General features: G+C 41.2%; 4 protein-coding genes across 5 annotated transcripts; 2 read left to right on the top strand and 2 right to left on the bottom strand.

Moving 5' to 3' along the window:
- Positions 1-28,357: 28,357 nt before the first annotated feature.
- Positions 28,358-60,346, top strand: rfwd3 (ring finger and WD repeat domain 3). 2 transcript variants are annotated; one of them, XM_081356247.1, is made up of 14 exons: positions 28,358-28,634; positions 29,001-29,084; positions 29,660-29,821; positions 32,768-32,985; positions 34,664-34,731; positions 34,820-35,179; positions 38,977-39,068; positions 39,493-39,607; positions 41,541-41,757; positions 42,889-43,039; positions 50,465-50,641; positions 52,169-52,383; positions 53,120-53,337; positions 60,071-60,346. In XM_081356247.1, exons 3-14 carry the CDS (start codon positions 29,673-29,675, stop codon positions 60,212-60,214), a joined length of 2,124 nt encoding a protein of 707 aa, XP_081212373.1. In that variant the 5' UTR covers positions 28,358-28,634; positions 29,001-29,084; positions 29,660-29,672; the 3' UTR covers positions 60,215-60,346. The 2 variants fall into 2 exon arrangements, with proteins under 2 accessions (XP_081212373.1, XP_081212372.1); XM_081356246.1 differs by lacking the exon at positions 29,001-29,084 and having other exon boundaries at positions 28,358-28,552.
- On the bottom strand, positions 45,188-48,055 carry LOC308684886 (uncharacterized protein). Its single transcript, XM_081356248.1, has 2 exons — positions 45,803-48,055; positions 45,188-45,485 (listed from the first exon to the last, which is right to left on the bottom strand). Exon 1 carries the CDS (start codon positions 47,844-47,846, stop codon positions 47,391-47,393), a length of 456 nt encoding a protein of 151 aa, XP_081212374.1. The 5' UTR covers positions 47,847-48,055; the 3' UTR covers positions 45,188-45,485; positions 45,803-47,390.
- Positions 60,347-60,507: 161 nt separating the features above from the next.
- Positions 60,508-104,368, top strand: glg1a (golgi glycoprotein 1a). Its single transcript, XM_081356245.1, has 27 exons — positions 60,508-62,150; positions 72,231-72,260; positions 72,691-72,777; positions 72,857-73,072; positions 74,105-74,305; positions 74,385-74,456; positions 76,897-77,083; positions 77,196-77,407; positions 81,611-81,732; positions 82,125-82,226; positions 82,877-83,030; positions 84,297-84,434; positions 85,861-85,947; positions 86,079-86,141; positions 88,129-88,242; positions 88,327-88,415; positions 88,547-88,664; positions 89,539-89,631; positions 89,708-89,845; positions 90,327-90,450; positions 95,092-95,234; positions 95,867-95,968; positions 98,642-98,749; positions 99,229-99,349; positions 99,425-99,531; positions 101,458-101,621; positions 103,185-104,368. The coding sequence occupies exons 1-27, from the start codon at positions 61,794-61,796 to the stop codon at positions 103,249-103,251; spliced, it is 3,516 nt and encodes a 1,171-aa protein (XP_081212371.1). The 5' UTR covers positions 60,508-61,793; the 3' UTR covers positions 103,252-104,368.
- Positions 104,369-106,042: 1,674 nt separating this feature from the next.
- On the bottom strand, positions 106,043-114,928 carry LOC308684631 (fibulin-7; the record flags this gene model as incomplete). The annotated part of the gene is made up of 7 exons (XM_081355894.1): positions 106,043-106,403; positions 107,728-107,863; positions 109,195-109,332; positions 111,138-111,308; positions 113,297-113,464; positions 113,560-113,710; positions 114,902-114,928. The coding sequence occupies 7 exons, from the start codon at positions 114,926-114,928 to the stop codon at positions 106,043-106,045; spliced, it is 1,152 nt and encodes a 383-aa protein (XP_081212020.1).
- Between the last annotated feature and the right edge of the window lie 29,251 nt (positions 114,929-144,179).

Here is a 144,179-nt window from a genome sequence, read left to right as displayed (position 1 = left end):
ATACACACACACACACACACACACACACACACACACACTGTGGCTGTAACCAGGTAACAGCATGTGTCTCCGTGAATTACGTATCCTCTGACGGCTGTGCCCTGACACAGCTTGTCTGTTTTCTTCTTCAACCACTCACATCTTTGTGTGCTATTTCTGTTCTTTTCTTATCTGTTTCTGCTTTGTATTCATTAATGAAACTTTCCAAGTGAGGCAAAAGCAGAGCCAGAGTTTTGAAACTGCAGTCTGGCACTGATGGCTCAAGGTTTCGCTCGTCAGCCCCTGCTGGGTACTTTCACAACTAGCTGTATCTGTTTGATTGTGTGTGTCTTTAGGAGGACTAGCTGTATCTGTTTGATTGTGTGTGTCTTTAGGAGGACTAGCTGTATCTGTTTGATTGTGTGTGTCTTTAGGAGGACTAGCTGTATCTGTTTGATTGTGTGTGTCTTTAGGAGGACTAGCTGTATTTGTTTGATTGTGTGTGTCTTTAGGAGGACTAGCTGTATTTGTTTGATTGTGTGTGTCTTTAGGAGGGTTCAGTGGTTATTGTACACCAATAGTGAATGCAGTATTGCCACCACTGACTAATCAGAATCAAATAATCTGAGATGTCAGATAAACACTTTTATTATGTGGAAAATAATTAAACATTCTTCAAATTTTCCTACAATTTGTCAATTTGTAGCCGTTTTGTGTTTTGATGAGTTGGTGGCTAATACATATGAAGTTGTGCGATATCAATTATACGTTTTGAATGATATGCTTATGCCCCACTAAGGGTGGACACCTTAATGCTCACTACTTTTTCTAAAAAAAATTGTTTCCGTGCAAATTACATCATATCAATTCATACTGAATCTGCATTTCATAAAATAGTCAAGCTTTCTAATCAGGTTGAAATTTCTCCTTTTGCAATTTTAACCTATAAAGAAAGTCACACAGGTTTGGAACGACTCAGCACGAATATCAATGTATTTTAGATTTAAACAGATCCAGAACTATGCATCTTATTTTTAACCGCAGAAGTAACCTATTTTCTGTGAATGTACGAGACTTCCGATACATTCACGTCATATATCTTGTAACTTCATATAACTAGAAGAATAACAAAGTGCCCTAAAGGGTAAAACTATTTACACTATAAAGCAGTGTGTTTATAATAAAGACAATACATTAAAATAATATGGTAAGAAAAACCAGTTTGCAATATCAAGCAGCATAACAAAGCTGTTACGCCACGCTGCTCTTATGTTAAAAATAAGGTAGATATCTACAACCAGGGCCTAAAAACTGCCTTTGGCTGGTGATTTAAGAAAATGTATATAAATTAATCATATTTTTTTCCAGCCATGAAACATTCAGTCAAGAGCAATGAGTGATTTTATCTTTATCTTTTGTTGTTTGATTAACATTAGTGACAGACATCAGCAGGAATATTAGGCTGCTGTCACTTTAAAGAGCGAATGTGCGAATCCAATATACTGATACACGCATTTTATTACGTTCACTCAAGATATAACTGATGGTGTTCTCAAGGTGCCAAGATGGGCATTTTGATGTTTTGTTTGAATAGATCTGTTCAAGCGCACGAAGATGTGAAAGACTGCTCACTATTAGCGCACTGTCAGAGACACGGATTTAACGCAAATTGAGTTCCCTTTCACATCATTTTGCGCTTGAATATTTCAACTGGCAAGGCATGAACCTTTGTGACGGTGCGGCACTGGCCCGTCACCTGTCCGACTGTACATTCACGTTTGTTCATGTTCTTACATCATTGCACTGCTAGAATTAAAGAAAATGTACCAGCCAAATGGTAATTTACACCGTTTCATGTACTCGCCGACAGCGATTATTACTCGCATCTGATGCTTGGCGAGTGTTAATTTTAGGCTTTTAATATAAGTATTTTGTGAACCTTTTACAACTATTTAGTAGGGGTGTGACGAGACACTTAGTTCATAAGACGAGACACGAGACTGGGACAAGACACAAGAATGTCCAAAAATTCATGACTGGAAAAATAGTCTGCAGGTGCATTTTGAAATGTTTTAACTAATCATCTTCTAATGAATGTCATTTCAGTTCTACTTTCTGAATATGAATTATCATATGCATTGAAAGACAACAATAATCAAGCACTGTAAAAGGTGCAATAAGTTCAACCATAATCAAAGTACTCTCTCAATGTTCAAAGTGCAAACAGAGACCAAAACAGAGACCAGAGCTAAGATGTGGTTACACCTACACAACTACACAGCCCAGCTGTGGTCTGATGTTGGGAGACGGTATATTGTTGGTAGCCTGATTAGTGTGCATCAGGGAGCTCATGTTTTACTTTTGCTTTCGAATTTGCAATCGCACGTACCCTGCGTATAGGTAGCGGTTGTGCTGAGCGCGCATTCTACAAGATAAGACATTTATCAGATACAATATCACGATATAGATCGCACATAGGCTCTGTTGCGCAACGAATCCATCTCGCCTTCCTCTCGTCATGTGATCAGTGAACTGCGACCCCTGCTGCACTGTGTGGATGAGCAGAGCAGACGTTTAGTTTACAACTGAAGCGACTGTTGTCCAACTGAATTAAATGGTTTTTACTCCTATAAAAAAAGCAAAATGACAGTGGAGGTAATGTAATGTAAACGTAGCGGTGGCATATTATATGCTAATTTCATCCTCACACTCCGTCATGGCGATATCGCGAGACAGCTATCTCGTCACATTTTAATATCGCGGTCAAACCCCTAATATTTTTAAACACTGAAACACCAGCTGACATTATTTCAGCCAGAATGTCCAGCTGGGGAGGGAGAGCAGAACGGCCTTTTCTTCTTCGGATGAACCTTTGAGAATGCATGGAATACCCTGAACCTAAAAAAAGATGAAGTTTTCGAGTCAAACAGATGCATGCTGGGATGGCGGGACGCCTTACTGAGGAGTTGGCCGTGTGGCGCAGGAAATGCATCATCTTGGAGTCCGCCTCTGCAGTGCAGGCCAGAGCCATGTAGCGGTTCCGGAAGGTCCCGTAGATCTTCAGGTGGAACCCGGGCTTGGCTGCGGGCTGGCAGGAGCTGCGGCGATCCTTCACGGTGTCGATCCCGTACGCTGACAGGTCGAAGTACAAACTATGAGCTCGGATCTCTGGTGTGGGGACCTATAAAACACAAGCAGAACAAAGCATTACTTTCTTGCTTATGTATAATTCAAATTTCACTACACCTGGAACATATAATATATATATATATTCATAGGTCATCCTTGATATATTTAAATATTTGTTACATTGTTCATGCCCAATGATTGACAAATTAATTATTGAAAAGTAAAAAGATAAATTGCCTGTTCTATTCCCCATCTGGGACAAAACTGGAGATCTTTTAGTCTGATGACATGAGGACAGCAAATTTGATTGGACTAAACAGATTTCTAATGGGGGGCAAGATCTCCCAACAGGCACTATTACTGAAACAATTCAATAATGCTGGCAGAAGCAGAAGCATCAGGACAGGTCATGTTCTGGCCTTCAAGGGCTTCTCGTCTGACTCCTGTCCGAACAGATCTACTACGCTCACTACTGAATATTCCTAAACGAGGCAAGAGCCTTTTACTTTGAGATATGTATTAGAGTTATGTATGTCATTTGAACGAGATCAATGAAAACGTACAATGCAGGGGAATAAAAGCACAATTACGAAGTATTCAGATTGCTGTTTTAATTGTCTTTTGAACTTAGTTTAGATAAATGTGTGAAATCAGTTGAGGAAAAACATGTTTAGAAGTGTCCTATTTCATATATGATGAAGGAATTTCTTAAAGGCACAGCAGCAAAAAATCCCCACCAACATTTTAACATGTTCAACAATTTTGAATATTTGAATCACTGCTAAATTTTGCAAATCGAATCAACGTTTTGTTAACCTTTTCAACAGATCTTGTTTAAAGTTCAAGTATTTTGTTAACCTTTTCATAGCCATTTAACATTAAATGTTGTTTCAAAGTTTGTTTAACATGACTTCAACCACATTTTAACACTGAAGGTATAGGTTGCATGTCTGCTAGGATGGCCTGTTTAATTCTTCATTTTTTACACATGCTACCATACAGCGAATGCACAGCCTTTCAAAGGATAGTGTGCGCAAACACAGACGCTCAACACATGCACACTAGGAAGTTTTTAATCTTTTTCCAGTGTCTTTTATCCCCTATTGTGCCATATATCCAACGCAATCTCACAACCTCACGACCTAAACCCCAGTGATGGGCAGGTTTAGGGGTGGGGTCAGGGGTTGGTCATTTGTACAAATTCATAAGAATTGGGCAACTTGTAAAATATGTACGATTTAGCAAAAATTTGTACGAATTAGCCATCTCATAAAATTCGTACTAATTGCCGTTTGATCGGGTTGGTATATCCGAGTGAAACGGCTTATTGAACAAGAACAAATGTGGGCAGGGCTTGATTTTGTCCGTGGGGAATTGATTGGATGGTTGTGGTTTGCTATTGGTGGATCTCTTGTGAGTGACAGGTTGCTCCGCCCTCGTCATCAGAGAAGAGAAGAGCACATGAATAAATCATTTATAATAAACTGAGCAATGTTCCAAAAAAACACACAAAAAAACAAGAATTGTCAGTTATGATTTCATGGACATTAAGGCTCATAGAGAGAAAGAAAATGGTCATGGAAATCATGAATCCTCAATATGCAGAGCCAAGTTTCAGTTGCACTAATTAGACTGAAACCCTGCTTATCTCTGAACCTTATCAAGGTTGTTAAAGCTTGTTTGATGGATTACTGTATACATAACACTGACTAACAAAACAGGCCGTCAGGGGCCGCGAGCTGAGCTGGGTTATCTGCGTTAGCTAAACCTTCTTCACCATCTGTTCAAACACAAAGCCCATTAACTAAAGCGAGAGAGAGAGAAAATCAATTATACAAGCCATCATTCTAAACCTGTGTAAAAAACAATCCAATTACGGACAGAATCACTGAAACATGTGCGGCTGATGCTGTAGGCTGGCAGCTTCTCTCTGGATCACCTGCATCCCCCATGGCAGAAATACACTCTATTATTATTCATAATGGCTTAATTTCCTCACCAGTATTCATAAAGTGAATCAGCCCAGTAGGACCCTGATGCCCTCATGAACACAGACCGTCAGACTAACATTCATATTCAAGAACACAGAGAGATCTCTGAGGATAGCAGCCTGAGAAGGGGAAAGGAGATATAATGACGTGATACGGTGTAATGTATGTGCAAAAAATCAGTCATTTTAACATGAAAATGCTACTTAGTGAGATGACATTTAAAGGCCTTGCATGTGAGTGTGTTTCAGAAGACTGTGTGTAGCTCACCTGTCTCTGGTCCAGTCTCTCTATCGTGGCATTGGCCCCGTAAGCGTGGCACGATTCGACGATGTAATCGGTGCTGATGCCCAGCACAGAGCAGGAGTCTCCACACGAGCCGTCAGCGACCACGATCACACGAGGCCATTCTGCCCTGGACATCTTCCTCAGGTACTCCTCACTAAACTACAGAGCAGAACCACACACAGGGTTCTAGTGTAATCAGAGCCCAGAACAAACGTCTGGACCTATTATGCCCCCTTTCTATCTAATATAAGTCTCAGTTGTCCCCAGAATGTGTCTGGGAAGGTCCATTTTTGAGTGGAAGAAAAAACATGCCTTTTTGTGCATGTACCTTTAAATTTAAATTAACTGCTACTCCCCGCCCCCTTTCCAGAAGAGGGCGGAGCCTTTACAGCTCATGCCTCAGGTTACTCTGACAAAAACTAAACCATCAGTTTGGTTTTGATGATCATCTCTATCGCAGTCACGCTCACGCACCATTGCAGTTCTTCATCATCATGAACATTTATTATCAGCATGGGTTTTAAAGTCATATCAGTCTAAACTTCTGATATATGGTGTTCTGAGTGCACACACCCGAAGCATCGTCAGACGCAGAGTCCCGTGAGTATTAAACTAAGTTCTCTTTCACGTCTTATTGTGCTTAAACTGTCAAAAACACACAAAGTTCACATAAACACAGTCGGTTATGTCTCTGAATGTAAACAGCAGGGGAAAAATCACATGTGTGTATTAGATCTGTGTATTAAAGTGACAGCAGCATAATACAGTACTAACTGCTGTATATGCTGTAAATATGAATCAAACAACAAAAGAAAAAGTTCCTCATGACTGAATAACAGCTGGTGCTGTAAATGCTCTGGCGAGGAGGTAAACATGGCGGACTGTGTACAGATCACTGAGGGGAGGAGCTATGCTAATAGGGCGGAGTCTGCAGTTTGTGGGCGGGGTCTGTGCAATGTGACATCACACTGCATAGAAACTGCAAATGGCTCATTCTGAAACACTGTTTATGATTTATGAGGATTAAAAAAAAGAGGAGTGGGTGGATTATTGGGTGGTTGTGTACACACCGTCAACACACATTTATGTTTAAACACCATGTAAAAGTGAATTTTGCATAATAAGTCCCCTTTAAATGAAACAAAAACATTTACCACACACAGTGTAGTCCAATTCTTGAACGAATGACTCTGAACCAGTTCATTTTCATCATTAAGGGAATCAAAACACAGCTAGTAGAGAGATTTCTGAATAAATGCCTCTTTTTAGTGATTGATTGATTGAAACGACAACACACACAGTGTTCTTCAGCTCTTGAACAAATGAACCAGTTCTTTTTAATCAAATGCATGCAACTGGACCAGTGTTGCCTGAATAGTAAATCTATAAGAAAAGTGAATTTAAAAATACACATTATGAGTTGTTGTAGTAAGCTGTATTTTATCAAATGTTATTTTTCGTCGTTGAGCATTTAATATTTGAGATATAGTTAAGACAAACTATTGCATTGGATTCATGCCTTTATACCATAAAGACGAAACGTAAGAAGAATGATTGCCATCACTATAACAGCAGACGCCTCCACAACAGCCGTGTGTTTAGACTGTGTAAGAGCATCAGTGGTTGATCTGCACACACACAGCCTGTGTGTTTAGACTGTGTAAGAGCATCAGTGGTTGATCTGCACACACACAGCGACAGATAAAGACTCGTGTTTCTCATCCATGGCTTGTTCTCCTCGTTTGCAGGACGGTTTCGTTAAAGCACACCGACAGCTCGTCACCCAGAATAGCTGTAAATGAAGTGAGACTCAAGGCTGGTTTGGTTTACTGGATGTGAGCTCATCAAGATACATCAGAGACGAGGCATAAAGAGTCCAAGGCCAGAGGAATCATTTACTCAGACTGAGCTCGTCCCTCACACACACACCACACGACAACAAACACTGCAAAGCTCGTGTGTTACACGTTCATCATGACGGATGTTTGATTCACTGAGGGGCATTTTTAAATAAAAGTGGTTATTTTGGACTTTTAATTAATTAGAAGTAAAAAATTTAATAAATTAGTAAATAAAAGAAAAATCTTTAAACGTTGAGAATTTAAAGAGTTAATTCACCCAAAAAGTCACTTTTTCACCTTCATGTCGTTCCAAACCCATAAGACTGGTTAATCTTCAAAACACAAATTAAGATATTTTGAATGAATATTTTCATTCAAACTATTACTATTAAAAGTCCAGTTAAACAGAAATTAGAAGATCCAAATCTATATGAATCAGTCCGTTTAATCCAAGGCTTCTGGAGAGATACGATCCCTTTACATGATGAACTCATTTAATTCAGGCATTTATTCACATATTAACAATGATAGGCACACACACACACACACACACACACACACACACACACACACACAGAAGCTCATGTTGGTTGCCACATCACGAACACGTTTGAGCTTCCATGTTTATCATATGATGTCATGTGTGATGTCATATGCGAGTGCATTGCATTGTGGGATACAGTATGCATTAAAGTGAGCACTTCTGTCAGAAGTTTTGATCACTGCATGCTTCATCCTGCAGATGAGACAGTGTGTGCTATAGTGACACTTCAGTATCTCAGGCAGAATAAATAATGATATTGATTTTCTCCAAAAGCATCTTTGCTTCAGTGACGAACAGCTCGTCCCTCGGTCAATATAAGCAGCCCAAAGAGTCCCAAACAAACCCCTGTCCGACTGGAAGTGAATCGCCGCGACCCAGACCAGAACGAGCACTTTATAGCAGACGATAAAGCTCTGCTGGCCTTGACAGAAGAACGAACGAGAGCAGAAGGAGATTCCTCACTGGTTTCTATCTGCCTGTAGCTTCATTAATGCCTTTTAAACATCATCCCCTCTTCATTATATGACACACACATGACAGTTAGTTAGTCGGCACTAAGTGTGTGTAATGAGAAAACGTTCTAATTTCCTGATGATGGAAATGCCTTGGTTTACTCAGAATCTGCTCCACTAAACTAAACCTCTGAGAACAGCAGAAGCTGAGAGCAGAACACAGGTGTGAACAGGTGAAGCTCTTCTTTCTGCAGCTCTGTGGTGAAGGAAACACATCTCTGAGCAGAATGAGGAATCTACTTCAGATTATATGACGTGTTCATGAAGACACTGGCATCATCGCCTATTTATTCATGTCAGTTTCAGGTGACAAATAAAACATGGAGCCATTTATGTCAAATGTGCATGTCAAAGATAATTGGTAAAACTGTTAAAAAATCGTAGAATTTACTGGTTTGTGTAGAGAGAAAAAGTCAAACTTTTATTTAATGACTCTAAATGTCAATGGAGTAATAACGGTAACACTTTACAGTAAGGTTCAGTAGTTAACATTAGGTAATGCATTAACTAATATGAACTAACAATGAGCAATACATTTGTTACAGTATTTATTAATCTTTGTTAATGTTAGTTAATAATAATACAGCTGTTCACTGTTTGTTCATGTTCACAGTGCATTAACTAATGTTAACAAATACAACCTTTGATTTTAATAACGTATTAGTAAATGTTAAAAAATAATAGTAATTAAGATTAATAAATGGTGTAGAAGTATTGTTCATTCTTAGTTAATGTTCACTGAGGTAGTTAACTAATGCTAACTAATGTTAACTAATGAACCTTGTAAAGTGTTACTGTAATTACTTATTTTACTTGCACCTTTAAAACGTGAGTTTATGCATCATCCTCATCATCAACAAACATATTTATCAAGGTAAAAAAGAAAATATCTTTTGACAAATATCAAGCATTTCTGAATCATGCATATCACTGTTTAACCATCTGACAGCATGAAATATAAAGCTCTTAGCTAGTTTAGCTGCTCATTATGGTACAGTGTGATCAGGTATAGCTAACGACATTATCCCAAATCTCAGCTATCAGCTATTAACGCATCATAATCTAATTATGAATTGTCAGGACAAGTGGGTGACTAAAACTTTACCAAGTTGTGAACGCACTCACCTTCGTTCCCAGATGCACCTCGACGTCCCCCTTCTGCCTGTTCTGCTCCAGGATGCTCAGCAGATACTCCTGAAACACGCCGATCTTGGTGAAGAAGTGCTCGTTGCGCCAGCAGCCCTCCATGTTGTCGAAGTCCACGCCGAGGTCCAGGAGGAAGCGCACGCTGCGCGGGTCCAGCGCGATCTGCTGCGGTCTGCAGAGCAACGCGCTCCGGTAGCGCGCGTCCAGCAGCGTCAGCTTCAGCACCTTCCCGGAGCGGACAGCGACCAGCGCCGCGGTGAGCCCGACCGGACCCGCGCCCACGACCAGCACCGAGACCCGCGCGCGCCACACGCGGAGCCCGGAGAGGCTCAGCTTCAGCAGCGCGTACACGAGCACTGCGAGCCCGGTGCCGAGCGCCGTGTCGAGCGCCAGAGTCCGGTACTGGTGATCCGCGGGGCTCTCCGCGCTCATTCCTCGAGCAGAAGAAGACAAGACAGCGCGCTTCACCGGTGGAGGAGATCTGCCACGGTACATGTGAACACTGAACAAGCTCTCTCTCTCTCTCTCTCTCTCTCTCTCTCTCTCTCTCTCTCTCTCTCTCTCTCTCTCTCTCACACACACACACACACATACACACACTCACTCACTCTCTCTCTCTCTCTCTCTCTCTCTCTCACACACACACACACACACACACACACACACACACTCTCTCTCTCTCTCTCTCTCTCTCTCACACACACACACACACACACACACACACACTCTCTCTCTCTCTCTCTCTCTCTCTCTCTCTCTCTCTCTCTCTCTCTCCCACTCTCTCTCTCTCGGCATTTTAAAATAACTTTTGTTAAGGGTATTTTAATCGTCTGCTCAGTGTAAGTGCGATTTCGAGTTGCTGTAGGTAGTAGTCGTATCAGTAATTTCTGTTATGAGTAAATTATGATCTGTGGGAAACATTTGAAAAGAATTAAAAGGGACAGTTCACCTGAAAATGAAAATTCATTGTCATTGTCATTGTTTACTGACCTACCTGTGTCCTTCTAAACCTGTATGACATTTTTGTATGGCCCAAAACACTGGGGTATTTATTGTAGGCCTACCCTTCACTGTCTCGCTTGTGCTTGCCTTATAAGTTGAACCCGTTCCTTCACACCTTGTCCGATCGCCATTATGTTTAGTTGTGTTTGCCATTGCCTGTCTTAGGTAGTGAAATTAAACTTTGAGTTTTATGAACTGGATCTGTCTGTCTTCGTCTTCCTGCCTGAAACACAACGGCTGCGTTCGAAACCGCATACTCAATGAGTAGGTACTTAATTTCAATGAGTACTTACTTAATGAGCGCTAAAAGAGTAGGTACTTTATAGCCAGATCTCGTTGAGTATGAATGCGAACCGGACATCTGCCATGTTGACGATATCATGTGACCTACGACGCATTATCACACGCGCAACAACTTAAAAGATTTGAACGACACGTTTAATTCATCTATCTGTAAATATCATGATATTGATTAAACTTGCTCATTTTGTGGTCTTTTTGAAGAAACTGCTGCCCATTTATTTTGTGAGTACATTTAGGGTTGATTTAAGTTCTTATATTTAACCCTACTAATGTGACCCACCGTTTTATCCTTAACGATATTTATTTTTATTACGAAATCCCAAAATTGTCATCTCTTGAATATGTTGTTAATTTCTTTATTTTATATCCAAACATTTTCATCCATAAGCAAAAGTGGCTTACTGCTTTGTTTTCCTTTTTTTCTTGTTAAATTTAACTATCGTTTCATCCCTCAGGCCTATAAATAACAGAAAATGCATTTTTTTAAATGTATTATATAATTATTTAAGAAAATATATATTGATATTCAACCTTATAGGTTTTTTCCTGTGTATAAAATCTCATAATATGTTTGCAAACCCATGATATATATATATATATATATTATATTATATATATATATGCATGTATAAATACATACATACATATACATACATACATTTACCTCACATTTACTCGACAGCCCTACCTAGAACGGTTTTCCTCAGCGTTTGTAATGTCTGCACAAAGGGAGATTCACCTTTGGAGAAAACTGTTGATTTTATACTCGAAAAATATAAGTATCATTATTAAAAATTAATATTACCCCAGAATGAATTGCATTGCTCCCAGCCCAAAACATACAATAATAACAACGATAAATGCTGATCAATTAATTATATTACTTTTTACTGTAAATTATATAATTCAATAAAACAAACAAAATGTAATGTATATCATATGACATAGCTATGCATGAATACACTCTAGATGTGTATATAGTGAACATCTACATTTTCCTTCAAACAATAAATAAAGCATTAATTAATTGTATTTTATTTACTGACAACAATGAGAAATATTAATAAATTAGTAAAAGAATGAATCAAAGTCACCATCACACAATAAACAAATGCATATACAAGTCAACACATGAAACAAAGCTTTATTACAATCATGTATGTAGGCTACAGGCACTGAACCCCACATCCTTCTGCCATCTCAACACAGCGGTGCCCATTCTGCAGATTTATTCTGATGAATCAGCTGACCGCCAGAGGTGAGCCGTTCCCTCGTGCCTGAGGTTGTTGCGTGATGTGTTGTGCTTCACAATCTGAGGCAATAAAGGCAGGTGGAGTGATGGTGGGTCTCATGAGGGCAGGTGGAGGTTCTCATAAGGGCAGGTGGAGTGATGGAGGGTTAGAGCAGGTGGAGTGATGGAGGGTCTCGTAAGGGCAGGTGGAGTGATGGAGGTTCTCATAAGGGCAGGTGGAGTGATGGAGGTTCTCATAACGGCTGGTGGAGTGATGGAGGTTCTCATAAGGGCAGGTGGAGTGATGGAGGTTCTCATAACGGCAGGTGGAGTGATGGAGGTTCTCATAAGGGCAGGTGGAGTGATGGAGGTTCTCATAAGGGCAGGTGGAGTGATGGAGGGTCTCGTAAGGGCCGGTGGAGTGATGGAGGGTCTCGTCCATGGCACCATCTCCAGGATTCAGCTCTGTGCTCTTCATCCTCAGTGCTCACACCAGTCTGCTGACATTTCAGATCCTACAAAATGCACAAACATAACACAAAAGCAGTAATTTTAACATCACAATGTCATTTGATTTCAGTATTATTTAGATGACAAAAATGCTTTTTTCCACAAATGCCGCCATCATCTTCCCTTGCAGGTCCTGCTCCACCACAAAAGCTGTGCAGCAAATGCACAGAAATCAAGAATCAGAAAAGTGCTGTAATAGCTCTGTTTGAAATTACAATAATTAAAATAAACTACAACTTAATATTTAAATAGTTGTTGTTATCCATTTCTGTAATGTCACAAAGTCTTTGATGGCAGCATTCAGCTTCATGAGCCACTCTAACATCCAGACCAGACTCACGTTACCTCTGTGATTTATGAGCTCAACACTACATTTACATGTTGAGGTTGTTTTAACTTTTAGTTTTTATCCAATATAAATGTTCCTCAATTTATCAACTAATGGACAAATAAAATAGATAACTTATGTTTAGTTACTTTATAGATTTGTTCTACATAATAGCACACATACATCACTCAGATGCCTATTTCATATAGTAATCTGCAATTCTTATAGAAGAGTTTCTTGCCAGATATTAAATAGACATTTAGTAATTGTATTTAAGATGTATACGGTTTAAAATGTATGCAAATCCACTTTGGAGACGTATGTGTCCTTACTGGAGCTTCTCTGTTAGCTATACATAATAAAATGTGATTTACAGCAAAATCACAAATAGCCTATACAGCGTCTTTACACCTTAAACAATTCAACAGTTTACTGTACAGTAGTTCAACACATGCGATCATTTGATTTGTAATACTCACATTTGAGTCTCGTCCGTCATCCTTTCCGTCACGTTCGAGTATGACCTATCGTTCTTCTTCTTTTTTGTGACGTATCCTCTCGCGTGGCCTCCTGGGATAGAAGAGTATCCATCGGTCGAGCACTCAAAAATCTGGCCGGAAGAAGTAAGCCATCCGGGAACTTCTCGCCTACTCTTTTATGAATACTGATGTTTCGAACATACTGCTTCCTTCACGTACTGTTTTCGCCTACTATATAGTAGGAAAGTAGGCATATTCGAACGCACTTAAGTCCGAATCTCGCGATAATTAGTACGTCACCGAGGTAATTCTCGCCTACTCTTTTGGATTCGTACATACTTTTTCGCTCGCCTACTCTTTTTCCCATACTAAATAGTAGGGAAGTATGCGGTTTCGAACGCAGCCAACGTGACATGATGAGGCCAAAATAAGTGAAAAACTGTTAAAGAGTACAAGTGAAACTTACCTCTGTTTACCTCATGTGATCAAAACCACTTTTTTTAATAATAAAAAAGAAGAAGATTTTATTACGAATTTATTGTAATTTCTTTACTTCATCTGAATAGTACGGAACTTGATAAATGGTCCTGAAAAAAGTCACATTTATATTGTTTCACAGTCTATATATATTTATTGAAATTTGTATTTTTGTGCATTTTACATATAAATATTACATTTTATTTTTATTACAACTTTTTTTTTTTTTTAAAGGAGACCAAGCTGAAGTCTGTGCTCCAAAGCATTCAAGATTTATGACAGTTTAAGTGTAAATTTAATTTTCAGGGCCCGTATTCATAAAGATTCTAAGAATCCTCTCAGAAAACTCTTAATTTAGCTTAAAAACTTTTACGTAGTAGTCTTAGCTTAAGAGCAATTCGGGGCTAATCTGAGAGCAACTCTGAGTAAGGAAAAGACAAAAACTTTTATCTTAGTAAGAAGGCGGGGTTGACCCCGTTGCTATGTATGACACAATCTTTTGAAGACTGTGATTGGTTGGTTGTCCAAGAAGGGGAAAAAAGTGATTTTAAGTATAGGGTCTATTCTAAGCCTTCACTTTGAAATTACATGCGTAATTTTTCCTATTTGACCGTTCTCACACACACACACATTATATATATAAATCCTTATTTTATTAACCATGCTGTTGATTTCCTATAAGGTATTTGCTTGGCTTAGAATGATAAAAATTGTTCCACTCTTTCTAATTACACTGATTGTTGGCATGTCTATTTAAATGGTGGTTTGAATGTTGGTTTTAATGTATCAAACATGGAATTTTCCCAGTTGCCAAATATCGTAATGTAGTGATTACTTTCATTTCGGGCGCTATGGCATTTCTGCGCTGTGTTGGAGATATTAGCGTGTCTCTAAAAAGATCTGTCACAAACATGATCCCTGCATGATCTAATTTAAAGCGTCTTATTAACTCACTGTCATCCATTGTCTGCAACACATTTCTTCTCCTTCTTCTTCTTTCTGACATTTTCTCCTCTGCTAAAGAAACTCTTAAGCCTCTTAAAAGTCCTCGTCCGTGCTCCTAAAAATATTGACCTTAAGACCTCTTTTAAGGGTTAAGATGCTTTCTGAATTACTTTTTTCTTTACTAGGATTTTTTCTTTAAATTTAAGAGTAAACGCCCACATTTCTAAGAATTTTCTTAGAATTTTGTCACTAGGAGCTACTCTTTGCATTAAGATTCTTTATGAATACGGGCCCAGGTCTATGCTCAAAAAGTCAATAAATGGATTACTGCATAAATATAATTTTGTACCATAAAATCTGTTGTGTTATATATTCACAATAACAAACCAGGAATGCTCGTGATCCTCAGAATAACTCTTTACTCAGGAACTCTTATATGCCCGTACTACAACAGTCCCCTGACACATGCTGTAGTAAAACGGATAGTTCTGGTCCTTGATTCTGACTGGTTGACCCGTGTGTTCTCATTGTGAATTACTCTACAGACCTGTGAAATATTAAAATAAATATTTTTATAGCTGTTTTATAAAAGCAGTAAGCCTGTGAGCTGTGCTAAATTCACTGTAAACCACGGCTTCACGGGCGTATTGCTTTATTATATCACTCCCTAATTACAATCTCATGAACATCAAAGCTGGTGGTAATGGCACAGCATAACAGGGTGGAGCAGACAATGAGGAACACACATAAAATCTGCATTTTCTCATAAAATCTATGGGAAAACTACACATGAAGCATGATATTTAAAATTCAATAAAGCAAATTTTAGAATGAATTTATTTTTCACGTTTTATATGCAGTAGACACTTAAAATTTGGCAAATATTCCATGTAAAAAAAGCATTCATGTGTTATATTAACATTTATTCTGCATTAGACACTAAACAGAGTTTAATACAGAGTTTAGTTCGCCGTTAATAACATCCATCAACACAGCACAGAAATGACTGCATTTCTTGACAATGTCCCACCAGATGAATCTTTCACAAAACAAAAGAAAAAAACATAATTAGCACACTATGTTATTGAATCAATAACATACAAAAAGAATACACACATTATCCAGTCCAGCTTTACTTGCAGTCCCAATATTATCAGCATCTTCACAGTATTTTCATGGCGAGATGTTGCTGGGTCTCTGGTCTTTGTAACCTCGGCCCACTGTAGGTTATTTTTAGAGTTCGTCGTGTTCGAGACGTGATGTTATTTCCAGCTTTTATTGATTCTCGAGAGCTAAAACTGTCAAGCCGATGAAACCCAGTCTCACAGATTAAACTGTAATAAATTACTCCTCTACCTTCCAAGCCTCCATCATAAACTGTGTATTGTGTTCTGCAGTGTTTACAGCAGTGCCGTGTTGTAAATTGCATATTTAACGGTGGAAAAAAATCTGTAATAGTCATAAACGGCACCTGCATCAATGACAGTCCCTTTAAGGCAGCGGTCCTCAACCTTTTAGAGGCCGAGGCATGTGTGTTACTCTGGCGCTGCTGCAGGCAGTGAAAGAAAATATACTCCAAAACTTTAAAGAACTGTTATTCAGTTGATGGGGCAAATCAATGAAATAAATGCCAGTTTCCGGTCTTTTTGGCGGGGGGGGGGGGTTCTTATGGAGGCTTGTTTCCACCAGGGAATAAAAAAAAAGTAATTGTGACTTTCTATCTCACAATTCTGACTTTCTTTGCAAGAAGACTTAATTTGTTACTCGCTGTATGGGAAGTTTTCTGTGTGCAAACATGTGTAACACATGTGTATCAGTACATTAGATCCATGCATTCGCTCTTAAAGTGACAGCAGCCTAATATATTCCTTCTGTGTCCTTAATGTTAATCAAACAGCAAAAGAAAAAAACAATCACTGCTCTTGACTGAATAACGTTTGTAACTTTAATAAGGATTAATCTATGTTTACTTTATACCGTGAAGACTATGAGGTGTTGTTTTACATTTAATTACACTTCTGTACCAGAAAATTGTGAATTTTCACTGGTATCAAAATGTTGCTGTCATAACTGCCTGTTTTTGTTCATGGCTGGTAAAAAAAAATATTTATGGCCGGTAGATTTTCTTAAGTCACCGACCATTGACAGGTGTGGCAATAAGTAAGTTTTAGACCCTGAATATATGAAGAGTTCAGATGCAAAAGCCTCTAAGTGCCATCTGACATTTTCTTCTAGAATGATCATTTTTATAAAGCTTGTATATTTAAGTTAAGTAATTTAACTTAAATTACAATTAATATGTATTTTATCACTTCAAACAACCTGGACTACATTTTCATGACAGAATCTGGGATAAAAACAGGTGACCTAAGTCCTTTTTCTGAACGGGTTCGCCCTGAGTATGAATTCTTTATGAATTCATTAATACTTCTCGGTTAAGGACTTGTGACTGTTAAATAGTTTACACTGTTGCCCACTTTCACTAGTTATGAAGTCCAGGGAATTCATCTAACCTCTTCCTACCCTGTTTTATTTTTATTAATATGCTGTCCACCCTCATCCAACAACTTTATAAACGAGTTTGCAGACTTTCTGGGGTATGCAGTGAGATATGACCATATTTAATGCTTGGTGATGTTAATATTCATGCTCTTCTGCTAACACCCTAGCCAAGGAATCTTTACACGTATTGTCTTCTTCAAATGTTGTTCAGTGGGTGAACGGCCTCACACATTGTTATGGCCAAACACTCGACTTAATACTGTCGTATGGTCTGTCCGTGGCTGACGCTGAAACTGGTGATATTCCAGTCTCCGATCACAGACCAGTGCTCTTTTCAGCATTTCTTCCAGATCCAGAGCTGTAGCACCTCAAGCATGTTAGTCTCGCATCTTAACTTCGCCTGATGTTCTCTGAACTGTACCTGGAGGCCAGTTACAAGCTTTTAATTATAAATGCTCTAAGATCCTAGACTCTATTGCACCTTGTAAGATTATCTATCCCAAAAACAAGTCTCAGCCGTGGAATAAACACTGATATTCGATTACTTGGACAGCAATGCCGACGATTCGAGTGAAAATGGGATAAAGCTAGGCTTCGAGTATCATTTGAAATGCTGAATGTCTCCCTACATAACTTTCAAAAGTCTGTCAGGGCTGCAAAGAATACATTTTTATCTGACATTATTGTAAAAAATTTGTTCTAGAATGCTTTTCTCGACTATTGACTCCCTCTTAAATCCTTCTGTCAAGTGACCTTTCCGTCAGTGTGTGAAATTTTTCTTAATTTCTTCTCAAAATGAACACTATTCGAGCCCAATTTAAATTTGAGCCGGTCTCCCCTCAGGCATGCAGAGAAATCACTTTAAAATGAATAGTAATTATTATAATAATACCTTTTATTTATAGGCGCCTTTCAAGGCACTCAAGGATAATAGCAGCGTCGGCAAGTCCGTAAAATACAAAGCCATGCAAAAACACAGACATAAAGATCAAACACACAATCAAACAAATCAAGTCACTAAAAGCTATTCTAAACAGATACGTTTTAATCTGAGCTTTAAGAAGGGACACAGAATCCAGCTGTGAATGTGCAATGGTGAAGGAATACATAATGTTGCCGCTGCACAGCGGAAAGCTCTACCGCCGAATATACTCAACTTGATATTTGGACCTGTCAATAATTCTGCAGAAGATGGTCTCAAAGAACTGAATTGAAGAAGATCTGAAAGATAAAGAGGAGCCAAATTATGAAGATCTTTGTAGGTGAGCAGTAAAAGTTTGTACTGGATGCGATAACGAACAAGAAGCCAATGTGTTTGGGATAGAATAGGAGTTGTAGACCTTCTGTAGCCCCGCCCCTTTCCAGCTCTGAGTTTTAAAATCTTCCCGGTCTACTGACATTTGTTAAGACATCTGCTTTAAACATCACAATGCTCATGATAACTTTCGTTAACTTTACATTAAGTAAATCCACTTCAAAAGCTAATTACTCCTGGACAGCGATATTCTAAAGATGGCTGCGCCCTTGTTTCTCTGGCACATAAGGTCTACATGATCAGAGGATCATGAGAGGGTAACAATAGTTCTGAGTCCTGAATTAACTGTACTCGATGGAGTTGTTTTTCAGGGAGACCAAAAAAGAATTACAATAATCAATCCGTGATGTAACCTAAGTATGAATAAGGACTATAGTGCTATTCTGAGAAAGGGATGGACGAAGTCTAGCAAAGCAAACCATCAAATATAACACCAAGACTTTTCACCTGGGTGGAAATATTAACCTGACAATTACCAATAAGAAGGGTGAAGGATTGAGTTTTAGATAAAACAGACCTAGACCCAACAAGAAGGGCTTCAGTTTTTCAGTATTTAGTTTTAAAAAATTGTTGGTCATCCATATGTTAACATCCTGCAAACATTTAGTGAGTACTGAAGAGGAATGGGAAGCATTAGGTTTGAAAAAGTGTTAAAAGTTGAAAAAGTTAAGTGTGAAAAAGGCGACCAATGGGTAGAATATAAATCATAAATGAAAGCGGACCAAACACTGACCCCTGTGGAACACCGTGAGTAGCTGTAACTCTGATCGAACATTTGTAATCTGGACAAATTGTTACTTAAATAGGATGAAAACCAAAGGAGCACATTGTCAACAACTCCAATACAAGCCTATCATTCCAGTAATATTGAACTAATGGTGTCGAGGGCACTACTAATATCTAAAAGAATAAGAATAGACACAAAACCAGAATCAGGGAGAAGATCGTTTGTAACTTTAACAAGAGCTGTTTTCGTGCTGTGTTTGGATCTGAAGTAGACAAAGCAGATGGCTTTGGTGGTCTATAAATCATAACAACAATAGTGGGAGTTGAACCTTAAAGTTGTACAGCCAAGATTTCAAAAGATGAGGGCTCTGATCAGAGATCGATTTAAACTGTCGCGATAACTAGATAAAAACAGCAAGGTTTGCATATAAAGGCATATCCAGACGGTGTTGTTTGATTTAAATGAAGAAAATTGTTAGGCTTTTCCTAAGTCTCAGTAACACACATACAATTAATATTTTGGTCCACAATAAAATTAAAACCTACCTTTTGTCCTCTTGATATTCTTCCCTCTCCATTTGTAAAACAGATCTTTGATACTGTTGGCTCAGTCATTTTGAATATCATTAACAACTGCCCTGTAAGCAACTACCGCGCCTGTCCCAGCCTGCTTTACATTCGCCACTGTGACTCCCACTCTTAAGAAACCCTCACTTGACTCTGCAGAATCATAGGCCTATCTCGAACTTGCCGTTCCTATCCAAAATGTTTACCAATCTGTACTAGTGTTATTAGGTTTGGTCTGTCAATGGTCTGTCAACCTGGTACGGAAACCTCACTGTGAAAGCCAAAACAAAGCTATTGTATATAATACAGACTGCTATGAAACTGATAGGGCAGAGAGACTATCATAGCAGAGCAATGCACATTGAAGGAAGCCGAAGGATTTTGAGTGATTCGTCCCATGTAATCCATTCTTCTACCCTCGAGGAGAAGGCACAGAATCCCTCAATGTAAACTGAACAGGTTTAACAATTCATTTGTGCCAGTATCAATTAAACGGTTATATAAGGACTAGTCAAATTTAACAATCCTAATATATATTGCAGCAGTTACCCATGGGTGTGGTCAATGTACGTGAAAGTAAAATGATGTGTGTAATTTATGTAAAGTTTTGTGAATGTGATGTATTTTAGAATTATTCTAGGTGTATCCGGTGATGTAGAAACGTTGATTATCAAATCCACAACAAATTTCCCTATCAGGGACAATAAAGTATATTTTTAATAAAAAAAATTCAAGTGCTTCTGGATTTGAGCTTGGCTTTTGACTTTTGTCTTTTATTCTTTTATCTCTCCAGGAGCGTTCTATCGGGATCACAGGTACGGCACTAAAAGGGTTCCAGTCCTTCCTGTCTAATTGAAGTTTTTCCGCAAGTTTAAGTGTCCACTCATCCTCGGCGACCCACCTCACTTGTTATGTACCACAGGGATCGATCCTGGGACCGCTACTATTTTCATTATACATGCTACCTATGCAGTCAATTTTAATAGATTTGGTGTGTCATACGACTGTTATGCGAACTCTACATACCTATAAAAAGCAAGGATAATTCTGCTTATAAGAGATTGGAAGCCTGTCTTCATGAACTGTGGCTCACCAACAGTTTTATTTTACTCAACAATGACAAAACACAAATTATTCAATTGGGGCCAAAAGATCACAGGGATGCAAATGCTTTCGATCTTGGCACCCTCCCGCCGCACCTTACCTCTGACGTTAAAGGGGTCATCGGATGCAAAATTCATTTTTATATGGTGTTTGCATATAAATGTGTCTTTGCAGTGTGTGGACACAACCACCATACATTGAAAAAAATCCATTCACTCCTTTTTTTTAATCCTCAAAAAGTCTAAACACTCAATAATCAGGTTTGGATTTTCTGAGCACTATGATGTCATAATGCTCATGCTCCGCCCACGACCACTGACGGACTGTCCCGTATTAGCATATTTCTGCCCTCAGCCAATCGACACCCCCCATGGAAGAGAGGGGTGGAGTGAGCAGTTGCTCATTATCATTTAAAGAGACATGCACTGAAACGGGTCGCTGTGAACAGAGCTGTTTTTGAGGAGGTGAAAGGGTGTTGTTTTACACAACCATTGTGGAATTTTAACCAAAGTATGTAACAAACTTTACATGAACACCCTAAAGAATCATTCCAACTTGTGGAAAATGGGCATCCGATGACCCCTTTAAAGATTTAGGATTAATGGTAGTCTGAAGTTAGACAAACAAACCTTGCTCACGCTCACGGAAGCCACAAACGAGATCATATTACACCAATCTTACGCTCTCTGCTCTGGCTGCCGGTGAGATATCGAAGCAATTTTAAAATTGTGCTATTTGTGTACAAAGCTCTCAACCATCTAGCTCCCAAATACCTTTCTGATTTAACTGATATCCACAATCCATCCAGTTTGTTTAGATCATGAAATTATCACTTACTGTCTGCCTTACCGACCCGTACAACCTGCCTCTACACATCAGAACAGACTTCACATCTTTTCTCTTGTGCTTTTATTTCTCTGTAATTCTTGTTTGAGGGGTTTTTGCTCTTATTTTTTTTTTTCTTCTATTTTTGGACAGCACTTTGTTTTAAATGTGCTTTATAAATAAATTGTATTGAATATATGGGCCTATGAGAAAACCTAGTAAACTGAGTAAGCCTTTTTAATTGAGTAAACCTAGATCCAAACAGTTTAATTAATGATGTAGGTGTCTTGTGCTTGACTGGAGATCAGTGGCGGGTCTGTTCTCTTTGATTTCTGAGATCTGCTCTCAGGTCCATCTGAAGCTGAGCACTTCCTCTTAGCGACTGTTGCCATGGGCTCAGGCTTTCACGGTCAGCGCTTTCTTTATGGGTGCTTCAAACCGGCAACCACTGAAAGAGGCTCTCGGACTAAAATAGGATTGAATTGAACAGTCGAGAGGTTGCAGAACTTTCTTTATCGGAGTCAGAAATAAAAGGCTCACAGTGGTTTAGCGCTACGCATCAGACACCGACTGGCTGCCTCGTATGTCTATAATTATCACGCCGCAGAGTGTGGACAATTCAGCATGATTGATTAAAAGATTGTCTGTGAAGCCTTAGTAATGTGGCATGTAAACCACATACAGTACAGCACATCATGTGCTATTGCAAATACAATCTCATGGCAACTCCTAACCATTATAGATTTTGGAGAATCGGTGGCTAATTTGTATGAATCTGTACGATCTGCTTACACTGATTATGAGAGACAAACGTGTTCTGGTCAACATCAGCCACCTCATGTCAAGTGCTAAATCTCACCGAATTGTGTTTCTTATATTTTCTGAAACCATGAAATCAAATGACATGTCGCATCTTTTCTCATTGGACATTCATCAGGGTAAATGTGCTGACTCTGGCTCATAGTGAAGATCAATATGTCTCACATTAGCGCTTTGACCTTTATGATAATAAGTTGGATGGCTCATGGAAGATGTGCACGCGGCTCAAACTGAATGTGTCTAACATTCACTGAAGGAGGGACTCAAGCCATATCTGTACACCAGAATATCTTTTATATCGGCCCAGCAATCATACCCCAGAATACCCAATAACTGCCTAGCAACATCCTGGCAACCACACAGAACTTTCTAGCAATCACATAGCAACATCCCAGCGACCAACTAAAATACCCTAGCAACCAGACAGCAATGCCCTGGCAACCACGAGAACACCTGACCAACTACACGTCAACATGAAAAATGACTCCGACCACCAAGCAGATGATCTGGCAACCACCTTCAACCCCCTAGCAACGCCATAGCAACCTCTAGAACACCCTAGCAACCACATAGCAATGCCATAGCCACCTCCAGAACACCCTAGCAACCCTCGGGAAATGCCCTAGCAACCACCCATTAAACATTAACATCTAAACAGCTAGCTGCTAAAAATGGATTACAACTCAAAAGACTTAGCAACCATGTTGCAATGCCCCGGCAACCTCCAGAACACCCTAGCAACCACCCAGAACACTTTGACCTCATAGAAACATGTTAAAAATAACTCAGAACATCTAGTAAATACATAGAGATGCCCTGGCAACCACCTAGCAACTATTTAGAAACCACAGAGGCTGAGCGACACCTTAACAACCAGCTAGAACACCTAGCAACCACACAGTGTGGTTGAGATGACAGAAAGATCATGGCAGTGAGTTTTGTACAGGCTCACAATATACAACCCAAGGAACTAGTGCTGGTTCATCCGGTTCATACCGAATAACGGTGTTTATTTTTGTTATGATATGAATTTTTAATATACCGTAATACCGGGTATGTCGCTTTAACAACGTTGGGAACGCGGCACGACACTGTTTGAGAGGGTCTTTTCACTGTTCACTGGTGATACACAGATGTGTGTGTGTGTGTGTGTTACTGAGCCTGACGGTGAAGATGGAGAGGTTAAACTATAACTGATATCTGTCTAATTATATTACAGTGTTTCCCACACATTGGTTCACAATATCAACACTGCCTTTTGGAAAAAGTCAGAACGCGGCGCGGGTGTTTTTATATGAATGTATCTGAAGTGAACTGACGGTCTTTAGAAAAGTTTCAATGTTATTTTCATTTAATCTTTCTTCATCTCTCCTGATAAAGCAGCGTTTATGATCGCTGTGCTGCTTTGTGTTCGGCCGTTACCGTGGAAACCGCTGTTTCTGCCGCTCCTACAGCGCCTCCTGCTGGTGTCATACTGTGAAACCGGTATAATTTTTGGTCATACCGCCCAGCACTACAAGGAACCATCCAGAACACCCTAGCAACCTCATAGCAACGTGCTAAAACCACTCAGAACACCTAGCAACCGTATAGTGAAGCTAAAACCACTCAGAACACCTAGCAACCGTATAGCGATGCCTTGACCACCACCCACATCACAGCAGTGGATTCTGGGTAGCAGACAACACTCTTTTACTGGTCACGACACACTGGAAGGTCCTCATATTCTGACTGAAAGAGTTTCAGATGTCAAGGCAGTTGTATCCCCCTTCAGCAAACGCTTGTCACTCTTCATGCTCCTGGCAACCAGAGCGGATTGATCCGAAGAGAGTCCAGGTGTTCCTGAGGCGAGGAGGCCGGCTGACATCTGCCACGTCTCTTAGCAACACCATATTACTCCTGTGATCAGTGTTTCTCACACACTGACAAGTGCTCATGCCTTCATAAATAGCCAACATGACTAATGGTTGGCCAGTATTTCTTCGACATTGAAAATGAACCTAATCACGTTCTCATTACATGTTCCTGGTTCCTCGCCTTAGCAACTATCACTAATGATAACATCTTTAGGCCAATGTTGACTAGTTGCTAAGAGATTCTGTTGTTTAAATTTTTGTTCATTGTCCACAATGTCAGTGCTTGTCATCTGTGCTAAGATGGGTTAGACACTGATCCAGCTCTTCATGTCGCAGCGGCCTCGGGTCTCATCTGACGACTGCAAACGAACACACCAGTGATGAAGCAGCACATGGTGTCCTGACGAACTCTGCAGTCGTTCTGCTTCAAAACCTCTTCTGTGACGACGTCCTGACACGCATGAGCGGATTTACACACAACTCGAACATTCGTCATTCACAAAGTTGTTTGTTTGTTAAATAATTGAGAATGCTTGTGCGTTTTACCACACAAGTGGTACATTTCCCACCTATTTTCAGACATATGTGACCCTGGACCACACAACCAGTCTCGAGTCGCACGGGTGTATTTGTGCCAATAGAGAGAGACAATTTGAGAAGCGTTTTATGTGCGCGCCACTTGTAAAGCTCAACGGTGTGAGTCTGAAACCTGCGGGAATGAGGAAAACTCTACAATACTCGCAACATTTCACAGTTTCACTCTCTTCTTTGTCTCCTTCCAAAACACTACAGAGAATATTACTAGAGTTTTATGATTTAAGAGTAACTTTTACTTTCAGTTGTATGATTTTACATAAATACATAATTTAAAGCATCAGTTAAAGGCATTGAACATGCTATCACTCTGTGTTATTACTTCACAATGCTTAACGTCAAAAAATAAATTATTATTATTTATTTAGATACAATAATGTCATCATTTTCCTTTATTACATTAAATGTTTAAATGTATTTATATATTTAAAAGCATACAAATCAAATTTAACAAGACAAGGGAACTCTGGTCACTCTAAATAAATATTGCACACATATCTATAGTATTATTTATTGAAATACATGGAACGTATTATATCACATTATTACATGGCTTGGCTGAATTCTTGTCTGTTATTTCTTTATAACTATAATAAATATAAATAAATATCAGCCTTCAGGCTGATTCAAGATCCCTCCGCTTCGCGTCGGGATCCCGTTGAGCCTGTCGGGGTTGTTATTCACTATAACAACCGGCTCACTATACATTATCCCTTACTTAATGTATTTTTTCCCTTTATTACATCAGTATTACTACAGTTGTTTGTTTGTTTGTTTGTTTGTTTGTTTGTTACTGTGACCCTGGATCACGTCACCAGTCTCGAGTCGCACATCTGTGGCAATAGCCAACAACACATTGTATGGGTCAAAATTATAGATTTTTCTTTCATGCCAAAAATCATTAGGATATTGAGTAAAGATCATGTTCCATGAAGATATTATGTAAATTGCGTATTGTAAATATAAAAACATGTATTTATTTGAGTAAATGCTGCACAATCGGCAACATAAATGGACAACTTTAAAGGAGATTTTCTCAATGTTTCGATGTTTTGCACCCTCAGATTCCAGATTTGCACATTTCTTCGAGCGGAGGGTAAATGTATGGGCTTTGTAAGATCTTTCGATCTGATGGACAAAAAAAGCTCACACAATTTGCATATTACTCGACCGGAGACGACAGAAAACACACAGAGAGCAGCGGTTAGTTTCTGCTTTGACAGACGCAAGATGACGAACGCTGTGAGAGTGTGTTAGACATCAGGAATGGAGAGAGAACATCGTGCTTGGTGTGTTTTTTATCCTCAAACTAAACTTGAGTCTCCAGCACATCTTCAAAACACATTTGATCACATGAGCGTTCACACTATGAATCCAGTCGAATGTGTTTTCAGCTACTTCTGGAAGTGCTCGAAAGTGGACAAACTCTAAATGTTTTAGACCCCGTTTACACCACTATTTAGCATCGTCCACTTGTGATCCGATCGACCGACACACATCTCGACACCCGCTGCAAACGGGGCCAGAGTTATATAACCTGATGAAGATGTCACATGATGTCGCACAGATGTCAGTGATGGGTCTTGCTAGTCCAGGGACTGTAAGCTAGCGCGTACGCTATCCTGTGGGACAGTCTCTGCTTCGAAACGGTTATCTGGGTTTCAAATCAGACATGTTTCAAATCACCCGTGTTGCTTAATTAATTACAGTAATACAGGCTACAGATGCCACATTAGAAAATACACTTGCATTACCTAACTAATGTAATTTAATCCATAATGCTATATAGTGTGTTATCAAAAGGTGTGATGAAGTATATGACACAGACATGAGGATCTGATGCCATCTGTTGATGCATCTCTCTCTCTCTCTCTCTCTCTCTCTCTCTCTAATAAAAGAAGTTTGATAGTAATGGCATTATGAAAGGCTGTTACTGTGAATGAAACCTGTATATAAATGCAACACTTATTTTGCGTTGTGAAAAGGATACTTTGTGATTTTGTGTATTGTACTAACACAATTGAAAACATGCTGAAATGTTTGAAAAGTGCACTTTTGATGATCTGTCTTGATATTAGTACTAAGGGTTTGGAAAATGTACACCTTACTTGTGAAAATAGTACCAAAGTGAATAAAAAGGTTATATGATCAACAAACTTAGCAATGCTAGCACTTTGCTAGCTTTGTTAATTGCTAATGCCCAACAGTGCTAATTAGTCAAACAAACAGCGCTCCTCACAGGCTTTGCATCTGAGGCTGGACTCACTGTTGATTTCAATAGAGTTTAGTGTTATGTTGCTAAGATAACAAGCAATTTTCTAATAAACATTAGAATTAATTTAATAATATTTTTTTTTGTATTGAGTGAATGATAATCAACATTTCTTTTACTTTGTCTGCCATCTTGGAAGGATTTTTTGGAGGTTGTTGCAATGCATTCTGGGCCTAAATTCTGTTCATCTCACTGGCTGCGTCTGAAATTGCAGGTACTTCTTCTGAACAAGTAATTAGTAATTAATAAAGTTTGAATGTGTGTAGTATGAATCATGAAGTACTACACTAGTCAGGTTGTCACTGTCATGTGACCATTATGGGGCAGAAGTTTAAATGTTTACAGACATTCAGAAGTAAAGTATCTGTGTGTGTTCAGTGTGAAATACTCTTGGGTTTGGGACTGTGTGTGTTATTGTAGCGATATGAGCCGTTGGAGCGGTGAAGTAATGTTGGACATGATCATAATTATTCAAAAAAAAAAAAAAAAACTCAGCATCTTTACAGCAGAATAGAATTGCAGCGCCCTCTGCTGGGCGGGCTACAGGTGTGTGTGTGTGTGTGTGTGTGTGTGTGTGTGTGTGTGTGTGTGTGTGTGTGTGTGTGTGTACAAGGTCTAAATGAACTGAAGTATCGCAGTAACTTTCTGTAACAATATCAGCGGGTGTCCGTGTAGCATGTTTTAGGTAACAAAATGTGCCAAGTCTTTAAAAAAAACTATATAAATTATTTGAGCATTTCCTCTATTCTGTTTTTTTTTTCTTGAACAGAATATTGAACAGAATCGTCCTGTTGAGTCGAATCTTTTCAGTTCAAAAAGTCGTTCTGAACGAATCATGAATCTTAATTTTTGGATTTCAATTAGACCATTCTACAGTTTTATGAGTGACTTAAAAAAGTCATGCACAACAAAATTGCATGACTAACTTCAACTTGTAAAGTAAGACTATTCTTCAAGCAGTCTGTTTACGCAACAGACCACTGGTTCTTTAGACTGAACCGTTTGAAAGAACCGATTCCCGGAAATGAGTCAGAGCCCATCGCACGCTCTTGTCCAATCAAACACCATAACGCTCAGAGGGGGCGGGGCTTCGCGTTGGCGGTTGTGTTTGTTGCAGAGGAGCGAAGATCCAGCATTAATTCTATCACGAATTTATCGAGCTTGTTTGTAATTATTCGAAATCGCACCACGATCAACTTTAAAGCTGGGAAAGCTGGTTTGCTGGCGACCGGACGAAGAAATCCCTCAAGCAACCCGGACGCTGTGCTCGGTAAATGTTGTTAATGTCAGATGTTGTTGGTGTGCTGTAGTTAGTTAGCAGCATTAGCAGCATGTTCATGATAACAGTGTCTGTGATTAGTGTGTCAGAGAAAACTATGACCTGGTGGATGTTGACTCTAGATAGCCCTGATCTACACAGGTGCAGTGTGATTAGAGGACTGAAACTTTTAACAGGCGATCTAGCAGGACGAGTGTAGTTCGCACACTACCCGTACTCAGAAGATCTCGCACACTACACCTAGACTAGTGTGCGAGAGAGCTCTGTTCTGCTTCTCTTTAGGGGAACAGAAAGACATTTAGCGAAGGACAAAGTTAATTTTCAAAGTATGATGTAAGTGTTACATAAACAGGACCTTTTGTGTTAATATTGGCGTGATAAAGAGGTAAATATTTATCCCCCTGTTTCTTGTTTCCCCTGTTTGAGCAGAGGTGTGCAGAGAGTTGTTTTTTTCTGAGTGACATTCTCAAACGTAAAGACTCATAAGGCAAGTTTATTTATATAGCACATTTCATACACAATGGTAATTCAAAGTGCTTTACATAGAAGAAATTAAAATAATAAAAAGAAATAAGAATAATTAAAACAGTTTAGAAAAATAAAATAAAATACAGTACAGTACAAACAGTCGGGCGAACATTGGCACAGTGCTCATTCAGTAATAGTTAAACAGAAGTGTTTTGAGTCTGGATTTGAATGTGACTACAGTAGGAGCACATCTGATCTTAATAACCAAAACTCAAAAGTATAGCCTAGCAAGTCAAAAGGTAGGTATCTTTGATTTATACCCTATTTAATTACGTTTTGGACATTCTCATACTGAGAAACTGCTGATAAATGGCACACATATATATCATTTTTTATTATAGATTTACATATTTTTCTTATTTGGCATGCAATAACTCAGCAAGGAAATGAAGTATTTTTTTGGTGAAGTTCCCCAACATGTGATCTGCGTCTGGATTACATTAGGTGGAGATGGCATAAAGTGCTAGCCTGACGTCCTCATACTCAGATCTCTGTGATTCTCCTGATGTTTGTGTTGGGTAATAAATAAGTGACGTGTGAAGTAAGAGTTCCCCGGTGTCTGTCCTGCAGGCGGTGTGTGAAGATGGAGGACATGGAGGTGGAAGCAGCGGCCGGTGTGATCGTGGTCTCGGAGTCCGACAGCACCACAGAAGAAGAGGGTGTTCCTGCGCAGGCGGATCGGCTCCGGCATCCGGTGCATCGGCCCATCCGGAGGAGGAGGAGGAGGAGCGGGTAACACAACCACAGCTTCCCCCCAAAATACAGTCGTTCTTTACAATTGCCTGGATTGCTGTGTAAATTGCTCATTAAATTTAAGCTGTGATCAATAATTCCTAATTTCCTGCAATAGACATTTAACCCTGAGTGCGAGTGAACGGATAGGGGCTTTCGCACCGGGTAGCTCTAGGATCTCAGTTATCAGTGACCAGGATGATTCCCCGAGAACTAATGGTTCCCCTAGGAACGTTTTCCTGGTTGCATTGCACTGTCAGCGGGAACTCTGAAGTGACGTGAGACACGCTTGTGGTTGTGACTTTTATTTTGACGGACGCCTGAGCAAACAGTGCTCACATTCTCTGTGTTCATTAGTTTACCATCTGTACCAGTCTAAAGCCCGGGACACACCAAAACAATGCCAAAGAACTAGCGCTGATGAAAGCCGACTGTGTTGGCGCCTCGAGTCGCCTGCGTTGGCGGGGAAATCTGCACTTGAACACACCGACATCAGTGATAAAAGGAAAGCTTCTCGAAGCCTTTAAAGCAACAACATGTAACTTTTCAACCTTCATAATATATTTCCAAGACCCTTGTGATAGTACATCGACTTACAATAGGTTGAATGAGACGTCTGCCAGAGCCTGACGGGGTCTGTATCACTTTTACTGGCACTATGTAACTTCGGGGTGCGGGTAGTAACCAGCGCTCAAAAAGAACTACAAAATTCGACTGCTTTACGGCATACGTCACTTCGCCCACCACTTCCTCAAATGTGGCCAACCAGCGCGTTTGTTTTCGTGCGTCTGTTTTCGTCATGGCTGAAGCAGCAGCGAAACGTAAGAAGTCCAAGGTTTTGTCGGAGTAGAGTCGGAAGAGGAAAAGGGAGAGTGATAAACTGAAAGGCAGGACGAGGATCAATATTGGTCGAGCGTTTGCTCGCTGGCGTTAGCTTATGGAGGAGGAGAGTTACCAGACCGATGCTGACTTGGCCGTCATGCTGTTGAACTAGTAAGTAACTGTAAATTGCTTGCATACTATCTTTAGTTTTTCTAATCTGTTGTCTGCCTGGCTACGTTACGGAAACTATCTGTTCCTCCATTTATCTTCATGAATCAGCTAGTAGATGAGCTAAATTATCAATCTGGTAGCTAGTAAACACTAACATGGTAGTTTTAGATGGTTAGGATGCTATCGCTATTATTCTCGTTCAGATTTGAGCATTGCAATCGACATGCAAATCGCAAATGTTTGAGTTAAAATGTTTAGTCTACTAAACATGTATAAATTATGAAAGGGGGAAGATTAATAATATTGTCATTGCCCATATGAAAAAAACCTGCATGCTTCATATACAGTAACCGTAAATCATTTTACGACAGCGGTAATGGACAATTCCGCTTCCAACCTGTAGGGCGACCGCAGAGGAAAAGTTCCATGTTGTTGCTTTAAAGCAGGCAATGTTATTTATTAAAGGGATAGTTCACTTTGAAATTCAATTTTGGTATGTTTTAGCTTACCTCAAGGGCATCCAAGATGTAGGTGTCTTTGTTTCCGCAGTAGTTTCAATTTAGATATTTTTAGGTCAAACCGTTCTTGTCTGTCAGTCATATAATGCAGGTCTATGGTCACTATCTCAAAGAGCATGCACAGAGTCCAAATTAAAACAATTCCCCATCGTCCAAATGAAACAATTCCCCATCGTAAGTACACATTGATGGCCTAAGACACGAAACGAGCAGTTTGTGTGAGAAAACGAACAGTATTTATATCGTTGTTACCTCTTATACACAGCCACGTCCAAGTGATATGAGGGCGCGCGCGCATCCTGATGTGTGACGTGTGCGCAGACTGGTGCATAGAAATATACACTGTGGCTGTGTATAAGAGGTAACAACGCTATAAATACTGTTCGTTTTCTCACACAAACCGCTCGTTTCGTGTCTTAGGCCGTCAATGTGTACTTACGATGGGGAATTGTTTCATTTGGACGATGGGGAATTGTTTTAATTTGGACTTTGGACATGCTCTTTGAGACAGTGACCATAGACCTGCATTATATGACTGACAGACAAGAACGGTTTGACCTAAAAATATCAAAATTGAAACTACTGCGGAAACAAAGACACCTACATCTTGGATGCCCTTGAGGTAAGCTAAAACATACCAAAAATTTAATTTCAAAGTGAACTATCCCTTTAAGGTACATGTTTAAATATAACAGACTGAACAGAAAACTTGTAACAAATAATGAAGAAGAGGCGGCCGTAAAAGCCTTTCTAGTGGTATGAGGTTACGCACCGGTGTGCGGGAGTGGCTAAAGTCTTTCTCCTAGATCAACAATTACCTTTCCATTGTTAAACATGAGTGGAATACCAACATCAAACCGACCGACAGGAAACCAGAAGATGAGGCAGATGTGTGGAGATCCAGAGGGGGAGAAGAACATTAACATCTCCTCAATGCATGTTTAAGCAATACTGCCTAGATTGTACATTAGGATACTTTAATATCTCTATTAAGTTCACGAGCGTTCAGTTCAGTGTATAAGCTGTCAGATGAGACCACACATGGCATAGTTACATGTTAGAGCACACTAGTAAATAAACAGTATGGAGTTGAAAGCATGTCCTGTGAAGCAAAAGGTACAGACGTGTCACTGAGGTGTGAACGACTCTGTCTCTGAGTGTCCCAGCAGTCCTCGATCCGCATCAGCAGTCCTCGGCATTAGCATACTGTGATGATGAAGGCCATTGTGCCATGTTGACACCTTTAAAAGGCTTTCTGAAGTGCCAGGGCAGTAAAGAGTTTCCCATATTTGCTCAGTCTTGCCAAAATCCGGGAACTCCTGGCAATAGTTGCAGGATCTGTGAGACGGTTCCTCCGGTGCGAAAGCCCCTGAGTCAGGAGAGTTTCCTGCGTGTGAATGAGTTCATGACCTGATGCTCCTCTTCTGTCTCCCAGACTCAGCACTCGTGAAGAGCTCCAGGCGCTCATACGGGACACGGAGGAGCTGTCGGAGCGCCTGAGACGACACACAGCTGACGCTCACACACACTCCTCCAGCCAGCCCGCTGCCGTCATCACACACACGTCCCATCAGCCCAGCGCCACTGGCCCGCGGCCGGCCCTCCCCTCACACACAGGTTCCTCCGCTCTATCAGGGCATCCACTAACCCTAGGTGTGTCCTTTAGGAGAAGGAGTTGCTCTGGGGTCCTGTCAAACACTTAATGTAAAGCTTTGGAGCACAGATTCAAGTTTGGTCTCATTTACAAAAATATCTTTGAGTAACTATTGTGTGTACCAAGTGTAAAATAGATTTTCTTAAATATTACAGTTCCAGTAAAAATACACACTTCTGCCCAAACGTATGCAGTTGGCATTATTGTATAGTATTGGCATTAACACAGGCAAAACTCATATAAATAAACCATCTGACCTGGCTTTGAGTGTAATCTTTAGGAAATTTCACTCGTTTTCTCCCAAAAAAACCAACAACAACAAAAAACGAATCTTCACCTGTTATTCAAACATTATTAAAAACGTGTTCGATTTTGTAATAATCATATATCAGTCGATAATCTTTAGCCAGGCTGTCATGGAAAGAGATGATGAACACATGCAGAAACGAGAGAGAACCAACAAAATAATTGGGAATATTACTAACTGATTATGTTGTAGCCAATGTTTGCTTTTCCTCTTTTTTTCTGCTTTTTTTGTAGTAAACTAGAACCTGTAGCTGTAGTTTGTTTTTTTTGCCACATAATTTTGTCAGTTAAATACCTTATTAACCAACCTCAGTGTTTTGGTCTTCCCTTATATTTGACATTTTTAACCCTCATCCTTCTCTCGCACTTTGTAACACATCTTTCACTCGCGGGAAAGCTCTAAAATTAGACTTGCTCTCTTTTTTTTGGCCAGAAAGTAGGTCTACACTTAAAATGTACATATCTCGATATGCAAATCGCAACAGCTTGCTCTGCTCTCGGCTGAATAACTTTTGTAGCTTTATTAAGAATCGATATTTATATTTAATTCATACAGTGAAAACTAAGCAGTGTTTATTTTTACACTTGATAATTCAGTTTCTGTTCTAATAACCCTACTGTAGGATAATCTGAACCCTGTGGTTTACACTGATGTTAAAATAACACTTCTTACGCGACAGTAAAACACTGCTGTTCACTGGCAGAAGCTGTAGGGAGGTTTTCTCGTCACAAAAAGAATGTGAAACACATGTAGGTTATATGATTTTAAATATATTTTTAAGATAATTTAAGCTTATTTTACACACTTCGCATTATCGCATATCGAATATCGCATTATTTAATTTTAAGTTATGCATATCGCATCTTTCTTCAGTATCGTGCAGCCCTACCAGAAAGCTTATTTCTTTTCGTTTTAATAATATTTTTTTCTATTTTTTTTAATGAATATTTTTTGGGAGATTTGTTTTTTAATAATTTTTATTTTATTCACTTTTAAGATTTAATCATTAAATAATAATTAAATAGTAATTTAAGCACACTCCTCACATTCTTTCAACTTAAATTAAAAATAACTCCATTTCATGCATAAATCTTTTAATTCAACTCAAAATATCTTACATTGGGTGTCTTTGCCGACCTCTTGTGGAAATAAACTAATACAACATGATATTTCATGACTCTTGCCACTAGATGGCGTTATCGCTCTATATGGAGCAAATGAGCGGTTCCGCTGGGTCCTAAAGTCAGTTTCTCTTCAGGATGCATTCAGATGAAGACATTGTTAAATCCATTTTTGGAAAAATTTTAGCATTTTTAGTTTGAATTTTAGCATCCATTGATCACTAATGAAGATGTTTGTGTAACGCACAGGGCCCAGTGTTCCTCCGGAGCCTGAAGGGGCGAGCGCAGGAGCAGAAGAGCTGAGACCAGAGGCTGAGGTGTGTGTGACTGAGAGCTCGTGTTAGTCCTGAACTCCTGCTGCTCTGTGAAGGATTGCGAGTGCAGTGTTTGACTCTCTCTCCCCAGGCTGTGCCGGAGCCGGGGGGTCCCGTAGGAGAGGTTGTGCCGGAGCCGTGGGGTCCCGCTGGAGAGGTTGTGCCGGAGCCGGGGGGTCCCGCTGGAGAGGCTGTGTCTGAGCCGGGGGGTCCCGTAGGAGCTGTCCCGTGTCCCGCTGGAGAGGCTGTGCCGGAGCGTCCCGCGGGAGCTGTCCCGTGTCCCGCAGGAGAGGCTGAGGACCGGGATGGGGAGGGCGAGATCTGCTCCATCTGCTTCGAGCCCTGGACCTCGGCCGGGGACCACCGGCTGGCCGCTCTGCGCTGCGGACACCTGTTCGGGTACATCTGCATCTCTCGCTGGCTCTCGAGCGGAGGAAACAAGTGTCCACAGGTGCGCTCCCTCTTTCACTCAACATTACAGGCCAGTGTCCGCTTGCATACGTTCTTCCCGGGAGTGTGGGACTTAAGGCGTGATTTCCCCTCAGCTAAGGGAATGACTTAAAGGGATAGTTCTCTCAAAAATTAAAATTAGCCCATGATTTACTCGCCCTGAAGTCATCCTAGTCAAGTCAAGTCATCTTCATTTATATAGCGCTTTTAACAATGTAGATTGTTCCAAAGCTGCTTTACAGTGATAATAGGAAATTAAAGTAACAGAGGGTGAGTAAATCATGGGCCAATTTTCGTTTTTGGGAGAACTATCCCTTCAAAGATGTTGCATATAATCCCTTAAACGGTTCTCTTAGGTAAGGGAAAACGTTAAGTGTTTACGACAGCGACCCAGGTTTTGCCGTTATAAAATTTGATTTCTGCCATGGACACATTATTTGGTTGATTCGATTGTCGAGTTCACGCGCGTGATCATTGGTAACTAAACCTATGCACGTGAACTCGGCAATCGACTACTTTGGACTTCACCCGAAAACAGGATGTAAACACAGGTATTTGCGCTGGCTTAAATATCATCATTTTTATACATATCTTTCACATCTACTGCAGTCAGATTCACTCGTGTTCACTCTGAAGGAATCACTCACATTTTCTGTGCACTTGTAATGACACATCAAGGATGTTAAGAGGCTAAAAGCAGGTTTAAAACTTGCCCCATTGAAGTCAACAGGGTGCAGATTTTAAAAATAGAATAACTCGGTGTAGGCAACACCGATTTTTGTCGTTGTTCTCTGTATTGACAGCACTCCAAATGTACAAAAAAATGAGCTCAATGTTAAAATTGACCGGAGTTCTCCTTTAAGGGGCTTCAGTGTTTCCCCTACAATGTATTAAGCAGCGGCGCAGTTTTAGTAACTTCACGTGCGAGTCTTTTCCGCTCCGTGTTTGCGCCGCGCTCTCGGTTCCGTGTGTGTCGGCCTTTTACAGTCTATGATGTCGGCGCACTGCGCTCTCTGCTCAATGTTCAATGTTCCGCTCCGTGTTTGCGCTGCGCGTTCTGCTCTGTGGTTAACGGCCCAAACACTCCAATCATGTACCGATCATGCACTGGAAAAGCAAAGTATGCTCCAATAACGTGAAATTTCTCAGTAGTAGACTTCTGTTTGCTGAGCTGGTATAGCCATGCATGGTAAAATTACCTGCTCTGATCACATACTCTGGTAATAAGAGCTTTGTATTACTATACTTTATTTTGATAATTAGTCAAAAAATAAATCTGTTAAATCTGAGTATGTTGCATAGAACTGAATGAAGAATAATATATTGATGATTTATATTTTAATATAGGGCTATTTTCTGTCCAATTTGTGTGGACATTTTTCTTTTTTCCCCTTTTTTGTGTGTTTGATTTTAATCAGTGATTCTACATTTAAATTTTGATGATTACAAGTTTGGAGGAAATGCAATTAATTGCGATTAATCACAGCAAATTGTGCGATTAATTCATTATTTTTTTTAATCGATTCCCAGCCGTAATATATATGTATATATATACATATATATTTTTTTTTTTACATAGTGCCCCTTTCTTACATTTGAGCCTCAAAATGTATGTCTCAAAATGTCCATTTCTATCCACAAAACTTGCCAGAAGTCATGGTTTAAGGGGTTATTAAAAAAAAAATCTTCCTGGGGTGCATGCCCCCGGACCCCCCGCGACTCCGCGAGCGGCTTGGTAACAACCTCCGGCACGTAACAGCACCGCTGCTGGAAAAATTTATAGGGGAAACACTGGGCTTCATGCAACACTTAGCATTTTTCAAGAGATTACAGGGAAAGATAGATACTGAAGGAAGTTACTAAGCAAGACACTTAACCCCTAGTTGCTCCAGAGGCGTGCGACCTCTGACATATATAGCAATTGTAAGTCGCTTTGGATAAAAGCGTCAGCTAAATGAATAAATGTAAATGTAATGTAAATGTGAAGGGAAATTCTAGGGTGTATGTGTAAGTTTCACCTACAGAAATTAAATTTCTCCTTATTTTTTGCAACATCCTTAAGTTTAAGGGAAACCTAAGTGTGTTCTTCAGGGAAAATGACACTTGAGGTGCTTTATGCAGCCGGGCACAGATCCTCATCTTCACTGAGTCCTTTAAAACCAGTTTTTGAGTTCATGATGTAGTGTTGGGATGGGGTCATGTGATGTTTACAGTGTTCACACGACTGGCTGTATAAATGCATATACTCTACACATTTTTGTTTTTTAATGCTGATATTGACCTATGAGACCTGTAGCTACTATATTGAGTTCTAACGATATTGATAAAAAAGAAAAAGAGATATGAAATAAAGGGATGCACTGATATGAAAATTGGCCGATACGGATAATTATTTATATTTGAAAGCCGATGTGTGACAGATTTGAGCGGCTCTTACTGTACTTTCCTTTTCAAAGTGATCTTACATCATGTGTCAAGCACTGAAGCCCGTCACGGCGAACTGAAGTGTCTCAGCTGAGGAAGATCATGCATCAGCTTTAATATATCGGACAGATAACTATAACATTAAAAATGAACATAATGTTTTAAACATTTAAAAACCTTCAGTGTTTCCCCTAGAATTTTTTCCAGCAGCGGTGCTGTTACGTTTTGTTACGAGGGCATGCACCTCCGTAAGATTATTATTTTTTTTAAATAACCCCTTAAACCATGACTTCTGGCAAGTTTTGTGGATGGAAATGGACATTTTGAGACATACAAATACCATCAACAGATTCAAGGCATGATTATTGCAGCACGTACCTTGAGCTGGTCACAAACAGAAACCTTCATTTTATCATTTTAGACAGGATTATTGGATTATGTTTTTCTTTTGTGTTCATTTTCAGCTATAAGGTAGAAATTGATAGGGGAAAAATGAAACGACACAACCCAGAAAAAGATTATTTACAATTTATTGATAATTTTATCTTAATGGCAAAGGCCACACCCAATCTGTGAGCACTTAATTTTTCTGGGCTTTTCATAGAAGATCTTTAAGGCTCTTTGGTAATTGAATGCTATTGTGGGGGGGGGGGCATTAATGCTGACACGCATGCACGTGGCCAGATGCTGTCCTTGTGGCCTATTCCTCAGGTCTGTCTTCACCTAGAAATAACTTAAAAAGTGAATATTTTCACAGAAAAAAAAAAATTTCAGTTAATTTTTTTATATATTTTTTTCACAGAAAATGTTTAATATTCAGTAAAATCCACGGTTCTCGGTACAAATTTCGCAGTTCGTACTGCTTTCTCCTTTCCACAAGCGTTTGTTCTCCCGTGGCGTCTGTCGTTTCTATGCAACCATGAACAGAGACGCGCGCCTGGAGAAACGAGCGCGCTTGCCGCGTCTACATTTTAAATTATGAATTTGCACGCGCAAAATACGCGCTATGTGAACGGCCTCTTATGGCAACGTGACATTGGCCTAATCGAACATATTTCCATATGGGGCTCTTTCCTCCTTTCTTGTCAACAAGTGGATTCAGAGCCACGGCGTTAGCAGCGCCGCCGGTCGCCATAGGTCAGTGTTTTTATAGGTGTGTAAGTGAATGAAGTGAATGTCGTGATATTACTGATCATGTGAAGATTTTGCTGCGCCGCTGCTGAATACATTCTAGGGGAAACACTGACCTTAATAATGAATTTTGATTGAATATATTTATAGACACGTGGAACTAAAGTCAATAAAAAAGCCTCCAGAATTCACTCATAATCTGATGAGAGTGTGTTAGTGATGAGTGTGTTCTTGTGTTCTCAGTGTAATAAACCGGCCAAGCGAGGCCACATCATCTTCCTGTACGCGCGCAGACTGAAGGCGCTCGACAACGCGGAGGAGGTGCGTCTGAAGAGGTGTGTGTTCAGCTCTCTGTGTGTGTGTGTGCAGTCGTCTGGAGCCTGTGCTGATGTGTTGTGTGTGTGTTGTGTCCTGATGAGCCTGTGCTGATGTGTGTGTGCAGTCGTCTGGAGCCTGTGCTGATGTGTTGTGTGTGTGTTGTGTCCTGATGAGCCTGTGCTGGTGTGTGTGTGTGTGTATATGTGTGCAGTCGTCTGGAGCCTGTGCTGATGTGTGTGTGCAGTCGTCTGGAGCCTGTGCTGATGTGTGTGTGTGTGTGTGTGTGCAGTCGTCTGGAGCCTGTGCTGATGTGTGTGTGTGTGTGTGTGCAGTCATCTGGAGCCTGTGCTGATGTGTGTGTGTGTGTGTGCAGTCGTCTGGAGCCTGTGCTGATGTGTGTGTGTGCAGTCGTCTGGAACCTTTGCTGATGTGTGTGTGCAGTTTTCTGGAGGTGGAGCAGGGCCTGCGCCGCATGGAGCAGCTGGAGGTCGCTCAGTGCCGTCAGCAGCTGCAGCTCGTGGCCAATGAAAACACACGTCTGCGCAGAGAGGTCGAGGTGTGTGTCCTTCTGTTGTGTTGATGCCAGTTATCTGAGATGTAAAAGCAGCTCTATATATTACGGCTGCACGACTCCGTCCGGAGTAAAGTCCATTCTGCGATTAGTTTCAGATCAGCACTGCTCACCAACACACAGGTGTATCCCATGATGCACTGCTTCACCCACAGGCGAAGAGTGGAGCTTCACTCTGAAAGCGGCAGCGCATAGATCCGAATGCTGGTTAACACGTCATAATAAACGCCTGATGGCTTCACGTTAAATAATACAGTTACGACACATTATGTAAAAATCATAACAAACATCTGAATTATTATTTTATACTCAGTTGGTCAAATGCAGTGAGTGTGAATGTGTCCTATGTAAACTCAAGTGTAGATATATTTTCTATACTTTATTTTTTAAACTTAATGGTTATAGAAAGAGGTTTGTGTAAGTAAACCCCAAATTAAGAAAAAATAATAATTTCCCAAATTGTTCCGTCTTTAAAAGATGGTACACACACACACACACACACACACACACACACACACACACACACACACACACACATAAATGGTCCTCAGCAGTAAAAAATAATAATTTCCCAGATTTTTGTGTTTATTTTGCACTTCCTAACAAAATCACCCACTCGTACTCTTCAAATGCAGCCATTCAAGTCATCTGGCCAACATTTCTGCATTTCTTCATAATGTAATATAGATATATATATAAAACTATATTGTGTGTAAAAAAAACATTGTGTAGTATAGACAACATATTGTTTGCTAAATTAAAAACTAAATGATTAAATAATTAGCTTTTATATTGTTACTGTTGTGAAAACTATTTAATTTGTGAGAAGAAATACTAAGTATTAAGACAAAAAAAGTCTTCTATTTTCTATTAATTAATACAAGTTGTGTAACTTTTCTGTATTTTTTGGGTTGCACCAACTCAAACATGTATTGTAGAAAGAAAGAAAAAGTCAGATCTGTGTATAAGTGACATTATATTATTAAAATACTGGTAAATAAAATCAAACGTTTACAAACATCAAACATTTTAGTTCCCTTCATTCCACAGTATTCATAATAGAACAAGAATGAAAAATATAAGCCTGAAACATGCAGTAAATATATTGGCATTCATTATACTGTAAATATCATTTATTACCGGTATACACGGCCTAAATTAACTTAAGATGAATGTGTGTGGGAAATGAGCTGTACTAATGAACCTGGGCTCTCATTCAACACAGATACTGATGTGTGTGTTTGACGTTAATCACTTTATACAAGTCCAGGCACATTTCAGAATAAAAAAAAAAACATGTTCAAAATGTGGGGATCATCATGTTCCTGTTCAAATTAACACTTTTAATAGAAGAAAATTAATTAGTCTCATGATGTCGAACCAATTTTTAGAAAGCAGAATGAAAACTAGTAAAATCATATTTTAGCAATATACATTTCTGGGGTGAAATGAACATAAAAAAATATAAAGATATTTTAATAAAAAAAATAAAAAAATTGTTTCATAAAATGAAAGTCAATGGGGTCCAAAAAACAAATTTTGGACCTTATTAACTTTAATAGTATGGAAAAAAGAAAATAAAAAATTAAGTTCTTCCACTAACACCTGTGGGAACCTGAACCTGATCTGGATACAGTTGGGTGGCCCAAATTTTATATATATATAAAATATATTATACATGATTTAATTATATTTATTGCCGACAAACGAGAGGCTCCTATTATGATCTTCATCATCTGTACGGTGTGTGAGTCCTGATGTGTGTGTGTGAGTCCTGATGTGTGTGTGTGAGTCCTGATGTGTGTGTGTGAGTCCTGATGTGTGTGTGTGAGTCCTGATGTGTGTGTGTGAGTCCTGATGTGTGTGTGTGAGTCCTGATGTGTGTGTGTGAGTCCTGATGTGTGTGTGTTCTGTGCAGGAGTTGAGGCGGTGGAAAGCGCAGGTGTCGTTGGGCTCGTCTCAGGGCTCGTCTCTCTCCTCCTCCCAGAGGCAGGACTCGTCCAGCGCGGGACATTACGTGTTCTCCAAGGCTCTGCTGGTGTCTCAGACCGGGAGCAGTCGCGTCCTGTCCTACTGCGAGCCCCTCGGGTGTCTGCTGGCGTCACAGCCCTCCACACACGCCACCCTGCTGCCGGGTGAGAGTCTGAGCCGACACACACACACACACACACGCCACACTGCTGCCAGGTGAGAGTCTGAGCCGCCACACACACATACACACACACGCCACACTGCTGCCGGGTGAGAGTCTGAGCCGTCACACACACACACACACACACGCCACACTGCTGCCGGGTGAGGGTCTGAGCCGCCACACACACACACACACACACGCCACACTGCTGCCGGGTGAGGGTCTGAGCCGCCACACACACACACACACACACACCACACTGCTGCCGGGTGAGAGTCTGGGCCGCTACACACACACACACACACACACGCCACACTGCTGCCGGGTGAGAGTCTGAGCCGCCACACACACACACACACCACACTGCTGCCGGGTGAGAGTCTGAGCCGCCACACACACACACACACACACACGCCACACTGCTGCCGGGTGAGAGTCTGAGCCGCCACACACACACACACACACACACGCCACCCTGCTGCCGGGTGAGAGTCTGGGCCGCTACACACACGCCACACTGCTGCCGGGTGAGAGTCTGAGCCGCCACACACACACACACACACACACACGCCACACTGCTGCCGGGTGAGAGTCTGAGCCGCCACACACACACACACACACACACACACACACGCCACACTGCTGCCGGGTGAGAGTCTGAGCCGCCACACACACACACGCCACACTGCTGCCAGGTGAGAGTCTGAGCCGCTACACACACACACACACACACACACGCCACACTGCTGCCAGGTGAGAGTCTGAGCCGCTACACACACACACACACACACACACACGCAACACTGCTGCCGGGTGAGAGTCTGAGCCGCCACACACACACACACACACACACACACGCCACACTGCTGCCGGGTGAGAATCTGAGCCGTCACACACACACACACACACACACACACACACAATGCTGCCAGGTGAGAGTCTGAGCCGTCACACACACACACCACACTGCTGCCAGGTGAGAATCTGAGCCGTCACACACACACACCACACTGCTGCCGGGTGAGAGTCTGAGCCGTCACACACACACACACACACACACACACACACACACACACACACACACACACAGAGTCAGTTCTGCTGGTGTCAGTGATTGGCTGTTTCTCCTCAGGCTTCGGGGTGAAGATGATCAGCACTGCGACGCTCAAGTCGAGTCAGTACATCCCCATCCACAGCAAGCAGATCCGAGGCCTGGCCTTCAGCCAACAGCAGGACAGCTTACTCCTGTCAGCGGCCTTCGACAGCACCATCAAGCTCACCAGGTGAGACACACACACACACACCCACACACACTCTGCTACAACATGTGGAAGAGACCGCACAGCACACTGAGGATCAGCCTCTGTAATGAAGTGGCATATCAAACATATGGCGGGGAATTGCTTAGAGGTCCACCGATATATAACGTGTTTCCCATTGACAGTTGCTTTCTGGAGCGATCAGGTCAAATCAGCGCTGATAGTTGCTGAGTGTTTTATTCTTAATCATTAATATTCTCGTGGCTAGAGCTTGAGTGTTTACAGTCTTTGTACTGTATAAAATCAGAAGCACCCACCAATTGTAACCATCTGTTAAACACGACTATGCTTTGCATATGAAGAAATCGATGAGAAAAGCTGAAGTGTTTACTGTACACATTATCTAATCAAAGCCAAGGATGCAAAACTCAACTTTTCTGTTAATTCTCAGTTTTAAATAGTGATGAATCGTGCAGATCCAGTGAGTTCTTTCAGGGGTTGAGGAGCTATTTCTGTCAGAGAAACGAACACTCACTCACTCGATCTCAGTCCTAAATGACAGTGATTCTTCTATTAAACCTTTGACGCGTCAGATCTGTGTTCTGATCCAGAGAGAGACATCATCATGACACAGCTTCAGTCTCTTCAACATCACAGGATCATTATTTCTGTCTTATAATCACTCAGATTACCACAGAAGCTCTGGGATAAGTGTGTAGTTCAGATATAAACACTGATGTCTACAGTAGTGACGAAACAGAGCAAATCACCTTTAGAGAGAAACTTGACGCTTCAAATAAATATTGTATCGATGACATCGTTACACCAGTAGGTGGCGACACGAGACTGTTCAAATAATGTGCTCGTCATCGAGTCACTCATTCAAGAGATTCGATCAAAAACGCAGATGGAAGCACGGTCTTGTAACTCTGTCTCATTAGGTACTCTGACTTGTGCTCCTTTGAATTCTTACCCTTCAAACTACACCTCTAATCCAGTTGTTCTATCCACTGTGAAAATTTGGAGGCAGTTCAGGCGTGATTTTTAAAATCTCTTCTACCTCCCCGCTGATACCTATATGTGACAACCACCTATTCTTTCCCTCATCAGTTGACTCAGCTTTTGCCCTGTGGAGGGATAAGGGCATATTCTGCTTTAAACAACTTTTCATTGATAAGACCTTTGCTTCTTTTAATAGTCTGAAAACTACATTTGACTAACCCCAATCTCATTTATTCAGATATTTCCAGGTCCGTAATTTCGCACTCCACAATCTACCCAACTATTTACCACCTGATTCCTTTACTGAGATTATTTTGTCCTTTCCTACGGACCATACATTTATTTCAGCAGCTATGAGATTAATTACATCTTCCTCATCCTCCTTAGCGGTCAGAAGTACCTGGGAAAAAGAGCTGGGTTCCTCCTTCGAAACTGAATGGTGGAACGAGACCTTAGAAAGGGTCAACACCACTTCCCCTTGCGCAAGCCTAACATTAATACAATTTAAGGTCGTCCACAGATTACACCTTTCTAAAGTTAAGCTTAAAAAGATGTTCAATACAAGCGACATTTGCGACAGGTGCTCTGTCTCCTCTGCCAATCATACTCACTCATATGTTTTTTTTCCTGTCCAAAGTTGGATTTATTTTGGTCAACTTTTTATGACACATTGTCAAAAGCTCTTACTTAGCTCTTACTCTTACTACAAAAGCCCTGCAGACCACAGTTGCTTCTCTCGTGGAGAATTGGACATTATTGCTTTTGCCTCCCTCGTGGCCCGAGACGCATTTTACTCCATTGGAAAGACCCAAAACCTCCTACATCTAATTCCTGGCTAAAAGACCTATTGTCTTTCCTTCACCTAGAGAAAATTAAATACAGCCTGAAAAAACGCTCAGACCTATTCACCAAACACTGGGGCCCCTTCCTTTCCTATGTTAACTCCGCTCAGTCTTTGGATGACTAACCAGTTGATTGCACGGAGCAGACCGGACTTTTTTTTTTAGTCTTGTTTAACCCCTTAACTGTCACCCCCATATTTGGGCATAGACATGAAAATGCACTATACAAACTTAAACAGCTGTAATTCATGAATGCTTTGTAGTACAGACATAAGGTTGGTCTTTTTTGAAAGAAGACACATCGAAGATTATTGTTGACGTGGAATAATTAAAAAATATTAATTTTTCTAAAAGTTATTAAAGTTTGAGTTTATTGTTATGAAAATTTGCTATAATATTGTTTTATTATATTAAATATTTACATATTAATAAATATATATTTTAGCCTAAAAATGCTCAAAAGTAAAAGCTGCAAGTCTAAATGAGTTGTGTTTAAAGTTTCAGCTTGAAATTTTAAAAAATGAGGTTTCTGTGAGACTTTTAGTTGGCACACCACAAATGGCCACTAGGAGACACCCTTGTTCATTGGTGATTCCCAAAGGTCATTTAGTTGCTAGAACTGACATCTGACACCACAGCACAAACACACACAGAGAGAGAGAGAGAGAGAGAGAGAGAGATTTTTTAAAAACTTTTCACAAATATTTTCACTTTATTATACAAATTGCAACTTAAACTTGAATAAGACTTAGTAAATAATAAAAGAAAAGCATAATGAAATAAAAATCCTGGGAAAATAAATATCAAAATATTTCCAACTATTTACAAACTATTTACATTTTTTTTAACTATTAACAAACTATTTACAATTTTTTAACTATTTTCAAACTATTTACAACTTTATTCAAATGTCCACAACTTTTGAAAATTACAATCTATTTACATCATGCCAGTAATTGAAGCAATCCCGTGTTGCTTGGAAACACAAGTATGATCCACATCCCTGACAAAACACAAGCGTTTTGCAATGGCACACTTGGCATCTTCTCCTGGAGTCATCACTTTTGTTAGTGATGTACATTGGCCTGTGGCAGACATGGCCTGAGGGTTCTCCTGTCATTTGAGGTGCTGGAGGAGCAGGTGGTGCTGGAGGTGCTGGAGGAGCAGGCTCACTTGGAGGCATCCAGTCTGCAAGCTCCATAATCAAATCCTCACGGAATTCCCGCTGAGTTTTTGCTCTCTGATTATGAGCAGCAGCCAACTGCTGGTGCAGGAGGAAGGCATTTACCACTGCAATGTCAATGAAGTGGTAAAAAATTGAGCGGTACCACTTCCTAGTCTTTCTGAGTATTTTGTAGTACCCGACAAGGGCATCAGAGAGATCAACTCCTCCCATGTACCTGTGTGGAAATAATAGAATATATTTCAAATCTAAATGCAAATGTAACAAAGTAAATAAAATGAACTAATTTGTAAAAATTTTGTACACAAAAACCACTGAATAAATTCAACTCACTTGTTATAATCATGCACTGCAGTAGGAATCGGTACAGTGAGTTCTGTCCATCCTCCAGCTCTCGTCCTCACCCTCCTCCGTGCGGTGTGATCTCCTCCTGCTGAATGGAAGGAGGAGCACATGAGCACCTCCCTGGTGTCCTTCCATTCAAGAAAGAGGAGCCTGTCGTCACGGATCCACCGCATACTCCCACGGGGAGCATTTCTGGGCAACTTGTTTTCCAGAGTTTTTGGGAAGCCCACCCGGTTGCTTCGAATGGTCCCACAGGCCCAGATGCCCTTCTGGAGGAGGTCTCTGAAAAGGGATGGGCTGGTGTAGAAATTGTCTACAAACAGTTTGTAGCCAGTTCCCAGCATCCTCTCGTCCACTAGTGCCATCACGGATTCATAACTCAGCCCCTTACTTTGTCCGTTTTGTCCTTCAGGGGATTTACCTTCATAAATAAAAAAATCCCATGTGTATCCATGGGCTGAATCAGCTAAAACAAAAAGTTTGTACCCCCACTTCGTTGGCTTTTCTTTTTGGTACTGTTTCAGCCCAATCCTCGCTTTGGATGCCACCATCCTCTCATCTACTGCGATATGTTGATGAGGGTGAAAATAGGTCTTGCAGGCATCTCTTATCTCCTGGTATACTGGCTTCAATTTACCCAGGCGATCATAGGCCGGAGTCCCCTTCATTTTTGCATTTTCAGCATCCATCTTAGGATCGCTGAGATGCAGTGCTCCTGAAATGGCCTGAAATTTCCTGCCAGACATGACAGTGGCAGGAAAGCCAAATTTGTAAAGCCTGGACCCACTCCAGTAGTTTGAAATTTGTGGTACTTTTACCAGACCCATGTAGATGACCACTGATAGGTATGAGTATAGATCCTTCAGGCACATGTCCTGCCATGCCTTCCTGGTTGTGTCTTGATGCTCAGCTGCATAAGCATTTGAGTTGCGAATGACCGTTTGGCACACTGTTGAAGAGAAGAACTGCCGAAACAGTTCCAGAGCGCTATATGACTCTGTAGTCAGAAGCTGAGGGCCAGGAGTTCGAGCTGGTCGGAACACAACCTCAGGTGGTGGGATGTCGGGTTCATCTGAGCTGTGCCATCTTGCCTCAGTGGTACCCGAAGGAACAGCCCCTCTTCCTCTGTGTTGCCCTCTTCCTCTGTGTTGCCCTCTTCCTCTGCTTTGCCCTCTTCCTCTGCTTTGCCCTCTTCCTCTGCTTTGCCCTCTTCCTCTGCTTTGCCCTCTTCCTCTGCTTTGCCCTCTTCCTCTGCTTTGCCCTCTTCCTCTGCTTTGCCCTCTTCCTCTGCTTTGCCCTCTTCCTCTGTTTTGCCCTCTTCCTCTGCTTTGCCCTCTTCCTCTGCTTTGCCCTCTTCCTCTGTTTTGCCCTCTTCCTCTGCTTCTCCTTCTGCCTTCTTCACTAAACCCACTGAAAGTGGATGTAGTAGCTGATGCAGATGAGTCCTCACCATCATCATCTGAATACCTATTGCAACAATATACAAACTGAATATAGTATAAAACTTACAAAGTATTGTTTGGCAACAATATAGTACAAACTGAATATAGTAAAAAAAAAAAACTAATATAGTACATGCAACAATATAGTACAAATTGAATAAAGCATTCAACTAATATGGTACATGCAACTATTGTGCAAACCGAATAACGCCTAAAACTAACAGTACATGCATGCATAATTCAATTATATATATCTAAATGTATACTTATACAATTATATGTTTACATCACATTTATACATAACCCAGAAAAATTAGTAAAGATTGTGTAATAGAATATAGAGAAAAAAATATGACTCACCGTTCTAGGGTTGAATCTGACATTTCCTCTGGCAAAAGCACGTCTGGTTCATCATCACTCGAATGAAGATTAGGATCATCATTGTTGGAAGGATGATTTTGCTCATCATCACTCGACTTACAAAGCTCTTCAACTACTTCTAGCAGTGTAAAACACTTTTTAGGCCTCGGTGGATCCATTTTGTGAGTGTGGCAGTGGAGAATGAGCCTCAGTTTGTGTGCTCCTGCTTTCTGCTCTGCACGTTTATAAACGTTCAGCAGCATTTACAAACAGGAGGTTGATTGTGATTGGCACGTGTTTGCAATTAGACCTAAACTAAGTTTCTATTGGATAACCTGTTGCTTTCAAAGCAAATGAGCCTTAGTAACAGCTATGACAGCTCTGTTTGGCTACTGAGACTGTCTTGCCTTGCTGTTACTGGACATAACATTGTGAAGGTGGGCTGTTGCTGGTCAGAAGACTCTACCAACATAGCAATTAGTATATTATGGCAAATCCACACACAAAATAATATTTTATTACAAAATGAACATTATAATTATACTAATTCTTATAAATATATATATACTTACATTAGTCTCAATCAAGACAATATACATGAAAATAGATGGATAACTATGAATATAGATGGATATTCTCTATTTTTATAATATTATTTTATACATTTTTATGGACAAATACTAGCATATATGTTTTATTATGAATTTGTAGCATAAAAACAGAAGTTTCAATGATAAAAAGTCGATCCATCGACTTTTTGTGACAAAGGTCAGAACTCCTGTTATGATGCAGATTTTTTTGAGGTGCACTCTTGTCAAAAATTCATCGGTTACTCTTTCTACATAATTTGTAGCAAAAAACAGCAGTCAAATATCTATTTAGGAGTCTTAGACCTTTCCAACGATATACAGTTTGTCATAATTAGATTAGGATTTAATAGTAATATAGGAAAGTAAAGTTAGGCGTCCCGTATACGGGACGGTGACAGTTAAGGGGTTAAATTCGACTGCGGTTTTACCTGCAAGTATGCTTATTTCTATCCCTGTTAGTACTTTCTTGCTTTATGTATATCATTTAAACTGTCTTGTTGTTTTGTTCATTTGTTCATTCATATGCTTTGTTTATTGAAAAAAAAAAAAAAAAAAAACGACATGCTTGTACAAATTCCCAATGGAGACATGTAACGTGACTTGTCGGCAAAAAAAAAAAAAAAACGCTGATTCATCCAGTAATGAAACGAGTCAGGACTTTATGAGCGAGTCACTGAATGCCCAGTTCTGGCGTGGCGCCGCATCCCAACATACGCGACCGTAGGGTTCTCAACGGGTCGGGTCGGCCCGACAAACCCGATGGGACCCGCGGGTTCGGGCCGGGTTCGGGTCGAAAATATATTCAAATGACTCGGGTCGGGTTGGACCTCGGGCTTAATCTTTTCCGCTCAGTAAAAAAAAAAAAAAAAAAAATTATTAATCATCGCTGCTGTTCACCGTAAAGTAAGTCTGGCTGCTGCGTGTAACGTGCATCATGGAGAGGGGCGGGGGCAGACCTGACGCCTTTAGCCTGGAGAAGAAGATGGAGTTGGTGAGAAGTAAACTTGCCGCAGGTGAATTCACCGTCGCTACTAAAGCCTATTTATATATTTAAAGTGTATTGTTTCAGTTGTTTGTATTGTTAAAAGGTGTGAACATTAAAGGTTGATTTGAATTCCCGTCTGCTGGTCATGATAATACGTGTATGAGAGAAAAAAAAAACGATGCGGCGTCGGGCCGCGGGTCGGGTTCGGGCAGATAATTCATGTTTATGTGTCGGGTTACATCGGGTCCGGGCTTTAAAAGCCACGGGTCGGGTCGGGTTGTAATTTTCAGGCCCGTTGAGAACTCTATGCGACCGTACACTCACATCACGTGTTTATTAACGCAGCAATCGCTCACGTGACATAGCCGTCCTAATCGGCCTAATAAACATGCTTGAGTTATTAATGTCATTCAAGAGACGAGAGAATCCCTCACTGCTGTTGACTGAATAAAGAATCTGGTTATTTTTCATTCATACAGTGAAGTTTTATTTTTACATGTGTTTATTCTCTTCTTCCTCGAGTGTTACAGGAAACACAGCCACTGTAGCTGAGAGTATTCACGCACTGTTTATTACAGCTGTATCTTATACTGTATTTGCCCTGTTATTTGTGGTTTGCATCTGTATTATTTTTGCCAGTGTTCTAGTACATGTTTCTGCCGCTCTCCTCAGTGAAGTTAACGCAGATGTTTCCCCACAGCTTGCTGACGAACACCGTGGTCCAGGCCTACAACACGGGCAGACCTGTGTGGAGCTGCTGCTGGTGCCAGGACAACAACAACTACATCTACGCCGGCCTGAGCAACGGCTCTGTGCTGGTGTACGACACGCGGGACACGAGCACGCACGTGCAGGAGCTGGCGCCGCTGCGCTCCAGGTCAGCTCGGCTGGGGAACTGTAGCGGTGCCGGTCCAGGGCTGGGGGTCGCAGATCCGCTCCAATTCTGCAATCGAATACTTGTTATAAATAAAGATTTCTTTTGTGAGCTTTTCGATATGAGTTTAAACCATGCGAGCGCGAGACGACTCTGTGTTCAGCGCCTCAGGCGTGTGTAACTGTATCGGCCGGCTCTTAAAGTGACAGCAGCCTAATAATCCTGTGTCGTCTCTATAATAACACTAATAACACACTCGTTCTTCTTTTGCAACTATATTTGCAGTGTTATTTTACATTTGATTACAGTTTCTGTAGCTGAAAATTAGGGGTGCACTATATATCGGCCGCCGATATAATATCGGCCGATATGGTCATTTTTTTTACACATCGGTATCGTTCCGATGTCAAAATAGGGCCGATGTGAACAGGCCGATATTTGACGTGTGAAGTTGAAGATGAAGTTGACGATGCTGTAGCAGTAGTGAACGCGCCTGAGAGAAATACACATTTCATACAGATGACATAAGCAGAGAACAGTCTGTTTTCTTTCGTTTTGAATTGTTCTGTTTAAAAATAGATGTTTCAGGCTTTCTATATATGTCTTAGGTCTGTGAGGCAGGTAGGTTTCGGTTCATTTGAGACGCGCTTCAGTTCACGCGCCGTCGCCTCCATGTCCTGATTAAATATTTTCTAATATTTACTTCTTATTTATTTTTGATGAAACATTGATCAAAATTAAGATACAATTAATACAAAACGAAATTAAATTTAAAGACAGGCTTTATGCTTTCTGTTTGAGGTCTCTGTGAAAGTTTTTAAATATCGGTTCATTTTCACCACAATTTTCACATCGGTGCATCCCTACTGAAAATCTTAAAACACTGTTTATTTCAATCATATATTTGTTCAGTTGCAACTTTTTTTTAGAGTGTTTACTTGCCTTTTAATAATGCTTGAAATTTATATTAGTTAGGCTAGTTTTACTATGGTATTTTATCTAGCCGGAATCGAAAAGAATCGGAATCGATAAGCAGAATTGAAGTCGGAAAAATTTAAACGAGACCCAACCCTAGACATGTCCCGTACAGACATTGGAGGACGTGTGTGTGTGTGTGTGTGTGTGTGTGCGTGTGCGCGCAGTTGTCCGGTGGTGTCCCTGTGTTGATCTGGTTGTGTGTGTGTGTGTGTGTGTGTGTGTGTGTGTGTGTGTGTGTGCAGTTGTCCGGTGGTGTCCCTGTGTTGATCTGGTGTGTGTGTGTGTGTGTGTGTGTGCAGTTGTCCGGTGGTGTCCCTGTGTTGATCTGGTGTGTGTGTGTGTGTGTGCGCAGTTGTCCGGTGGTGTCCCTGTGTTGATCTGGTGTGTGTGTGTGTGTGCAGTTGTCCGGTGGTGTACCTGTGTTGATCTGGTGTGTGTGTGTGTGTGTGTGTGTGTGTGTGTGTGTGTGTGTGTGTGTGTGTGTGTGTGTGTGTGTGTGTGTGTGTGTGTGTGTGTGTGTGTGTGTGTGTGTGTGTGTGTGTGTGTGTGCAGTTGTCCGGTGGTGTCCCTGTCGTACATCCCCCGCTCCGCCTCGAGCTCGTTCCCCTGCGGAGGGCTGATCGCCGGCTCGCTGGAGGGCGGCTGCTTCTGGGAGCACGCGGAGGGAACCTCATACACACCTCACATCCTGCCTCTGGAGTCCGGGAACTGCACCGACATCCAGGTGGAGCCGGAGAGCCGACACTGCCTCGTCACGTACAGGCCAGGTACTGAACCACTCCAACAACACACACACTTCTGCACCAGGGCGGAGGAGGAAAGACATGGCTGCTCAAATAGATGTTAAAACTCATCTTTCATCACCAAAATGACATATTTAAACGTTTTTTTTTTTTTCTTGAAAATTCACTTCACTTAAGACAAAGCATGTGTAAATTCATAAGTCGACAGCATTGCTGAGTATTTCCTCCTTAAAACTGCAGTGAACCAAAGACAGTCTCAAAAACACGCTTTGAAATCGCTGGTGTTTCTGACGTCACAAACTACCTTGTAACCAATCAGATCAACGTGTGATCGTCAACCAGTGGATCTCTGAGCTGAGTGAGTGAGTGGAGGCGGGGCTCATTTGCATATTCATAGAGCCGCGCATACTAAATGAGGCAAGGGTGTCGAGTTACATTCAAGATGTTATAAGGCATGAAGATTTTTTTCCAAGGAAAAACGCTTAAATATGTAATTTTGGTGATCAACAAATCCTGATTATCAAACAACTGAAGCATCATCAACAGGGAGACTTTAAGGAGAAAATACTCCTGGTGCAATGGTGTCGACTTATGAATTTACACATGGCTTGTCTTAAAGCATATTAAAAACACCACATAGACACATAAACAACATTAACGCTGGATCTTCACCACAGGGGAACTTTAAAAATAAGCCCTGATAATCTGCGTGATCCTGTGATGGGTTGCACCCTGACAGCGTGTGTGTTGTGTCGTGCAGGTCGTACACACCCGTCTCTGCGCTGTGTCCTGATGGAGCTGAACCGCACGCCTCAGACCGACAGCGCTCACACACCCGTGTGCTCCTGCTCGCCTGTGCAGACCTTCAGCGCCGGCTCCTCCTGCAAACTGCTCACCAAGAACCGTGTGTTCCGGAGCCCGGCGGGACAGGGCGCCACGCTAGTGTGCGCCGGAGACGAGGCTAGCAACTCCACCATGGTGAGGACCCGCTCTTCAGCACCGTCATTACGCCCGTTCACACCAACAACTATAACTATAACCATAACTATATTCACGTCTACACCGACGAACGATAACAGTCTTTTTATTCTGAGCACGCGCGCGTCGGCCCTGCGGTTTCACAGTAGCAAACATGGATGTCCTGCTGCTCCTTTACGTTACACACAAACATCAAACACCATATCCTTAAAACGCGACAGGAGTCGGGAGAATCCGTCACTCTGATTACATAGTTGTCGTCTTTTGAAGACAAACGTTATTCATACTTTCGAATGAATCAATATCAGTTTGTTGCATTTACTCGTCTTCTACCAGCAGAGGTCCTCAGCGTGCTCCGCTTCGAGCGCATCTACACCGTGAGTCTCGCTAGTCTACTGTAATCCATCTAATCTAACCGTGAGTCTCGCTAGTCTACTGTAATCCATCTAATCTAACCGTGAGTCTCGCTAGTCTACTGTAATCCATCTAATCTAACCGTGAGTCTCGCTAGTCTACTGTAATCCATCTAATCTAACCGTGAGTCTCGCTAGTCTAGTGTCACCCATCTAATCTAACCGTGAGTCCCGCTAGTCTAGTGTCACCCATCTAATCTAACCGTGAGTCTCGCTAGTCTACTGTAATCCATCTAATCTAACCGTGAGTCTCGCTAGTCTACTGTAATCCATCTAATCTAACCGTGAGTCTCGCTAGTCTACTGTAATCCATATAATCTAACCGTGAGTCTCGCTAGTCTAGTGTAATCCATATAATCTAACCGTGAGTCCCGCTAGTCTAGTGTCACCCATCTAATCTAACCGTGAGTCCCGCTAGTCTACTGTAATCCATCTAATCTAACCGTGAGTCTCGCTAGTCTACTGTAATCCATCTAATCTAACCGTGAGTCTCGCTAGTCTACTGTAATCCATCTAATCTAACCGTGAGTCTCGCTAGTCTACTGTAATCCATCTAATCTAACCGTGAGTCTCGCTAGTCTAGTGTCACCCATCTAATCTAACCGTGAGTCTCGCTAGTCTAGTGTCACCCATCTAATCTAACCGTGAGTCTCGCTAGTCTAGTGTCACCCATCTAATCTAACCGTGAGTCCCGCTAGTCTACTGTAATCCATCTAATCTAACCGTGAGTCTCGCTAGTCTACTGTAATCCATCTAATCTAACCGTGAGTCTCGCTAGTCTAGTGTCACCCATCTGATCTAACCGTGAGTCTCGCTAGTCTAGTGTCACCCATCTAATCTAACCGTGAGTCTCGCTAGTCTAGTGTAATCCATCTAATCTAACCGTGAGTCTCGCTAGTCTAGTGTTACCCATTTAATCTAACCGTGAGTCTCGCTAGTCTACTGTAATCCATCTAATCTAACCGTGAGTCTCACTAGTCTAGTGTCACCCATCTAATCTAACCGTGAGTCCCGCTAGTCTACTGTAATCCATCTAATCTAACCGTGAGTCTCGCTAGTCTACTGTAATCCATCTAATCTAACCGTGAGTCTCGCTAGTCTACTGTAATCCATCTAATCTAACCGTGAGTCTCGCTAGTCTACTGTAATCCATCTAATCTAACCGTGAGTCTCGCTAGTCTACTGTAATCCATCTAATGTAACCGTGAGTCTCGCTAGTCTAGTGTCACCCATCTAATGTAACCGTGAGTCTCGCTAGTCTAGTGTCACCCATCTAATCAAACCGTGAGTCTCGCTAGTCTAGTGTAATCCATCTAATCTAACCGTGAGTCTCGCTAGTCTACTGTAATCCATCTAATCTAACAGTGAGTCTCGCTAGTCTACTGTAATCCATCTAATCTAACCGTGAGTCTCGCTAGTCTAGTGTAATCCATCTAATCTAACCGTGAGTCTCGCTAGTCTAGTGTAATCCATCTAATCTAACCGTGAGTCTCGCTAGTCTAGTGTTACCCATTTAATCTAACCGTGAGTCTCGCTAGTCTACTGTAATCCATCTAATCTAACCGTGAGTCTCACTAGTCTAGTGTCACCCATCTAATCTAACCGTGAGTCTCGCTAGTCTACTGTAATCCATCTAATCTAACAGTGAGTCTCGCTAGTCTACTGTAATCCATCTAATCTAACCGTGAGTCCCGCTAGTCTACTGTAATCCATCTAATCTAACCGTGAGTCTCGCTAGTCTACTGTAATCCATCTAATCTAACAGTGAGTCTCGCTAGTCTACTGTAATCCATCTAATCTAACCGTGAGTCTCGCTAGTCTACTGTAATCCATCTAATCTAACCGTGAGTCTCGCTAGTCTACTGTAATCCATCTAATGTAACCGTGAGTCTCGCTAGTCTAGTGTCACCCATCTAATCTAACCGTGAGTCTCGCTAGTCTAGTGTCACCCATCTAATCTAACCGTGAGTCTCGCTAGTCTAGTGTCACCCATCTAATCTAACCGTGAGTCTCGCTAGTCTAGTGTCACCCATCCAATCTAACCGTGAGTCTCGCTAGTCTAGTGTCACCCATCCAATCTAACCGTGAGTCTCGCTAGTCTACTGTAATCCATCTAATCTAACCGTGAGTCTCGCTAGTCTACTGTAATCCATCTAATCTAACCGTGAGTCTCGCTAGTCTACTGTAATCCATCTAATCTAACCGTGAGTCTCCATCTAATCTAACCGTGAGTCTCGCTAGTCTACTGTAATCCATCTAATCTAACCGTGAGTCTCGCTAGTCTACTGTAATCCATCTAATCTAACCGTGAGTCTCGCTAGTCTAGTGTCACCCATCTAATCTAATCGTGAGTCTCGCTAGTCCACTGTAATCCATCTAATCTAACCGTGAGTCTCGCTAGTCTAGTGTAATCCATCTAATCTAACAGTGAGTCTCGCTAGTCTACTGTAATCCATCTAATCTAATCGTGAGTCTCGCTAGTCTAGTGTAATCCATCTAATCTAACCGTGAGTCTCGCTAGTCCACTGTAATCCATCTAATCTAACCGTGAGTCTCGCTAGTCTACTGTAATCCATCTAATCTAACAGTGAGTCTCGCTAGTCTACTGTAATCCATCTAATCTAACCGTGAGTCTCGCTAGTCTAGTGTAATCCATCTAATCTAACCGTGAGTCTCGCTAGTCTAGTGTAATCCATCTAATCTAACCGTGAGTCTCGCTAGTCTAGTGTCACCCATCTAATCTAACCGTGAGTCTCGCTAGTCTAGTGTCACCCATCTAATCTAACCGTGAGTCTCGCTAGTCTAGTGTTACCCATCTAATCTAACCGTGAGTCTCGCTAGTCTACTGTAATCCATCTAATCTAACCCTGAGTCTCGCTAGTCTAGTGTTACCCATCTGATCTAACCGTGAGTCTCGCTAGTCTAGTGTAATCCATCTAATCTAACAGTGAGTCTCGCTAGTCTACTGTAATCCATCTAATCTAACCCTGAGTCTCGCTAGTCTAGTGTTACCCATCTAATCTAACAGTGAGTCTCGCTAGTCTACTGTAATCCATCTAATCTAACAGTGAGTCTCGCTAGTCTACTGTAATCCATCTAATCTAACCGTGAGTCTCGCTAGTCTAGTGTAATCCATCTAATCTAACCGTGAGTCTCGCTAGTCTACTGTAATCCATCTAATCTAACCGTGAGTCTCGCTAGTCTAGTGTCACCCATCTAATCTAACCGTGAGTCTCGCTAGTCTAGTGTTACCCATCTAATCTAACCGTGAGTCTCGCTAGTCTACTGTAATCCATCTAATCTAACCGTGAGTCTCGCTAGTCTAGTGTAATCCATCTAATCTAACAGTGAGTCTCGCTAGTCTAGTGTAATCCATCTAATCTAACCGTGAGTCTCGCTAGTCTAGTGTAATCCATCTAATCTAACCGTGAGTCTCGCTAGTCTACTGTAATCCATATAATCTAACCGTGAGTCTCGCTAGTCTAGTGTAATCCATCTAATCTAACAGTGAGTCTCGCTAGTCTACTGTAATCCATCTAATCTAACCGTGAGTCTCGCTAGTCTACTGTAATCCATCTAATCTAACCGTGAGTCTCGCTAGTCTACTGTAATCCATATAATCTAACCGTGAGTCTCGCTAGTCTACTGTAATCCATCTAATCTAACCGTGAGTCTCGCTAGTCTAGTGTTACCCATCTAATCTAACCGTGAGTCTCGCTAGTCTACTGTAATCCATCTAATCTAACCGTGAGTCTCGCTAGTCTAGTGTAATCCATCTAATCTAACCGTGAGTCTCGCTAGTCTAGTGTTACCCATCTAATCTAACCGTGAGTCTCGCTAGTCTAGTGTAATCCATCTAATCTAACCGTGAGTCTCGCTAGTCTAGTGTTACCCATCTAATCTAACCGTGAGTCTCGCTAGTCTAGTGTAATCCATCTAATCTAACCGTGAGTCTCGCTAGTCTAGTGTTACCCATCTAATCTAACCGTGAGTCTCGCTAGTCCACTGTAATCCATCTAATCTAACCGTGAGTCTCGCTAGTCTAGTGTAATCCATCTAATCTAACCGTGAGTCTCGCTAGTCTACTGTAATCCATCTAATCTAACCGTGAGTCTCACTAGTCTAGTGTAATCCATCTAATCTAACCGTGAGTCTCGCTGACAAAGTCAATTGTGGAATAACAACATCGCCTCAACACCTTTATATTTATATATATATATATATATATATATATATATATATATATATATATATATATATATATATATATATATACAACGCCCTTTTCACTGCAACTTCAAAGGAAGCCATACAGTGTTGTTGAAACTAGCGCTGGATACCTCATTTTGTTCCACTCTTTGCTAGCCTGCATGATCTCATCGTTTAAACTTCTCACCATTTATTCCAAGGGTATGACCGATTCCTCCATATATCCATTGTTTTTAACCTGTCTTGTCTTGTCAAACAGTGCTGGATTTTTCTGGACCTCGGCGATTAAATTCTCCACGATGTCGTCTGCGTTTTAAATGCGCGAGCCCTTTAAATCCGAGCGGATTCTGATTGGCTGTCAGTGTTTTATCGTTCGACAGCTGGAAAAAATCGTTCTGAAAGTGATCCCAACGATATCGTTCCTCATATCGTTATAGTTGTGACATGAGCGATTTTTAGATCTTTATCGTTATCTTTATAGTTATCGTCCTTGGTGTGAATGGCCTTTCCTCTCGTTCAGTGTTTCCTTGGTGACGTGTCACACACTGCATGCATGGAAGCTTGTTTCCACCACGGAATACAAAAATAAAAGGGAAGTGCAACCTTTTTATCACACAACTTGTGCGCAAAATGGGAATATCACATAAAATATTTGCGAATAAAGCAGCGTTTCCATCCAGTGAGCCGAAGAGAACAAACTCGCCACTTCCTGATAAACTGCCGCTAGATATCACAGTTGCTGCAGGAGAAGCCTCTGTATATAATATTTTTTATATAATGAATGACTTGCGTCTCAAAGCGCACAGACACACACAGTTCTCCTGCTTTCGGAGGCAGACGCGTGGTTTGAGTCAGTGCTGCGAGATCATTACACTGAACCACTCTGACGACAGACTTTGCTCAGTCGTTTCAGAACGACAACCAGCGTTTCAGAGGCGGTGCACCGAGATCGGTCCGCTAGTCACATGAGTCGCATGACTTTCTTGATGCGCATGGTGGAATTTATTCAGTAAATGTTTTTCTATCGTAGTTTTATGCGGATGTTTTCTTATCGGAGAAAGTTTATCCGACCCGATTGAGAACATGCGTTTTTTTATGCATGTTTTTTGAATTTATGGACATTTTGGCGTTTTCATCCAGCGTGTTTTTTTTTTTTTATGCGAATAATATTCATATTCAATTATGCTAATGGAATCATATCTAATGTTTGCTTTTTTCCCCTCAGAATTGCACGTTTATTATCTTGCAGTTCAGACTTTATTCGCAATTGCAAGAAAAAAGTCAGAATTGTAAAAACAAACTCGTAATTATGAGAAAAAAGTCAGAATTCTGTGATAGATAAAACTGGCGATTACCTCCTTTATTCTGTGTTGGAAACAGCCCTACATGAGTGAGTGTGTGAGTGTGTGTGTGTGTGTGTGTGTGTGTGTGTGTGTGTGTGTGTGTGTGTGTGAGCCGTCTGACAGCCCTACGTGAGTGAGTGAGTGAGTGAGCGAGCGAGCGAGCGAGCGAGCGAGCCGTCTGACAGCCCTACATGAGTGTTAGAGATGCGCGGTTGGCGGTTACAGCCGCGGATTCCGCGGATAAACCGTGGATTGGGCGGATGACGTGACGAAAAATAATATTTTAATTAAATTCGGACGGGGGGCGGGCGGTTGAACCAATCAAATGAACCAATCAAATGAAAAATATATGTATACATTCAGCGGATGGCGGGCGGGTGCGGTTTTGAAAAATGGTCAAAAACGTGGTGCGGATGGATGGCGGACGGATGATGAGTTTTGTGATGCGGTTGCGGATGAAATAATAGCCCATCCGCGCATCTCTAATGAGTGTGTGTGTGTGTGTGAGCCGTCTGACAGCCCTACATGAGTGTGTGTGTGTGTGTGTGTGTGTGAGCCGCCTGACAGCCCTACATGAGTGTGTGTGTGAGCCGTCTGACGGCCCTACATGAGTGTGTGTGTGTGTGTGTGTGAGCCATCTGACAGCCCTACATGAGTGTGTGAGTGAGTGAGTGTTTGTGAGCCATCTGACAGCCCTACATGAGTGTGTGTGTGAGCCATCTGACAGCCCTTAATGAGTGTGTGTGTGTGTGTGTGTGTGTGTGTCAGGTGTGGGACGCCGGCTCCGGAGCGCTGCTGCAGAAGATGCCCGCTGATCTCCCAGTGCTGGACATCTGCCCGTTCCAGCACAACCAGGGCAGCTTCCTGGCCTCGCTCACCGAGAAGATGCTCAAGGTCTACAAGTGGGAGTGAGACCCGAGACCGACCAACGCGCTCTTCATCACGTCTTCTGTTCAAATCAGTGCTCTCTCTGTGTTTGTTCATCACTGCTCACTATTTACATTGTATATATGTAAGTGTTTTTGTATTTCTTTATTAAAATAATAAATGCATACGTGCTTGGACAGTTTGTGAGAACTTAAAAACACCTCAGAGGACAGGAACATTACTATACCTCACATTTCCAGTGGCGTTAACTTTTTGGCCATTAAAATTGAGTTTAAAGTTTGTTACTGAAATAAAGGCGAGACACCACAGGGAACAGGCTGACAGTGTGAGCATCACCATTCTGTCACCAGTTTATTCATCACCGTACATTAAGACAAGTGTTTTATTACAAATTTCTGAAATGTTATGTTAAAAAATGCAAATTATGTGTTATCTAATTAAATATGCACTAATTTGCATACATTCCAGAATAGAAATGAACATTGGATAAAGCCAGGTTTAAAGTTCTAATTTTATTAACTTATTAGAGTTGAGGGTTTTTACAGAGGGGCTTCTGGACTTCATATTGTTTGTATCACTTCATAAATCAGAAAAGAGTCAACAGAAGAAAATAAATATTTTCACCGTGTTTTTAGGAATAAAATTGCCCTTTATAAACCAGGCGAATGATGCATGAACAAACCTTCACAATATAGATGTGAATAAAACTAAAGTTTCCTGTAGAAATAAGCGTGTCCTCCTCCAGGGGGCGAGTTCTCCCTTCAACCAAATTCGGTTTATTTATTTATTTTATTAGAAGATACATTTGCTCTATAAAATACTCATTTCAATGTTGTTTCCAGAAATATTGTCTGACATAAAATGGAAATCCAACACAAAAGAATCACGATACATTTATTTAAAATAAACCTTTCTCAGGAATCACAAACGCTTGTGATTGGCTCATCCTAAACAACGCTGAGGAAAACAGCACGTGCCAGCTGACCATCAATTACAGCAAGAGCGTTCAGGATCATAGTTTACACTTGAATAATGCCGACAACAAACGTATAGTTGTTTGATTGAGAATACATTACACGGTATAAAGGTAAATAATTAAAATACTTAGACTCATTTTACCTGACCAGTTAAAGACAAGTCCGGGCATCTAAGCCCCGCCCACTTTCAGAAGTCCTGTTTCATGCTAATTCCCTCCATTATCTTCCTTCTATCTAATGATTCAAGTGTATTTATTTAATCTACGTGTCCAGTGTTTGACTCGATCGGTGTGCCGTTCGAATACCGTATTTTATTATTAATGCCATGAACCAGAACAATAATGAGACATAATCAAGTAAAAAAAAATATATAAAATTAAATAAGAACAGTGCCAGAAGACAAGAAAAAAAATTGCTACTTTATACAACATCATACCTGCTTACAATGCTATAACCTCTACTTGCCTTTTTACTAGTGCAATTACACAGAACAGAACAATAAAGCTTGAAATCATGTACCGTAATTCAGTACTTCCAGAACTGACGAATCACACTACAGCGTCGGATTCAGCTCATGAATATTAACAAGCTGACGACGCGACGGCAGCGCGTGCTGATTAATATTCATGAGCGCGCTCTTCGGCGTAGTAGGATTGGTAACTCGGCTGAGGAAGATGGCGGCGTGTGGACGTGTTCTGCGGCTCCTGCTGGTGCTCTTCATCTCCGGCTCGATTTGCTCTGCTCGGGGAGCCAAACCAGCGGCCGTAGACGGCGATAATGCGGCAGATAACAGCGACAGAGCCCGGAACCCCGCGGGCGAGGCGAAGGCCGCGGACGGGCCGCCGGCGGGCCGCAGGAGCGGAGGCTCAGGCTGGAGGCTCGCGGAGGAGGAGGCCTGTCGGGAGGACGTGAGCAGGATCTGCCCCAAACACTCCTGGAACAACAACCTGGCCGTGCTCGAGTGCCTGCAGGACCGCAAAGACGTAAGACCGTGTTTTTATACGCAGCGTCTGCGATTTAAGCCGCATATAGCAGTTCCGCATCACAATCCGTACAGCGGCTCTTCCGTAACATGAATCCGTACAGTGACGCTTTGAATCAAATGTACAATGAATCACTTCCAGGTCAAATAAAGTTATAAATACCTCTGGAAACTGTGTTTTGTCCTCTTTAATCTTCTTCACGCATCGTTGAAGTCCACGCCCTTTGAAGACGGCATTTGACCGGTAAGTACAATGACACCCGAGGGGCATTTTAAAATGGCAGTGGGCGGGGATCTCGCGTTGACTCCGGCGAAGGAGGGAAGAGAGTCCGCGAATGAAATGAATGAAGTTTTGGTCATGTGGTCTATAGTACTGAATTTAAATGTAATGGCTATTGGGTATTTAACATTTGTAACCTAAAATGTGTGTTATAAGGATAAAAAATCCCATTTTAAACGGCGGTTTAAAAACTATGCTCACAAAAGTGCTTCAGTGTTTTCTTGTAGCACACAGTTTCCTAAAACCTAAAGCCATGTTTGAAACAGTGACCGTTATTGACGGGTTATTGACGGGTTTACCTCAGAAAAATATATATAGCAACTACTGAAACTAAATGATGATCTAATGAAGGACTTTTGGTGGAGGATACAAGCTTTCATAATACACACAGCCTATCAAATAATAAACAGCAGAAGCTAAGTTTGTCAAATAAAACATTAACAGCTACCTACGCACCGTTGAAAACACGTGCACGTTTATACTGAAACTAAATACACATTCAAAACGTTTTTTTCGGCCTGACAACAGATAATATACATAGCATATGAAGTAACAAACAGCAAAAGTTAAGGTAATTCACATAAATTTATATAGAAACGATACCTTCACGTCGTTGAAATCATGACGCCCCGTTGTACGGTTTCATGTTACGCTCCCAACATGACTGTACGGAATCTTGTGACGCGTAACATAGTTCCCCACACAGCGCCGCCTCAAGCAAATCGCCATTTACGAGCATTTCATAGGCCAAAAATAAACCAATCAAAGCTAAGAAACGAAGACAAGACCCTCCCCCAGTAAATGACACATCAAAAGTTCATTGGTCTAATCCGTTAAGGGTCGCTCTGACGTTTTTACGTGCCCGGAAGCGAGATTTAGTGTACGGATTGTGATGCGGAACTGCTAACGCCTCTTCATCAGTCTAACTTAATAGTGCGTTACAACAACACACATCTGGACCTGCAGCGTCTCCCTGCGTCTCTGCGACACTCACAAGTTATAGATCATACAAAGAGTATCGATATCGACGCAAGCAGGGCTGACGTGAGCAGATACAGGCATATATTTAGTAACCAGACGTTTCTTTCGGCAAGAAAAGGCCTCTGAATGTCACATACGTGCAGGTTTTGGGGGTGTTCAAGGTTTTAATATCTGGTTATCGTGATTAATATAGCTGGGGAATGTGTTTTCTGTGTATGGCTGTGCTTTAACCCGCAGAAAGCTGGAACTTGCAACTCACTCACATTCGCCAAAATATGCGGCGTGACGTCAGCGGTGACGTCACGCGCGCTCTCAGATGTTTATGACGAATATACCGATATCTAACAGGGTGGGCAAATATCTAATGCTAGCAGATCATATGAGTGGAAGGACTTCTGTTAAAGCTGGCATTAAATAATCTATTTAATAATCAATGTATTTTAAATTGAATTAAAATCAATGTATTTTGAACGTTTGATCCTTTTATTCGCATAATTAACAAATGATTGCAAAACAGTGCACGTTGAGAGCTCACAATTAAGAGTTTAACACATTTACAGTGTGCAAATTGAGCAAAGAAAATGCATTAACTTGTACCTGGACATTAAAGAGGGCTCAAACACCTTTAGCTTGATCTAGAGTAATATAGTGAGAGTAATATAATTGTAAAACAAATGAACTGTAAAATAAATATTTCATAAGTATATTTTTACTTTACAGTATAAGGAAATTAATACTTTTCTAATTTAATCACTTGCAGGAGATAACCCCTTGAGCTTTTATTTTGGAGAAAACTTAAACCAGATCATCAAGCCACATCACGGTTTTGGTTTTAGTGGCAAAATACACCGTCAGAGACCTGTGTTAGGCTATACGATTTACATTTTCGCTTCATTATGAAACCGTGGCACACAGGGTCATTAATGGGAAACACTGAATGAATATTTAGCTGATAGATGTGCTGAAGTTGAGTAATATTCCCCCTCACTCCGACCCTGTTATCTCTGTTGGGATAATCTGTCACACACACACACACACACACACACGTGTGTACAGTCACAATACAGCAGGAGAATCCGTCACAACATCCGTCTCAGTGCGGCTTCCGATGGCCACTGTTACCACAGATGCAGACAATCTCAAATGACTGGCATTTGGCCAATAATTTCCCAATATTTGACTGATGTATATTTGAGCCTCATATGTTGCATCCTGCACACACTCTTCTCTTTCTGCTGCAGAGACCTGGCTTTAGTTGTTAGACTGGACTGACCTGTTTTAGGGACTTCATTTGTAGAGAGTCCTCTCACCAAATATAAAAGTAAACACTGCTAATTGTTTGTCAAATATTAGACATTGCTGGAACAATGTTGCATGATCACAAACGCGAGAGCATTAAGATCGTCGTATAATATAACAATGCTTCTGTTCGCTAGCAGTGTTAGCTAAGATCTGTGTGTGTGTGTAATGTGAGTCGGGTCGTTAGTTCTTAGTTCCTGATTACACACACACACACAACACTTTCACTCATAAGAACATGTGTTGATTAGCTCTTACTGGCAGAGCTGGGGTTCCTCGTACTCGTGTCGTGTTGTACAGACCTATGACTGTTAATCACATTACAGTCCGATTCAAAGTAGGGCTGCACAATATATTCAAACTATCGAAATATCACAAATGAATGCAAATGTATCTCGATATGCATATCGCAACGGCTTGCAATAACTGTGGTCATGAACTAAAGACTCAGAGAAGATCACTCTCTGCTCTCGGCTGAATAACTGAAGAATCAGTATTTAACTATTTATATTTAATTCATACAGTGAAAACTAAGCAGTGTTTTATTTTTACACTTGATAATTCAGTTTCTGTTCTAATAACCCTACTGTAGGATAACCTGAACCCTGTGGTTTACACTGATGTTAAAATAACACTTCTTACGCGACAGTAAAACACTGATGTTCACTGGCAGAAGCTGTAGGGAGGTTTTCTCGTCACAAAAAGAATGTAGGTTATATAATTTAAATTAAATTAAATGAAAAATTCTCACTAGTATTGTAAGAAAACACTCATTTTACCTGGTCAAAAACAGCTCTGTTTTCAGCACGCCGTTTAAGTGCATGTGTCTTTAAATGATAATGAGCTTTGCTCACCCCGCCCCTCTGCTCTGTGCGGACACCGTTTAACACAATAACACAATAACCATAACACGTTGTTCATTATAAACGTGGGATTATGAATTATATTGAGAACATCGTACATAGAAAACATGCCTTGATGTACCCTGAGTGTAAACAGCCGCATTCATCGTGAAGTGTGCTAGCGATTTGCAAAGATTAATATAAATATTAATATAAAGGTCAATAAAACGTTACACTCACTTCAGTTCCTCTGGAGGTGCAGCAGGAACACGAATAGTTGGTACTGATCCTTTTTTCAGGAGCAGCTTCTTAGCAAGTCCAGCTTTATACTGACCCTCGTTTGTAAAGCAGTCTGGTGTGTGAAATGATTCGCGCACACATGACAGCATTGACGTTGATCGTGAGGAATATTCCCTTCGAAAACAAACTCAGCCACTGCGTCTTCAGCGGTTCGGATTAGGAACATCAAAATGATGCTGTGTTCGTTATTACACCCGAGAGCAGAACACCACAATCGCTTAGACGCCATTCTGCTCATAGACAGTGCTCCAGCGTATCAACAATGACGTGCGGACTCTGATTGACAGCTCGCTTACGAGCGAGGGCGGGTCTGTGTTGAAACGCTGCTGTCAATCAACAATCGTGGGGGGGCGTCGATTTTGTGACGTCACTAAATCGAACGGTTTGATTTGAGAGAGGGGAAAACATATAAGAAGATTAAAAAAAAAACACTGGATGGATTTTTATCATTTTATGATGGTTGTGTACAGGCACTGCCAACACACATTTCAGACAATCAACTTGTAAAAGTGCATGTACCATTATATGACCCCTTTAAAGGACCGCTTGATTTAGTTCATGTTTTTTTTTTGTTTGTAAAGTTTTATTGCTGAATTTTGTCAAATGTCATGGCAGTGTCATAAAGATATCAGGAAGTTTACCATGTATTCTCCATAACTGAATCTCTAGTCTTTCTCTTCTCATAGAAACACACAGTCAGTGTGAGCTCTTACTGTAAGGCCAATCGTTTAGCCAGACAGTGTTCCTCATTGTTTCTTATAAATAAAATAAAGCCTGAATGGAGCCACTTTGTTTACTTCCATTATTTATAATCTGGCAGAGGCAAAAAGCCCTGGTAGCTTATTAACCAATCCTGTTCTCTACTGTAAAAGCCTGACACAGCTGGAGAGAGATCTCGTCTGATGATGAGGGACATCCGTCAGGAGTAGGGCTGCACAATATTGGGAAAAAAATGACATTGCAATATTTTTTTCCCAACGATATATATTGCGAGCCATCAATCCAGGCTATAAGTCAATACCATTCCATGATATGAATAATTTCACTAATAAGCAAGCTTCATTACAAGTGACAAAAAGGTCACTTAATATTTTATTCCAAAATTAGAACATATTTCTGTCAGAATTCGGTGAACGTTCTACGCAATCCAATGTGGCGGCGCTCTTAACAGATGTTTGCTTGTTCATTAGCCTATAATTCCTCATAAGTAAAAAAAAAAAACTTATTCTCTCTCTCTGTCTCTCTCTCTGTCTCTCTCTCTGTCTCTCTCTCTGTCTCTCTCTCTGTCTCTCTCTCTGTCTCTCTCTCTCTCTCTCTCTCTCTCTCTCTCTCTCTCTCTCTCTCTCTCTCTCTCTCTCTCTCTCTCTCTCTCTCTCTCTCTCTCTCTCTCTCTCTCTCTCTCTCTGTCTGTCTCTCTCTCTCTCTCTCTCTCTGTCTCTCTCTCTGTCTCTGTCTCTCTCTCTGTTTTCGGTGCTAATGCAGTGATGCGTTCATGTAATCGGCACCTAAAAGCTGTCACAAAGAACCAGCAAAAGTAATGATTATGAATATGTAAAATATTGCAATGAGTGTTTTCTGTGTCGGCTGCAAAGATGAAGTTGACTATACTGACTCGTGATCTTCGCAGTGGTGAACCCGCCGGAGAGAAATGCACATTTCACACGGATTACATCGTTTTATTTTGTTTTGAATGGTTCTGTTTAAAAGTAGAGATTTCTGTAGATAATAGATATATTTCTTTTTTTTTTTTTAGGTGTGTGAGGCGAGTAGACTACCTTATACGCTGAGTTTCGGTTCATGTATGATAGCTTAATCTCCAGTTCAGGCGCTGGTGCCTCCGTGTCGTGATTATCTATTGTCTGCTATATTTACTTATTTATTAAATCCAGGAAATTGGATAATGAAACACTGATTAAAATTAAGATTAAAATTAACAAAACGAAATTTGCTTTAAATAAAGGCTTTGTGCTTTCTGTTTGAGGTCTCTGTGAAAGTTTTAAAGCTGTCTTTTAGTGCCGCTTTCAGAGCGGGCGCGTCCGTAATGGAGAACTGTCACGTAACATTGTTTTTTCCTCATAAATGCGAACTCGAAAAATAAAAGACAAAAGACTTTTTAAAAAAGACAACCATCCACAACTTTATAACACTCCAGGCAAAGTACCTCTTTTTGGTCAACATCCTCCATTTTGTAGCCGATTTTGACTTCTGGTACGAAATCATCATTTTTTTGCGGCGGATCCTCTTCGTCGCCCATTTATAGCTATAGGATTGCCAGTGAATGTTGGCTGTGAGCGGTGAGCAGCGGCACAGCGAACCAATCACTGTGCAGGCACGCGGAACGTGCATGTCACCCCAGCAACAAGCCATACAACAAACTCGTGTTTACTGTGTGCTACCATTCTCTTAATACACCATGGGTGCTACTACCCTTCACATCGCATGTTCCGGCGATGTGACTATCGCTCATGCGCACATCGCAATGTCGATGTTAAAACAGAATATCGTTCAGCCCTTGTCATGAGTGTGTTCTCCAACTCGAACGTTCATCTGATGTTGAGGGACATCGGTCAGGAGTGTGTGTTCTCCAACTCGAACGTTCATCTGATGTTGAGGGACATCGGTCAGGAGTGTGTGTTCTCCAACTTGAACATTCGTCTGATGACGAGGGACGTCGGTCAGGAGTGTGTGTTCTCCAACTCGAACGTTCGTCTGATGACGAGGGACGTCGGTCAGGAGTGTGTGTTCTCCAACTCGAACGTTCGTCTGATGATGAGGGACGTCGGTCAGGGGTGTTTTCTTCAACATGAACGTTCGTCTGATGACGAGGGACGTCGGTCAGGAGTGTGTGTTCTCCAACTCGAACGTTCGTCTGATGACGAGGGACGTCGGTCAGGAGTGTGTGTTCTCCAACTCGTTCGTTCGTCTGATGATGAGGGACGTCGGTCAGGAGTGTTCTCCAACTCGAACGTTCGTCTGATGACGAGGGACGTCGGTCAGGAGTGTGTGTTCTTCAACTCGTTCGTTCGTCTGATGACGAGGGACGTCGGTCAGGAGTGTGTGTTCTCCAACTCGAACGTTCGTCTGATGACGAGGGTCGTCGGTCAGGAGTGTGTGTTCTCCAACTCGTTCGTTCGTCTGATGATGAGGGACGTCGGTCAGGAGTGTGTGTTCTCCAACTCGAACGTTCGTCTGATGACGAGGGACGTCGGTCAGGAGTGTGTGTTCTCCAACTCGTTTGTTCGTCTGATGATGAGGGACGTCGGTCAGGAGTGTGTGTTCTCCAACTCGAACGTTCGTCTGATGACGAGGGTCGTCGGTCAGGAGTGTGTTCTCCAACTCGAACGTTCGTCTGATGACGAGGGACGTCGGTCAGGAGTGTGTTCTCCAACTCGAACGTTCGTCTGATGACGAGGGTCGTCGGTCAGGAGTGTGTTCTCCAACTCGAACGTTCGTCTGATGACGAGGGTCGTCGGTCAGGAGTGTGTTCTCCAACTCGAACGTTCGTCTGATGACGAGGGACGTCGGTCAGGAGTGTGTGTTCTCCAACTCGAACGTTCGTCTGATGACGAGGGACGTCGGTCAGGAGTGTGTGTTCTCCAACTCGAACGTTCGTCTGATGACGAGGGACGTCGGTCAGGAGTGTGTTCTCCAACTCGTTCGTTCGTCTGATGTTGAGGGACATCGGTCAGGAGTGTGTTCTCCAACTCGAACGTTCGTCTGATGACGAGGGACGTCGGTCAGGAGTGTGTGTTCTCCAACTAGAACGTTCGTCTGATGACGAGGGACGTCGGTCAGGAGTGTGTGTTCTCCAACTCGAACGTTCGTCTGATGACGAGGGACGTCGGTCAGGAGTGTGTGTTCTCCAACTCGAACGTTCGTCTGATGACGAGGGACGTCGGTCAGGAGTGTGTTCTCCAACTCGTTCGTTCGTCTGATGACGAGGGTCGTCGGTCAGGAGTGTGTTCTCCAACTCGAACGTTCGTCTGATGACGAGGGTCGTCGGTCAGGAGTGTGTTCTCCAACTCGAACGTTCGTCTGATGACGAGGGTCGTCGGTCAGGAGTGTGTGTTCTCCAACTCGAACGTTCGTCTGATGACGAGGGTCGTCGGTCAGGAGTGTGTTCTCCAACTCGAACGTTCGTCTGATGACGAGGGTCGTCGGTCAGGAGTGTGTTCTCCAACTCGAACGTTCGTCTGATGACGAGGGTCGTCGGTCAGGAGTGTGTTCTCCAACTCGAACGTTCGTCTGATGACGAGGGTCGTCGGTCAGGAGTGTGTTCTCCAACTCGAACGTTCGTCTGATGACGAGGGACATCGGTCAGGAGTGTGTTCTCCAACTCGAACAGTGATTTTCTGGCCTGTGAACAGTTGACTTTTTTTCCCTTTTTTTGTTGTGAACACACAGGGTTATAAACGTAATCATTTTGTTCTTTTTAATATTAGATATTACAGATACGGCAGAATTGCACTGAGAAGCTCTGTACATAATAAACCCTGAAAGTCTGAAAGATGATGCTCTCGGGGTCAAACCGGTTTCTCTGTCTGTGATTGGATTTGGAAGCTGTTTTTAGTAACATTGACCCTGATCAAGGCCTTCACCCGTGAGGATGAAGAGTTAAGATCTCCTTCACACAGATTCTGGAAAACACACGGATAATGTGTCCCGGCCGGGATTGTTTGATTTTGGTTCATTCACACTGCCAGTGATTTTCCGGAATCTCACACATCCCGTAAAGACGTGTGACGTACGCGTGGAAAACAGCGGGAGTGTTTGCATTGCTGTGAACAACATGATGGCTGAAAACAACTTTTCAATTATGATAGTTGGCTCGATAGTGCAAAAAGAAGAGTTAAAGCCTGATCTCTGTCTCGGCTTGTTCTCCGCTGTTCAGGATCAGGTCCTCCACTGTTATGCTGATGTTTTACATCACACAGAGACGGTTTTATTAGCAGAGGAATAAAATGTGATTAAAATGCCTTGAAGCTGCCGTTGATGACACCGTTTACCCCCTCGCTTTATACAGATGAAGAACTTTCCCTTTAAACTTGCTGTTCTCTCAGGTTCCTCTTTTTTCCTTCAGCATTTTGCAGTGTCATCTTAATCCCTCACACATTAGTCAAAGTTAACGCTCAATCAGCTGTCATGTTGTGAAATATTGTTCTTGTTCATGCCAAGCATTGCTGTAAAGCTGAACCTCTTGGTTCATCTGTGAATGGCATCATAAAGTGAATGAGACACAAATAAAAGCTGTTTATTTGAGATTGAAATAGCCAGTGTGTGCTGGTCATGTGTTGGTATGTTGGTCTTTAACAGTGTGCTTTTGTTTATTGAGACTCACAGTATTTACTCAGACATTTGAGTGAAATAGTGCCACTATACGGCCTTATGTACGTCCACCGGTTGCAGTGTGGAGTTAAGACTAATAAGTTTAATTAGTACTTGTGTTTCTGACATGTAGTTATGGAGACATGTTGATTTTAATTCACCACATTGTGTAATCTTCCAGATCTAAAGAGCCTAACATGTGACTACGCTGTTATAATGGATGTTTGTTATCTAATATTTAACTTGTGTCAGATAAAGGCAGTGTTTATGTGCTCTACATGTTAATATGCCAAGTCCACACCGGATGTACACCAGGAAGAGCGAGGCCAGATCTGTGTTTGCATCTACTCTTAATACACACACCTCTCCTCTCCCCGGGGTCACACACACACTCTCCTAAAGCCTTAGTCAACACACACAGTCACACACAGTCACACACAGTCACACACAGACACACACAGACACACACAGACACACACAGACACACACAGACACACACAGACACACACAGACACACACAGACACACACAGACACACACAGACACACACAGACACACACAGACACACACACATACTCCCAAAGCCTTAGTCAACACACACACACACACACACACACTCACTCCCAAAGCCTTAAAGTCAACACACACACACACACATGCACACACACACAGGCACTACTGTCCTTAGGATGGGCCGTAACATTAGACTAGTCGTCCAACAGCTGTTGTTTGATATTTTTAAGTGTAGCTTTAGCTTAGCTTAGTGGTTACTTTATTGAACCGCTTTGAAGCGTCGGTGCTTTGAATGATCTAGAAGTGTTTGTCACACTAAAAGCTGTTTAAAAACACACTTCGAGACGCTGCGTCCGGTTATATAGCTGAGCTCCTTCGACCTGTTTGTGAACGCAAGAAACACGTTTAAAGGCCCTAAAGAGTCGAGGTCATGTGATCCAGAAAGCAGATTCATTACTCAGGGCTTGTTGATCTGAAATCATGTAGTTCTGCACATTACTGTTGTGTGTGTGTAATCTCCGCTGTTCTCCATCTCTCCTCAGGACACAGAGATCGCCTCAGACTGCAATCATGTAAGTCTTCACACACACTTCTGCTCTTCTTCCGGCATGCTGAGGTTAAAGTTAACCAACCACACGAGCTGGAGTTTAACACACGCTCAACCATAGACATGCATTTATTTGGTTTTATTTTGGGTGTTTGGTTTGATTTAAGGTTTTTTTTTTTTTTTTGGTTTGGTTTTTGTGTGTTTAGTTTAAACAGAACTGCTATACGTACATTCTTTCACAGTATTAAATCTTTTATTTTTTTATTTTTTTTGCCTAATGACTTGTTTACTATTGAATACTATTTTAAATATTCCTTGTATTACTTTTAATTATATTATTAGTGTTAAATAACAATGATCCTCATACCTTCAGTGCAGTTCTTGCTGAGGGTAAAGGTCATCCAGTGGTGTGAGATTGAGGTGTGTGTAGTGAGTAACCGCTCGTGTTTCTCCAGCTGCTGTGGAACTACAAGCTGAACCTGACGACCGACCCCAAGTTCGAGTCTGTGGCCGTCGAGGTGTGCAAGACCACCATCAGTGGGGTGAGTGATCGCGCACACACACTTCTGCACGAACCGTACCACAATAAACCCTTCTTAATCCCCCCCCCTCTCCCCCCAGATTAAGGAGTGTGCCGCTGAGGAGCGTGGGAAGGGTTACCTGGTGTCGTGTTTAGTGGACCACCGCACCAACATCTCCGAGTACCAGTGTAACCAGTACATCACCAAGATGGCCAGTATAGTGTTCAGCGATTACCGGCTGATCTGCGGCTTCATGGACAAGTGCAAAGAGGACATCAACAAGCTGCACTGTGGGAGCGTCACCACGGGGGAGAAGGTAAAGCGCACTGCACTCTGGGTAACTGGGCCTGAACCTTTTAACAGGAAGGATGTCACACTTTTTTTTTAAAGCCACTAGTTCCTGTTTGATATTTTTAGTATCTCTGCCAGTTTTTGTAACATTAGTGTCAAATACAGAACTGAACAAACACTTACTGTTAGATCGCAAACATTCTTTTAATTATTTATATTTTTACAATTTAGATTTACAACTGTTCTTTGATCTGGCTTTTGAAAATGTTTCATAAATTAACAGCAGAAAAAAGTTGTTGTTTTTTTTTAAATGTCTATATAGGTTTTATTTATTTTATTTTAGTCAGCAAGTTTAATTCAATTAATTAGACATGCTGCCTTTGCAACGATTAACACTCACAGTTTAATATATTTAATTACACTGTTAAATGGTGAATCTCAAAATGAATATCCTTTTGTCATACGGTCCATGATAAAGTTGTGATGCCTAAATTCTCTTGTAGCTTTTTAAACGCTGATATATTAAAGATGATAAATAATGTATTATTTCCTTCAGCTGAGTCGCTTCAAAAAAAAGGACGATACGGTTCAGTGCAACATGTGCAGCGCAAGTCTGTAATTATATGTAAAATTATAACGAGAACATCATAATTGTGTGTTTGGGACATGGATTTTAATGATGAGACTTTTGTTTTTGTAATCAGGCTCTCAAAAATGAGATTTGGATTTAAATTTTCCAGCCGATATATCGGTTATCAGCTTTCAAAAATAAAGAGTTATCGGTTATCGTATCGGCCAAAATTGTCTTATCGGTGCATCTCTGCCAACAAGGTGTGTTTTTGTGCTTTAAAGTGTGTGTTTCAAAGATAAGAAAAGATACTTTTGCTTTAAACTATCCAAAAACCACTAGAACAATGTTATATGTTTAGTTGACTCTTATGGGTCTGGAGTGACGCGAGTTAAATGACTCTGGGCATGATCTTGATTTGATAATGTTGAATCAGCTGCTGGGAACCCTGTGCTCCTCTAGCTCCTCATCTCCTGTCTCGTCCCGCAGGACCTGCACTCTCAGGGAGAGGTGATCTCGTGTCTGGAGAAGGGTCTGGTGAGCGAGGTCGAGGAGCAGGGCACTTACGCCATCAGAGACGAGTGCAAGAAGTCCATCATGCGTGTGGCCGAGCTCTCGTCCGACGACTTCCACCTGGACCGACACCTGTACTTCTCCTGCCGCGAGGACCGCGAGCGCTTCTGCGAACACGTGAGCCGCGACCCCACACGCCAACGCTTCTGCATGCTCATGCTAATGCTAACGCTAATGCTGTGCTCCTTCCTTCTAGACTCCAGCCGGAGAAGGAAAGGTCTACAAATGTCTGTTCAACCACAAGTATGAGGAGAGCATGTCAGACAAGGTACGTTTGCTTTATTCCTTTACCAGTTGAGACTCAGCTTCCTCTTCCTTCTTTACAAACGCCTTTCACGTAAAGATTTAGTAGTTTTACCCTCAACTGTGTTAAATTCAGACCAGAATTAATCAGTTCTATTAACGAACAAGCAGATAAAGCAGCAAAGGAGGCACTTCAGTTGGAAATGACAGCATGTAAAATACCAGTGTGAGGGGTTAACAGTTTAAGACCCAAAGACCAGATGTTTGAAAGAAGACCTGGAGTCAGAATTATAATAAATTGAAGAAAAGTCTTACTGAAGATTGTTTGCAGTTTCATCAGCAGAAGTTCAGCTTCAAGACTCACACAGGAGTTCGTAGGCCGCCCCGCATACAGTTACAAAGATCACACACACACACACACACACACACACACACACACACACACACACACACACACACACACACACACACACACACACACACACACACACACACAGACACACACACACAGACACACAGACACACAGACACACAGACACACAGACACACACAGTTATACCCTTCATCAAGGTCTAGGTGACATCCTTGCTTCAGGTTGCCGTTTCTGATTGGCTAAGAAATAGATAAACATAGTAATTTTCCACACATATACAGATAGACTGAAGCATATCTCCATGTGCGGCTGACACTCGGACCCTGAAGTTAGGCACGTCGTGACCTTCCAGGTCGCAGATTTGGGTTGCTGAACGCCAGCCTGTCCAGAACAACTCAGTCAATCTACAATAATGCCAGTGGTTCCTTAACCTGCAACCAAGAAGACTAACACACACACACCGACACACAGCTTTTCCAAGGTTGGATTTGGCCAGGCTCTAACTATAAACAGGAGTCTCGTCTCAAAACATCAAGATAATGCGTTCTTTCTCTCAAGGAGAGCTACACTTTAGTCTAACTGGAAAGTAAGGCTTTAACAAAGAGAACTTAAACTGAAGACTTCAGTGACCCCTGTGACCATAGCTGTCAGAGTACCCTAGAAAAACAGATGTGTGTATTGACACATGTTGAAGACCTTTCTCAAACAAAACATCTTTCCATATCTCATTTCTGGAAGCCGGGATAAATGAGCAAGCACTCTTACTGCCTTCAGATATCAAATACAGACATTAGAGAATACAGGAGAAGAACATTTCAGGAATCACACAAGCTTAGAGAAGTCATTCAACTCATGTGATATTTAGAAAGAAAAATATTGATTAATACCTATTGAATAATTATAATCACTCATTACATGTACATTGAAGCAGCAGTGGATTCCTTCACCAGCGTCTGACAGTAATATACCCATATTAAATCTGTACGTTTACAATAAATGGCGAATGGAACGAATGCGAGAATAACATCATGTGAGGTGATTCCAGTACTAAAGCAAGGAGTTCATTATTATTTTGAAAATGGACATGACCAGGTTGTATATACGAGATGCCAAATCGGACATTCCTATTTATTTAAAAGGGGAAGAGAAGCCGGTTTGTGATTTGTGTAAGAATTTCATGAGTGTAAAACACATTTTAATAGAATGTCCTTTTTAAAATTATATTAGACAACGTTCTTATTCAGAAAATATATAAATTTACCTTTTTTAAAGGGTTTCTCCTGGAATAATTTTAGAATTTCTTACAAATATTAAATTGAAATACTGTTGATTGCAATTATTAATAAAAATTAATAAATCTCACAATAGTAGATAATACTGAAATAACACTAACTCAGACATTCAGCCTTAAAATATTAAAATCGCTAGTTATTAGGGCTGTTGCAGTAAACCGGCATTGACGATAACCGTGATATAAAAAAAATAAAATAAAAAAAGTGATATAGATTGTGTTAATACATCATGTACAATAAAATTGTTAATCCAGCAGCATTAATTATCTGCTTGACACTCCAAGTAGAAGATGATATTGCACCTTAATATTTTAATATATATATTAGTTCACAAGATGAAGTTCATTTTCATTTTGGTTAAAGTAATTTTGTTGTCATTTTAATATATATTTTTTAAAAGGTTTTTTTTTTTTTTTTTTTGTTAAAGGTACAATATGTAAGATTTGCTTTAAACTCTCCAAAAACCGCTAGAACAATGTTAGATATTTTGTTGACTTGTGTGCTTGCATTATCCCAAATGTTTCCAACAATGTTTGATGAGGATCTCTGGTAGCGTCTAGCAATCCACAGTTGTTTGTTTTGCACATTCGTGATGGACCACAGTTATTCGTTATCTCAACTCCCATGATTCCACGCTCCGTCATCAAGCTACGTCTGTGTTATAGTTTTGAGTAAGCGTCCTCTAGTGGTGAAACTTAATTGCTGTGCCTTTAACGTATATTTTATTTCAATATAGCAGTTGAAATGAAAAGCTTTTCCGAGTAAGTTCTTCTGCTAATGTGTATCTGTGTCCCGCGCAGTGCAAGGACGCTCTGTCCACTCGCCAGAAGCTGATCGCTCAGGACTACAAGGTCAGCTACTCACTGGCTAAAGCCTGTAAACCGGACCTGCGTAAATACCGCTGCAACATGGACACAGCGATGCCTCGAGCGCGCGAAGCCAAGCTCTCGTACCTGCTCCTGTGCCTGGAGGCGGCCGTACACCGCGGTGAGTCTCACACACACACACACGCACGCACTCACTCTGCCCCCTACAGCTGTCTCTCTCTCTGTCTGTATCTGCCCATCTGTGATTCAGTGTCTCTCTCTCTCTGTCTCAGGTCAGACCGTGAGCGGCGAGTGTCAGGGAGAGATGCTGGACTACAGGCGGATGCTGATGGAGGATTTCTCGCTCAGTCCTGAGATCGTGCTGCACTGCCGAGGGGAGATCGACACACACTGCTCCGGCCTGCACCACAAGGGCCGAACACTGCACTGCCTCATGAGGGTGTCCCGGGACAAGGGCATCCTCGAAGGACACTGCCAGAAAGCTGTGAGTTTCATTGCTCTTTCATACTCCTGCACGCTAGTTGGTCTGGTCGAGATATTGAACATTCAATATTAGCGACAGTCCGATATGTCACGCAGGCCAGCTAATGCCTGATATTAACCCATTTTCAGGATAATTACCCACTTGGCAGGTTGACACAAGTGATATTTTCTCCATTATGTCAGTTTACAAAGTCTTTTTACTAGAGATGCACCAGAATTTCAGCCACAGAAAATTATCGGCCGATAATGGCATTTTGGGTTTAGGCAGGATGTGGCCGCTCAGTGTTCAGCGAGGTCTCTTGCTCTGAGCTAATGAACAGCACAGCTCAAACCAGAAGCACGGTTTCGTTTCACTTTTGTTTGTCGTTTGACATGTCTCATATTCAACAGAAATGCAGCTCTTATAAGTTTGGCTTTTCTTAATAAATTAAGTCACACCATCAGGAAAAAAGGTTGCAAAATGCCACCATTTAGTCACAGGCTCGAAGCCTGGGTGGATGTAGAGATGGATGGGTGGGTGGATGTAGAGATGGATGGGTGGGTGGATGTAGAGATGGGTGGGTGGATGTAGAGATGGGTGGGTGGATGTAGAGATGGGTGAGTGGATGTAGAGATGGGTGGGTGGATGTAGAGATGGATGGGTGGGTGGATGTAGAGATGGATGGGTGGGTGGATGTAGAGATGGATGGGTGGGTGGATGTAGAGATGGGTGGATATAGAGATGGATGGGTGAATGTAGAGAGATGGATGGGTGGATGTAGGGTTGGATATAGGGATGGATATTAGGTGGATATAGGAGTAAATATAGGAGTGGATAATAGGGGTGGATATAGGAGTGGATAATAGGGATGGATATAGGAGTGGATAATAGGGGTGGATATAGGAGTGGATAATAGGAGTGGATATAGGGATGGGTATGGGGTGGATATAGGAGTGGATATAGGGATGGATATAGGATGGATATGGGGTGGATATAGGAGTGAATATAGGAATGGGTATGGGGGGGTATAGGATGGATATGGGGTGGATGTAGGAGTGAATATAGGAATGGGTATGGGGTGGATATAGGAGTGGATAATAGGGATGGATATAGGAGTGAATATAGGAATGGGTATGGGATGGATATGGGGTGGATATAGGAATGGGTATGGGGTGGATATAGGAGTGGATAATAGGGATGGATATAGGAGTGGATATAGGGATGGATATAGGAGTAGGTATCGGGTGGATATAGGAGTGGATATAGGGATGGATATAGGAATGGATATAGGGATGGATATAGGAGTAGGTATCGGGTGGATATAGGAGTGGATATAGGGATGGATATGGGAGTGGATATAGGAGTGGATATAGGGATGGATATTGGGTGGATATGGGAGTGGATATAAGAGTGGATAGAGGAGTGGATATGGAGTGGATATAGGATGGATATGGGGTGGATATGGGAATGGATATAGGGTGCATATAAGAGTGGATATAGGGTGGATATAAGAGTGGATATAGGGATGGATATGAGGGGGTATATAGGGGTGGATATAGGATGGATATGGGGTGGATGTAGGAGTGAATATAGGAATGGGTATTGGGTGGATATAGGAGTGGATAATAGGGATGGATATAGGAGTGGATATAGGAATGGGTATGGGGTGGATATAGGATGGATATAGGGATGGATATGGGGTGGATATAGGAATGGGTATGGGGTGGATATAGGAGTGGATAATAGGGATGGATATAGGAGTGGATATAGGGATGGATATAGGAGTAGGTATCGGGTGGTTATAGGAGTGGATATAGGGATGGATATGGGGTGGATATAGGAGTGGATATAGGGATGGATATAGGAGTAGGTATCGAGTGGATATAGGGGTGGATATAAGGGTGGATATAGGGATGGATATTGGGTGGATATGGGAGTGGATATAAGGGTGGATATAGGAGTGGATATAAGAGTGGATATAGGAGTGGATATGGAGTGGATATGGGGTGGATATGGGAATGGATATAGGGTGCATATAAGAGTGGATATAGGGTGGATATAAGAGTGGATATAAGAGTGGATATAGGGATGGATATGAGGGGGTATATAGGAGTGGATAGGGGTGAATATAGGGAGGGACATGGGGGTGGATATAGGAGTGGATATGAGAGTGGATATGGGGGTGGATATAAGAGTGGGTATAGGAGTGGATATGAGAGTGGATATGGGGGTGGATATAAGAGTGGATATGGGGGTGGATATAAGAGTGGATATGGAGTGGATATAGGATGGATATGGGGTGGATATGGGAGTGGATATAAGGGTGGATATAGGAATGGATATAGGGTGCATATAAGAGAGAGTGGATATGGAGTGGATATAGGATGGATATGGGGTGGATATGGGAGTGGATATAAGGGTGGATATAGGAATGGATATAGGGTGCATATAAGAGTGGATATAGGAGGGGGTATATAGGAGTGGATATGGGGGTGGATATGGAGTGGATATAGGGTGGATATAAGAGTGGATATGGGGGTGGATATAGGAGGGGGTATATAGGAGTGGATATAGGAGTGGATATGGGGGTGGATATGGAGTGGATATAGGGTGGATATAAGAGTGGATATGGGGGTGGATATAGGAGGGGGTATATAGGAGTGGATATAGGGGTGAATATAGGGAGGGATATGGAGTGGATATGGGGGTGGATATAGGAGGGGGTATAAGGGTGGATATAAGGGGTGGATATAAGGGGTGGATATAGGAGGGGGTATAAGGGTGGATATAAGGGGTGGATATAGGAGGGGGTATAAGGGTGGATATAGGAATGGATATAAGAGTGGATATAGGAAGGGTGGCTATAGGAATGGATATAGGGTGCATATAAGAGTGGATATAGGGGTGGATATAGGAGGGGGTATATAGGAGTGGATATAGGGGTGAATATAGGGAGGGATATGGAGTGGATATAAGAGTGGATATGGGGGTGGATATAGGAGTGGATTTATGAGTGGATATAAGGGGTGGATATAGGAATGGATATAGGGTGGATATAGGAGGGGGTATAAGGGTGGATATAGGAGGGATATGAATGGATTATAGGATGGATATGGGGCTGGATATAGGAGGGGGTATAAGGGTGGCTATAGGAATGGATATAGGGTGCATATAAGAGTGGATATAGGGGTGGATATAGGAGGGGGTATATAGGAGTGGATATAGGGGTGAATATAGGGAGGGGATATGGAGTGGATATAAGAGTGGATATGGGGGTGGATATAGGAGTGGATATATGAGTGGATATAAGGGGTGGATATAGAAATGGAATATAGGAATGGATATAAGAGTGGATATAGGGATGGATATGGGAGTGGAATATAAGGGTGGATAGGGAATGGATATAGGGTGCATATAAGAGTGGATATAGGGGTGGATATAGGAGGGGGGTATATAGGAGTGGATATAGGGGTGGATATGGGGATGGATATAGGAGTGGATATGGAGTGGATATAAGAGTATATGGGGGTGGAATAGGAGGGGGTATATAGGAGTGGATATAGGGGGATGGAGTGGATATATGAGTGGATATAGGAGGGGGTATAAGGGTGGATATAGGAATGGATATAAGAGTGGATATAGGGATGGATATGGGATGGAATAGGAGGGGGTATAAGGGTGCTATAGGAATGTATATAGGGTGGATTAAGAGTGGATATAGGAGGGGGTATAAGAGTGGGAAATAGGGTGGATATAAGGGTGGATATAGGGATGGATATGGTGCTGGATATGGGCTGGATATAGGAGGGGTATAAGGGTGGATATAGGATGGGGGGTATAAGGGTGGATAGAGTGGATATAGGGGATGGATATAAGACGTGTAAAAAAAAAATGTACCTTTTTTTTCTTTGCTAAACTAATACAAAACATCTACATTGTAATTTTTACAATTGCATTAAACATTTTTAATATACTTTGCTGTGGCTGCTTATTCAAAATATAGATTTTTCGGATAAAAACATGCATAAAAGCTGTAATAATAAATCTCACCAAGAGGCTGAAAAATCTGAAGATAATTGTGTGCGTTTACTGTGTTTCAGTAGTTCCTGATGAATGAACCCAGGCTGAATTCTTTTAAATCATGAGTAAAGTCGTGAGAGACTCATTCATGTTGAATAATGCAGCGGCTGATGAATGACTCTCGTAACTGTGTGTGTCCCTCAGCTCCAGACACTGATTCAGGAAACGGACCCCGGGGCCGACTACCGCATCGATCGGGCTCTGAACGAGGCCTGCGAGTCCGTCATCCAGACCGCCTGCAAACACATCCGAAACGGAGACCCCATGTGAGTGTGTTTGAGATGACAAGCTCATCCGAGGTCAAGCGAGTCACGTACTCCTCCTTTACGGAACAATAAATGGAACAAATGAGTGCTTTTATTAATATATCAGGGACGTTTGGCATATTTGTGTTTCTGTAGCAAGGCCTGTTCTGTTGCCTCAGGCACTGAAGAGCTCATTGTTTTAAATCTGAGCCAACCAGTTTTACCATAAACTTTCCAGTGTTGATTGATCTTTACATTCGACCTTGTTTCTGTGTGTTTGTTCATATTTGAGTGTGCAGAAATAGAAACATTAAAGGTGAAGTGTGTAGTCCAGCCTGAACAGGGGTATTTTGTCAAGACTGTGTGTGTGTGTGTGTGTGTGTGTGTGTGTGTGTGTGTGTGTGTGTGTGTAGGATCCTGTCCTGTCTGATGGAGCATCTCTACACTGATAAGATGGTTGAAGACTGTGAACACAGACTGTTGGAGCTGCAGTACTTCATCTCCAGAGACTGGAAGTGAGTCGCAAAACTATAGAGTCGTTTTTCTTTTTTTCTTTTTTTTACTAAATTCCACAATTTTAATTAAACAAAATCCAGTGACCAAAACTTACTTTTTGTTTCACATACTCTTCAAGTACTTCCTTATTTGTCTTTTTCAAAAGAATTGAGTAATGTGACTTTCTGTGTGCCACAGTTTTAAGGAATGTTACTTGTTTGTAATGAGAGAATCATGTGGTAACACGATTGAGCACAAATTGGAGAAATGGCTAAATATTACGCTGGCAATATTTGATAATGCCAGTAAGTTTAACTGGAACTGCACGATTAATTGTTAAAAGATGTTGATCTTATTCCTAAATGACAGTGATTCTTCTGTCTATTAAACCTTTGATGCGTCCGATCACAGCGAACATTCAGATCTGTGTTCTGAAGTTGTTTTGTTTTTTTATTATGGTTTGTTTTGAGGAGGTTTTGGTTTGTTGTCTTTTTTCTTTTGGTATTTTGTTTGGTTTGGTATTGCTTTAGTTTGTTGAGAAGGTCCGAGTGAAGGTTAATTTTATGTCAGAACATTGTCAAAAACATGAGATTTGTTCCTTTTGAGAGTTCTTGTTGATATATCTGTCATATAACTGAACGCGTGTTGTTTCCTGCGGTTCTGTTTACAGACTGGACCCCATCCTGTACAAGAAGTGTCAGAACGACGCGGCCCGCATCTGTCACACTCACGGCTGGAACGAGACGAGTGAGTTCATGCCTCCCGGAGCCATCTTCTCCTGTCTGTACCGGCACGCGTACCGCACCGAGATGCAGGGGCGACGGGTACGAGCAACACACACTCGCACACTGCATTATCAGACTATAGCACACTGAGAACCTTCAGCAATAGCTTATCCTCAATGTAACCGTAGGCTTCATCAGACACTTCTGAAGTCAGTTCGGAAGTGAGTTTGTATGTAAGTATATCTGATTTCTTTAAAGTGCTGAATCTCACAAACCTGTCAAGAACATTTAGCATTTAAACAGTTTAGCCTGCTTTGTACCATTTTATGCACTGATGCATTATTTTCATGTAAATTAAGCACCCTTCCTTAATTCTCAGCGTTATGAAAGGCAATACAAATAAGCATGAAGTGTATAAACGTGTGTGTGTGTATATATATGTGCATGTTTATACTTCATGCTTATTTGTATTGCCATTTAAGCTGATTTTAATATAAAAATACAAAAATAATGTCTCTGTGCAGAAAATATAAAATCTCTATATATTTAGTTGTGACATGACGAGTTATGTTCTTGCCAGGCCTGGCGATGTTCATTCACTCTGAGAGTAAACATGCTTAAGCTACACACACACGCTTTCAGCAAAACTATCAGGGACAAATCAAAGTCTTCCTTTACCGACACTGAAATCACTGTAATGATGCCGTGGGCTTTTAATGATTGGTAGCGATTGACAGGAAATTCACTCCAATGATGAGGGACTTGGGAGATTTCTTTACAGACTAATCTAAAAACAGACATTGTGATTTAATGATTTCCATGGTAATGTGTCACACACACACAGATTGCTGTGATTGAAGGGTTGTGGGCGTGTTTGTTAGCTTTGTGTGTGTGTGAGAGATTGAAGGGTTGGGTGTGTGTGTGTGAGAGCGTGTGCTAACGCTTCAGTCGGTCTGCAGTTGTCCCGGGACTGTAAGACTGAGGTTCAGAGGATCCTGCACCAGTGTGTGTGTGTGTGTGTGTGAGAGAGAGAGAGAGAGAGAGAGAGAGAGAGAGAGAGAGAGAGAGAGAGAGAGAGAGAGAGAGAGAGAGAGAGAGAGTGTGTGTGTGTGTGTGTGTGTGTGTGTGTGTGTGTGTGTGTGTGTGTGTGTGTGTGTGTGTGTGTGTGTGTGTGTGTGTGTGTGTGTGTGTGTGTGTGTGTGTGTGTGTGTGTGTGTGTGTGTGTGTGTGTGTGTGTGTGTGTGTGTGTGTGTGTGTGTGTGTGTGTGTGTGTGTGTGTGTGTGTGAGAGAGAGAGAGAGAGAGAGTGTGTGTGTGTGTGTGTGTGTGAGAGCGCGTGTGTGCTAACGCTTCAGTCGGTCTGCAGTTGTCCCGGGACTGTAAGACTGAGGTTCAGAGGATCCTGCACCAGCGGGCTCTGGATGTGAAGCTGGACCCGGATCTTCAGCATCGCTGTATGACGGACCTGGGGAAGTGGTGCAGTGAGAAGACTGAAGCTGGACAGGTTAAACACACATCATTAAACACACATCATTACTGCACTCAGTTCACACTGCAACTCACTTTCACATACAACGTTTTCTTAAAAATGCTCAGTGGTTTTGTTTTTCTGTTCATTTTATGAGGTTTGCATTTTTTGCAGCCGTTGCTAAAACTTAGGACGTGTCAAAATGCACATCCTAGCTATAAACATCTACATACACTTCTAACTTATAAGTTACACTTGTTAATTTCCTAAAGTGTGTTTTTAAGAAAACTACAGCAGAGTGGGTAACAGGGTTGCAAGTAACAAGGCTGAACATCTACCCTACATTTAAGGGACACACCGACTTTTTGGGACTTTAGCTTATTCCCCGTATCCCCCAGAGTTAGATAAGTCCACACACCCTTCTCATCTCAGTGCGTGCCGTAACTCTGTCTGACGCACCCACCGCTAGCCTAGCTTAGCACAAACACTGGAGGTAAATGGCTCCAGCTAGCATACTGCTCCCAATAAGTGGCAAAATAACGCCAACATTTTCCTATTTACATGTTGTGATTTGTATAGTCACAGCGTGTACGAATAACAAGGTCACATGAGACACAGCCATCTTCTAACCGTATACACACTGGGAACTATATTCTCAGAGGGCGAAGCACTGCTACTTGGGCGGAGGGATACGGTGAATAAGCTAAAGTCCCAAAAAGTCGGCATGTTCCTTTAAGTTCTCACACAATACAGTCAGGACTTAATGAACATGAAAATGAGTTGATCATATAACATGTAAAATAGCACGGCATAGTCCTCACTGTATCAGTTACATATAGATCAATCTTTATTAAAGTACAGAAGTTATTCAGTCAAGAGCAGTGAGTTTGATCTACATTAAACACACAGACACTGCAGGAGTGTTAGGCTGCTGTCACTTTAAGAGCGAATACACTGATCCAGCACACGAATACTGTACGTGCGTTTCAGTTCTCGATTATTTGTGTTTAGTTAACACATAACTAACTATGTTTACTAGGATACTCGCCAAGACGGATATTCTGAATGAAATTGTCCAAGCACAAGAAGACGTGAAAGAGCTCCAGTGTGTGTCTGATGTGCAGTTACACACACAACTTCTCACACAGCACACGAGAGTTATCTTTCATGTCGTCTTGCGCTTGAATGTTTAACTTATATCTGTGCTAAAATTGTGTTTTGCATCTAATTAGCCAATGGCTGGTAAATTGCATGACTAATCGACAGTAATTGAGTTAGACATTTTTAGTCGGCTCTTGTGAAACTCGAGTGCATGTACTCAGTGTAGAGGGTTGCTGTAATGCTCATGGGACACCAGCTCATGTTCTTTATTCCCTGATGTTGCCATCTGTGGAAACAGTTTGAATGTTAAATTCACAGAATTGAACCCTACTCAATGTTAGTGTGTGTGTGTGTGTGTCAGGAACTGGAGTGCCTGCAGGATCATTTAGAGGATCTGATCCCTGAATGCAGGGAAGTGGTGGGAAACCTCACAGAACTGGAGTCCGAGGTACAGAAAGATGTGCTGTTTAGCTCTGAAATATCTAAAATATATCAATATATGGATGTATAAATCTATATAGTGTTGCGAGCGAGACGTCACGTGGGTCTGGACTGATTTCTGTGCGTCTGCTTTTCCAGGACATTCAGATCGAGGCGTTGTTGATCCGAGCCTGTGAGCCCGTGATCCAGTCCTACTGTCACGTGAGTCTCAGAGCAATACTGATCAATCATAAGCTTGAAATATATCTTTTTTCTTCTCCTGTTTTATCATTTAATCATTTAGATCTTAAATATCATTTAATCAAATGTCATCATCATATTTTAAGAAATCATCATCATGTTGATGTTTCTCATTACTGTAATTTTGATGTGTTTACCATTATTATCATTTGAAATGTATGTTTAATACTTTTCTTTTATTGATCTTAATGCCTCTAATGTAGCTGATTGACTTATGGGTAAACTTTTGTACTCGCTGTTTAGATGAGGGCAAAAGTCTGTAAGTTTCCGATGTCTCAGAATACAGAATCTTAGTCAGTAAACGAATCTTAGCTCAACATCTTGAGGCTAACACCTCAGAGTGTGAAACATGAAGATAGAGATGTGTGTGTCTGCTTCGATGCGATAACACTGTGAAAAGAGGAACTTAGCTCAGATCTGATAAGCAGCTGTATAATAGCCAGATTAATATCTGTATCCTTAGACTTTAGTTTTACTTTAGTTTCATTTTATTTGCACAAATGTTAAATATATACAATTAGAGCAAGAAAATACAATGCAAATGCTGTGCAGGGAGAGGCAGAAACCCAAAAGGGTTTATTTAAAGCCTCCCCTTAAACAACAAGGAACAAAAGAAACTTTAAAATTAAAGAAAGAGCTAAACTATAATAACAAATATATAAATGTATAAAAGTTTCTGAAAGGCACAGGTGATGCATTTGATCGGGTTGCAATCCAAACAAAACGTAAAGGATATATATATATATTTTTTTTATATAGTAGTAGGAAAAGTGCATGCCCAAACAATATGGCAATATGAGAGATATGGATAAATTAAACTATAGTAAAGCGTAAGAAGACATTCTGTAGTAACAAGATGCCTAACTCTCCTTATTATACCGGTAGATTTATGCATTTTCACATAGTCTGCGTGTTCCCTCCAACTCAGCCTCTCGTCAACACAAACTCCTATTTGTAATTTTGGATAAATCCTTAAGTTATCATTTTCTTTACCACTAAAAATAATAAAATGAGATTTATTAATATTTTAAGATAATTTATTTAAATTAAACCAATTAGCGTAACCAATTAAACTAGCATTTACATTCTTAATCAATAGATTAAAATTTGAATGAGAGAAAACTAACGTTGTATCGTCAGCAAAACCATATTTATACAGCTTTTCCAATAAAATGAAATAATTAACTTTATCAAAAGCTTTTGACAGATCTATAAAAATACTACATGTAAATTCATGGTTTTCACGTGCAAGGGTAACCTTGTCATTCTGGTGAAGCAAAGACACATAAGTAGAGGGATTTTACGGAAACCAAACTGATGTTCATAAAGAATGAGATTTGAATCTAGATGAAAAATAATCTGTTTATATACAATTCTCTCAAAGTTTTGAGAAACATGGAAAAATAGATGTAGGTCTGTAGTTGTTCTAACATTGTGGATCATCTGCTTTAAACAGAGGAATGAGTTTTGCTGTTTTTAAATCTTCTGGCAAGTGGTGCAATATTGAACATTTCACCGGTCTGACAAGAAACACAGAAATATTATCATGACCCGCTGAAGATATTTTTAATTCATCAATAATTTCACTTATTTCCTGTTTCTCAGGTGACTTAAAAATAGAGATAATAGGTGAAAATGTCCTGATATATATAATCCAAGGGTTCGCCAGTACCAATAGGAACATTATCAGCCAATTTATAAGCAACATTAACAAAAAATCATTAAATTTGAGCTATGTCAAATGGATTATTAAAAAAATTGTTACCATCCGCAAAGTGTGAAGTAATTTTCTCTGTGCAACCACTGATCTAGACTCAGACCTTGATCCTTCACAACCTGTCTTTTCAGAGAGAGATCTCTCAAACAACTGAGTATTATACCCAGTGTGCTAATTATATTTTACTTAGAAATATTACAAGTTAACATTCTTCTTCTGTGTCTCCCGCAGGACGTGGCTGATAACCAGATCGACACCGGGGACCTGATGGAGTGTCTCGTTGCCAATAAACACCAGAAGGAAATGAATGAGAAGTGTGCCGTGGGAGTCACACACTTCCAGCTGGTGCGTCTGCCGATCACACACTCGCTCTTCTTCTTTCTGTCACTACAGTTCTGTCAACCGTCCGTTTCTCCTCCTCATCCTCAGATCCAGATGAAGGACTTCCGCTTCTCCTACAAGTTCAAGATGGCCTGCAAGGAGGACGTGCTCAAACTGTGTCCCAACATCAAGAAGAAGTGAGCGCATGGCACGGCTGTTGTGCTTGCTTGTCATATTGGTCACATGAGCTACACAAGCTCTTGTAGAGGTAACTGTGAACACTGAAGCATGATGGGAAGGTCCTGAGGGGGTGTGTGTGTGTCCTCAGGGTGGATGTGGTGATCTGTCTGAGTACCACCGTGAGGAACGACACGTTACAGGAGGTCAAAGAGCAGCGCGTCTCCATGAAGTGCCGAAAGCAGCTGCGCGTGGAGGAACTGGAGATGGTCAGTGCACTCACACACACCTCACACTAACACGCACCTCACACTAGAGCCGATGAGTTCAGCGGTGGGGAAATCTGTCGTCAAAACAGAATTTACTGTATAACGTGGAAATTCACAGAAATGTTACTTTTTTGACAAGAACATTCTCCAGAGTCGCTTCACCAGCATTAATATATCATAAACACAGAAACTCAAAGCTCTTCACGGCAACCTGTCAAAATAAAAGTTCGGTTTAACTTGAAGAAATTACGACAGAATTATATTAACACTAATTATAATTTATTATTAAAACATAAGGAATAAGGAATATTTCCCTATGTGAATTATAACATCAACAACATCAGTGAATAAATTAAGGAATAATCACAATTTTTCATCTGTTTTAATTTGAACAGTAAAGCTCTGTTGTGCACAACTTTGACAAAAAGAATTTAATTTCATGATTAAAAGATAAATTAATGTTTTATGCCTTCATTTGATTGCCAGAAAAATTAAAATACACAAAAAACATTTCATAGAAATGAAAAGGACTCCAGAAAACTTTAAACAGAAAACACAGAATTTGGAAAAAACTTAAAACTTAATTTGTGTTAAAGAGAAAACAATTAATTTCATAGGGCCCTAAACATAATTTATTAAACTTGTAATAAATTGTTGGTAAATTATTTCATGAATTAATGTAGTTACATGTGCTTTTTGATTGCTGAAATTTAATTTAACGGTTAAAATGAGTCCAAAAAATTTAAATGGGGGAGAAAAAATACGCATTCCATACAGCCCTATAAACCACATTTGAACAGATATAATGTGTAGGTCTGAAGTGTGTGGTTAGAGCTCTGATGTGTGTGTGTGTGTGTGTGTGTGTGTGTGTCAGTCGGAGGACATTCGTCTGGAGCCGGATCTGTACGAGAGCTGTCGTCAGGACATCAAGCAGCACTGCCAGAACGTGGTGTTCGGGAACGCTCAGGTAAACCTTCATCATCATCATCATCATCATCACTTTACCTGCAACCGCATACTCATCTGTGTGTGTGTGTGCTCAGGTGATCGAGTGTCTGAAGGAGAACAAGAAGCACCTGACCCAGCAGTGCCACCAGAAGGTGTTCAGACTGCAGGAGACCGAGATGATGGACCCCGAGCTCGACTTCCAGCTCATGAGGGTCTGCAAGCAGATGATCCGGGTGACCAGCCTCATCTCACACACACACACAGTCTCAGCGCATTTACGGCCAGGAAAACATAGACAAGTCTTAATCATTTCAAGAGCTCCTTTGGAGATGAAGAGAAAGCAGAAATCGTAATATGGCCTAATACGCATTCAAACTATCTAAACATTTAGGATTTTATATATATTTGTATTTATATAATTAATATATATATATAATTTATATATATTTAATGAATCTAACTTTAGTCAGTTTTAATTTTAAATGGTTTAAAGGCTGAAATGTTAGGTGTCATTTAAAAAAAAAAAACTTAAGTTTAAATTGTGTTATTTACAGTCATTTATGGTTTAAATGTTACTACAGATCTTGCTCTACCCAACTTATAAAGCATTGATTTTATTTGTGCAGGCCTTAGATTTTATTTTAATAACGCTGCAGAAACCCTGTTATAAGCCCTTCAAACTGAACGGTGGCTTTGTTCTGTTCTGTCCTCCAGCGTTTCTGCAGCGAGACTGATGCCAAGAACATGTTACAGTGTCTGAAGCAAAACAAGAACAGCGAGACCATGGACCCTAAATGCAAACAGATGATCACCAAGAGACAGATCACCCAGAACACAGGTACACACACACACACACACACACACACACACAAGACATAGGGTTACTTTAATCACTCGCTTAAAATAAGAGGTGGCGAAACAGGGAAGGAGCTTCATTAATGCAGATGTTTACTACATTATCATGGGCAAAATAATGTGTGATATCAATAGAGATTTTGAACACTCAAAATGTAAGTGTAAGGAGATGGAGAGAGAGTTTGCAACCATAACTATACGCAGACGACCTACTGTTGACCTGCACGTCGTCCACCCTGGCGAGCTGTTCCTGGGTTCAGGAGCGACGCTGCCCCCTGCTGTGCTGGAGGGATGGCTGCTGCATTATTTACCATAGTAGTGTGTGTGTGTGTGTGTGTGTGCTAGGGGTGTTACGGTACACACACATGACGGTTCATTCGGTCCATACCTCGGGATTGAAGTCACGGTTCGTACAGCAGGGGGACGAAAACTAAACACAAAATGCTTTTTTCTTTTTTTTAAACTAAACAGTTTTTTTTAACAAATGTGTACATGTTTAAATAAATTATAATATAATTTTTTATAATTAAAAGGTTGAAATTAACAGAGCCCAAATTATTAAATTTAGTTGCTATTTATGTTTAGATATAATACGCTCAAAATGAATGCTGCAGCTCGTCTGATATAGATGTAGCCAATATCTATACATATTTATAATATAAATACAAATATCCCATTTAAATATCCAAGTATAGGATGCATCTTCAGGTCAATCATATATTCATGGGAGGAAAATTAGTGTGAATGAGGAAATATCTTTGTCAAGGTGTCCTTTCAGTGGTTAAAGTTACCAGTCATTGCTTCTGCTGCACTTGCAGAGGTGGGTAGAGTACCCAAAAACTGTACTCAAGTAAAAGTACAAGTACTTATAGAAATATTTACTCAAAGTAAAAGTAAAAGTAATAATCTTAATAGTTACTTGAGTAAGAGTAAAAAAGTATCCAATGAAAAAACTACTCAAGTAGTGAGTAACTAGTTACTTCGGATCATATAGGCCTCTATATATATATATATATATATATATATATATATATATATATATATATATATATATATAAAGTTTATTTTATATAGCGCCTTTCTCAAACCCAAGGTCGCTTTACATAGTAGGAAGGCAAGGAAACACAACAACAACAACCAAAACAATATACATATATGAAGACTTCATGATGCAAAAGCCTCTGAGTGCCATCTGAAATTTTCTTCTAAAACAATCATTTGTATCAAGCTCGTATATTTAAGGTTAGTAATTTCACTTTAATGACAATTAATAGGTAGGCTACTTTTCATTGCCATTTAAGTGTGAAGATAAACATACAAGCTTGATAAAAATGCTCTTTTAGAAGAAAATTTCAGATGGTACTTACAGGCTTTTGCCTCTGAAGTCGTAGGCTATATATAAAATGATATATTTAGATTTTGTTTATTTAAATGACTATTATTATCAGCTATCTTTGCAACAAAAACAGAAGAGAGACATAAGCATTATTTCTGCCATCTGTATAGCTCAAATCATTGCCTGTCCTCTGGTTTGTATAATATTAACTTATACAACTACATTTGGATTATTAGACAATGTCGAAATAAAATGAATCTGCAGTGTTGCATTCAAAGGTATTTACAGAGAAGAGTTAAAAACTCTTCACATGTGCTCGCGCTCATGACTGCTACTGAACATCTGCACACACACACAAAAAAAAAAAAGTACATCGACGGTTCTTCTTCTGACTGTTCTCCAAAAATATAATCAAATGTATATTTCTGCAAGCATGTTTAAACTGGTTAACTGTCAACGGCAGGCAAAGGCATTCGTTTTCAAGTCGAGTTCGCACGCCACTGCGCAACAATACACACAAACTACCGCGGGATGGCGGGTGTTCATTAACAATGGTAGCTTTATTTAATGTAAATTAATTTATATGTCCAAAAAACGGGTAATGTCATACTTTCTAGTATCGTGGCGTAGTAATCTGTTTGGTTTTAAAATGTATTACCTGAGTGAAATGAAATCGAATATATCGTCCTGTGGAATCATTCATTCACAGACAGCTTACGAAGATGTTCAACTAATAAAGATCTTTATCGCTGGCAAAAAGTTGATGCATTTGAAGATTTGCCCTCACTTGACTGTAGCTAGTAGCTACTGTCGGTCCTCTGCCACTTCATCTAACGCTCTTGATGTGCTTAAATCTTCCTGTTACGACTCCGAGTCGAGTGTGAATTGAAAGGGCTTCAGATGATTCAGTGCGTGCAGGAACTGAACAGATCATTCAAACTGATTCGCGAACCGATTTAGACAGATCTGCCAACTTGTTTGAAGTCTTTGAACAGAATCGACTCAAAAGAGTCATTCATTTGTGAATTGAGCATCGCTCAAGTCCAGAAAAAAGATACAGCGCGCTTGGAATAAACTACGCATTTAACAACACATATTGCATTAAAATAAAGTAACGAGAGGAACGTGGCCCAATGTAACGAAGTAAAAGTACAGTTTTTTCATTAGAAATGTACTCGAGTAAAAGTAAAAAGTACCCACATTCAAATCTACTCTTAAAAGTACAATTTTTCTAAAAAAGTACTCAAGTAAATGTAACCAAGTAAATGTACTTCGTTACTACCCACCTCTGTGCACTTGTACCCTTTTGTTTTATTAGTTTATTTTAATTTGACTATTTACCTTTTTTATAATTTGAAAGATGATAAATATATTGTTTGATGAGTGCGATCTCTTATTGTAGTCCTTGAAAACCACAAAAAGTAGTGCTTGAACAGTCCTTAACAGTCCTGAAATGTAATTTGACAGTATCTGTACGAACCCTGTAACAGGATTGTAGATTTTGCCTGAATTACGATTTCTCTCAATAGACGCCGGCAAGGTCGTAACTAAAGGTTTTCTCTTTATTAATAAACATTCCACATGGTTTTATCCTAGAAATGAAAAGGAAATGTCTGTGTGATCATTGTCCGTACAGTAGCATGTGTAACTGTAATGTACCTTTTCTAGGGGTGTAACGATACACAAAACTGACGGTTCGGTACGTCCCACGGTTTTGACGTCTCGGTTCGGTTCATTTAGGTGGGGTGGGGGGTTTAGAAAGCTAAAATTGCTTTTTTTTTTTTTAAACAGTGCTTTAATTAACAAATCGTTTCCTTGTCTTTAAATTAATTCAATTACAAGTAAACGTCTCGTGAGGAAAAAAAATATCTGCTAATGCTGTAAACTATATAGGAGCCCTTACTTTCACATTACTATAACATTAAAGCTTAACAACAGAGCCTAGATTTTTAGCCTAAATTCAGTTGCTATTTATTTTTAGATATAATAATAATAATAATCAACACTCAAGTAACAAATTGTATGAAAACATGTAAACTGTACATAAGGCAGTTTTTACATTAACATAATGTTTTTACTCTAATTTATTATTGAAATATAATAATTTACACAGTTGCTGTCATTTTGACGTATTTCCGCCGTTGAAACACTGACTTAGCGATTACACGAGTTATGATGCCTTTCAGTAAGTATACTGTATCTTTCAACATACCTTCAGGTGTCCATTCATGTTTATTCTGTAACTGAGGAAGAGATGCTCGCGTTTACTCGCGCTCCGCGCTGCCGCTTTAAATGAGGAGCCGGTCACGCCACATCAAAGAGCGCCAAAACGACATTTAATGTTTGAATTTCGTGATCAAATAGACAGAATCTGAAAGATTACACCTTGCTTATTATCGAAAGTAACAAAACACTGAGCTTATTGCGATTAAATGTGGTTAATGGTGGTTAGGCAACAACGCTGTATTCGTTGTGTACACAAGACATGAGGTCCAATGGGGGCGGGGCGGGCGTGTTCGGTACGCCATGAGAGTATCGCGATTCGTATCGTTGGTGGTGTATCGCGGTTTTTCGGTTCGGTTCGAATATCGTTACACCCCTAACCTTTTCTCCACCATACTTGAGAACGGGTTGAAATTGTCCCCTTTGAAGAGCGTCACAATTGGAATTTGTGCCATTATTGGTATGAAAAGTAATGAGACGGCAGTTTTACTTTATTCGTGTAAAGCGCCTGATGCTCTAAATCCCAGAGCCTCGCTCCGTCAGTAACACCGTGTCCTAACTACACGCGACACACGATAAAAGGTTGTTTTGAGTGTTTGTCCTAACCAGCCGCGACGGCGCGCTGGAACAACAAACACAAAGTGTGTCGATGATAATCTCAGGTGCTGTTTATGTGCTTTATTTAATGTTAAAAGCGTGTCATGTGACTCTGAATATCATTTAGTGCTCCAGCTTTGTGGCTGTAAAAGCAACAATGGATAATTCACCTCAGATCTTTAAATTTAACAAATGGAAACAAGAACGTTCAAACTGTGAACACACAAGTGTATTCTTTGACAAAGATTGTTTTAGTAACTCAGCAGCCGATGTATTTTTAATAATGTTTAAATGGTGTAATATCTGTGAATTTGATTATGTTGCTGCTGATCCGTTTCCTTGCGAGTGCCGTCGAGATGACTCTCTGGTGCTGTGCTGAGACTCCGCCCACACACTGCTCTGATTGGCTGTGGGTTTTGATTGACGCGTCTGGTTAGGACACGGTGTGACTCCGTCTCTTGTGTTTAGACTACCGCCTGAACCCGGTGCTGAGGAAGGCCTGTAAAGCGGACATCCCCAAGTTCTGCCAGAACATTCTCAACAAAGCCAAAGACGACAACGAGCTGGAGGGCCAGGTCATCTCCTGCCTCAAACTCAAATACGCAGACCAGGTGTGTGTGTGTGACGCAGCTGGACCAGTGACGGCTGGAACTAATCACTGAGCAATTAGTCACTCTAATTTAATTACTTGTCCCTCGAAAAAGTAAAGTAAGGGATTACTCTTATTTTTCTGTAATTTAATTAGTTACTTCTGAAGTAATTGAGCTAAACACTGTGTATAGACCAATCCGATCTCACGGCAGTTCGAATGCGTTTCACGCGGTGGCTAAATCATGCGATCTCACTCGCATTCGGACGAATTAGCCATCTTGTAAAATACCCATGAAATGCCGTGAGATCGGCCTGTAAACTAGAACAATTCTATATAAAACAATAGTGGGTTTAACATCAAAATGTGTTGTCTGATGTTAAAGAGTGTTTATGTAGCCTTCTTTAAATTGTTTGGGCAGTTTAAGTGTAATTCATTTCAAACATTTCATGTCTATCCCTGTATTATTCAGCAGGCTGAGGTTGATATTGGGTTTAGAAAGTAATTGGTAATTAAATACTTATAGAGAGTAATTAGTACAGTAATCTAATTACACTGTTGACAAGGTAATTAGTAACTAGTAATTAATTACCTTTTAGAGTTACCCAACACTGAGCAGGACTCATGTAAGAGTGTGTGTGTGTGTGTGCGCAGCGTCTCTCTCCGGACTGTGAGGGTCAGATCAGTGTGATTCTGCAGGAGTCAGCGCTCGACTACAGGCTCGACCCACAGCTGCAGCTCCAGTGCAGTGAGGAGGTGACCTTACACACACCTTACACACACACACACACACACACACACACACACCACAGCTGCAGCTCCAGTGCAGTGAGGAGGTGACCTTACACACACCTTACACACACACACACACACACACACACACACACCACAGCTGCAGCTCCAGTGCAGTGAGGAGGTGACCTTACACACACCTTACACACACACACACACACACACACACACACACCACAGCTGCAGCTCCAGTGCAGTGAGGAGGTGACCTTTCACACACCTTACACACACACACACACACACACACACACACACACACACACACACACCACAGCTGCAGCTCCAGTGCAGTGAGGAGGTGACCTTTCACACACCTTACACACACACACACACACACACACACACACTCACACACACACACACACACACACACACACACACACACACTCACACACACACACACACACACACACACATACCACAGCTGCAGCTCCAGTGCAGTGAGGAGGTGACCTTTCTCACACACACACACACACACACACACACACACACACACACACATACCACAGCTGCAGCTCCAGTGCAGTGAGGAGGTGACCTTTCACACACACACACACACACACACACACACACACACACACACACACACACACACACACACACACACACACACACACACACACACACACCACAGCTGCAGCTCCAGTGCAGTGAGGAGGTGACCTTTCACACACCTTACACACACACACACACACACACACACACTCACACACACACACACACACACACACACACACACACACATACCACAGCTGCAGCTCCAGTGCAGTGAGGAGGTGACCTTTCTCACACACACACACACACACACACACACACACACACACACACACACACACACACATACCACAGCTGCAGCTCCAGTGCAGTGAGGAGGTGACCTTTCACACACACACACACACACACACACACACACACACACACACACACACACACACACACACCACAGCTGCAGCTCCAGTGCAGTGAGGAGGTGACCTTACACTAGGGGTGCAACAGATCAAAAAACTCACGGTTCGGATCATTTCTCGGATCAGCAAAAAAAAGAAAAAAAAAAGACAAGACAAATAAACACAAGTTTTGTCTTTTTGTTTATTAACATTTTTAAAATATTAAATTAAAATATATAAAATCAACAGTGGGTGCGCGACGGGTTCATTCCATGAAGCGTGACTATAAACACACTGATAGCGTTTGTGATGGTTTTAGCCCGGTCTGATGAACGTTGAGCAGCCTTCGTTTTCACTCCTGTCAGCGAAACACCGGGTGATGTCGCTTCAAATGCGTGGCCATGCTTGATGTGTTTCCACGGATGTCCCGATACCACTTTTTCACTTCCGATACGATACCGATGCCGCAGCTTTGGCTATTTGCCGATACCGATATCAATCCGATATTTTTATTTTATTCTTGAACTAATACTAATAATAATAAAATATATGGAAGCACTTTGCTCAATTAGCCACATAAAAACATCTCACTCAAATGGAGAACAAATACTTCTCCAGTATATAGTCCACAACAACAGCTGATAATGAAAGACTGCCAGCCTTTATTCAAAAGACCTCGAGATATGTTTGGTAACCTGAATGAATTTAAAATTAATTTGCTATATTTCAGATCAATATATTTGTTTCCTTAAAATTCTAATTAACTTTAACATTATTCTCATCTGAATTATAAATCATTTATTTCTGTATAAAATTATACTACCATTAAAAACACATTTGATTTTCTTTTTTAATCAAAGTAGAATGTGTAACTTCAAAATAAACAGATTACTCTGTTTGAGGACAAGAAATGAAAACCAATGCAATATAATGAATATGTCCAAAAGATGAGATAATTTTTGCTTTTAAACAGCGTGTGTGTGTGTGTGTGTGTGTGTGTGTGTGTGTGTGTGTGTGTGTTCGATCGCGCCCGTGCCTCTCTCCCTCTCTCTCTCTCTGTCTGACACACACACACACACACATTCCAGCATACATCGCAGCCTGTTCATTTTGCTGCGTTCATGTTTTTTTTACAGTCTATGGTTCACACCAAACGCGAATAGAGAGTCAAATTCGCGTCTAGTTCGATGCTTGAACAGTTTGAATCCTTTCGCGCGTCCAAAGCGAATAGGACGCGCCGCGCGCGTATAATGATAAAGCGAGCGTTTGAAGCGAAATAGACGCGTGTTCCAGGGAAGCCAAAATGCTCCCATACAGGGGATTTAAATGACACGGAGCGTTCAAGCTCCTCCATTCCTCCGCTCGCCATGACCACGCTGTGTGTGGACTGAACATGTGCACAACTTTTTTTTTCCATAAATTAATCCGCGGATCACGTGTGTGCCGAACCGAAGATATTGATCCGAACGGATCACGGATCAATGATGATCCGTTGCACCACTACCTTACACACACACACACACACACACACACACACACACACACACACACACACACACACACACACACACACACACACACACACACACACACACCACAGCTGCAGCTCCAGTGCAGTGAGGGGGTGACCTTACACACACACACACGCACACGCACACACACACCTTACAAACCTTCATAACCTTACACACCTTAACCTGACCTACACACACACTTTCTGCTCCTGAATCACTCGTGTGTGTGTGTCCAGATCCCGCGGCTCTGTGCGGAGGAGGTGGCGGCGCAGGAGCAGACGGGTCAGGTGGAGGAGTGTTTAAAATACAACCTGCTGAAGATCAACCATGAGGGCTGTAAAAAGGCAAGACTGCTTCGACTCTGAAACTTTACTAGATGTTTCCATCCAAAGATGCAAATTTGAAGGTGCAGTGTGAGAGTTTTAGCGGCATCTAGTGGTGAGGTTGTGAATCGCAACCAGCAGAAGTTACAGTGGCCGACAGGAAGTGATGTCATCGTCTGAGACAGCAGAGAGTAGCCGGTTCAGCCATAAGGTTTCTTTACAAAGATAATAATTTGACTCCGGCGCTTCAGAAACACCAAACCAACATCTGAGATGCTGCAACGCCATTGGTCCGCTTGTTACTCCAGTTATCCAATCACAGACTCTGCTGAGGAAAAGTCATGTGTTTTTTGTTTTGTTTTGTTTTTTGCACATCAAGGGGTTTATTTGGTAATTGTGTTTATGCGCATGTCATCGTTTTAATGCACATTTTTAGAGTTTATGCACCCCCAGTGTTTTCATGGCCCTGATGAGATGTTGCGGTGTGTGTGACGCTGTAGGAGGTGCTGAACATCCTGAAGGAGAGCAAGGCTGATATCTTTGTGGATCCGGTTCTTCACACAGCCTGTGCGCTGGACATCAAACACCAGTGTGCTGCGATCCCGCCCGGAAGAGGACGACGTGAGTCATTCTGGGAGGGGTTTGAGGCTCATTGAGCCGTACAGATATTAACCCCTGCGCCCTGTGTTTGTGCAGAGATGTCCTGTCTGATGGAGGCTCTCCAGGACAAGCGTGTGAGGCTCCAGCCCGAGTGCAAGAAGAGGTTACAGGACCGCATCGACATGTGGAGTTACGCTGCTAAGGTGAACAATCCCATGGTCACACACACACCACCACACACAACCGACACCTGGCCGTCAGAGGCGGAACGATAGTATTACTCCATATGATCAATTCTGCCTTCTAAGAGCGCTGTTTGTGGATTAATGATAAAGCTGCTTTGCATGAATTATGAGGTTTGTATATAACCATTCTTAGCAAAACATTTCCTCAGAACGATTCTCTGAACGACTGTCTTGCGTAAATTATTGCATTTAATACAAAAAGAGAAGAATTTACACACATCTTATTCTGAATTTTAATCAATTCGCCGAATTTACATCCGAATGGTTTAACAAGCAATTTACATTAAAACAAATTGTGCATAAATGCAAGTGTTTGTAAAGATGTTTATACGGATAATTAGCTCAAATCGTCAGAGAATTGTTGCATTCAATGCGGTGTGACAATTACTCAAGCAAGGTTTTACAAACTAATTACATAAAACTGAATCCAATGCAACATTTTTCTCGAATAATTGTACGAACGGTAAACTTCATTAATAAAATATCCATAAACGTACAGTTATTTGCACATAAATTGGAGCTTCCTGAAAACTCTCCTCCAGATTCACAAACACACTCGGGTTTGTAGTGAATTTCAGTCACTCGTGAATAGGACTCACGCTCGCGCTCATTCACTATTAGCATTTTACGCCCAATAAAAAAAGAAAATGTCGCCTAGGCATAATTTACCTAGAAAATCTTGCATGAATTTTTGCGTTCAATTCAAGAGATTTTATGGACAAATACGCAATTCTTACTCTTGTTTCTGCATTTAAATCAATATGCAAATTTAGGTCCACATTTTCGAGTGTTGCGTTTTACATCTGAACATCTTCAGTAAATGCGACAGTTGAATGTTTCTACAAATAGTTTGCACAAATCTTACAAAAATTGTTGCATTCGATCCAATGTGACGATTAACGCAAGCAGGATTTTACTAACAAATTACATAAATCTTGAAGTTGCTGAACTCAATCCAGTGTTACAATTACTCAAGAATAATTTTACAAACAACGAGCCTCATGCGACTCAATTTGTGTGTAAACCTTCTGTCAGTCACTCGTAAATAGTGCATAAGCATTTTACATTAAATATTACATAAAATTATGCATACGCCATTTTTGTGTATGTGTGTATTCTGTGTGTATGTGCACATTATGTGTGCTGGATGTTGCTCCTGGTCCAGCAAATTCCCTCTATCAAGGACAATAAAAAATGAATCTGAATATACGTCTAAAATATTGTGTACATTGTCACATTGAAGAACGGTTTATGAAGCGTACACATTCACGCTCTTTGAATTTCTTGAAGGAATGTACTCTGCATAAATATAGCAGATGCCATATTTTGTGGGTCGTTTAGATGTAGTTTAAGATAGTGCTGGGCGGTTTACCGGTTCATACCGAATACCGGTGTTTATTTCTGTGATGATATGAATTTTTAATATACCGCAATACCAGTGTATATGGCTTAAACAACGTTGCGAACGCGGCACGACACTGTTTGAGAGGGTCTTTTCACTGTTCACTGGTGATACACAGATGTGTGTGTGTGTTACTGAGCCTGACGGTGAAGAGGTTAAACTATAACTGATAGCTGTCAAATTATATTAGTGTTTCCCACACATTGGTTCACAATATCAACACCGCCGCCACAAATAGATTTTCTAAAAGGCTTTGACATCACTGAATAAACATGTTTCAAAGTCAAAATGTGGCGCTGGTGTTTTATATTACTGTATCTCTGAAGGGAACTGACGACCTTTAGACAAGTTTCGATGTTATTTTCATACATTCGCACACACACACACACACATGCACATTCTCACACACACTGCACCCGAGTTTAGTTTGCATGATTTTCTCCCACACACACACACACTGTTGTTCCTCTTGTCCTCCACAGGTGGCTCCAGCAGAAGGGTTCTCCGACCTGGCGGGTCAGGTGTTCACGTCTCCAGCTAAGGGCTACATCCTGAGCATGCTAGCGGTGTGTGTGTTGCTGCTGTTCCTCATGGGTCTGCTGTGCGGCCGCATCACCAAGCGTGTGACGCAGGAGCTGAAGAACAGGTAGAGGGATCGGACCATGGCCCAGACACACACTCGTCCCCGTCCCGGGCCGGGGGAGGACACTGGGTGACGGGGGGGGGGGGCAGACTCGTGCGGTGTGTGTGTGTGAGTGTGTGCGCATTTACACCGACGGCCACATGGGGACCCAGTTTTAATTGCTACACACACTCTCTTTCCCCTGACTGTGCTTGTCCTCGTCGTCTCCTGCTTCTCCGAGTCCACCCCGCGAGCGCCTCCACCGGACGCCCGACTCCATCGGCTTCATCAACTAACGTCACAGAGACTTGGTTTCGCTCTCCAGCTGAACTTTTTTATTTATTGTTGGTGTTTTGGATGCGCAGGAGGTTTGGCTCTTGATCTCCTTCGGTCGGCCGGGACGGTGAGCGGTCTTCGCCTCCAGCTACTGAAGATGTGCACACTGATGAAGATGGAGCGATCGAATGAATGCGTGTTTGTGCCTTCTTGCCCGTCCGAGTGAGAGAGCTTGTGTCGTTTGTGTGACAGGGACTGATGTTTTTTGGTTTTATCATGGGCTTCTTGTTTCTTTGAGTCTTTTCTTTGCAGCGGGGGCTATAAATATGTGCGTATTCTGTCATTGGTTTATCTCACGAGGGGAGGGTTTCTGTGTCATGAAGAGTTCTGGTCTAAACTGAGCCGCGAGATGTAGACCGTGGATGATAACGATCCAGATGTTAAGCCTGAGGGCGACGGGTGACTCCGGACTGTGTTTATATCATGAGCCACTCCATTCATGTTTCCACTGTGCCATTCGGACATTAACAGAGTTTTCTGTCAATCAAAGTGACGGTTTTGGCGATTCACACACATTGTAGATGTCATTTAATCACATCTTTGGATCATTCTCTGATGCCCTGCTCGTATGTCACTGGGTTTCCAGACACGTCTAGGCCGGTTTGGGGGGAATTGTTGGTTTTAAACACACTGTGTTTCGTACAATATTTTGAAATAAGCTTTCTTGACAGTCGGTCCATCTCTTCTGTGGTTTGGAAACATGTAAAGCTCAGTGCCGTCCATAATCGCCACAGTTTCAGCTTTATCATTCGCAGCCATTGGTTTTTCTTCTGTTTCTTTTGTGATGCATAAAGAACTATTGGGTTTTTCTCATGTACTGAAACTAAACACCAGTTATTGTCGAATAAGTTGACTGGATTCATAGCTTCGAAACTCCTTTCCCTGAATCACTGAAGGCTTTAATGCATAAACCCCCATATTTGTTCCCCATTGACAGTAAAGTTCACTCTTTGGAGAGACGACACACTATTAAAACCGCAAAAGAGCCGTAACCCCTAGAGTCCCTGTGCATCTCTGCCTTTTACATTAATTTGGCTTTTGTATTATTGTTATATTTGTATGCTTTTGTACAAAATGACATTAAAGTGGACTTTGGTTATAGTGTTTGTGCATTCAAGCTGTGCTTTAATAATCTGAACTCATGTCATAATGCTGTACTGTCCGTACTGTAAATAGCTCAGTGCTTTTACTAGAGGATTGTGGGTCTCGCAAACTCTGCCTTAACTTTGGCATTTCTTCTTTTCTTTGCAGAAGACTTGCTCAGCCATGGGTTGCTCCTAAAATCAAGGACAGGAAAGGATACATTCTTATTCACTAACAAAAATAGCCACTTTTATTCAGACCACATCAAATGGCTTGTGCTCTAGTATGTTTCTGCATGACGTTTTTAAAGATAATTTCCAGGCCATACATTGAATGTATCCACATTGGCAAAGTTCTTTAAATCAAAAGATGTCGCGCTCGATGGCTTTCTAGCTTCACGTGCTTTTCATCCTCATGCTTATAAACGCTTCAGTTCATGACTGTGATCGGGTTTCCTGCAAAGATGAGGAAATTGATCCTGTACGCTTTCATTCTTCTTCCATGTACTAGTTCGGTTGTTGTTTTGTCCACTCGCAGCATGGGAAACAAGGTCCGTCATCTCCTCCGTCTGTAAATCATCTCTTTCAACAAACTGGTTTTAATTGGTTTATATTGATACAAATTACTTGAGCTGTGCTGTTTGTGTATTAGATATTCATTTGAACCATTGTCCGTTTGGACTCGACATTAGAAATAAACAGCTACTTTTGGTAATATTTAATTTATAAATGCGTGTCTGGTTCATATTTCACCCTAAAATCAAAAAAATAAATAAAAACTAAGCCATTTTTTGAGCACTTAACCAATAATAGTAATACTAATTTAGCTTAATTTTGATCAACTTGATCAGATACTTAAAAAAAAAGCTTAATTTTGATTTAAAAATGTATTAAAAAGTATCTGACCAAGCCAATCTCAAGTTCATATTCGTTTGCAAGTAGTTTGTATCAATTATAAGGTGGTTTTCTGTCGATGGCTGTCGGCACTGGGTGCAGTTGTTTTTTTTTTTTTGGTCAAATTTTTGTTTGTTTTTACATTATTTTTGAACGAGTTATTACTGGAAAACGTGTGAGTGTATTTCATCTGCTCACCGCCATCATTCACAACCAATGCTTTCTGTCTGTCAAGCTGATATATGACATAGAAATGATCAAATGATAAATGCCGGACTGTTTTTGTACTTCCTTTCCGTGCACAAATTTATTCTGAAAGTGTTTCTCCTGGAATCTGATCAAGCCGTGTACTATACAGATATAACACAATAACTGCGCTTTTCTTTGGCCATTTTTCATGTTTTGTTCTGTACAAGTCGAATTGGACCGTTGTTAATAAAATTGATCTGATGGTTTGTATCTGCTGTATTTTGTCCTGTTTAAACTTGTGGGATTGGCGTGCTTGTGGTGTGTGTGAGTGTCTTATATGTCCTCCTCCTCTTCACACAGTAAAGGTCAGGAGTGTCGAGGCGCCGCCTGACGCTGAGGTGCGACATTCCCTTCAACCGGTTTCTGAACCTAGACTTTGTACGACAAACGTTTCACTTTTCTGTTGCTGCTTCAGTGGAGCCACATCTGCTCTGTCGTGAGATGAAAATGAGTACTTGTGGAGGGAATTGTTTGTATTTATTCTTTCAAAGGAACCAGTGTGCTTCTGAAACTATTTTTCCCAGCAAAGTTTCTGGTTCTCTCTTTAGAAGAGTCAGTGACGTGCCACATTTTTTATGGATCTATGAATTTATTCAACTTTAAAACCTCTATCATGAACAATTTCTGGATTAAAAAGGAATGGGTTAGTTCACCCAAAAACGAAAATTGACTTTCATTTGTTTTCGGGACACATATGAAGATGTTTTTAATGAAATCTGAGAGATTTCTGTCCCTCCATTGACAGCTACGCAACTACCAATTTGACGCTTCAAAAAGTTCATAAAGGGATCATAAAACTAATCCATATGAATTGAGTGATTTAGTCCAAATATTCTGAAGAGGAAAAAATTGATCAACTCACACATCAGTTGTGGTGAACGGAAGCTTAAGCATGTTTGCTTTCAAGCAAGAACCAACGAGGTTCATTCTGATGTTACGCAGCACGTTTGATTAAAAATGTGTTCATCATACAGGCATCAAGTCTGAGAAAATGTGGACTTTACCACTCAATTCATTTGGGTTAGTCAATCGGTTCATTCACTTTTTGAAGAGTCAAAGTGGTAGTTGCGTAGGGACAGAAGTCCTAGATTTCATCAAAGATCTTCATTTGTGATTTACGGGGTTGGAACAACATGAGGGTGAGTAAATGATGACAATTTAAATATTTGGGTGAACTAACCCTTTAATATAGAAATGTCAAGGTGGAGATCATAAGTCTCATGAAAAGACTGAAATATTTGAGGAAATGATCTTTAGTAGTAAGACAATATTTTCTTTATTTTGTAAAAATACTGTATGTAGTGAAGCAATTGTTTCAATGTCATGTGGTGCAACTCTCTAAAAAAAACTTAGTGACAAAAAAAAAATGTTTTGTCTTAATGTTTTCAAAAACTGTTTTTAAAAATAATACACATTCATAGTATATTTTTTTATTACTTTTCATTTGATGTTACAACACAATTAAAGTCAGTAAATGCTTTTCTTGAAAACTGTTTTTTAAACCCATAAAACCAACTTGAAATCATTTCTAAAAAACTGACATTTCAAACTAAATTTTAATAGATTTGTCGTTTCATTATTGTCTTCGACTACCTTATTTGTCCCAGAAATATTTTTTATATGAAATGAAGTAATTTTTCCACATTTCAAAATGACAGGTCACTGTCTTAATTATCTTCAACATGCATAAATATTTCGGTCCAAATGGAAGGTTTTTGTTTCCTATTCTGAGGGCTTAAATTACTCCGACCACTTCGTAAGTTTTCTTTTGTCCTGGTAAATTGGCACCTCAGGAATAGTATAATAGTGCCTCTATCTCTCCTCGGCAGGGACGGTCCCCAGTATCTCGCCTGTGAATGATTTCACAGCACTGTCTTCTGCGTCTCAGAAGCTGTATGGTGACACAAAGAGAGTGACTTTGGTGACGTATCGCCCCAGCAGCTCCTTTCTTTCCATTTCGCTCATCTCGATGTCGACCTCTAGCGTGGCGGGACCCTGGACGGGCTTCACCAGCACCAACTGCCCCGTCTGTCTGCCGGCGCGCTGGACGCTGAAGTGCTGGACTCCCCGTGGCCGCAGCAGGCCGAAGCGCAGCTCGTCGCCCAGGACTCGGGCCGCGGACAAGCGGAAGAGCACGGTGGGCGCCGACATGTTGGACACCATCGCCATGAAGTGGAAGTTAATGGAGACCGGGGCCTGCAGACAGGAGTGGTCTCCTTGGACACACGGGTTACGGTCACAGCGCCTGGGCGGAGGAAGAGGAACCAGAGAGAGGCGGTGGGAAGCCAGACCAAACTTTAGCCTGAAATTATGTCTTGGAAATATAGCAAGTCGATCGGCACAGAGCAGTAAATCCAGAAATATGGACAAATGTGGATAAACTAATTATAACTTAGGGGAAAACTATTGTTTTTGCAACAATGCTAAGAACATGTTTCCCATCTGTTGCTTTATAAACCAATATACCAACCAAACCCATTTAGCTACGCCAATTCGATTTTCAAATCTGTCAGTATGAAGAGCTAGCATAGCTAAGAGTTTGAGTTTACATGTTTGTGGTGTTTTTCGGTCTTAAAGGAGAACTTCGGTCAATTTTAACATTGAGCTCATTTTTTTGTAAATTTGGAGTGCTGTCAATACAGAGAGCAACGACAAAAATCGGTGTTGCCTACACCGAGTTATCCTCTTTTTAAAATTTGCACCCTGTTGACTTCAATGGGGCAAGTTTTAAACCTGCTTTTAGCCTCTTAACATCCTTGATGTGTCATTACAAGTGCACAGCCAATGTGAGTGATTCCTTCAGAGTGAACACGGTGAATCTGACTGCAGTAGATGTGAAAGATATTAATAAAAATTATGTTTATTCAGCCAGCGAACATACCTGTATTTACATCCTGTTTTCGGTCGAAGTCCATAGTAATCGATTGTCGAGTTCACGCACATTGGTTTAGTACTTGCCCCATTGAAGTCAACAGGTTGCAATTTTTAAAAAGAGGATAACCCGGTGTAGGCAACACCAATTTTTGTCGTTGTTCTCTGTACTGACAGCACTCCAAATGTACAAAAAAATGAGCTCAATGTTAAAATTGACCGGAGTAAAGTTCTCCTTTAATGCAGCCTTCGGATTAATTGTTTGGCTCCCTCTTTATATTAAGTGGCTTTATGTTCTATGTACTTATTGTGTTCATGTTGTATTGTAAAACACTTGTGCTGCTATTGTTGAGGTGTGATACGGGTAAGGTTAGGGACCGGTGTGGTGGTATGGGTGGGTTAATGTGTAAGGGAAGGGTCAACAGTGTCATTATAAATGTAATTACATTAATTACAGCTGTAATTACATGCAGGTATTTTTAAAATATAAGTACAATGTAAAAACATATATACACTAAGTCCATTATATCATATTACTAATTTCCATGTTAGTATACAGTAGTTAAAACCACTGAATATAAAGTGGGACCATTGTTGGTCATGACCGTTTGTTTTGGTGAGTTCTCCAGCCAGCTCTTGAACACGCTCACCCTGAGATCAGGGCTAATCTGAGAGACGCTGGCGGTGCTGTAACTTACAGCGCTGAGGTTTTGATGTATGTGGCGTTGCGGAAGCGAGGACAGTCCACCGGCTCACAGCGATGACCTCCGTATGTGTTCACACACACCTGCTCCCTGCTGCAGTTATGGCTCGCCCTCACACACTCGTCAATGTCTACACGAAGCACAAACAACTTTTTATTTAAAAGGTTCCTTTTATCTACTATGAAAATATTAGAGTTCACTTTGCCCATTTTTAAGTTAGTTGGCTCGTATCTTGGTCAATCTAGATTTGTTCTAAATCACCACCTTTTGGGCAAAATCTACGGCCACATTGTATTCCCAGCATGCCCTGTAAAAACTTCAGCGGCTGCATTCAAGTCCACTTTTTTTATGCCCTTCCCTCCCCAACTTTCCTCAGTCTCGTTCACTCAGATAAACGCCATTGCTTGCGTTGCGTGAGCGCCCACTACTAGCAGAACCCTTGCAATGTGTTTCATTGAATGGTCTCAGCCCTTGATCACTTGTGGGTAAATTAAGTGTGACTCTGCGAGTTGCTGTTGTGACGCCACAACAGTTTTGCACTGTGGTCTATGATCTCCCTGAAGTGTACGTATTGAGTAGACTTGCTTCTTTGGTCAAAATCGAGTCCTAATAAACTTCCCTCGCCCACTTGACGAAGTTGAACGCACTTCAAAATGGCGACGGGGATCCAGCCGAGAAGTGCTCAGGGAAGTTCACCAGTGCATGTCTAAAAGTGGAGTCAAACACAGCGAAAGAAACCCATCCAAGATAGCAGACATGTGTGAGAAAATCCTATAGTTTAATCAAAAAACGTTGATTAAATATAATCATTCAATATAATTAAATTACTGTTGCCTTCAGTATTTAGTTTTAGTTTATTTTCTCCATAAAGATTTCTTTAAAAAAAACCTAAGATGAATCGCATTACAAACTTTTTCGAAGCAGAAAAAAAAAATCAAAGCCTTAAATGAAAATGCAGAAAAAATAGAAAACTACTGCAATTTTATGCAACTTTAAGTTTAAAAACAGTATTTTTTTCAATTTGTATAATTTTTTTCTCAGTGTAGATAAACAAGCATATAAGTAGTTTGCAAGTTTAGGGAGACATATTTTGCCATGATTTGCGCTTCCATGTTAACGGTATCTCCTCTGATTGGTGGATCTTTCTCTGGGATTATGGGTAATGTAGTTATCCACAGGGAATTTGGCATATACCTTATTTTTGTTACCTCTGAAACAATTCTCTATGGAGACGAGTGGGGTTTTCGCCTCCTGCTGTGAATCCCCAGTGTTTCAAGAGGAGTGTTGTGTATGTGGCGTGTAGAACTGATGTAGAGCGTTACAAATCACTCCCTCACTGAGGAACGTTGTGTTTCGGATGCTGCCCTAGAAAGCAGCGCACTAGATAATGAAACAGAGCCTCTGTCGTAGTGTAAGATGATTATACAGGAGCAGATAATGCAGGTCTGGTGATGAACGCACCATGGCAGCTCCTGCTATCGCGGCCCAGGCGGTATCCGGCCGGACACTGGCACCGGAAACTTCCAGGTGTGTTCACACAGGTGTGCAGACACAGGCGGCCAGGTGGAGTTAGGCGGAAGAGCTCGCATTCGTCAATGTCTGAAATACACACACACACACACACACACACACACACAGTGCTGCTTTAGGTCAGACGTCGCTGCTGTCATTTAAGTCCTGATACGACTGCTGTGGCATTTGCGTCTGAAAACTGTTTAAAAATGAAACTCATTAATCATACATCAAACCTACCATGCTGTATTAATTTCTGTTCTGTTTCATTTCATACATGATCACACTGAATAATGTAGCATTTTAAAAATACATTTAATTGAACATTGGCTGACATGCTCTTTTATCACTGGCATTAAGAGCCAGTAACAACACTGGAATAAGCTGACTTTCATGGCAGGTATTATAGAAGCAAAAATGATATAAATGTATAAAAATCGAATTTATATATATATATATATATATATATATATATATATATATATATTCACTTGCGAGTTGTAAGACTAACGACGAGAAACGGTCAAGCTGAAGTCTGGTCTTCCACTGATCATCATCAACATTTCTTCTCCTGCTGACTCTCGTGATGTACATACTCTGTGTAATACTGGATACAGTAGGAGTTATTTTTCTGTGGCAAAGAAAATAACCATTCTGAGTTGATAGATGATCAATACTTTATTTCATTCTTGTGAAGGGTGATGATATCTTTTCTTAACTTTTTGGACCATTCTTTTGACTTAGCCATATTTCTATCTTGCAGTTAAACGTGACACTCAACAAATCTAGCAGGTTCAGATATTTCATGTGTTCTAGCTCAAGCACACCTGGTGCAACTAATGAAGCCCTTGATTAGTGAGACAACACCTGGGCTGCGTTCAGCCCCGACAAAACGTTGCACAACGTTTTTTAAACAGAAACGGTGATGCGTTGAACACACTGTTCTGATGACGCAAGAGTTGCAACTATGGCAGCTGAGAAGGCCATTCTTTGTGTTCTTTGTGAAGAATTCTCGGAGCCTGATGAAGTCTGTATAAATATGTGTTTAATACTACAAAATATGCCCGATGTTACAGTTACTGCACTTGCCACCCAGAACAAAAGAGAACATCCCAATCGAGTGAAGGGATTGCTGAAACTGAAGCACACATCTTACCTAATTCAGACTAAAACACATCTATTTAGCCTCACATACTGACTTTATTTGTAGTTCATACTGTTTTAATACCCTGTATTTTCTTTCTCATTTTTAGGAAAAGCACTTAATTACCATTGTTTATTTCTATACCAAATTTCATACACTTGCAATGAAGCTAAAAATATAAACAACTCCATCATTATGTTGATATCCTATATTTTTACAATAAAACCTACGACAAACATGTCTTCTAATATCCTCAGTTGTTGCATCGAACACATAAATTACTTTCCTTGAACCCATTGTGCGAGTTCACTTTAATAGCGTGTGCTTTATATACAGTACATGTTGCTGCTGATTGGACTGCAGTTCTGACACACCCACCAAACAAGAGAAGACGTATCTCAAACCCCATTGCACGCCATTTCCAGGACACATGACGTTCAACCCGGACACCGTAGCAAAACGTTGCGCACCGTTTTGAACTTGAACGTGCCCCTGTTTTGCAGATTTGTGCTGTTCTGATGGACTCTATTCAGGGGGTTGAATAATTTTGAGACTGCAGAAGTCATTAAAAGTTGCATTTTCAGTTAAATTTGGGGAAACCACTTGAAACATTTGTTGTGTTGAGCTATTTCAATTACTTGTGTTTGATTTGTTCATTGCAAACAGTCTGTAATGTTTGCCAATAAACCTGATTTGCAATGAATAATTTTGATAACAACAGTATACATGCAGTGTGTGTGTGTGTCACCTGTGCACAGTGTGTTGTTGTGGCTGGAGATGCTGAACCCCGGCTCACAGCTGCAGTGACTGGAGCCCAGAAACTGGATGCAGTGCGACGGCCTCTCAGACGCTGATAGAGCAGTGTATCCGTCAGCGGATCCATCAGTGTATCCATCAGTGTTTACAGGGGCGTCCACAACTGAGACCACACAAGCAGAACACGCTCATACACTGACCTTTGACCTTATCGACTTCTGTCAGAGTAGACACCACATTTAATATGACAGCAAGGTCCCGATGGAAGTAAAGTCCATTCAGTGTGTCATACTGCTGTATATCTGGGTGAAACGTCAAATATGGCTTTGGTTTGAGGAAAATAGAAATGGCCCCACAGCAGCGCAACACAACACTGGATAAAAGGATTTACACACATTATCCGGCTTGTGTTTCATCAACAGGTAAAAAGTGTTGCTTTGAACTGAAGGTTTTATAAATGATTTACACAAAAAATGCTCAGCTTGTGTTTAATGAATGATTCTTAAATTGTTTTAAATGTGCACATGCAAAAGATTTTATGACTAATTTATTCATGAAACAAAAGAGGAAGTGTAAGCGTGTGTAAAGTATAAATTGTTGTTAAATTGAATGTAAATTATGCAAGAGGTTTTACGAAGGATTTGCACTAATTTGTTTGGCTCGTGTTGAACAAATAAGGCGTTAACTGTTCTACTGAATTGAATGCAAACATTTATGCAAAAGATTTAATAATAATTTATCTTGTGTTTCATGAATGATGCATACATTGTTACACTTGACAACTAATGCCAAAGGCTTTATGAAGGAATTACACAGATTTTTTTGCTCATGTTTTATTAACAAGTTATTTATTCTTGCAATTAATTCAATATTTGTGCGAAACATTTTACAAAGAATTTTCACTATTTTGCTCAGCTACTGCTTCATAAATTAAGTGTATTTTTTTTTTTTTTTTTTTTTTTTTGAACACAACAATTTATGAAATTATTTTTTGGCTTGATTTCATGAATAAGCCATAAATTGGTACATTAAACTGAAAGCAACAATATAAATAAGGTTTTTCAGATTTGTTCTGCTTGTTGCACTGGATTGACACCAAGAGGTTCACAAACAATTTACACTGAACATTCGTTCAACTTATATTTCTGAAGTCTAAACCAAGGCTTTTCAATCTTCAGATGCCACTGATATGATATGAAATATGACCAAGGCAGTTATATGATTTCATGTACAAAGACCCATATATTACTGTGGAAAATTAATATTACAAATGTGTAAAATATTTAGTTTCTATGACATTTCTACTCAGTGCAGTGCTGAACTCTTGTATATTAACTTTTTATATTTGTTTTTGTTTATTTTCTTAACATTTAGTTTAGTTTTGTCCAATTTATTTATTTTATTTAGTTACACGAAACTGTATTTATTTGTAATCATTTTGTATTTATTTTAATCAAATGTTTTGATTTATTTAGTTATTTCTATATTTAGATAAAATGTTTTTTAGTTCTCAATTTTTTGTTTGTCAAATGTTTTTATTTAAATTTTGCTTCGGTTGGACTGAGTTAGTTTTGCAGTGTTCTCAGTGTTTTCCTTCATGCTCATCTGTTGCCATGGTTTTTGATTTGCCCTCATGTGTCTCACCTGTGTCTTGTTAAATATCTCTTTAGTCCCAGTGTGTGTGTGTGTGTGTGTGTGTTGCCCTGTTTCACTTGCCAGTGTTTTGTTTTTATTTTTTACATTTTCACACTGCTTTTCTTATTTTCATTTATTGAAATCAAGTTTCATTTTAGTTTTGCCCTATTTGATTTAATTTATTTAAAGAAATTGTATTTTTATCTAATCAAATGAATTATTTAAATACAATTTTATTCATTTTAATTAAATTGTTTTTATTTAAAATTGTATTCACTTTAAACAATTTATTTTAATCTAAGATCATTTCTTTATGTACAATTTTATTTATTTTATTACAATTTTAATTTAATCAAATTTCTTTAATTATTTTTGGAAGTGGAAGTCTCTGGAACCCAGTTTGAAAACCCCTGGTCTAGACATTTATGTGTCAAACATAGGCTACATACTAAATACTGGTGTCAGAGTGGAGTATGAGTGTAAATGACAGGTAAAGTGTGTGTGCAGCAGTCGTACCCCTGCAGGACGGCTTTGCTCCGCTCCAGCTCCGGGACTCCAGGCAGACTCTGGTCTCCGGCCCCGTCCGCTCAAAGCCAGGGCTGCACACGAAGTGGACCTCGTGTCCCGACTCAAACACACTCCCGAGGACCCGGCCGTTAGCCAGCGGTTCAGGAGGAGGACAGGCTGAGACTGGGAATGAGACGAGCAGTTCCTACAGCCTGTGTTTCATGGTGTAAAGGACAGTGATCTGTGTTGGGCCGTGGCGCTGCTGACCTCACCTGTGCTGCTGTGTTTGACTGTGCTGTTCTGCAAGAGGCCCAGTTTCTTGCGGAGGCTCCGCAGACTCTGTAGGAAGGACGTCTCGTGGGCCGAGAGGAGCTTCTGCACCTGCCGAAGAGCGCTCAGAACCTCTGGACCGCTCCGACAGACCTGAGCAATCAAACACAGAAACACACAACACCATCTCACGCCACCTGTCACAACATGAGGAACGGCTAATCATTCACAATTATTATCTGTAGATGGTTTTATTAGACTTTTTATATTTTAAGACAAATATTATAATATAAATGCTAATATATATATATATATATATATATATATATATATATATATATATATATATATATATATATATATATATATATATATATATACAGAGTGCATCTGGAAAGTATTCACAGCGCTTCACTTTTTCCACATTTTGTGAAGTTACAGCCTTATTCCAAAACGGATTAAATTCATTATTTTCCTCAGAATTCTATAAACAATACCCCATGATGACAACGTGAAAGAAGGTTGTTTAAAAAAAAAACTTTGCAAATTTATTACAATGAAAAAAAAAATTGCATGTACATAAGTATTCACAGCCTTTGCCATGACACTCAAAATTGAGCTCAGGTGCTGTTTCCACTGATCATCCTTGAGATGTTTCTACAACTTAATTGGAGTCCACCTGTGGTAAATTCAGTTGATTGGACATGATTTGGACATGACTTGTTACGAGCCTTTTAGTCTAGGGGTGATAGGCATAGCCATAAATTATGGAGGGGGAGAGAGAGCACAGGAACTTCTTGTCTCCAGCCCCAGTAACACACATCCAGAACGAGTAAGTTGGTGTTTATTGAATCAAAAGAATATAAAATGGAAACATAAGCTTCAGGAGGGGGCAAAGGCCAGCACAACAACAAAAAGGTGTCTAACTCAGTTACCTATAACTTACCTATACATAAACAAAACAAAAAGGAAAATAAATAACAAATGAACTTTCCTATCTCCCTGACTACACATAACCAGGAGAAAAGAAGTTTCAAACAAAAGGGCACCCACCTCCCTACAAATTTCCTTAAAAGAAAATCTTAAATTCTGAACAAAGGTGTAAGTTTTCTACTAAATTCACAATTGAACCAATGATTAGCACTTGTCAGCAACAGAACACAGTAAAGTTCTCTGGAGCAGGAGAAAGAAAAAAAAAAGTCTGTGTGGCAAGTTATAATCTGCATCCCTCTCAGCTTGCTGTGAAGTAGTGCCGGCTTTATATGCTGGTTTTCTCCTGGCTGCAGCCAATCAGTGGAGCTGAGGTGTATGGGCAGCAAATCAGCAACAGGTGAACCCAATCACCTCATTGAGAATGGTAGCAGTAGACATGGGGAAAAACAAAAACAAACGAAACCAAACACAAATCACATAGATCAATCACAAATAAAATACGTCTCAGGACATAACACCCCCACCACTAAAGTTTACAACCCACGAATTGTAAAATAGGCTACTCATAGACCTTCAATAGTAGTGCAATTCAGCCATCATTTAACCAACCCACTCAAGTCTCCACATCTGTAGTCCTAGAGAACACATCTGACACCACATTGTCTTTACCACGGATGTGCTGCAGGTTAAGATTATATTCCTGGACAATTAGGGCCCAGCGCATCAAACGTTGATTGGAGTTGGACATGCGGGAGAGAACGATCAATGGGTTATCATCAGTGTAAACATCGATAGGCATGGCACTACTTCCTAAGTAAACCTTGAAATGCTGAAGGGCTAGAAGCAAGACGAGAGCCTCCTCAATCGTACTGTACTGTTGACACTGAGCACTTCTTTGAGAAGTAGCAGATAGGGTGGTCAATTCCACGGGAGTCCTCCTGCAACAGGATTGCTCCAGCACTGGTAGCACTGGCATCTACTTGGAGTTTGAAAGGCAGGTCAAAATTAGGGGCAGACAACACTGGGGCATGGCAAAGAAGATCTTTTGCGGTCTTAAAAGCATTATCACACTCATTACTCCACCTAAAACTCTTGGTAGTAATGAGAAGATCAGTAAGTGGTGACACAAGTGCAGATATTACAACAGAAACCCCGGTAGTACCCACTCATGCCTAAAAATCGGCGTAGATCACGCTTGTTACGGGGTGTAGGAAACTCAAGTATGGCAGCAACATTAGCCTCAACTTGCTTGACACAACCCTGGCCGACTTGTTTCCCCAGATACGTTACCACAGCTTTGCCCATCTCACATTTGGCAAGATTCAAGTTTAGGGAGGCAGCAGCCAGGCGACTGAATACTAACTCCAGAGTTTTTACATCTTCCCAGGTTTTTGAATAGATGACTACATCATCTAGGTATGCGTCACAATTCGGCAGTCCTGTCAAGACCACCTGCATAAGGCGCTGGAAGGTGGCAGGGGCATTTCTCATGCCAAAAGCTAAAACCTCATACTGTAGGAAATGTTAAGGAGTGACAAACGCATAGATCTCAGCTGCACGTGGAGTTGGGGCACTTGTCAATAACCTTTTAACAGGTCTAATTTTGTGACATATCTAGCAGAGCCTACTCTGTCAACACAGTCCTTCAACCGAGGATGAGGAAAGGAGTCAGGTTTCGTTAAGGAGTTAACCTTCCGATAGTCCGTACAGAAGCATTAGGAGCCGTCGGATTTGGGCACTAATAGACATGGCGAACTCCATGGACTCTGACTATTCACCACTAGTCCATGCTGCAGCATATACCCCACTTCAGATCTCATTATGTCACGCTTTCTGGGGTTTACTCTATAGGGATGTTGCTTGACTAGATGAGATTCACCTACATCAATGTCATGTTTTAACATTGTCGTTCTGCCAATGTTAAAGAAAAGAGTGAGGGATAGTCACGAACCAATCTAATAATCTGCTCACTCTGTTTTTTTGTCAGGTGTGCATGAAAGCTCTGTAAGTAACTCAATATGGCAGAGTTTTGAAGCTGCTTAGCTGGAACTTGTGCACCTTTTTCAAGTAGTTCATCCTCTGGCATTACACGAACAGTAGAAACAGCAACAGGTGGAACAGAGAAGGAAGCAGGTTTCTCGCCACGCACAATAAACTGCTTCAACATATTTATGTTCGCCGTGGTTAGGAGTGTGAATGACATAATTAGTGTCGCTGAGCTTTTCTTTGACTTCATATGGACCCGAAAATTTTGCTTGAAACACAGAACCCGGATCGGGTAAGAAAACAAGAACACTGTCACCCAGTTGAAAACTACGAAATTTACTTCTCTTACCATAGAGGGTCTTCATTTTTGACTGAACTGTGACCAAGTGTTCTCAAGCAATTTTGCAGGCCTTATGCAATCTCTTACGAACAGTGCTAATGTAGTCAAGTACAGTCACAGGCGAGGAGTCCTTAGCTAATAATTGCTCACTTAGCAACTTCAAAGGGCCACGCACAGTGTGGCCGAAAACAAGATCAGCTGGACTAAACCCAAGACTCTCTTGCTCTGCTTGCTATGTTTGCACAGCAAACATAAGGTACGGAAGACCCTCAGCCCAATCCTTCCCATTGGCTATGCAGTAGGAGCGCAACAATGACTTAAGGGTTTGATGAAATCTTTCGAACACGCTCTGCGATTCAGGGTGGGACGCGCTTGAGAGTTGGCGTTTAACCCCTAACTCAGCAAGGGTCTGCGCAAATGTCTTTGATGTAAACAATGATGTGCACAACACGGGACAGACCAAAGGTAGTGCAGAACTTCACCAACTCTTTAATTACTACTTGGGCTCTAATTAAGCGTAAAGGTATCGCTTCTGGCAAACGTGTTGTGGTACACATGATTGTTAAAATATATTCGTGTCCTGATTTAGGTACCGGACCCACACAATCAAAAAGGAGTCGCTCAAAAGGTTCTTGCATAACCGGTATCGGCTGCAGAGGGACAACTGGCATTTTTTTGTTGTGTTTACCAGCCAATTGACATACAGGACACGATCTACAAAAGTTGGATACATTGGATTTTAATCCCGGCCAATAAAAGTATCAGGAAACTCTGGGAAAGGTTTTTGTGACACCCAAATGTCCTAGTAGCACATATTTATGAGCCAGTTTTAACACATGCTCTCGGTAACCAGCTGGCAATACAATTTGGAGCAATTCTTGCAATCATCATGGGCTTCATGCCTCCACTTACACATGAGCACAGAATCTTCCCAAAAATAAGCTACCTTTGCATTAGACACCTGACTAAGGGGAACAGCAACTTCAATGCATTTTACCAATGAGGGGTCTAATTTCTGTGCAGCAGCCAGCTGTTCCTTACCAACTTTTAAAGGAAATGTAACTGCGCTCTCGCTGTTAGGGCGAACTTCTGGCTCTACTGGTATCTTATTACCAGTCCACAGATTCGTCATGCAACACCAAAAATGATTCAGAGAGATCCACCATGTATCTGAATATAGACGAATGAGCAAGAGTCACAATGCACGCAGGGAAAGCTGCAGGGAATTGATGTGCTAAGTCAGGTTGCTCACTCACACTAGGGTTATGGACCACAATTGGACAGGGAAAAACTTTGCCCCCTGCAAGGTCATTCCCGAGAATAATGCCCACCCCCTCGACAGGTAACTGAGAACGCACACCAAGTTTTATAGTACCTGTTACAAGATCTGTTTTCAAGTGGATATTTTGATGAGGAATGCTTCCACGCCTTACAGTCAGAAATTAAATGACTGGGATCGAGACATTAAAAGCAAGCCCGTTTATCGCTTCAGTAATTTTTACGGCGTGGCCTCGACTGGCTCTCACCTTTGCCAATGCATGAGAAAACACGTGTCGCTTCCCTATCAGATACTTCGCAAACGGAAGGGGACACACTAACACGACGTGCAGGAAGGAACACATTCCGATGCGCCAACATGAACTCATCAGCCAGAACCGCGGCATCAGAAAGGTTTGCAACTTTCTGTTCATTTAAATGGACAACAACATTTTCCCAGAATACTACTTTTGAAGTCCGCAAGAACAGCTCTTGAAGCTGATCAAGAGTCGAGTTCTTGCTGGAGAGACACCATCTCTTGAAAAGGGTTTTCTTCTCCCTTCGTGAACTTCTGTTTGGCTGTTTTCACATGTGATCTAAAATTTTGACGGTATGCCTCAGGTACCAACTCAAACGCTCTCAGAACAGCAGATTTCACTATATCATAGTCAAGAGACTGATCTATTAGTAAGGCAGAGCAAACCTCTTGTGCTTTACCAGAAAGGCTGCACTGCAATAACAGAGCCCACACGTCTTTTGGCCACCGCAATTTCGTAGCGACCTGTTCAAAGGCAACGAAATACGGATCCACTTTCGCTTCTCTAAATGGGGGCATGAGTTTAAGATACTTGCCAACATCAAAATCCGGCTCAGAAATCACATTATCATTACTCTGAGGTCCAACAGCAACAGGTGAAGTGACAGGAGATAAAGTAGAGGTGAGTCTAGAGAGAGGCATAGGAACTGGTTTTTGATTTAATTTCAGAGCACGCAAGTCTAACTGACACATTTCAATGTCCCTAACAGTTTGTGCCTCTATGGCGCAAAGCCTGATCTTCTGCCCCTCACAATCCTGTTTTTTTATAAGGAGGTCTAACTTCTTCAACTTAACAGCTAACATGGACCCACCCAGAGACCCAGCCCAGAGCCAGCCCAACCCAGCTGCTTGTTTTACTGTGAGATTTTCCCATGTGGATTGTACTGTGTCTGTGGTGTTCTTTTGACGCGCCCAAAAAAATCTATTGGACGTCTCCAATAGACCCGATTTTTCCCTAAAATCGGACAGGAGGAGCTCTAGGACTGACTCACGGGGTAAACTCGGGTTCACTGCCTCATCAGTCCGCACCCCAAAAACCCATTTGTTCAGAAGCTTTAGGAATGGAATCAGTCCAGTCCGCACCCCACAGAACCTCGAGTTTAACTCACTACTTGTGGAGTGCATGTCATGGATGTCCACTGAGACTTATGGTCTCCTATACTGACATAATAACCTCTCCCTCCTAAGTATGACCTGAACCATTTTAGGACTATCCTAGAAAGCCCCACCCAGTTTTCCATCCTGTCAAGAAGTTTGTTATGATCGACAGTGTCAAATGCAGCACTGAGGTCGAGTAGTACCAGAATTGACGTTTTGCCTGTATCACTATTTAACCGAACATCGTTTATTATATTTATGAGCAACTCTGTGCTGTGATGTGGTCAGAAACCAGATTGAAAATTGTCAAAGTATCCGTTTGAGATTAGGAAGTTGTTCATCTTATTGAAGACAACTTTTTCAATGATCTTGCCTTTGAAAAGAAGATTTGAGATTGGTCTGTAAATGCTCAATATGTTGCTATCCAGATTGCTCTTTTTCAGGATGGGCTTGACAACTGCAGTTTTAAGGGACTTTGGAAAATCCCAGAGAGAAGTGAGGCATTTACCACTTCTAGAAGATCTGCTTCTAAGCAGTTTAACACACTTTTAAAAAAGAAGGTGGGGAGTGTGTCAAGAGCGCAGGTTGATGTTTTAAGGTGCTGTACTGTTTCTTCCAAAATTTTAACATTAATTTCTTCGAAATCAGACATAGTAAATTTCTGAGGATGTGGTTTAATCTGTCTTACCTCAGTGCCACACGAGGATGTGCTGATCGCCTTTCTGATTTTATTGATTTTCTCAGAGAAGAAGGAAGCAAACTCACTGCACTTGTTGTCTGAGAGCATTTCACTGGGAATCTGGCTTGGGGGGTTTGTCAGACTCTCTACAGTAGCAAAAAGAGTGTGTGTGTTATTTATTTTTCTGTTTATAATATTTGAGAAGAAAGTCTGTCTAGCTTTGCCTAGTTCCATATTGAAAGCATGAAGGCTGTCTTTGTAGATGTTATAATGGACTACAAGTTTTGTCTTCCGCCACATGCGCTCTGCTTTTCTGCATTGTCTTTTCATATTTTGAACCGCTGTTGAGTTTCTCCAAGGTGCTTTTTGTCTGCCACTCTTCTTCCTGACTTTGACAGGAGCAATATCATCAATTACACTTTTAACTTTTGAGTTAAAGGACTCAAGGAGAAAATCAACAGAGTCAGCAGATATACTTGGTGTTAAGGATATAGCCTTCATAAATAGTACACTAGTGTTCTCATTTAAGCATCTCTTCTTGACAGACACAGATCTAGCTTCAGTGGCAGGAGAGATCAATATATCAAAGAAAATACAGAAATGATCAGACAGCGCTACATCCTTAATAACAATCGATGAAATGTTTAGACCCTTACTGATAAGTAAATCTAGAGTGTGTCCACGATTGTGTGTGGGTCCATGTACATGCTGAGTCAGATCAAAAGTTTTTAAAACAGTTTTGATTTATTTTGCCATATTGGTTTCTGCATTATCTATGTGAATATTATAATCCCCAGCAATAGCAAAACAGTCAATTTGTTGTTGAGGAAATTGAAATACTCTGAGGAAATTGTTGATAACAGTTCTGTAAAGTCTTCAGCAAAGGCTGGAGAGTATTTTGGAGGCCTGTAAATAATGATAAGTAAAATGTGTGGAGCACCTTTTAACACAATGCCCAGATATTCGAAAGACGGGTAATTCATCTTAAGCCATCAGCTTACTTCTCCGGAATGTAGGCTGATGGCAGTGGGAGGCTGGTCGGATTGGAAAACTGCTTTTTTTGTAGTAATCTTCCATTCACAAAAGTTTCTAGTTTTTACGTTGATGCCAAGCTGTCGATTTAGCACTGTGCTGATTTGCTGAAGAACAGTAGCTAAGCAGGCAGCAGTGGTGTTGTATGGTGCAGTGGTGCTGGCCACTCCTCAGTAAAAGGCACCTGGAGTTTGCCAAAAGGCACATGACAGCCGACCTGAAGGACTCTCAGACCATGAGCAAAAAAATTCTCTGGTCTGATGAAACAAAGATTGAGCTATTTGGCCTGAATGGTAAGCATAATGTGTGGAGGAAACCAGGCACCGCTCGTCACCTGGCCAATACCATCCCTACAGTGAAGCCTGGTGGTGGCAGCATCAGCTGTGGGGATGTTATTCAGCGGCAGGAACTGGGAGACTAGTCAGGATCGAGGGAAAGATGAATGCACCAATGTACAGAGACATCCTTGATGAAAACCTGCTCCAGAGCTCTGGACCTCAGACTGGGGCGACGGTTCCTCTTCCAGCAGGACAACGGCCCTAAGCACACAGCCAAGATAACAAAGGAGAGGCTACGGGACAACTCTGGGAATGTCCTTCAGTGGCCCAGCCAGAGCCCAGACTTCAGCCGATTGAGCATCTCTGGAGAGATCTGAAAATGGCAGTGCGCTGAAGCTCCTCATACAACCTGATGGAGCTTGAGAGGTTCTGCAAAGAAGAATGGGATAGACTGCCCAAAAATAGGTGTGCCAAGCTTGTAGCATCATACTCAAAAAGACCAAAGGCTGTAATTGGTGCCAAAGGTGCTTCAACTAAGTATTGAGCAAAGGCTGTGAACACTGATGTACATGTGATGTACATGTGATAAATTTGCAAAGATTTCAAACAAACTTCTTTCACATTGTCATTATGGGGTGTTGTTTGTAGAATTCTGAGGAAAATAATGAATTTAATCCATTTTGGAATAAGGCTGTAACATAACAAAATGTGGAAAAAATGAAATACTGTGAATACTTTCCGGATGCACTGTATATATATATATAGGCACAATATGCACAATATGTAGGCTATGTGTTAATGTGCATTTTACAGAAGAATCCAGAGTCCGTTCCAAACAAAGTTTAAGGCTATTCTGAGCTTAATTACCCTGTCATTTGGATTGTCACTGCAAATCTGGTTAGTCTTGGACTAGATCTACTCTGTGTTTTGGGAAAATATAAGAGCCTGGTGTTAAAACCAAAGGCAAACACCACAGCGGTTTCACAGTGTGAAAAAAATATTTGCAGACTGAGCTGGAAGATGTTTTCAAGAGAGAATCATGATGTTTATGAAGAGAGCTTGACAGGAACATTGTTATGATTACTAAACTCATTCATATGCTATTGATTTAAAATGTTGAGTATTCAGCATTAGGCCCTGGAGAAGCGGAATAATATATTAATATTTTGATTAAAAGACTATCATATTTATATTCATTCTTATGTTTATATTGATATTCATAATAAAATTTTTAATATTTTAATAAAACATGTTAAAATATTATTATTAAAAACATTAAATGATGAAATATTATATAGGCCAAATATATTATAATAGATTATTATTATTATTATTATTATTAATGAATACAAATACATTAAAGACAGTGAACATTGATATATTGATATAGCCTAAGCCCAATAGAAAATCTCATGACAGCAAGTGTAAATTATTTGTAAAAAGCTTTTTTAAGATCGTTTAATGTTTCTGTTGATTTTTAGACTATATTGTTTTAAAGTCACTTACTTGCCCCTGAGATGTGAAGAGTTGGCTTGTAAAAATGATCATGAAAACAAATACCACCTTCATCCTTATAACAAAAGTCCTCAAAATCCTGAGTGAATGTCAGAAAACTCGAGATCACTGTTGTTCTTCCAGTGTAGAATAGATCCAGTGTGAGTCCTGACTGAACATCTGCTGTCTTTGCTTGTTTTGAGAAGATGTTTTCAACCCGCCCTTCAGATCAGAGCGCGCTCACATCTGCACGCGAACGCGCGTCTGAGAGAACTCAAGCGTCAAATAGATTTGAAATCTAGATATGAAAGATATTGAATTCGATGTCGATTTAATATCTTTTCATTTGGATAAACATGGATATAGTATGTTAATTTTTTTCAAGGAAAAAAATCTAATGTTGCAAACTACATTTTTATTAAAGGTTAATTAATAACTGATTTGTAATTGCATATAAGGCTGTTTTATAATAATAATGTTATGATAATAAAAATGCAATGGTATTTGAGTAAAAATATATTGTATGTATAGTGCTTTTTTTCCTAAATGGTCTTCTCTAGATCAGGGCCGATATTCTGATTTCAGTATTAGGAGGGTATGATTTAAAAATAATAATAATAATAATAATATATTGTTTGTATACTATGAACTAAACAGATGGTTCTCGCTACCTATCAAGTCAATCCCTGAATATTGAACTGATTTCTAATAATTTTAAATAACCAGCTAATATTCATTATTTATATTCATTAAGAATATCAACAAACTTTATATTACTGTAATTTTTTAGATTAGCAATATGTGGGTAAAACATTATTTAATTAATTTTAATTTTTCAACATGTAACTATTTTTTAATTTTAAAGAAGATCTAAATTTCTGATTTTCATTCATGGAGATAATGTAGAAAATGTGCCATGCTTTAGTGGAGGATTTCTGTCACCTGGTGGAAAACAAACATTTTTAAAGTCATCCTGTAGTCAATAATTGTATTCCTTAAAACTCATCTTTTAATCACCAAATTGACAAATGTAAATGTTTTTTCCTTGAAAAAAAAAAAAAGTCTTCATGCCTCAAATGCCCCCTGAAATCAAAATGTAAGCTTTTATAGCTCTTAGGATGAATATGTTAGCCTTAATGTTATGAATAAGCTGGTGCATCCAAAACAATGACAAAATTCGCATTTAGGAGAAATAAGCATTCAAACCTTACAATCCCTCACTTCCGCTAAAATGGATTATTTTTAATGACAGCACTATTCCTTTTCTTCTGTGTGGGTCTCTGAGTGAGAACGGAGGCTCACTATTGGCCGGCATCACACACATGACCAGCGTCGGCCAATAGTGAGCCTACGTTCTGACGTACAACCCAGAAGCGCTGCGCTGTTACACTCGTGAACTCACTCGGAGAAACACAGAAGAACATGAAGAGTTGAATAAAGTCATTATTTTTGTTTGTTTTTTGCTCACAAAAAGTATTCTCATTGCTTGATAAACTTAAGGTTGAGCCACTGTAGTCACTTGGACTATTTTAAACATTGTCTTTACTAACTTTTGGGGCCGGCAAGTTTCAATTATAGAAGCATGAGTGAGACAACTCTCAGATTTAATCAAAAATATCTTGATTTGTGTTGCGAAGATGAACGAAAGTATTACGGGGTTGGAACAACATGAGGGAGAGTGATTACTGACAGAATTTTCATTTTTGGGTAAACTAACCCTTTAAACAACATAAAACCATGCAAATTAACATGAAATTTCAATATCTTTATTTGTTTGCATTGCTGAAACAATATATTGAACACCAAGGTTGTAACCTTCTAAAAAACAGACTAAACAGAGAGTTTGTTGAGTAAAATTAAATAAAAACTGAATTAGAATGAATAAATAAATGTTACTGAAATAAACAATTTAGTCAAAAGGTTCTTGGCATGTTTTCTGCCATATCCAACATCTTAGGCCATTAGGGACTACAGGTGGAAAGATATATATGATTAAATCTATGATTAAACATCTTCTGGTTCTTATAAGAGAAGGATTTGGTGTACTTATCTCAAAAATATATATATATTACATTGAAATTATGCAGTTAATACTTCAATGATTGGATCATAAATATGTTTAGACCAGTTTGCTTTGATGTAACAGTCATTACATCTGTTATGCTATGTTATATTTAATACAAGTGTTTGGTTGCCAAGATAAAGGGGGCGGGTCAACTTACCCCCTGGCTCATCTTACCCCACTCTCCCCTTTCTTATACCCAAAATATGAATGGGTAATTGTCCAGCTCCAAAGTTCAAAGTTTGAGGGGGAAAAAGACCTTAAAAGTGGCCAATGGTTGGTCCTTTTTCTTTGCATTCGACAGAAAGTCACATGAGGGTGAGTAAATGATGTCAGGATGTTTTATTCTTGCTTCATTTATTTATGTTTTAGTTGTAGTTATAGATTCAATTATTGCTATCGAAGCAGTCAACGAAACGCTATATTTTTTCATAGAAATCCAGTCGTCCATTAATCATCTGAATGTGTTCCCAAGACTAACATGCTCAGAAATCACAGCTGTCACAGACCACAGCTTTTTAAATCCCAAACCCACGACAGTTTTACATCATCAGCATTTTATAAGCGTGATTTCACCCGCTCGAGCTCAAGCTAAAGTTAGTTTTCATCTGTCATCCTCTCAGTCACATTAGCGCGGGAACTGAGGGGGGGAACTCGAGGGAATGAGTTTAAAGCTCCCTGAATAACAAGAAAAGAACCAGTCAGCTGGATCATGTTAAAACGGGAACCGACAGTTTTATATTAAGTTATCGTTTCATTGATTTCCTTAATAAGGGCGCCTGGAGGAAATGTGGCAAACGAAAGAACAGAGGCTGAGTGTGTGTGTGTGTATGTGTATGTGTGTGCGCACGCGCGCTGAGCAGACAGTGATTTATGAGGTCTCAGCTGAATTTTGCTTTACAACTTTCATTTTTCCCGTCTGTGTTCTCCTATCCTCTCCTGTAGGAAATGGATCCGTCCAGCAGCCCCTTTGAATTTGATGGTTCGACCCCCAGTGTATAAGACATAGTAAGAGCTCGGTCTCTCTCTCTCTCTCTCTCTCTCTCTCTCTCTCTCTCTCTCTCTCTGAGGTTAGACTGATATAAAGAGAGCATTTCGAGGGAATCTACAGAGCAGATGAACAGGATGAGCAGAATATAAGACTCTGATGAGCCTGTGAGAAGCCAGCATCGCAGCCTTCAGTGTAAGTCTGAGTTATTGTGTCATTCTCCTCATTCTCACTCATTCTCATCAGCATTTACAGCGAGAGATGTTGTCAGATGTGTGCTGGTATTAAGAAATGTCTAATTCTGTCTGTGTGTGTGTGTGTGTGTGTGTGTGTGTGTGTGGAGGAGGAGAGATAGAGCTTTTATTACTACATTTAAAAACATGTCTGTCACATTTTACTAAAAAAAATAATAATAATAATAATAATAAAGTAGGCTATATTTTGCATAAAGAATATAAGAATATTTTGCATTGTAAAATTATCATGACAATTAAAATCATTTTAGCTGATAAAAAATCATAAAAAAAAATTGTGTTTGGTTTTGGGGTGAAATAAGACCTGGACATTTATTTTATTATTATTTAATTACTACTGTGATATTTGTTAATATTTTGAGTTAACTTTGATTTTATTTTATTAAATCACTTTAATATTTAGTAATTGTGTTGTGTTTTTTGTCATTTTTTAATTTGTTATTGGTTTTGTAATATTTTTATTGAGATTTATTTTTATTGAGATTTATTAAAGCCCAACGAACACTAGGTTAACATGAAAGAATTTTCCGTATTATTTTTTGCTTTGTGTTGTGTTTTAGCCATGTCCGTAAACTTAATGTCCCGGCAGAAAATTACCTGTACCTTTTTCCGCTTTTTATTTTTGTGTGTCCTCTTGGTACTTGAACTTATTTTATTTAATTTCTAAATGTTTCTAATAAGACTTTTTTTTTACCTATTATTTTTCGAATTAAGCTTTAAATTTTCGTCAAAATAGATTTATATTTTGTATTTATATTTTATTTCAGCTTCATTTCAATTGACGAAAACTATTTTATTTGTATTTTTAGTACCAATAACAACACTCTTAAATCGACTACTTCAGGTCAGACCAACATACGCAATGTTGTAATGCTCAGATCAGGAAGACGTCTCACAGTATTACAACTGCACAGTTTCACTTTCTACACTCTAATAACATATAAATAAACTAATATTAGACTACTGCTATAAGATATATGAGACTAATATTAGACTACTGGACAGTGACTTTCTGCAGTCATCTGATTCTGATGATTTAGCCACTGCTATTCTACTAATGTGTATTATTTCACATGTCAAGACAAGTAAAGATCAACTTTACAAAGTAAAAAGAGCACAGTACAAACACTGCAGGTGTTTTATTGTAGTCATTACTTGTTAAATGGCCTATATCACTAGGACAATGATGCGTTAGTGGTGAAAGTGCACTGAATACTGACAGAGATATTAATCTTGAGAAACACAGATGATTAACTCTAGCCAAGCAACAGATGTTGGGTAACGTCATTTGTGTTCGTACTGACAGTAAAATAATGAGACTGTGTTTCTTTAAAAATATTTGGACAATTTTCATTGTCACTAAAGAGATATTGTATGTCTATTTTCGCCATTCTAACACAAAATCTACCCTTCTCCTGTTTCTTGATCTTGAAGCACACATTCAGTGTGAGGCAGCAGTGTGTGTTGCTGTGACAGGAGGAGTGCTGTTGTATTATTCAGCTCATTGTGCTGTCTTTCCTATTTAGACCAAAGCATGACGGGTGTTTTGCGAAGCTCCAAACAGAGACCCGGTATGAAGCGCCCTCGAAACGAGCCTTACAGGTAGGCTACAGACACACACATTTCTCATTTCTCACAGGCATATTTCACAACTCACGTCATGAAGACATAAACATCTGCTCTATTTTTGACATTCTGTCACTGTGATTTTCTCATCTTTGTCTTTCTCTTGTCTCTCCATCTCATTTCATTCCTCGCCAATATCCATTTCCGGGTGTTTTTGCTAGTTATGAGCTTGATTGGACAGTTAGATTTGTGTGAGGCATTTCTAAAACCTTGTCTCACATAGTCAAACTTCTGACTATGGGCATAAAGTTTGGTTACTTTTTTAGCGGCGCTGGTTCCTGAAGAATTTTTCCCATTCATTTTTCCCATAGGCATTTTAAAAAGTCTTTGTTAGAGAGTTATAAGCCATGAATTAATCTAGCCAGCCAGCAACAAGATAATCTGAAGCACAAATGTATTTGAACATAGGACAAAAATACTTAATTTTGAATTTTTTTTTTTTTTTTTTTTTTCATATTCGTCAAATTTAAAATAAAAATCCACATCTGAATTTAAAAAGGGTGCATTTGAATTTTAGGTGTGCATCAGACAGCTTTATCAGTGGCGCACGAGATGTGATGACGATGTAAGAGTTGTTGAGTTTATTTGTTTTGTCTATCGTCGAACCCACTTTATGCGACGCTGCTGCGCTGTTCATTCAAATCATTGTAGAAATAGAGAAGATAAATGCAGAGAAGATCTTAGTTATGTCAAAACCTTAACCAAGCTGGTCACATACTGTAGAACGCATTTTCTGCGCTGCTTTTCCATTGTTTTCTATGTAAACATGCGCTAGACGGACATCTTTGACATTGCACTCGGTCTCGCACAAGAGAACTGCGTGTTTAGAAAGCCAACTTTTAAAAAACATGTCTCGAGACTTTTTGGGGTTTTTCTATTCCATTGCATCATGTTTTTAAATGCAAAAAAAGGCACTTTGTGTGATCGGCACTTCGGCTCTTTGTATTAAGCTAGGCATAAATACAGGATGCTGTTTTGTTCATAATTGTTTATGCAATTTATTAAATTATATTTGATTTCTAAACGTTAGTTTAAACGTTATGCTTTTTTGTACAGTCAGTCATGTTATTTCATTGCTTTGAATAAAGTTCAGTGCGGTGCATTAATACGCCCTCTTGTGGCCTCAGGAGACAAGCCAAAAGCTTCTCCCCCTAACTGCAATAATTTCTTTTAAATTCAAGTTTCATTTGAATATTAGTAATTAATAAGTATAAAATAAAAATTAGTTTTTTAGGAAGTGCAGAACTTGGCTGTCACGGGAAGTCAAAAGGTGAAGCGAGGATTCAAGTGCAGGAAAGGAAAATTTTAATGAATAACAAACAAAACAGACTAAAAACCAAAACTCCCTCGTGGGGGAAAAACAAGGCAGGCAAACACTCAAAACATAACACAGGGGGAAACAGAGACAACGATCCACACAGACTGCAAACAAGAGGGAACTAATAAAGGGAAACTAATCAGGGGGAACAGGTGGGAGAACTCAAACAATAATCAGATAACAAGTAGGGCGGGGCTAACAATGACACAAGCACATGGCTCAACATAACAGACACCCAAGTGCAGAACAAGACAGGACAGACATGTGACATAACCCCCTCCTTAAGGAGTGGCTTCCAGACACTCCACTAGAACGGGGGGGACAGACCAGGGCGGGACGGAGGGGACAGACCAGGGCGGGACGGGAGGGACAGGCCAGGGCGGGACTGGAGAAACAGACCAGGGCGGGACTGGAGAAACAGACCAGGGCGGGACGGGAGGAACAGACCAGGGCGGGACGGAAGAGACAAACTGTCCATCAGGCGGCCAGGGTGGAGCAGATTGTCCATCGGGCGGCCAGGGCGGAGACTTTCCCTCGGGCGGCCAGGGCGGAGACTTTCCCTCGGGCGGCCAGGGCGGAGACTTTCCCTCGGGCGGCCAGGGCGGAGACTTTCCCTCGGGCGGCCAGGGCGGAGACTTTCCCTCGGGCGGCCAGGGCGGAGACTTTCCCTCGGGCGGCCAGGGCGGAGACTTTCCCTCGGGCGGCCAGGGCGGAGACTTTCCCTCGGGCGACCAGGGCGGAGACTTTCCCTCGGGCGGCCAGGTCGGAGACTCTCCTTCAGGTGGCCAGGGCGGAGACTTTCCCTCGGGCGGCCACGGCGGTGAAGACCCCTCGGGCGACCAGGGCGGAGAAGACCCCTCGGGCGGCCACGGCGGTGAAGACCCCTCGGGCGGCCACGGCGCAGGAACTGGAACAAACACCACCGGCTCAGGCACTGGGACTGGCACCACCGGCTCAGGCACTGGAATTGGCACCACCGACTCAGGAACAGACATAGGCACAGGCACAGGAACTGGAACAGACACTGGAACAGACACTGGAACAGACACTGGAACAGACACTGGAACAGACACTGGAACAGACACTGGAACAGACACTGGCTCCGGTTCAGGAACAGACACTGGCTCCGGCTCAGGAACAGACACGGGCTCCGGCTCAGGAACAGACACGGGCTCCGGCTCAGGAACAGACACGGGCTCCGGCTCAGGAGCAGACACGGGCTCCGGCTCAGGAGCAGACACGGGCTCCGGCTCAGGAGCAGACACTGGCTCCTGTTCAGGAACAGACACTGGCTCCGGCTCAGGAGCAGACACGGGCTCCGGCTCAGGAGCAGACACGGGCTCCGGCTCAGGAGCAGACACGGGCTCCGGCTCAGGAGCAGACACGGGCTCCGGCTCAGGAACAGACACGGGCTCCGGCTCAGGAACAGACACGGGCTCCGGCTCAGGAACAGACACGGGCTCCGGCTCAGGAACAGACACGGGCTCCGGCTCAGGAACAGACACGGGCTCCGGCTCAGGAACAGACACGGGCTCCGGCTCAGGAACAGACACGGGCTCCGGCTCAGGGACAGACACTGGCTCTGGCTCAGGAACAAACACTGGCTCCGGCTCAGGAACAGGAACAGACATCACCGGCTCAGGAACAGACACCACCGGCTCAAGTGTGTGTGTAGCCCACACACACCACATGGCTGTGGCCATAATGGCCAGTGTCGCGGTCACTGAGGGCTCAGGCTCAGGAACAGACACGGGCTCCGACTCAGGGACAGACACTGGCTCCGGCTCAGGAACAGACACTGGAACTACGGTGACCATCTTGTCCGAAGGTACAGGCTCGGCAGGCGTGACGTGAACAGGTTCGGCGGCGGCCATCTTGTCCGAAGACACAGGCTCGGCAGACGTGACGGGAACACTCTCGGCGGCGTCCATCTTGTCCGAAGACACAGGCTCAGCAGGCTTGACAGTCTCTGGCTGGGCAGACGTGACGTGAACAGTCTCTGGCTGGGCAGACGTGACGTGAACAGTCTCTGGCTGGGCAGACGTGACGTGAACAGTCTCTGGCAGGGCAGACGTGACGTGAACAGTCTCTGGCTGGGCAGACGTGACGTGAACAGTCTCTGGCTGGGCAGACGTGACGTGAACAGTCTCTGACTGGGCAGACGTGACGTGAACAGTCTCTGGCTGGGCAGACGTGACTGGAACAGTCTCTTGCTGGGCAGACGTGACGTGAACAGTCTCTGACTCCTTCGCAACGAAATTCTCCGGGACATTGGGGAGGCCGGAGGTCTTCCTCCTCCTCCGCCGTCTTCGATGGTGAGGTGCAGGTTCAGGTCTGAACGGAATTAAGGGTGGATGGAGCTCTGGGCTAGGCAGCGGCGATGCATTCTCTGGGCTGGGCAGTGGCGATGCATTCTCTGGGCTGGGCAGCGGCGATGCATTCTCTGGGCTGGGCAGCGGCGAAGCATTCTCTGGGCTGGGCAGCGGCGAAGCATTCTCTGGGCTGGGCAGCGGGGATGCAGGCGTGTCCGATGTATCCCACCGAGCACGATAGTGGAGAAACTTAGTGAAACCCGGAAAGTCTAAAATTTCCAGCCCCTTCATCTCCCACTGAGGCAGGGGAGCATCCAAACAAATATTAAATACGTCCTTAAGGACTATATCCCCAAGCCCGAGTCCCTCTGCTGCCGCGCTGAATCTCCGGGCGAAATCCTTCACCCTGGTCCCCTGCTGTCGGAGGGAAACCAAACTGCTGAGTCTCATGATTCGCTCCAGGTGAGGGCAGGAATCCTTCTGCTGAATCCTCATTCTGGTGGATCGTTCTGTCACGGGAAGTCAAAAGGTGAAGCGAGGATTCAAGTGCAGGAAAGGAAAATTTTAATGAATAACAAACAAAACAGACTAAAAACCAAAACTCCCTCGTGGGGGAAAAACAAGGCAGGCAAACACTCAAAACATAACACAGGGGGAAACAGAGACAACGATCCACACAGACTGCAAACAAGAGGGAACTAATAAAGGGAAACTAATCAGGGGGAACAGGTGGGAGAACTCAAACAATAATCAGATAACAAGTAGGGCGGGGCTAACAATGACACAAGCACATGGCTCAACATAACAGACACCCAAGTGCAGAACAAGACAGGACAGACATGTGACATTGGCACACTCGCCATGTCTTTAAAATAAGAAAATATTTCAGAATCATTCATTATAATGCTTTATAATTGTACCAAAACCTTGTTAATTTACTTATTAGATGCGTACTTTACTAGTATTAGATGCGAGATATATTCATATAAGCTTAATTTTTGACTCTGGATAATCTTTTTTTTTTTTTTTAGAGAGATCATGGTTCCCATTCAGTCAGTCACGTTCAACATCATGTCGATACTGACGTATTGGGCTCTCGCCTGGGAGCCCAATCACCTTCAAGTTGTAACTAAACGAGCCAATTGATATTGGCCAATGAGATTTGCACGCAGAGCCAGAAGTACAGCGTTTCACCACTCAGCACTTCGGCGTGGAAGAGCAGATTTCCTAAAAGAGCAAGCACGGGCGAAGAGCTTCTTTATAAAGATGTCCGTGTGTTTCTGGATGTGGTCGTTTCCTGGCTTCATCTGACGGCTGCGATCGCTGTCTCACATTTCTGGACCGAGAGCATGTCCATGTTGGAATTGCGGTCGCGACTCTCCTTCTTTGCGGTGGAGAGTCCCCTCTGCTGTTACCCAGCCTGCCACCGCTTCTCATAGCAGAGCTGTGGATCTGGTTAACACTTTGGGAGGCCCGAGGGCACCTTGTGTCTCATTCGGCGCTCCAGATGTGGACCAGATGTCAATCGCTGCATCGGAGAGCGGAGCGGGCTCCCCTGGAGAGGAGGATGAAGATGATCACCCCTCGGGGATGGTTGCTCACGCTGAATCGGATTGCTTGCCTGGGCATCGGGCTCGAGTGGGACCCTCCACCTTACCTTGAGTGCTCACGGTTGGATGATTGGTTCCTGGGTGCGGTGCATGGTTCACAGCATCGTTCTGCCCCATAGCTTTTCTTCCCGGAAGAGCATGAGGAGGTTCAGAAGTCGTGGAAGGCACCTTTTACTGACCGTAGCCGCTCTGTAGCCTCCTCACTCTCACTGCCCTCGATGGTGGGACCGCCCAGGGTTACATGGAGATCCCACAGGTGGAGTCCTGCGCACAGAGTCCTGCCACCCGGTGGGATCCCCCACATCTCCCATCCAAGGCCTGTAAGACGACAGCAGCTCTGGCTGCCATACATCCTTCAGGTCCATCAGGAAAAAACTCTCAAAGAGCTGCAGGAGGGTAGTTCTGAGCCAGGGTTGATGCAGGAACTGCGCACCTCGCCCTCCGGGTGATGAAAGTCACGTCATCAGCCCACAGACAATGTCCACCTTGGTGGTCAAGAAGCGCCATCTCTAGTTGGACCTGACGCCCCCATCTCCCAGGCCAGCCTTTTCGGTGACACAGTCGGGGACTTTGCCCAGCAGTTCTCGGCAGTCCAGAAGCAGACTGAGGCCATAAAACACATCCACGACCTGAGTCCTCATCCCGTTCGCCCCGTCGAGCCCCTGCAGGAAGGTAAAGCAGCCCATCCAGGCCGCCTAACCCTAACCCGTGCATCTAAGCTGCCCTGAGACGGGTGGCCCAGAGATGGAGAGAGCTGCTCTGAACCAGGAGAGAGTGAACGACCCACTCCTTCCCCCGGAGGACAACCGGCTGGAGAATCTTCAGTTTAGTTTTATTCCTGTTCCAGTACCCACTTTCTCAACAAAAGAGCAGTTTCCTCAGCCTCTTCCTCACTCCCAGCCATCCCTTCTCTCTACACGGCCCAGTCCTGAGATGGGGATGTCTATCACACCTAGCTGTAGCCAGACATTCAGCCCCTGGTCAGACCTTGCCTTTCTCCAGGCTGGAGTGCCCTTAGAACAAGTGTCCAGGCAGGTTGTTGTTACAACAGATGCCTCCAGAATAAGGGTTCAGAAAGCTTCAAACTTCAGATTTTTTAAAGTCGACATTTATGTGATGAAAGTCGACTAGTTGCTTATGACGTCATTAATGAACAAATAAGCCTGAACCTTGTGCTGCGACTGAACACGGAGCACAGCTTTTGCATATGACACAGCGCTCCTACATTACAGCTTTTTTTTTCAGTTCTTTTGTCTTTGGGTTGTTATGTTTCTCACAGATTTCTGTGAGAAATATAACTTTATAGATAAAGTAGCAGAGTAAATATTACATTTTTATGAATGCATTAGAGAGTGAGCGATTGCGTATGAACTGCACCTAGCAGCGTCTCTCTACTAATAGTGAAGCTGTGGGTTTTAAATAGCAAGAAAAACATGCTAGAACTTTTCAGTTTCTAAGCTATTTTATTATTAAATCACAGAACAGTGTTGACAATACATTTCTGCGCTACTGAATGATTCTGTGTGCGCACGATCTTCATGTGATAAGCGCTCTACTATCTGTGTGTGTAATGCACCTGTACAATAAGCTTTTTGAAACGTCCATTCACCCGATCAATTTTGAGCACACAGATGGTATAATCAAACATGTCTTGTGGAGCGCTCTCGGAGTTTGCATTTATTTGTCATTGTAACTGCTGGAAACAGAGCGTAAAAGTGGACTTTTACACTAAAAGTGGAAGTAAAAGATTTCTTATCCTGTTGCGCCCTCTATAGGCCAAGACCAGTGACTAGTCGATGTCAACCTTAAAGCGTCATGGCAGAGCATTAAAGTCGACTAGTCTGTTCAACCCCTACTGCAGAACGGGTTGGGGTTCTGTGTGCAACGGGCTAAAGCTTCGGGCTCCTGGACGGGACCTCGACTGCACTGGCTGCCAGTTGCCTGGATTTGCTGGCAGTGCTGTTGGCCCTGCGCCGGTTTCAACCATTGCTTCAGGGCAAGCACGTGTTGGTCAGCACGAACAACACTGCAACTGTTGCGTTATCAACCGCCAAGGCGGGGTACGCTCACATCGCATGTCACAACTCGCCCACCATCTCCTCCTCTGGAGTCAGCAGCGGCTCAAGCTGTTGCGCGCTGTTCACATCCCAGGTGAACTCAATTGTGTGACCAACACGCTCTTACGACAGCCCACGCTCCCAGGAGAATGGAGACTCCACCCCCAGCTGGTCCAGCTGATCTGGAGTCGATTCGGGGGTGCACAGGTAGACCTGTTTGCCTCCCAGAAGTCCTCCCACTCCCACTGCCACTACTCCCTGACCGAGGGGACTCTTGCCACGGATATACTGGCACACTACGCAAGTAGCATCTCCAACCGCGTTTCCACCACAGGAACTTTCCCCAGGAACTAGGGACTTGCTATTCGAATCAATGGAGTTTAAAAAATAACGACCGATGGACTGATCACGAGGTTCAGGCTTTATTTAGCTTAAATCCAGAGGATGAAATCCAGCGGGAACTGTAAAGTAGTGCGCAGTCCTAGGCACCGGACTAATTTGCCTAATCTTCACGGTACATTAGACCTCGGTGGAAACGCAGACAGCAACAGGTCTGTGGGAAAAAAAGTTCCTGGGACAAATTGTTCCGGGTAATTTCGGTGGAAATGCGGCTTCTGATGAACATCTATGATGAGCCCTGCAGACTAAATTGAATGTCCTTTATCTACCCATAATGCACTTTAAAAAGTACAAGGTCTATAATGCAGTTTCACAGTCCATTTAATCTCATTTACCTTCCTAAGCATCCTAGCAGCACTTAAACACACACGACAGGAATTTACTCCTGTCATCTGCATAATGTTACAGGGCGCCTTTGACTGGCATCTTCTCTCTTGGCTCTGGGCTCTGTGTGACTCACACTGCTGGGCTTATTTGCATCTTGTTAAGTGTTTTCACACATCAGGAACTTTCTTCTCTATTTCAATCTCATCAGAAGATCTGACGTCTCATTGGTTATTGCCCGCGGTCAAATTCGGCGGTGGGTTGTTGTTACTGCATTAGTGTGCGCTGAGATTCAACACTACCCCTGGATTCGATCTGCATTTTAAACGCCCTCCCGTAGGGCCGTGCATCCCGTTGTATAGAGAAAACCTCTCACACGCGTTTGGCAGCATGCATTAGTGTGGCACAGAGCCGTCTCTCCGGTGGCCGCTCTTTTTAGATTGGAGATGTGTGTGTGTCTGCCATAACAAACGTCTAAATTTAACCCTCAACTGTGCAAAATGTTGCCTCTGGCTAACAATCCCATTTTCTTCCCTTTAGAAGCATATAAGAGAGCAATAAAGTGTTTCACAAGGGATTACTTTGAATAAACAATAAAAAGGTCTTTCTTGGCGCTCATCTTTTTCTTTCATCATGTCGAGGATGCACATTTTTGCTGCTCACAGAAGATCCTTTCAAAAATATGATTTACATTTGTCAGTGAGTGAACATTTAAAAGCGTCATAAGATATTTGCATGTTGTATCGCAGCTGAATGAATATGGATGCAGCAATAGAGAAAACTGCAGTTCATATGAGTTCATATCATACAGTGGGCTCCACAAATATTGGCTCCCTTTGTACTCAAAAACAAGAGAGAAACATACCAATAGATCCAACATGAAGACCAGGGAACAGAAAGTTTATAATAAAATGTAAAAAATGTAAATAATAATAAATAGATATATTTGCATAAATAAAAACCTGTCTTTGATTCTATTATTAATTTTTATATTTTATCCTGAATTTTTAGAAACTTGACCTGACCACATGCACACACAAAAAAAGGAAAGGAAAAAGTAAAAAAAAAAAAAATAGGAGATAAAAAGTCACAACTACTACACAATTATTACACAATTAATTTTTATATTTTTATAATATTGCTGAAACAAGCTTCCATACCATACAGCAATGCCTCCATAAAAAGCTAAATTATGCAAGAATGTTTAATGAAATAAAGTTTATGATTATCATAATTTTAAACTAGATTTTTCTTTTTTTTTTTTGTTAAGTGTTTTTATTATTTTTTTTTGCATGTTGCTATGCAGTTTCCGCTGTGTTGTGAGTGGCTGATATGTGTAACAGTGTTTGTGCCTGAAAAGAGCACACAACGAAGAAATAGCAACAGAATAGTCTTTTTAAATCCACAAGGAAACACAGGAAATCGAGAACTAAGAACTAAGGAGAACTCAGGGCTTAAATAAATGGGAGCTAACTGGAATAAAACCACAGGTGTTGTGCAATGAAATTTAACGTGTAGGTATGCAGTTTGGTTTAAATGACGAAATATGAGTGACAGTAATAGTGATGTTGGCTTTTGCAGGTTCAGAACAGTGTTTGTGGCTCAGATCTGCAGCCGAGAGCAGGTTATTTTAAGAGCTGGATGTCAGTATCGTAAGACTCTTTTATCCTAGAGCTTAGAGCAGCAATCTGACCCGCTCTGATCCCACTGCAGTCTAATGTAGATCTCCCTCAATCACCCTAGTCCTCCGAGGAAAAGTCATTTACAGCTCTCTATCTGTGGATCAGAGAATCTATCTGGACTGTGTTGGATCCAGGGAAAACTGTAAGGCCCATAAAACAGTGGAATAGGGCCAATATACTATTTGAACAACACTTTAAACCTCAGAGCAAAGCAATAACCCACCTGTGCTCTCTCAACAACACAATGAATGTATTGCATTCGGTTTACATATTTCAGCCTGCACAAGTGTAAATAAATGATATGGTCATTTCTCAGTTTATGGTATATGTATGTATGAGTGATGGAGACTAATGAAATTTATAAGCAATTTTATGCTGGAGAAACCGAACAGGGATGCTGTATATTGTTCATATATGAATATGCTTATTGTGGTGATAAACACATGTAAAGGTGTAATCCACCCATCAACTTACCAACCAACCAATCTACTTTACCAACCAGACAACCAACTACCTATCAATCATTCAGTTAGCCGGTCAATCAATCAATCAATCAATCAATCAATCAATCAATCAATCAATCAATCAATCAATCAATCAATCAATCAATCAATCAACCAACCAATCATTAAGGGTATGTTTACACGACAACGCTATGCTTAAAACGGAGAAGTTTTTCATTTGAGTTTTCAGCGTACAGACGACACGGATCTGCGAAAATGCATAAAAACGCTGTATTCTGCTGCCAGGCCAGTAGATGGCGATGAAATTAGATTGAACGGGTAATACGCATGTGCACGACGTTGTAACACTTTGTCTAGTATTCAAACCCAGACTAATTACCACAAGATTTATATTAGGGAGGGAACCACCGGTTACAGTCTGTGCTAGTCTAAATACTCAGTAAGACAAGAAATAGATGCAAAAGTGAGTATAATTCGCAAAAGAATGAGGTAAAGAATACATACAACCAGCAATACATGATAGGAAATCACACACATAAAAACCAGAGTCGAAGCATTTCAAAACAGAAGGAAAAAGTCACACATCAACAGCACTATTTACAGAAGCAGTGCAAAAGTACAAAGTAATTTCTGCTGTACTCAAGTGCACAAAAGTCTTGTAACGAAGTGGCCTGAATCAGGCCGATTTAATCCGTCATAAATCATGTGCGTAACCAGACTTTTCTCCTTGTACATCGACCCAGAGGATGACAAAGAGGGTAGAGGTAAATTTTCCTGGGGTTAAACAGTCTTTTGATGAAAAATCCTCCTGGCTATTATCAGGAAGGACTAAAGAGTCCTTATTGGCTGAGCAGAAAATCCCATAGATTCCCAGTATGGACTCGTGGGGCCCTATCTAGCACCCAGCGCAATTGACTTTGTACACCGACGCATGTATCATTCCTATTTTGCACCCGCGCAAAGCGCGCTTTTCCCTCCACAGAAGCACATCGCTAAACTAGGGAATGAACTTGCGCTCCCTGGGCGGTTCAGTGCAAATAGGAATAATAGGAATATAATATAATAGGAATCCGCTTTAGAACAAGCGCGTCTGCTCTTAAAGGGAATGTGAGATGACGCTCTGATTTTTTTATTTCATGTTACGCCCAAACCACACCTATGAGTAATGAAGCTGCTTCAGACCAACACATTTTAGATTTGCGCCTGGCGCAAGAGTCATTTATCCCGCCAGGAAAATAGCAACAGCGCCCGAGACCCGCCCACAAAGTTACTTGCGCTTTGCGCTTTGACACTTGCGTTTCAGATCGTTAAAATAGGGCCCTAAGAGTGGCACGCAGACACCATCCACCATGCTGTTATCCCCAAACAAATCTCACTCCTTCTATCATTACCTTACTGATATCCTAGAGCAATAAGCACACTACCTCCCCCTAGTGTCAGGTAAAGCTTTACATACCAAAGGGAAACTAATGTGACAGGTCAAGACTGTTACAACATCATCATCTTCAGAGATTTACGTTTTTGTTTACACGGAGACCATTTTCAAAAACTTGCACTTTGAAACCCGTTTTCAAAAGTTTGCATTTTCAGGCACCCAAAACGCTGTTGTCATGTAAACGAATGGCCAAAACGCATAAAAAGTTTTATGTTTTTAGTTGAAAACGTCAACCCAACAACCTACTTAATTAACTAACAAACTCATCAATAAAACAGTCTGTCAGTGTACTCAGCAACCTACCTATTGTTCTATCAACCAACCAGTCAGCCAAACAATCATTTAGTCAATAAGTGAGTCTACCAAACAACCTACCAACTGTTCTATCAACCAACCATCCAACCATCCATCCAGCCAGCCAGCCAGCCAGCCAGATACCCAATCAATTAGTCTACAAATCAACATATAGGGGTGCGTTTCCCATACAATGACGTAACTCACTGCTTAACTATCATAGTACGATGCAACGTTGAAGAAATCAACTAGCTAGTCACGACTGCTTGCCTAACCCTAACCCGAAACCATATTGTCGCAAATTGGTCGTTCAACCACGTTAGTTAATGATGTCACGCATGTGTTGGAGTAATAACTACTTTTAATGAATCTGTTTGAGATCAAATTAATGCTAGATGTTTTGCTATAAATTACAGACATGACATCTGAGAACTAATTCTCATTTTTCTAAGTTATTTTGCTCTATTTCCAGATTCAATCATAGGCTTGTTTTTACATAGTAGAGTTCGTTCGCACATGCACACTCTTCAAAAACTGTGCTTTAAATCTCTTGTCAAACTAAAAGTCGTAAATGACATTTGTATGTATTCTAAATAAAAGACACAGATTGCTCTGAATGTCAGCTTGATTATTTTGCTCAAGATTAGGATTTATTGAGTCCACATGTCATGCAAACTAGAAACTCTTCTTCTAACCACGAGTCGAGATCTGTCGTTATAAACGCACAACTCTCAGATGCTGTTTGCGAATGTTCGTTAGAACGATGTTTTCAGGAAACACTGACTCGTTGAACTGCTGTTACCAACGGAACTTGCGACCATAGTTGGCTAACGATGCTTTTGGGAAACGCAGCCCAGATTGTTCTATCAATGAACCAACCAGCCAGCCAGCCAATTATCCAATCAATGTATTAGTCAGTAAGTCAGTCTACCAATCAACCAGATCAACCAGCCAGACAACTAACCTGGGGTGAGTTTCCCGTACCATGCCGTAACTCTCTGCTTAACTACTACAGTACGATCCAACGTGAAGAAATCAACTAGCTAGTCTCGACTGTTTGCCAAAACCATATTGTCGCAAACTGGTCATTCAACCACGGTAGTTAATGATGTCAAGCATGTGGTGGAGTAATAACTACTTTTAATAAATCTGTTTGAGATCAAATTAATGCTAGATGTTTTGCTATAAATTACAGACATGGCATCTGAGGACTATTTCTCATTTTTCTCAGTTCTCTCTCTGTCTTAGCATTATTCCCGCTCATTTACAGGCTCATTTGCAACGCTTCACACACACGATTTGGCACAGGTTTTATGTCCGATGCCCTTCCTGTCACAACTCAGCAATGTGCTGGGACACATTCACAATCGCACTCACACTAGGCATATCCAATCAACCTTTCCTGCATGTCTTTAGACTGTGGGAGAAACCAACGCTGACAACATGCAAACTCCACACAGAAAGACCTCCTGGCTCAGCCATGGCTCGAACTGCGGACCTTCTCGCTCTGAGGCGACCGTGCCGCCCTCATTTTTCTCAGTTATTTTGTTTTATTTCCTGATTCGATCTAGGCTCGTTATTACATACTAGAGCACGTTCGCACATGCGCACTCTTCAAACACTTTCCTATCAACCAACCAACCAACCAACCAATCAATTTGTCAGTCTACCAATCAACATACAGTTGATTGTTCTATGTTCTATCAATGAACCAACCAGCCAGCCAATTAACCAATCAATCTAGTAGTCAGTAAGTCACCATTTTACCTACTGGCTGTTCATTCAACCAGCCAACCACCAACTAACCAACCCATCAATCCGTCACATTTTACTGTTTTAGAGTCAATTTACTGTAAAGAGGAAGGTTGATGTAAATAATGGCTGATAGCACTTTACAGGTTCAATTTGTTCATATCAGCAGTTAATGCATTAGGTTTCATAAACTAGAAATGACCAGCAATTGTTATTAAATTGTTTATTAACAATTTATTAATCTAAATTCTGAATAAGGTACTGCATTATGTAATGTTAACATATATAACATTATTGTTAAGTGTTACCGAACTGCAGAACTATTTGCTACTTTATCTGCTTCAAATGTATATTTGGCACATTAGCAAAGCTCAGCAGGAATGTGTGAGTCAACTCTCCATATTGTGATACTAATACAAATGATTATTTATGATCTCTCAGGTCATATTGTAAGGCTTGCTCATGCATCCGCAGGCAGCAGCGTTTACAGATTTCAGTTCTGTAGATGCAGCAGTGTCTTTGAGTTCTTGCCATTATTTTCCTGTTCATCTGAAATGGCCATGTTTTGATTTTTAACTGCTGAAATAGCAAAAGATTTCCTTCCACTCCATTAACCTCCATCCCGCTTCTGTGATCCCCATTCATTTCAGCGAAACCACTTTTCCCCTGTGTGCACACTCAATCTGAATTAATCGATCTGAATTACCTCAGGGAGAGAATCAATCATGTCCAACACATGAAGGACAAGAGAGCAGTTTTGCATTTACACCACGTCCCAATATCCGTTCATTGAGCTTGTCCCATTTAACACCTTCTGTCCTGCAATGATTTACACAGCAAATTTAGTCAACAACAAACAGATGCGCTAATGATGCAGCAAACAATTTCTGAAATAGATCAGAATGTTTCATGCCAATTCGATTTTTTTTATTTTTAAGCTCATAAAGAGAGATATCATCGCCATGTCTTTATGGCTCCTGCTGTTCTACAATTTATTGAACTACTTTGCAATAAAATGAAAGCAGATATCTGTTCAAATGTACATGAATGAGCGTTGATAAAACATACAGTGAAGCGTTTGACCGAGACGCGTCTGCCGCTCGCTCTCTCCCTGTGAGCCGTCAGACAGAGACTGAACTCTGCATAATGAAGCTTGTCTGAGAGATCAGCCTGTCACTTTACAACAAAATCTCATTAGTTTGAAGAGACCTCTCCGTGTGGCGTGTGATCCCATTTCCTTCTCCGAGAGAGAGGGAGAAAAGAGCATCAGCAGTTATGGAGCCATGGCCTAGCTGTTAGTTCAAGCCGTGATGCTCATGTGGGAATCTGAGGTTTGAATCCAGCCTGCTTTATGTCCCAATTCCATTCCCTCTTGTTTCTCTATTATTTTGTGTATCCTAGTACCTACGACTAGTTCTTATCGGCTTAAAAACACATGTACCAAGTAGGGGTGCACCAATAGGATTTTTTGGGGCCGATACCGATTTTAACATTGGCTGATACCGATATTTGTCACTTGCTCTCTTATTTTAACTTTTGTCATTAAAATATGTGTTTTGATAATGTTTTAAATCAGCAAAGTTAAAAAAAAACATGCATTAAGTTACTAGCTTGTTTATTGCTGCATCATCAAACAATTTCTAATGAACATGGATTGGATCCATTTAACATTCATCAGGCCAACATAAATACACAACAGATCAAAGATACGTATGAAATAAGCAGTGCTTTTTAGATGTTTCATGTACAGAAATAAAGTAAACAACTGTAATAACACTGCATATTCTTCGCTGTATAAATTAAATACATATATAATTATTGCATTGAGACTTAGCTAAATTCTACTGTATTACAGTAATATATTTCTGTCACAATTACTTAGTTGCACTGAACTTTTATTTTAAAGGGCTGCCATGAAGACCATCGAGTTTCTGTGTTTTGATATGACGATAGTTTTGTGAAATGAAACGGTAAAATGCTGATGAAGTGACTCTGGAGATGAAGTTCATGCATTCATGCCCTCATATAGTGAAAAATACCGCGAGTGTCATGCGTGCTTCAGTGTGTGTGTGTGTGTGTGTGTGTGTGAGGTAAATGAAACCGCACGTCTGTGCCATTCATTCACACGGAGTAATATGCAGAACATGCAGGATTCATATTTAAATAGTCTTTTCACAGACACTAGTATATATCACGATTTTATTTAAGTTTACTGACCTACTTTTTATTTATTAATCAAAACTTTGACAAATTCCGCATTGCGAAAACCAAAGGGCCCTATACATATTCATCCTTATGAAAGTTACAAAAGTTATTTAATCATTTTTTTTTTTTCATTTTAATCATTTCTTTTGCAGTTTGATTAACATTAAAACGCAGACAGGAGCGCAGCAGGAATAGAGTATAATCTTGGACTATGCAACAGACATTATACAGCTCAGTGCTTTCAATCAGTTAATTAATAAACCATCAATTTGTTAAATTGCCTACTTCATGCAATAGCCAATATGCCAATGGTTGTAAATTGATCAAAAATCGGCCGATACATCGGTGCATCTAGTACCAAGTCAAAAATATTCTTAATTATGCTGGTTTAATATGGTGTAAGATGAAATCTGCTGTGTTTTATTGA

The sequence above is a fragment of the Scardinius erythrophthalmus genome (genome assembly GCF_964197995.2).
Source record: "Scardinius erythrophthalmus genome assembly, chromosome: 24".
NCBI lineage: Eukaryota > Metazoa > Chordata > Actinopteri > Cypriniformes > Leuciscidae > Scardinius > Scardinius erythrophthalmus.
The sequence above is the reverse complement of the archived record's forward strand: the minus strand, read 5'-3'. Positions and strand labels throughout refer to the sequence as shown.

What these genes read in the sequence shown, in the direction of transcription:
- rfwd3 (XM_081356246.1), top strand. Translation starts at nt 29,673, where the DNA reads ATGGAGGACATGGAGGTGGAAGCAGCGGCCGGTGTGATCGTGGTCTCG. An exon ending in AGGAGGAGGAGGAGGAGCGG is followed by an intron (nt 29,822 to 32,767) that starts GTAACACAACCA and finishes TCTGTCTCCCAG; the next exon opens with ACTCAGCACTCGTGAAGAGC. An exon ending in AGGCTAGCAACTCCACCATG is followed by an intron (nt 53,338 to 60,070) that starts GTGAGGACCCGC and finishes TGTGTGTGTCAG; the next exon opens with GTGTGGGACGCCGGCTCCGG.
- LOC308684886 (XM_081356248.1), bottom strand. Translation starts at nt 47,846, where the DNA reads ATGATGATGGTGAGGACTCATCTGCATCAGCTACTACATCCACTTTCA.
- glg1a (XM_081356245.1), top strand. Translation starts at nt 61,794, where the DNA reads ATGAGCGCGCTCTTCGGCGTAGTAGGATTGGTAACTCGGCTGAGGAAG. An exon ending in GCAAGACCACCATCAGTGGG is followed by an intron (nt 72,778 to 72,856) that starts GTGAGTGATCGC and finishes CTCTCCCCCCAG; the next exon opens with ATTAAGGAGTGTGCCGCTGA. An exon ending in TTCATCTCCAGAGACTGGAA is followed by an intron (nt 82,227 to 82,876) that starts GTGAGTCGCAAA and finishes TTCTGTTTACAG; the next exon opens with ACTGGACCCCATCCTGTACA.